Raw genomic sequence first — 137483 nt, 5'->3', positions numbered from 1 at the left:
CCAGAGAGCACCAGGCTGGTTGTGTTTCCAAACTGAAGCGAAATTCATTTTTTTCCGGGGGTTTCAGGAGGCGCGAACGAGAAGGCAATATTTACATTGGGCTGCGATGTGTCACCGGCGTGGGTTACTCATCCCTCCCCTGCCAGGCCCCGCAGGTGACAGTGACAGTGACAGGAGCTGTGACTCACCAGCTGGGACGTGTCTCGCCAATGTGACTTCAAACACGGGACACCAAAGGGGGATTGTCACCTTCCAGCGAGCGCTGCCGCGCATTGCCAAGCACAAGGACACCTTAAAACCTGCGGGTGTCACCCACTGGTGGCCCTGCAGTGACACCAGCTCTCTGTGGGTCACTGCCATGTCCCCTGTGTTTTCCCAAACCCCGGGAGCTGCAGGAGCTCCTTTTCCTCAGCCTGGTGGGTTGCTGTGTCCGGAATGCTGCTCCAGGAGGTGTTTTTTGGGATGCTCACCGTGCCAACACCCAGCACTGCCCCTTCCCCGGGCCGGGAGCAATCCCAGGGAGCAGCAACCCCTGAATAACTGCAATAAATGTGGTTTTTGGGATGCTCACCATGCCAACATCCAGCACTGCCCCTTCCCCGGGCCGGGAGCAATCCCAGGGAGCAGCAACCCCTGGATAACTGCAATAAATGTGGTTTTTGGGATGCTCACCATGCCAACACCCAGCACGGCCCCTTCCCCGGGCCGGGAGCAATCCCAGGGAGCAGCAGCTCCTGGATAACTGCAATAAACGTGCAGATAAATGGGCACAGCAGCGGCAGGGCTGGAGCAGCCCCGGGCAGAGCAGGCTGTGCTCTGCACTCACTACCTGACACAGCCAGGGCAGCTGACCTGGCACTCGTTTGTCCATTAAAACATGAGATTCCCCAGGGATTCTTCAGATTCCTGTGGCTCCATGCCAGAAGGGAAAGCAGGGTGGGATATTTTCCAGCAGCTGTGTGGCAAAGGGATTCCCCAGGAGCTTGCTGCACACACTGGGCTCCACCTCTGCTGGCTTCAAGTGACTCAGGCCACTTCTCAGCACCTAAAAATCTGCTGCAGCCTGGAATCCAAACCTGGAAATGCTCAGGAACACCTTCACCAAGATCCCAGCACTGGTGCTTCCCACCTGCCTCAGTTTCCCCAGTTCTCCCAGCATCACCAGTGGAGCTCCAGGGGGACATCAAACACCTCGAGTGCTTGGCAAGAGGTTTGCAGGCAAACATCAATCCCCATCCCCAGAATGATTAATTACTATTTGCCTGCTATTATTGTTTGTTTTCTATCAGCATCCTTGCTTTGGTTCTCTGCTGAATCCCACTCCTGATGCCAAGCCAGGGATATTTTAGGAAATGCAGATTATATAATATTTACATCTGTGCCACTTGTTTATTCCTCTCTGTCGGTTAATTTTATTACTGCTCCTCTCTCACGAAAGCAGTGATTTGCAGAGCCAAAAGCAGGCTACGTGATTTCAAGGATGCACTAATTTTAATAATTAAAAAGCTGCTGCCTTCCATCTGCCCGGGCAGGGGAGGAGAGGCAGCAGGAGGGCATGAGGCATTTTTTGGGAAATCCTTCTCTGCACCAACCCAATGCTCCCCCAAAATTTGATGGGTTCTCACACAGTCAGGAGGGTGTCTCTTGGTTTTCTGGTCTGGGAAGAGGAAAGAGACCCCAGGGATGGAGAATAAGTAATAAGTGGATTTTTTGAGGGCTTGAGGAGGAGCTGGAAAGCTTGGACTGAAATAAAGCTGCATTTTCCACTGGTCAGAACCACGACAGAAATCAGAAGTTTGCAGCAAAGGTTCTGCTTGGTGTGGCCAAGGAGGAGCAGCCAGCTGGAGGGAAACATTCTTCACTCCATCACACTCTGGGGAACCCAAAATTCAGTCCAGGCACGAGGGGTGCCACCCCCAGCAAGGACAGGGACAGTGGCACAGGGCCACCAAAATGGGCCACCCAAATCCCTGGGACAGCAGCACCACAGGGGCACAACTGGGCATCATAAAGTCCCTTTTGCACTTCCAGAGTGTGTCCAGAGGGTAAACCAGGGGTTAAAAAAGCCCCAAAAGCTGCTGGCTCTGGAGCAGCCCCACTGGGGACTCCCAGCAGCAGAACAAACCAGTTCAGGTGGTCAGGAAGGACTCACTGGAGGATGGAAACCTCACAGCAACCCATGGCTTTGCTCTTTTCCAGGCTGGCTGCTTGGTTGCCCATCAAACCCAGCTCTCCCCATCTTCCCTGCTGGAGAAGCTCCAGAAATTAATCCAAAGCCTCACAGAGCTGCTCATTCCCACTCCAGAGCCCCGAATTCTCCCTCCACGCCACTCCTGCGTTTGACTGAACTCCTGCAGGATTCCCACTCGGAAAACAAAAGCAGCATCTGCAGCACGTGGGGAGGGAAAAGACAAACAGCAGCGAGAGGTTAACAGCATTTCAGAGCACAAACCCCCCTGGCACTGTCACCACATCTGAGCAGGGGATCTGCCGAGCATCATCCCAAGGAAACACAAAAGATGCAAATCAGGGCAGAGAGGGGACAGTGGGACAGGCGGCAGGGGGGATTTCTCGGTGGCACGGGCTCTGTGCAGAGCAGCAGATGTCTGGGCTGGCAGGAAGGGGAAGAGGGGATTTGCTTATGGAGAGGAAAAATAATCTTTTCGTTTTGGCTCGTGGATCAAAACCTGAAACTTCATCCCCAAAGACAGTGATTTGCTGGCGTTTCTTCTCACAAAAGCTGGACCATGGCAGTGCCACCAATCCCTGCCACTCGGGGGACACTTGGTGGTGCCCAGCATCCCACTCAGCCCTGCTCCAGCCTAATGGGAAATACAAAAAAAAACCCCTGAGCATGATGTATGGGATAATTCCTGCCTCTCCTCCCTTCCTGCAGCCTGGAAAAGCAGGAGGTGATGCTGAGTGCACCGAGGGCTGCTTCCCCAGCCAGCCAGCCCATCATTACACACGATTTTAAGTGCAGAAACACTTCCAAGGCTCTGCTGAGAGCAGGAGCAGAGGGAGGGGGGATTGTTTTGATTGAAAACCATCCCATCTCCAGGTCAGCGTGTTTGCAGCAGGGCAGGGTGAGTGTTGCCCCCCAGAATGAGCAGAGCAACCAACCTGGGAGCTCTGCTCTGCCCCAGCTGAGGGCCAGGAGGACATTTCTGAAGCTCTTTTCTGGCATCCAGCACGGCTGAAGAGCTGGCAGGGAGCCACAGGAGCTCTATCCCTGCTCCCTGCATTCATCCAAGCTGGCTCCCTGCAGCAGGAGCAATGCCCAGGCAGCACCTTTCCAGCTCTGCCACCTCGACGTGGCTGGCAGAGAATCCCAGAGAACCAATTCCCTTCCCCTTCCTGCTCTCCTCAGGTGCTCAGGCTAAATATGCTGCTGCCCAGCATCCTTCTGGCAGGGTGAGCTGCTCCTGCTGCGATGGAAATTTGTCCAGAAAAGCTCTTTTCTCCAAGCCAGACCCAGGGAAGGGCATCTCCTCACGTGCTGTGGGTCCCAGACCCACCTGAGGGCCAAAAAGCAGCAAAAAAATGATGATCAGAGAGAGGGCAAAGCCCCCAGCGTGGTGGGGTTGTGTTTTCCTGCTGGCACATGCAGCATCTCAATGGTTTTCCTTGCCCTGTATTTACTTGAGGACAAAAAAAAAAAGCCAAAAAACACTCACAGAAATATTTTTGAAGCAGGAATAAATCTCAAAGGACAGTGAGATGCTCACTGTGTCTCACTCCATCCTTCCAGGACGGGACAGTGACAGCCCACACCCCAAAAATCTGTGGGAACAGAAGACAGAAATCCCATGGGATGTGCAGGAAGGCTCAGAGGAGGAAACTCTGCTCCTGATCCCAAGCCAGTCCTCCTCTCTCTCCTCTTTCATCCTTTAATTTTCGTTATTGGTGTTGGAGGCTGGACCAGCTGACCCCATTTTCCTTCCAACTTTTCTCATTCTTAACCCTGTGTTACCAATAAAATGGATTCAGAGCCTCTCATTTTCAAACAAAGGAGGGCTTAACCTGAAAAAAATAAAAGTTCGGGTTAAAAGCCTTTCAAAATGGCTTCAACTTTTCTCCAGCAGGAGGAAAAATTTCTGTATTTCTCCCCCTAAAGAAGCAGGTGGTGTTTGCCATGAGGGTGCAGACTGCAGTGATGTTCCCCAGCCTGCGTCTGTGGCAAAAAAAAAATCTGTTTGCCAAAGACATTTTTATTCTGCTCCCACACAAGCTCCTTCTCCGCTCAGCAAAAGGGAATTTTCCCGTTTTGCAGGAGGGAAAGAAAATATCTCTGCTGTTATATCACACCAGCAGCCACACACAAACACATGGGCCCAGCAATTCCCCTGGATTGTCCCTCCAAAGGAGGTGTTGGTGTGACATCAGCTCCACACGGGAAAAGTAATGAGTTATGCTAATTGAGCTCATCTTCTCAAATGGATATTGCTCCTGCAAATAGACAAAAAATTAAAAAAAAAAATTAAATATGTTTGCATATCATCTGCATGGAGCTCGAATCCACCAGCAGCAGGGTCACCCCAGGGCTCAGAAATCCTATTTGGTGAGTGACAGCAGCTCTGACCTTCCTCCCTACAGGTGACAAAAAAACCCATCAAAAATGCTCTTCTGCATCCCCCACTCCCCTCTGCACCTCCCCAGGCTGACCACAGCACCCTGCAGGCTGAATTTTGGCTTTCAAAGAGCTCCTCTGGATGAAGGGACTGGTTAGTTCTCCCATCCTGCTCCTGCCCTCCCCTCTCCAGGCTCATCTCTCCTGGCCCAAAGTGATTTCTGGTGACCCCAGAACAACCCCAATTAGGGCTCGGAGAGCAATTAGCAGCGTGTGAACTTTAATTGAAGGGAGCTGAAGGACACTGGCCTGACTCGGGCGCTGCAGAGCCCGGAGGCAGCGGCAGAGCTGAGGATGGATGGATGGATGGGGAATTTGAAGGGATTTGCCAACCCAGGAGCCTCCTGCCCACAAGGGCTGCTGCAATGGGGGTTTTGCTGGTGCTGTGAGCCCTGTGAAGCTGGCCAAGCCTGCATTTTGGTGGGTTTTTTAATAGCAATGTGGGAAAGACACACAGCAAAGAATCATCGCAGAATCAGAGAATTATAAGGGTTGGAGGAATTGGAGAATTATTAGGGTTGGAAGGAACTTTCATGCTCATCTTGTTCCACCCCCTGCCATGCTGTTTTCCTCTATCCCAGGTTGTTCCAAGCCCTGTCCAGGGTGGCCTGGAGCACTTCCAGAGCTCATTTTGATGTCACTTTGCCCTCCCTGCCCTGTCACCAAACCTCCATTCATTCCCTGCAGCTCCTGGTCCCGTTTTTGTGAAACCAAAGAACTTTGCAATGAAAACACCTCCTCCCAGGTCCCATCGATCCAAGGGCAGGAAGAGAGGGAGCATTAAGGATTTAAATGGAGACAAGTGAGTGTCTGTGGCTGTGACACCCAATAAACCTCCAGCAGCACCTCCATTCCTGGAGAAAACCAGAAAAAACCAACAACCATTTGTTCAATCAGTCATTAATGAAGGCATAAATCATTAGGAGAATAATTCTCCCCAAATTGAATTACTCCTTTCAATTACCTGGCTTTTTTCTTCTCCCTCCTTTCCTTTCATTCCTGCATTCCCCGAGGAGCTGAGTGCATTGGAATCAACTCAGCCAGGCTGCTCAGGCACTTGTTGCCTTCTTTCCCTTTTTCCTCCACAAAAAAAGAGGAAAGGAGAAAATGAAAACAGCCATGTCAAACCCCGTGGCTTCCCAGGAGAATCACCCTGCAAGGTTTGGGGTTTTATTTACCTTCCTGTGGAATGAGTCCTTCTGGAAAGCAGGGAGAGGGAGAGGCAGGGGGGTGTTTTGATTTTATCTTAATGAACATTACAGATCCCTGAGCTGTGCCTCGCAAACCTGATCAGCGACACAGCCAAAGGAGATTTAATCTGCCCGACATTTCTGCACCGCTGCCTCTGCCCTAATGGAATCTTTACTTGTTTGCAGCCTGGCACAAACCAGGAATGTGCAAGAGAAAAATCTCCTCCTGGTCCTACCCTGGCTTGTTGTAAAATGAGAAAGGAGAATCCCTGAGGTATTTTTGGGAATTTCCTTTCCCCTTCTCCATTTCATGCTTTCCCACCCCCCCAAAAAAAATTATTCTCAACTTCTCCCCAAACTCACACCTCTCCAAGTCCTGCAAAGCAGAGGCTTGGCCATGACAGATTTTTTTTTTCCCCACAAATTTCTTTTACTTTTCCTTTTTCCTCTGACATTCATGGAGGGATTAAAACACATCTCAGTTTCTTCCCTTGCCCTCTGCACTGACCACCACCAGCTCTCCCAAGTACTCGAAAAAAAAGTTAATTCTTAATTAAGCTCCTCCATTCTGTTTGATATTCATTATTCTTCTCATTACTTCTTAAATCAGCTGAGCTTCTTGCCCTTTTTTTTTTTTTTTTTTTAACTGCAACTCAGCCTATTCTCCATTCACTAAATCCTTTCAATCCCTGAATTGCATTTTTGTTATCCTCGCTGTTATTGCTTACATCCTGTCTGGGCCAACGTGGCATTTAGGGGTTTTTGTTTGTTGTTTTTTCCCTTCCCTGAGGCTTGGATTTGTGTATGTGACGTGTGTATGGATATATAATCCAGAATTTGCTGAGCAGCATGCAAATTGCAATCTCCGGGAGAATGGCAACCTGCACATTGCCAAAACCAGCAGCAGTGAAATGTGGGAAATTAATTTAGCCCCGCGAAGGAGATAATTACTATTTTGCAGATTGGGAAAGTGGGGCATAAAGAGATTAAGGCCTAAGGACCCAATCTAGCCAAAACCCAATCATATGCTTAATTTAAAAGGAGATTAGATGGTTCCCTTAAAGCCAGCAGGAGCAGCCACTGCTTAAAGTGAGGCACACATGGATGGTTGTGGTGAGGAGGTGAGGGGTGGGAATGTTCTGGATTGGGATGAGAGGAGGGAGGAAAAGGGCTCAGGGCAGACCCAGCTCCAAAAATTTGGATTTTACACCCCTCACCCTATGAAAGCTTCCACCCTGCCTGGCCTGAGCTGCTGCTGCTTTTCCAGATTAATTGCTATTACCTCCTAACGTGTGTTAAATGCATGGAGGTGCTCAGTTAAGCAGCTTTAGGAAATTATACAAGAATTAATACATTGCAGGCTGCTGTCTGCTCGGGTTAATCCAGCCACGGTGTCACTGCTGGGAAACAGCAGGGAAATGTCATTTTCCCTCTTTTCCATCCTCCCAGGGAACATCACAGCTCCTTCCTCTCCACCCTGTTTGGGCTAGGGATGCTTCCTGTGCCTCCTTTCCAGGTAGAGCAGTGGGGAAACAGCAGGAATTAGGAATTCTGCTCACTGGAATCTGCTTTTCCAACCATCTGTGATGATCCACAGGGAGAGAGGGAGCTGGAGGTGCCACATCCAGGGGGAAAACCCTCCTGGAATCCGGGATGGAGAGGGGCTGGGCAGCCTGGAGGATGGAGTGGGAAGATGATGATGATGATGATGATGATGATGATGATGATGATGATCCTGCCCATCCAGAACGCTCAAATGCCAAACCTGACACCTTGGTGACACGTTTGTTGGCTTCTCCCTGAAGCTTCACCTCAGCTTTGGAGCCGGCCTGACATTTTAATGCTGACTTTTTGGGGGTTTTTTTTATTTTTTTAACGCCTTGAGAGCAGCTGAAAGCCCAGCAAGGACATCTCCTCCAGCAGAGCTGGGATGCACATCCCGAGGAACCCACGTGTTCCATCTCCACCCTCACTCCCCACGTGTCTCCCCACACTCCTCCTCGAGCTGCAGCCATGGCCAAGGCTGCTCTGGTCCATCAAACTTGCCATAAATCTTTCAAATTAATGTACAAATACAGTTTGCCATAAAACACCAGCGCAGGAGAGTTCTGCCAGTCTTGCGGGAAAGTAATACCCATCTTAATAAAGTGTGTAAATACATATTTATTTGTTAGACTGGAACCAAAGAGGCTGTTCTGGTCTGCTGGAGAAAAGAAATACACATTTTAAGACTGTCTAGGTACATAATTACCTCAGAGAGGGAGAGAAATAAATCATCAATGTCTTCTTGCTCTCGGGGAAGGAGCTGAGCTCTGCTTTCCCAGCAATGAGCATCCCAAGGCAAGGTGAAAACCCAAAACCCACCCAGGGATGGTTGGAGAGAAACCAGTAACACCCAGTGTGCAGAGAGGTGGAGCAGCATCTTCCCCCAAGCCCTGGAAATGCCTCTGGAACTCTCCCAGCACAGGATGTGTTTATTGTCACTGAGCTCCTGACCCCGTGGAGACAAAGTGAAGTGAAGGAGAATTGATTTGGGAAACACAGCCTGGCTTTACCTGCCTTCCCACGGCGCCTGGGGAGGGAACTGGAGGCTCCAGCTTGCAGCTTGGAGCCAGAGTTTGGAGCAGTCTGACCACCTCCCTCCATCCCTGCTGCTGCTGCTGCTGCTCAGGATGTAACCTTGTGTGTGAAGAGCAAAGCTCAGCTCATTTGGAGGCTTGGCCATCCCGTTTGATGTGAAATTCCTCTCTCTGTGCCCGTGAGGAGTTAATGAATGGAGGCAATGATGCCTTAAGGAGTCGATGGTGGATGTGCAGCTCCGTCAATACCGTGCTGGCAGCTCCTCCTGGCCACCTGCAGCAGCAGCTCGCCGGGTCTGCAGTATGCTGATCACCACCATCAATTATTTATGGGCCTTTTAGAGACAGTTTCCAACTGGGTCCCACAATAAAGGGCTGCTGGCTCCTCTCCCTGTCTCCCTCCTCACAATCCTTCTCCATCCCAAACCTGGCTATGGTCAGGGCAAGGGGACAAAGCCACAAACAAGGACACAGCTCCTTTTTTTTGCCATTTTCCAAACCCCTCAGCTCCTTCCCCAGCTGGCTGTGCACGGGAGATTCCCAACCTGGGCTCTGCAGAGCTGGGAAAAGGCTGGAGCGAGGGGGATGTGCGGGGAGGACCAGGCGGGGGATAAACTTAGCACAGCCCTCGCCAGACTGTCACAGCCGCGGGAACACCGAGGGGCCAAGGACTCTGCACACCCAGATGCCCCAAGTTGCTTTTTCCCGAAGAGCTGGGAGGTGCCAGACTGGGCTGGGTTGGAGAGGCAGCCTCGGAGAAGAAATATGAATTATGCATCGTGGCCCAGCATGGAGAGCCTGGGTGATAAATAATTCTAAGTAGGAGCTTGCTACATGCCTCAGCTGCAGCCTGCCCCTACACTGCTTTTTTTTCCTATTTTTTTAAATTTTTTTTTTAGGAGTACTATGGATTAGGGAGCTCAGTTTGCCAGGTTAAGTAGTTTTTGCAGTGGTTCTTTAGGCTGGGAGATGCATCTCCTTTTGCAAGGATCCTGGGAGCTGCTCTGCAGCATCATCCTTCAATCCCTGCTGCAAGCTGTGGGTCAAAACACACCCCAGAGAATCCAAACCCCTGGGATTTGTCCAAACAGATGACTTTTGTGTCATTTTTTGATGGCAAAAGAGGATTGAGGTTTGCACCCCTCCATCCCACTGTTCAGGGGGTTCAGCTCTGGCTGAGGTGGGATGCTCAGAGATGCCTGGAAAGGGTTAAACAGCATCATTACAATTAATAACTCCTAATGACTGCTGGCAAATGAAGGCACAGACGGTGCCCCCGTGCCCAACCCCTGGCAACGCCCCAGGAGCTGTGCAGGAGCCCAGACCAGGTGATCAAAAGTCTGTGCTGGCTTAAAAGGAACCTGTGCCATGTGTGAGGAGCAGCTGTGGGAGTCCAGCCTGCTCCTGGAGGAGGATTTGCTGTCCCTTGGACAAGGGGTGATTGACAGGGAGAAATGGGATCAATTCCCATGCTCTGGCTGCACCTCTGCCAGCCTGCTGCTGCTCTGGGAGAAGCCCAAGGAAGGAGCAGGGCAGAGCTCAGAGTGATTTATCTGCCAAGGATCTCAGAGAGAGCCATGGGGCTGCAGGGTCAGGAAATGTTCCTATCCAATTCCCAACCCAGTGGGGCCTGGCAGGAGCAGCTGGAATAACGAGCTGGCTTTTCTCCAAGGGGAAGGGCAGATGGACAGGGAGTGGCTGTGCTGGAGGAGCTGGAATTGCCCTCCTGCCAGCTCTCCATCCCCTGATGGAGTTACCTGCTCATTGTGGTGGCAACTGGGGACCAAAAAGGGACAGGCAGTGGTGAAAGTGCCACCTGCCAGCCTGTTAAACACTGGTTTGGGAACATACTGTGCCTTCCCTGCACTCCTCAAAGGTCACCAAATCCCACAGATCCCAAACTCCTGCAGGTTCAGCAAGCCCAGAGGGCACGGGGACAGCAGGAGTGTGGCACACCAGGGCTGCTCCTGCAGCTGTGGACGAGGTTTGGACCTTGGCACTGAGCTGGTGGGGTGAGGAGAGCATCCCTGTCACTTCAGCATGACTCTGAATTGCTGCTCACCCTTTTACTCACCATCCCTGCAGGCTCCTTCCCGTAAATCCAAATAAATTCCTCCACAGCAGAGCTGGGCACCCAGGAAAATGAAGCAGAGGAGGCATCAGAGGCTGTGTTTTCCAGCTGGTGTTGGAAACCTGTCGTCCCTGCTGACGTCAGAGGGAATTTTGAGTCTGCACTGGGTCTGGGTATTTAATCAGAAGTGACCTCTCTGCAAAAACACAGCAAATTAGGGGCAGAGTTAAGAGCAGAGCCCAGGAGTGCTGATCCCCATTTCCCTCCTTTAATCACAAGATGAAGCTTTGTCCTGATGGAAAGCAAACAGAGGAGGACAGGGACAGAGCTTGGCTGTGAATTGGAAATGTTCTGACTATTTCTCAGGTCTGAGTTGTTAATCCCAACTTCTCTTCCCTCATTCCCACCTCTCAGCCTGCAGAGGGAATGTGCAGATGTGGATTTGCAGTCTCAGCCATCTCCTCCACCTGAGCAGGTGTGGTGTTCTCTGGGATTGGGGGATCTTCATCCCTATAAATTTTAAAGGCACTTTAACCTGCACCTGCCAGAGGTGCTTGGCCTGTCCAGGATAGGAGGATCTACTGTCCTTCCCCCTGGAATTTCCCTGCACTCCAAACCAGCTCTGTAACCCAAAATAAATCTGGAAGGGACATCCCATTTTGTCATTCACTGAGAATCATCAAACAGGCTCAGCGAGTCCAACTCCTGTCCCTGCACAGCACAACCCCAAAAATCCCACCCTGCCTCATTTTTAAGCAATCCCCCCCAGCCTGTGGCTCACCAGTGGTTTGGCTCTGGGATAAATCCCTGCCTGACCCTTTGGGGATCACTCTGTGTCCTGATGAAACAAAACATTAAACGTGACACATTTTTCCTGGAGGAATCTGCTGCTGTGGGTTAGATCCAGGGTTAAGGAGGCTCAGACTGCCTGACACAAGCAAAACCTCCCTTCAGAAGATGCATCCCCGAAGTGGTTTGTCTCGAGCAGCCACTTGGCTCTTCTGGGCTGGAAAGCAGGGAATTGACTCTGTTTCAACTGCTTTAATTAAAGGGAGTTAAAATCCATCAGCGCAAAGTTTCCCGCGATGCCTACACAAAATCTGTTCCAGGAAAAAAAGCAAAAATACAATGGCTATTACTTTCTGTCAAGTTCTACAGGGTTTTCTCTTTTTTTGAGGGAGGCTGAGCAGCTCACTCTGCACCAGTTAAATTCCGGCTGCCTCTCCTAAGCTTTTTATTTCCAATGGATATATCTTTGTTCAACAAGCCAGGCTGAAATCCTGCCTTGCCCATCCATCCTCTTAAGGAGCTTGAGCGATGGAACTGCGCCAGGGAGTGGGATGGAGGGAGAGGGAAGCAGGGCAACAGGAATCCTGCATGGAATGACCACGTTTTCCCAGCAGAGTGAGGGCTCTGTGTGTGTCTCTGTGCAGCCAGAGCAGCACTTTTGGTCCCAAACATCATTTCATGCCTTCTCTGACGTGACCATGTCAGTCACAAGTGGATGTAGAATGGGAAGCTGCTCTTGCCAAGCTCAAAATTTGATTTTTTAATTTTTTTCCCAAGGAAAGGCACTCATTTATACCCCTTAAGCCACACCTCGAGTGCTGGGATGGGGTAGGTGTGATGGTGGCAGCAACAAGCACAGGGCTGCAGGATCTGCACTCTCCTCTGAATCCCCAAGGAATGCCTCGGGAGCAGGGAAAGCCTCTTTAGAGATAAGCTGAGGCATTAGGCTCCATTTGCTGCTCTCAACACGATAGGTGCCATTTCCAGAGGGTGAAAGGGCAGCTTCCTCATGCAAAAAGAAGCACAAATATGCCAAGCACTGCTGCCGAGCATCTCTTGGTATCATCTTCCACCAGCAACCCCTGATGGAGAGATTTCCAGGAGGATTAAACTGCAAAACCCTTTTTCCAGCATCTGCTGCTTGAAGAGAGAGGGTTGCCATGGCAACCACATCTGGCCTATTCACATGAGTTTTATAAGGAGAGAAACAAATAAAAAACAAAGCAAAAACAACACAGGCGGCGCACAAAGGAGAGGTGACTTTGTCTGCCTCCATCAAAGGGACAATCAGAGCAGCGATGAATAATCCAGCCTGGCTGTTTGTTTATGGCTCTGGATTCCTGGATCCTCTCCAAAGCCAGGGGATGGGACAGGGGAGGTTTAGCAAGGAGAGGATCCATGGACATGACCCAGGTGGGTTTGGGTGTGCTGGGGGTAGCTGGGGGTTCCCTGGGGGTTCCCTGGGTGTTCTCTGGGGGTTCTCTGGGGGTTCCCTGGGGGTTCCCTGATCCTCACAGTGGGGTGTCCCAATTCCATCCCTCCCTCCATCCTCTGCATCCCCAAAATCTGACTGACCTCTGCTAAGGATTGTGGTTTCTCTGTAGGGCTGGAGCCAAAACAGCCCAGGAGTTGTTGAAGTTATAAAGTTTTTCCAGGGAAAATAACTGGTGTGGATGGGGAGGATCCATCCTTACCATCCAGGCATTTCTGTGATGCTCCCAGACCTGTGTGAACTCTGGTTTTCCACACATTTTAATGAGCATTTCCTGCCCCACACGAGGCTGGGCCATTGTCCCATCCCAGGAGAAGGTGGTTTAGCAGGAATGTTGTGGGGAAGGACAAGGGATGGGAACACACAGGGTCAGGCTCCAGCTGCTCCCCACCTCTCCTTCCCCAGGCGTTGGGAATGGTCTGGGTATGAACTGGAGGAGTTTTGCTGGATGATCTCAGAGCCAATCTCTTCATCATTTGGGTTTCTATTCCAGGGCAGAGCTGCAGATCAGAGGGATAGCTCCAGGCCAGCACACTTGGACCAGGCTCTGGACAAGGTCCATGCTGGAGAGAAGCATCCTGGAGGTGTGAATGTGGCTCTGAGCTCAGCACTGCATGTGCCAAAGCACTGGGAAGAGGCAGAGCTTTTCCAGGGCACACCTGAGGTGCCTGCAGGTCCAGAACATCCATTCCAGGGGCTCAGGGAGGCAGATCCCAAATCCTGGCAGCCCTGCTGTGGCTCCACTCCAGACACAGAAGGGCAGGAATTTACTCAAGGCCATAAAACACAACTAGATCAGTGATTAATCCAAGCCCCCCAAGCAGTCCTGGGGGTTTCTCCTCCTCCTCACCCACAGGGTGGGCCAAAGGCTGATCCAGAGCCCTGTGCCATAAGGTTTGCTCCCAAGCCCATGCAGGGTCATCCTTAGATCCCCCACACCACCCAAACCCTGAATATTCCAGCCATTTTCAGCAACACACACACGCACACAATTCACCATCTGGCCTGGAACTCTGCACGCTCTGAGCTCGATGCAAATCAGCCCAGCTCCACTAATTGCTGGGATGTTAATGATGCTCCCACCGAGGCAGGGCTGGCTGAGCAGGGCAGTGCCAGCTCTGCACCACGCTGACAGCAGGACTGTCCTGCAGCCTGGCAGATGCCACAGCCCCACAGGCCTGCCCTGTGCCTTGCCATGCAGGATTCACTCGATTTGGGAAGCTCACAGAGCCTGAAAGGCAAGGGTGACAACAAAAAGAGCTGGGAAAAGGAAAAAGAGTGGTGATGGGAGGATGGAATTGAGCCCTGCAGATAAGCTGGCCTATAAATGCCTCGGAGGGGAGAGGGCAGGTAGGGCTGGGGGAGAGTTCTGTGGAGCAGATGGGCTGAAATCCTCATCAGCAGGTGCAGACAGGGAAAATACAGGAGTGCCTGCAGGGAGGAAGCTGCTGCACAGTGAGCACCAGGATCAGGCAGGATGGACCTGCCTGGGATGCTCACACACCACACCCCAGCACCAGCCCTTCCTCCTGCTGCTCCAGGAGTCACTGGTTTCCCTTCAAGCAGCTCAAAATGACCCTGTCACTGCAAATCTGCAGAGCTGGGGCCAAGCTGCCAAAGAGAGCCCAATTTGGGATCCCAAACCGAGTGGATTGCCACGGCTGGTGAGCAGGAAGAGGCTCAGAGCAGATGGAAGGTGCCACGTTTGTCTGCAGCTGAGGATCCTCCAGGTTTGCCTCCAGAAACTTCCCCCTCTTCTTCATTCTGCTCTTTCACAATCAGAGATTTATCTTCCCAGTGCTGAGAACAAGAGAATAAGAATTTCAGGGCATTCTGCTGGAATTATTCTGTGTCTCCATGGAAAATGTGGTGATTGTTTCCATATCCCAGGAGGGTCACACAGTGACCAAAAAGGGCTCTGTGGGAAGCTCAGGCTGCTCTGAGACCTCTCCTTGCTCCAGGATTGAGCTTGGGGATCCCCCAGGGTGGGGCTGGGGGTGGCAGGAGCAGCTCCAGCCAGGATCAGGATCAGTGCAGAGGGAACCACAACCTTCCCATGGCCTCCAGGCAAATTGTCCGTAAAGGATTTCTTGTTTCCTTTCATTAAGCTGCTCAGGCTCATTATTTCAAGGGCACTGTTACCAGCTTGGAAAAAAAGCAAATTGAGTGGGTGAGGAGCTGGTGCTGGGGGGTGTGGGCAGGGCTGGCAGGGACAGAGGCTGAGGTGGGAGCTGGGATGGGGACTGCCTGGTCCAGCTCCCAAATTTTGGTGGAGTTCACACTGTCAGATCTCTTGCTGGGCTGCCATGTGTTCCTGGTCACCCAGGGCCCGTCCCTGCAGGGTGACACCAGCCAGCTCTGGGCAGGAGTGACCTCAGGAGGAGCTCTGGGGTGACACCAAGGTGGTGCCCAGCTCTGGAGAGCCCTGAGCATCCCAGGGCTGTAAAAATGGCTCTAAATCACCTGTCCTGGTCTTCCCCTCCTTTTACTATTCCTATTTCATCAGCAGTGGCAGAAAATCCTTGAGGAGTTCTCCACAAATCCCATCTGAGGTTGAGGCAAAGCAAGCTCACTCTGGCACTGCCCTGGCGTTTGCCCAGCCCTGATTTACACCTTCCCAGAGAGCCCAGGGCGTGGATCAGAGCCAGGGCTGTGCTGCTGACCACTGCAGCATTTCTCCCCTTTCCCTGAACCGTGTCCTGCTTTGGAGCTAATAAATCCCCCCAGCAGCCTGCCAGCTCCTCCTGTTCAACCCCAAAGAGTGGGAAAGGGAGGAGAAAAACCAACAAAAAACAATAAAAACAGGGGGGAAATGTGGAATCACCATGGCAACCTGCTTTATCCTGGAGCTGCAAACCCTTAAATTCCCACTCCCCATTTTGGCCTCGTGTTGGATCAGGCAGGGATGGCTGTTGGCATCACCGAGTGTTGTGTTGGATGCTGATGGAGCTGTGCTCCCAAGAAAGCTGCACATTTCATACCTCCTCCCTAGCACGGTGGATCAGGGCCCTGCAGGCTGCTCTCCAGGGTGGTTGGGGACAGCAGGGCCATTCCTGGGGCAGGGGATGTTGTCTCCTTGCCAAGCCCAGTGAGCCCCATGAGGCCTGCTGTCCCCCTTTGCTCACAGCCATCCTCCCAGCGGCTGTTGCTGCAAAGAAATGTTGCTTTCTGCCTCATTCCTCATTCCCTTGCTCCTTTTTACTCCTCCTGTTCCTCCAGGAAAGCTCCTCTGTCCCTCAGCAGATCCATGGGGTGCTCATCCCTCCCACAGCACAGCCTGGAGGTGCAGGATGACCCTAGAAATCCTCACACCCCACCCAGCAGGGACTGTGAAAGCCACCAGGAGCTGGGTGGGGTGGGGACAGAGCTGTCCCTCTGCTGTCCCCAGTGCCCCTGAGCTCCAGCAGGCAGGACATGCTGCGGGAATGGGCTCTCCAGAGGGTGATCCAGAGGGCGTTCAGCCTTCATTTTGTCTCATTTATAGCTCATTACTGGCCCTGCTGTGCAGGGAAGAGCAGCCAGAGGTGGAGAGGAGTTGGCTGTGGCCTCTGGCAGAGCAGTGGGATGCTGGGTTGCTGCAGAACATCCTGGAGTGGGAGCAGGAGGGAAGCACAGCTCATCCTAGTGGATCTCACAGGGTGATCAAACCCCAGAGGAGCTTCACCCCCAGCAGCTTCCCCCTCCTGCAGACCCTCAGGGTCCTCAGCAGGGCACTGCCCTGTCCTGTCCCATCTTCCACCCCCACGGGAGGAGATGCAGCTCTGGGAGGGCAGCAGATGGGTCTGAGCTGAGAGAAAATTGCTTTTTCTTTCCAGCTCAGGCAGCAGCACTCCATTTCCCTATTTACATCCCACCCCCACTATCTGCAAACCCATTCCCCTCTCTGCAAGCAGAAAGGCAGGCAAGTGTCACCAGCTGGCCCCTGGTGTGCCCACTGACAGCTGTCCAGCCTAGAATTTGGGGTTCATCAAGCTGGATCCCAATCCTCCTTTAGGGAAACACCATGCCAGGCGTGTCCTGCTCCTCCAGCAGCCTGGCAGGGCTGGTTAGCTGCAGGTCTATGAGCTCTCCTGGGCAGGGGCACAGATGCTGCACTTGGCTCTTGGTGCCTCTCCAAGCCAGGCAGCAGGGATGGGGAGAGCAGGGCTGGAGCCAGTCTGGGGATTATGGCTCTGTAATCGCTGGTTTAACTGAGGGCAGAGCCTCAGGGGCTCCTGGCACAAGTTTTGGGATAAAGGTGTTGGGAAAAGCCCCAAAATGAGGTGGGTTTGCCATGCAGAGCAGGGGGCTGGGGCAGGACACACACAGCACCTCCCTGGGATTCCTGCAGCCAAATTAACTGGGGGTTTGCAAACCCAGAGCCAAATCAGTGTTTTCCAGCTGTGGGCTGGGTTATCCAGAGGTGCTGAGGCCTGATGGAGGCAGCAGCTTCAGGGAGAAGGTGTTGCCTCACCTGGGCATTACTGGAGTATTTTATTTCAGGAGATGTTGGACCAGACAGCTCCATGATGATGAAAAATTATGAAATATTTCTCCCCTCAACGCTGCCCTTCCCCAGGGTTTTGCTTTCCCACAATCCTGCAGGTCAGATCACCTCCCCCTCTGCATGGGGAGTTTCTCTCCTTCACCAGGAGGGAAACTGAGGCACAGCCAGGACCTTCCCCTCTTGCAAACAGCACCACAGAGCATCCCCTTTCCCATCTGCTGCCCCTCCTGGGGAAGGAGGACGTTCCATCCTCATCCCATCCTGCCCCAGCAGCCTTTCCTGTGCTGCCACCACATCTCCCAGGGGAGCTGGCCTAATGAAGATTAAAGAAGTGCTGCTGCAAATCTGTCACTCATAAAATCACCCCAAATGGTACAAGGAATAAAGCAGCGTGGCTACCAGCCCGAGTGGAAGTCTCAATTAGCAAATATATCAATCACTGATGACATCTTAAGTAGCATTTACAGGGAGAGCATTACAGGAATGATGTGCAATTACAGCACTGCTGGGAGCAGAATCTTCCTGGGAAGAACCATCCAGGCTGCCAGCCCAGCACAGAGCCAGGCTGGGGTATTTGGGGATGGCAGCAACCCCAGGGATGTTGTGTGGTCAGCCTCACCGGGACAGAGCCACAGAGGATGTCCAGAATGCTGTGGCACATGGAAAAGGGACATCTGCTGCAGCCTGGGGCTGGGGACAGAGCACAGCTGGGTCACCCACCAGGGTTTGGAGCTGCAAACAGCCACGGGGACAGTCCCCATCTGCTCTGGGAGCCCTGTGGCACCGAGTGCAGTGGGATCATGGTGTGACAACCCCACTGTCACCCGCCGGGGACCAGCAGCTGCCTGGTGGCACTGGGGACAGAGCCAGGGCTGGCTGGCAATGCCCAGGATAAAAAGGGATTGGGAAGGCGCTGGAACATGCACAGTCAGTCGTGAATATGAGTGGATTACAGCAGCTTACAGCTCCCAGCTGGGAGCAAACCCCCTGGGCAGCCAGGAGAGGAAGGCACAGGAGGAGCAAAGTCACTCCCAAAGCTCCTCCAGCCCTTCTATTCCCCCTCACACCCCCCAAAAAACCCAATCATGACAAAAAACCAACCAACAACCTGCTGGCTGTTTGTTTAAAGGAATCTGTTGAGTTTTGCTCCAAGCCCCAGCTGCAAGCATCCCGTTTGGCAATCGATCCCCGCAGTGGAAGAGTCAGAAAAGCAGCTTCTCCTCGCAGAAAGAGAGAAAAACACTGTTTTAGGTTCTTTTTAACAGGAACCCCAACATCTCCCACGAAAACATTTGCTGGGAGAAGATCCATTTCTTTTTGTTTCCTGCCCTGCTCCAGCACACACAGGCAGTGCTGGGGTGGTTTAACCAGCTGCATAACCAGAGGAAAAACCTGAATGGAGGCAAGATGTGAGAGGAGAGCACAGTCAAAATATTTCTGGGCTCCAAGCTGAGCTCCCAGGGCTCCTGGTGGGGTGATGGCTCTGCCCTGGGTGGCTCCCAGCTTTTCCCTGTGCTCATGGAGCAGAGGGCAGCAAGGGCTGGAGCTCTCCTGGCAGTCCCCTCGAAATTTGGGGTGTTCTGGATGGAGGAAGTTTTGCTCTCAGCTTCAAAACCTGCTTTTCTTCAGGGCTTCACAGTGGGAGGATGGAGAAATTCCAGCTTTCCCAAAGCTTGGTTCATCCCTGTGGGTTTGGAGATTGGGGATTGTGGTGCTGCTGGGACCAGAATCCCTGAATCCCAGCTGGTTTGGCTCAGAATGAACCTTACAGACCATTTCCCCAAGGCTTTGGAGCCAAAGGCTGAGCTGCTGATGGAGCTGCTGGGGCAGATTTGGGGTGTCCCACCCAGGAACACACTTTTGGCTTTTTTCTAGGTGCCTTTACCTGCTCCCACCACCCCAAAAACCTTCCTGAGAGCCACGGGGAGCTCTGGGCAGCCTCAGGGATGTGGGATGGAGGTCAGAATTTGTCTCCACAGCCTCCCAGGAGGGCTGACCCTGCACGGATTCCATCCCCACAGCAGGCACCGGCGCTAAATTCCATTTAATAAATACCTAATGAGGGGCTGACAGCCACTTCTGGACTCTCAGCAGTCCCTTTGGTTCTCCAGCAGCTCGGCTTCAATAATTGATGGGCCGCTAATGTGGAGCTCGGGGGGGGAGAAGGAGACCCATTAATTACTGCTCGGCCCTGGCACCAAATGCCACCAGGAGAGCTGCTGGAGCGATGCTCATAAAGCTCAGCAGCACCAGGGGATGCTCCCTGCTCCCCTGGAGATCCAGGGAGGTCCAGGGGCTCAGCAGGAGCTGCAGCAAAGCGTTGGGAAAATTAAGATTTTGCAGGAAAATTAAGATTTTGCAGGCAAATTAAGATTTTTCAGGAAAATTAAGATTTTTCGGGAAAACGAACCCAACTGCTGGCTCTGAGGGTTTTTGGTGTGCTCCCCACAGCCCCAGGCAGGCAGGCAGGCAGCCTTGAGCTCTTTGCTGCTGCTCATCCCTTTCTCCGGAGTGGAAATGAGTGTGAGAGAGCTCGGTGCCACCTCGCTGTCCTAGAGCAGGGTCAGCACCTTCCCGAAGAGCTTTCTGAGTGTGGAAAACAGGCAGAAAGAGGTGAGCTGCTCTGCAAACAGAGCCTCAAGTGCATGTTCTGCTCTCCTGCCCTCTGCCTGGGCAGAAAAACTGCTGAAATTCCCATCTTCAGCAAGACAGGAGGAGAAATGGTCCCCAAGTCCAGCAGGGGGTAGAGAGGAAATGGCCCAAAAGTCCAGTTTTAACTCCAACCCCATTAAACCCCAAACAGCAGGATTGTTCAGTGTCTCCCCCACTGCTGTCCCTGCTGCGGTGGTGAATTTCAGGGCAGTTTGCTCACACAGCACCTGTCAATGAGGCAGTTTTAATATTTCAGGGAGGTTTTTAGGATGTTTTGGTCAATGGGATTTTCTGGGGGTGAGAGTGGCACAGGTTTGGGATGAGCCCAGGGTGAGCCAGCAGTGCCTCAGGTGTACAATGGGGTCCGGGAAAAAATCAGGATAATTTGAAAATTTAAAAATGAAAATAAATGTTTTTTAAAATATTTTTTAAAAATTAAAATTTGATAATTTAAAAATCAGGATAATCAGGATAATGTGATGGGTGTGTCCTTCCTCCCTCTGCCACCGAGGTCTGTTCCTCTATTTCAGTGAGAAAAAAACCAATTTTTGCAATTAAAAACAGTGTTACAGAATGGGGGAATCTCCCATCATCCCCTGATCCTGCAGTGATGCTGGTTGGACTCTGCTGTGTCCAGAGGGAAGATCTGCCCAAACCACCAGCAGATTCCTGTCTTTGAAGAGGGGAAAGCCCAGAGGAGCAGAGCTTGAAGGAAATTCAACAGTTCCCAGGGTGTGCCCAGGGCTGGCCTTGCCATGGCTCTGTCCCCAGTGCCACCAAGCACGGGCTGGGACTGCCAAAATCACCTCCTCACCTGCTTTAGACACTCCAAAACACCCTTCAGGGAAATTCTCCAGCCCAAAGCACCCGTTGTGGGCGCAGGGAGGAGGTTCAATTGGCAATAATCATGCACAAACGCAATAAATGCAGCAGTTATTAATGCGTGTGCACAAAAATGGCATTTTTAATAAAACCTCGGCCATATGGTGTCACATTTGCCATCCACACTCCAGGCACAGCCCCTGTCAGCTCCAGGAGCTTCCAGCTAAAAAGAGGCTGGAGGTGATAATGGATTTTCAAAGAGACAATTATTCGCTGGCTCTGGCGCGGCGCTCGGATCAATGGCAGATGTTTCTGCCGCATCCTGACCCGGTTTTGATCCTGAAAATGAGCTTCTCTTGGGCTGGGATGGAGCTGGGAACTGTCCCTGTGGGCTTCTGGTGCACTCTCCGGGCCGAGGAGCTCATCCCTGTTTTCCAGCTCCAGCAGAGCCACCAGAGTCATGCTGTCCCTGAGGTGAATCAATGGGATGGGATAATGGGATGGGATGGGATGGGATAATGGGATAACAGGATGGGCTGAAGGGGCAGCTGAGGGTTTGCAGACACCTCTCCATGCTCCAGGGATGGAGCAGCAGCTCCTGGATGTCTCTCAGCTCCCCCAGCATCACCCCAACCCCTCAGAAAGCCTGGCTGGATCATTCTGAAGTCTGGAGCTGCAGTGCTGGGGAGATTACAAGAGCTGAGGGCAGCAAATGCCTCCCTGCTCAGCTTCCTGCTGAATTAGGGAATTTTTTCTTTGCCCACACCAGTAGTGCTGCCTGCTCTGAGCCCTGTGCCCAGAGCACACCCTTCTGCCAGGCCTTCCCAGTGATCTGCAGTGCACTGAATGCCCTGCACCTGCTGCAGGAACAAATAATTTGGGGTTTTGGGGCCTTGGAGGTGCTGCCACCCTGCTGGGGTGGTGCTCAGGAAGGCAGCCTGGGCACAGGGTGGATTCCAGCACCCTTCCTCTGGCAGCAAATCCGGGAGATGTGTGTGGGTGTCACACTGTTTTCCAGGGAAATATTGTGTCCAGGGGGAATAGATCCCTCTGGCTAAGTCTGGAGTCCTTGACTTTACCAGAACTCATGTAGGATTGGTGTAGGATTGATGTCACCTGTCCCCATTGAGGTGGCATCTCACTGACATCTCACACCTCTGCAGCCCGTGCTCCCAAAAAGTCCCTCAACAGTTATCAAAGGGAATTTTTGGTCCCAGCTGCATCCCACAGGCTCCCCAAACTCACAGTGCTCCCATCCCACATGGCTGCTGGGGCTGATTTGATTTCCAGGCCTGAGGAACACTTGTCTTGTTGGGGCTGGTGAATAATTTATAATTTGCTTATGAGCAAAGGCAACGGGGAGTGTGGGGAAGGAGAAGGAGAATAAATATATATTTATAAAATATGGAAAAAGCTAAAAAAAAAAAATCATAATAATGCCCAAACCACCCCTGTAAACTGTTCCTTTGATCTAATCCAGAATAAATTATACATAATGGGGCTGGTTGGATTTGCTTGCCGCCAGCATGAATAAAAAAACAGAAAGCAACAGAGTGAGCCAAATCATCTGGGCTAATAACAATGTGCTCACTGTCGATGCTTCATCTGGGATTATTTTGCAGCAGCAAGCACAGATTTCCATGGAAAAGAAAGCCATTTTTTAACTGGGGGGTGCTGGGCAGGCAGTGAGCTGTGGTGATGCTCCAGTAGGCCTGGAGCAGCTGAGGAGAAGTTTTTTTCTCTTCCATTCCTCAGTATCTGTGGCTAGCACAGCTCTTTCCCATGAGAATTTCTCCTGTGTTTTATAAACAAAGATAAAGTTTGGATGTCATTAAAACAGTGTCTCAGATATGGACAGTTCAGGCCTGGCCAGTCAGGCCTAGGGGGAGGTTTCTGACTGACCAATCTGGGTGACCTCTGAAAAGTCTATATAGGTTGGATTCAAAATATTAAAGCTCTCTTTTTCTATACCACGCTGAGAATCTGGGTTTTTCTTCTCTGCTAGCAGCTCAACAGCAACAAGTATCTTCCATGAAGGGATCTGGAGTCACCAGCTCTGCCAAACAACACTTTGCTACAGGCCGTGGTGCAGATGCATTTTCCAAACTTCTGGAATTACATTGATCCAACAAAAACCCCCCTTTTTAGTCACACAGGAAAGTTTTGAGAACTCCAGTTTGTTTTCCCAATGCCTTCACCCTTCCTCTTCTCCTCCTTCCCTCTCTCATGGGAGTGAGGGGAGTGAGGCAGCTTCTCAGGACTGATGCTCCAGGATGCAGATCCATCAGGAAACACACTCCATAAAGAATTCCCACCCAGCTAGCAGCCAACTCCAGAGGCTCATGGAAAATCACTCCATTCACAAGTCCAGCTGCACACCTGCACTTTCTCAGAATGAGAAGGTATTGACCCAACAGCCAATACTCCAAAAATGGAACTATTCCCTCAAGCTTGGCTTCGACATCCAGTTAAAATTCCTGCCAGAGCTCCCAGCCCTTTGGGGCAGTGCTGGTGATGATGGAACTCTCCCTTCGCCCGAAATCACAACCCAAAAGGGGAAATGGGGCTTTCCTCCCAAATCAAACACAGCAGGCTGATTTTTGCTGAAGGCATTTGCTCTGCTGGGGCTGGAAGGTCTCAGCCTCGGCCCTGCTGGGAGAGGCCTCAGCCAAGTTCAGCCCTTCAGAGACCTTTTCTTCTCCCCAAACTCATTCCCACTTGCCAGCAGCCATCTCTGTCTCGTTTCGTGACAAAGCAGTAAATTTGAGGTGACATTTCTGGTCAGAGGCTGACCTCGCTGTGCCACAGCAGCACCCAGCTCATTCCCTGCCTCTGCAACCTCACCTTCCAAAGGGCTGGCAGTTCTGGCAGGAATTTTAATTGGATGCCGAAGCCAAGCTCTGTAACAGCCTTGGTTTGGATTGAAAAGAGTTTTTCACCAAAATTTTTTTGATCCATCAGGGAAATTTGCCCCCAGCTCCAGGCTGGCTGTGCCCTTGCAGCCCACCATGCACCACTGGCAGACACCAAAAAAAAAAGAGAATTTTAAGGTTCTGATTGTCCTGGAGCTTCCTGGTGTGAAGAACTGAGCAGCAGCAAGGGGTAGAAATGATTTCTGAATTTTTGCCTCATCACCATCTGCACTTGCCCTGTGTGCAGGAACAGCAGCCATGCAGCCATGGGCAGGTTCCTGAGGACAAGGAATTGTGTAACAGTCACCCCAGCTGGAATAAATCAGGAGAGATCCATCGAGGTCAATCCTGGCCAATTGGATGCACTTCATCTCCTCGGGGGAAGCACCACTCGATCGATGTGCAGAGCTCCTGCCTCCTCCAGTGCCCACTCCAAACCTCTTCCCATAAATACAGCAATAGAAATCCCTCCAGCAGCTCCTCTCTGCGTGCCTGTGCCTCATCCCAGCTGGGAACAGCTCCACTCCAATCTGGGATTGGGATCCAGTGGGAAACACAACCAGCTGCCCCCAAAAAAATCAGCTTATTATTATTTCTTTTCCATTTTATTTCCCTGAAATGGCTGGGGTGGAAAGAATGAGCACTGGGGAAGAAGGGTTCTTGATAATTCATATTCCAGGATGGTGCTGCTCCCAGCCCCAGCAGGGTTCTCATGTTTAAATTAAAGATGTAAAATATTTATCTCTGTTAAGTGCTCTCCCTCCCCAGCCCCTCTCCCCATTTCAGAGGGAGGGGGATGGAGCAGGGCAGGGATGTTTGTGGGGATCCTTCACAAAGAGTGAAATAATCAACAAATTGGAAGTTTAAGACTGGGTTTTTATTTTCTGGAGGGTGTTTCCATCCCCATAACTGCTGCAGCAACTCCCAAATTTAATGCAAAGCACAAAACAAAGTGTTGGGGAGTCTCAGGGTGTCCCTGGGCAATAGGGGTGACCCAGAAAGGAGAAACAGAAAGAGCAAGGCTGACCCTGGTGCTTAGCTGGAGACGTCTTTCAAAGAATCCTAAACAGCCTTATTAGATGTTTTATTCAGTTTTTATAAGTACTCCTTGCTCTAAAAGACTAAATGAGGAGTTTGGGGCAATGCCAAGGGGTCTCTTTCTTGTTTCTCTTGGCAGTAAATCAGCTTTCAAATGATTATTGCCGTAAGGAAAAATAATATTCAAACTCAGACCCCTCTCTCTTTTATCTCCCCCTCCCCTCTCCTCTCCCTCTTGCTGATTCCCCCTCTTTTAAATGCAGATCAGCCCTGGAACTCCCCATCACTTTCTCATCATTTTGGGGAGGTGACAATTTTATTTTCACATAAATTTCACATATTTGGGGAGGGTGGAGAAGTCCTTCTTTCCATCCTTGCTTTTCCCATCTCAGGCGGTGCAGAGAAAAGGCAGAGGAGGAACAGAACTGAGGCTCTGGAACATCACTTGGTGAGTTTGGGTCACACACCTGCCTGAGCTGCTGGAGAGCACAGATCACAGCAACAGGAGAGGAAGGAACCAGGTGACACAGCCAGGAAATTAGTGTTAAACCCCAGGGGCTGGGATGGCAGCAGGCGAGAATCTGGCAGCAACCCCAGGGCTAAATCCCGGCTGGGGAGAGAAAAGGTTGCAGTGAGTTTCAGAGATGCAGCTGGTTGCAGTCACGAGGGGCTGGGGGGTCACATCCCCGGGGGACAGCAGCTGACGTGGTGCCATTAAATCCCAGGCAGCTCCTGCCATCCCAGAGCACTGACCTGCTCACCCCAGCTCGCTCCCAGCCTTCATTAAACCCTGCCTGGGAGATGTGAACAGCATGGAAAAAGCACTGGAGATTCGCGTTTATAAAATTCCCTGAAATAAATGACTTTGGCGGGGCAGAAGTTCACATCAGAGCAGCCCTGGGGTGCAGGGTGACTAGGGGAACACTTGAGCAGCTCTGATGCCATCAGAACCACATCCTGGAGTTGCCAGGAATGAGACAGGAGCAGAGCTGGGCTGGTGGAATGGGAAACCACGTGGCAACACAGATTCTTTACCATGGGAATTTTTCTCTTCTTCTCCCTATGTTTTATACCTAAAGATAAAGTTTTTGTGTTATTGAAATGGTCTTTTGGAAGATAGGTGGTTCAAGCCTAGGGGGAAGTTTTGAACTGGCCCAATCAGAACGGCCTGTTGAAGTCTATATAAATTGTTAAAAATAAATAATAAATACAGAATTCTTGATCACTCCACTAGCAGTCCAAGAGCGACAAGACCAGCTGGGCAATGGGGTTTGCCATGAGGCCACACCACAGGGGGGACACTTCCACCTGCATCAACCCTTTGGGGCTGCAAAATGACCTTTGGTGACCTTTCCAAGTGGCTCTGTCAGCCTGGGGGACATCCAGAGAGCTTTTCCCCAGGCTGGGTCCGGCACAGTTCCCTCTGGAGCTGCTGGGATTTGCAGTTTGTCCTGGCAGGATCCGCCTGGGCAGCTGGCAGCTCCTGGGAAGAACTCCTGCAGCAGCACTCCATCAATCCCTGCGCAGCCAATTGCTCTCTGTGTTTGCTCCCAATGCACTGCAGCACATGTACAGCCACAGCACAGCACAAACGGGGATGAATTACCTTCCAGGCAAAGCCTGAGGACTTCGATATCGCTGGGAAAAAATCAAAGCATGTTCCAGGGGGGAAACACTGTAAATTGGAAGGAGAAAATGTGCAGAGAGGGTTTTGATAAAAGCAGTGCCAGAGAGGGATCTCCCAGGCCTTTCAAGATGTGAATGAAGAGGGTCCCAGCACGATTCTTGGGGCACAGAGGATTTAATGCCCCAAACCATTTTCCAGATGGATGTGGATGTCAAAGGCAGCTGAAATCCCATGGCAGAGGAGCATTTGGGGTGTGCTCCTGGGGTGTTGAAAAGCAGAAATTTCCTGGGCTCTGAGCAAGGCAGGATCCAGCACTGAGCACACCTGAATGTGCAAGCCAAGGATGGCTCTTCCAGGTGAAGGAAATAGGATCTGAGGGAAAGCAGTTTGGAAGAAAAGTAAAAAGCAATTCACAAAAAGAAAAAAAGGGGTTTTCTAAATGAAAAACACAAATCTAAAGCGCAACCCCAGCCTTCTCCACTGCAGAGTGATGAGGTTTTAATGTCGGGAGCTGGAAGACAACCAGCAAGTGGTGGAGAGGAGGAGATTCAGCCTGAATTCCCTGCTGGGAGAGCAGAGAATCCCTGCTGCCCTGACGTCAGGACAGAGCTGGGATCAATACACCCATCAGGGGCTGTAAAACACTCGCCTTAATTACTCACCCCAGCCCAGATTAAATACCTGCAGCCTCCTGGGGTTGCTGTGGGAGCCTTGGGAAGGTTCCTGGTGGCTTTGCCCTGGTGGCTTTGCTCCTGCCCACCCTGCCAGGGTCACCACACCCAGTGCCACCGCAGTGGTCACAGCAGTGTCAGCACATTTCCACTCCAGAGCCAGCCTGCTGCTGCATTCCCCAGCCAGCCATAATATTTTCCTGGCTAATCTCAGCAAAGTTGGAGTTGGACTAGAGATCGATGCGTGAAATGGAATATGTTGAGATATATTCTGAATATATATCGCCGGCAGCAGTTCATGATGGGAAGGCAGCAATGACTCCAGCAGTGTTTTTCCCCAGCCTCAATCTTGGCACTCTTTGGTTTTTCCTCCCAAGGACCCATTAGTCACTGCCCTGAATATAAACCAGGCAAAGCAGCCAGATCCTTCAGCCTTGCAAAGATCCCCCACATTGTAATTCCAAAATAACACCACACTTCTTTAATGATCAATAGCAATTACTAAGTCATTTATATCCAATAAAGGCTCCGGCAGGAGGTCTGGGTGATATATTACTGTATAAATTCACACTATGAAGCAGATTAACAAAGCATTATGAAAAGCAAGCTTATTATTTGCATGAACACGAGGCTCAAGAGCTAATTGAAGCAATCCAGCAAAATGTCAATGACTCCTTTTTGTATATGAAATATTCATTAAAGGCAAGCACTTATTTGCGAGCGATTGTTTATTTATACCTTTTCATTTGCATTCTGCTATAAAACTGGCTGTCTTTCCATTAGGGCACAGCCAGCATCACTTTTCTTGGGAATCGCTGGGACTTGGAAATTGCCTCCTGTCTGCAGAGAGCGGCAGGGGATTTTTCTCAGGCGATGGATGGATGGATCCAAAGGATCAGGGCTGATGGAGAGGGAAGGGGAGCAGCTGTAGGAGTGATGAACATCCTCGTGCATCCTCATCCTCCCTCTGCCCTGGCTGCTGTGGGAATAAGGTGGTTTTTGGGGAGCCTTGCTTGACAGTTTGGACACTCTGACCTCCTCAGGGGAAGATCTGCCAGCCTTGTCATGCATTTTTCCTGGGCATTAATTTGCTATTTTTGTGGTTATTTTATTTTATTATACTTTTATTAATTTTCTTTTGGTTTTGTACTTATTTTATTATATTTTCGTTTATTTATTTTATATTTATTAATCCGAACGAGCAGCATTTTCCCCACTCTAAGGCAGCCATCTGCCCCCTCCAGAGCCTAGAAAAGGATTCACTCCCCTTCCCTCTCCCCAAACCCATGGAAATGGCTGGGAATAGGTTTGGTTTTCATTGCTCTTGGCATCGTGTCCAAACAAAGATCCCACAGATCCATAGGGAAAAGCATCCCAAAAAAAGAAAGACCTCATGCCCCTCGTTCCCCCTGCCCCAGGGAGGAGGCACAACACGATCCTGAGCTTCTGGGCACCCTTTCCCTGCTGCTTTCTCCAATCCCAGCCCCAAATGAAGTTTTTCCCAGCCCATCCATTTGCCAGGACAGCTCCCGAGCTACAAATCAATGCAACACCGCATCTTATTTGCTCTGCAGCCAGCTGAGCAAAACAATGTAGCACCAACAGAGACATGAATCTCCTTCATTTATCTTCGCGCTAGAAAAATTTCAAGGCTGGAGCTTTTTTTTTTTTTCTGCCTCTCTGGCAGCACTGCCAGGAGGGTGACGTGTCGGGAATGGCTGGATGGAGGCTCAGGGTTTGTTTTCTCTGTGATTTCCTCGGTCTGAATTGCAGCTTTGCTCACACACATCCCCAGGTGCCAGAGAGAAATGTTTGACCAACAGCTTAGGGCAGGACGTGGGGATCAGAGTTGGATCTCTGCTCCGAGGGAGGCTGCAGGGAGATGGAATTGTCATTATCCTCCAGGAATTGTCATTATCCTCCAGGAATTGTCATTATCCTCCAGGAATTGTCATTATCCTTCAGGATAAACCATGGGGAAATGCCTGTGGGAAATCCCATGGGGACTCTCTGGGGACTCAGGGTTTGCTAATCCACTGGAAGGTGCAGGGATGAGTTTCCCTGGGGGAATGAGGTTCATTCGCTGCCCCTGAGCAGAGCTGCTCTGGAGCTGCAGTTCTCTCTTTCCCTGCTGTACCTCACCCCAAAAATCCCACTGGAAAATCCCTTCCCATCAGCAATGTTTGGGATTGCAGCCACAGGTTTTTTCTGGAGGATTTTCCTGCTTTCCTGAGCTCTGCTCAGGAGGAGTTGCCCACACTCCATCCCAGCCCGAGCAGGAAATCTTGGGGTGAATCTGCCCAAGGATGTCCCGAGGATTTGGGGATTTGGGACATCAGTCTGTCCCTGGCATCACCAGCTCAGCTCATCCCCGACCTCCGGGAATTCCCGATGCTGTACGAGGCAAACCACGGGGAGGGAAGGATGCGAGAGCTGCCGGGAAACTGCTGACAAAGTGCCCTGGCTGCGCCCTTAATGGCTTTTAAATCGCAGAGGTTCAACGGGAAAAAACAACCCCTAATGTTTACTCACACTTGCGCAGCTTCTGATTTGCGTACAATTGCTTCCTGTCACAACACTCCATCCTCAGCCTCCTAACCCAGGGGATGCCAGGATGAGTCCTGTGGTTCCTCAGGAGCTGTGGCTGTGTCCTGGGGCAGAGCAGGGACCGACAGGGACAAAACTGAGGCAGGTGGCAACATGGGTTTGGGTTTGGATTTGTATTGATAGCAAATTGATTGATCAATTTTGGGAATGCTGGGGGCACTCAGCATTGAGCACAGCCCACTTCTACAAACCATTTTTACCCATTTAACACACAAACCCCTGTCACTTGCCTTCAAAAGCAAATTACAAGATCCTGATAATCGCGGAACGGTTTGTGAGAAAGAATCGCTGTCTGGCTGGGTTTGAGGATGGCACGGGATGGCTGGGGGGATCCAGAGTGTCCCAACAGCCCCAGGTGCCCAGGGCCAGCAGGAAGGGAGTGCTGGCACCGCCTGTGCCTGTCCTACTTTCCTGCTCCTCCGACGGTGCTGCTGATGCACTCGCGATGCATTTTTTAAAAACCTACGTCTGTCTGGAGGATTTAACTCCAGAGACGTTTCCTGAGGACGATGCTGGAGATGTTGGAAAACATCATTTCCAGGGAGGGCTGAGAACCAGCTGAAACCAGCCCTCTGCGGATCTGCGGAGCTCTTAATTAGACAAGAATTAACACCCTGGGAAACATTTGATTCCTAACAATCCTTTCAGCGGGATTAGCATCCCTTGGACTCCTCAAGTTCCACATCAGCCTCCAGCACACAGATCTGCTTCCCCACTTGTCCTGGCATCACCTGCCGGCGCGAAAAGTCTCTCCCCATCTTTTTTAATCAGCTTTTTACAAGTTCTGAAGGGCCCCGGTGAGGTTTTTAGAGCATTTCTCGAACCGAGCTTTGAAGGCACGAGGTTCTCTGAGCCGTGTCGTCTCTTCCAGCATTCCCCCGGTTCAGGGGAGGCACCGCATTCCCCAGGCTCCAGCATTTCTCCTGACAGGCCAGCGGATAGGCAGAGACCATGAAATTTTAACGGAGATCTGTGTTTTCCGAGGTTTGGCAGAGCGGGAGGAGGGCACGGAGGACGGGCTGACGAGACACAATAAAGGGAGCAGATTTCGGCTGCCGTGCTCTAGGAGGTTCAAACAAGCTAATTACTTCCCTAACGAAGCTCTTAGGGGAGCAAAGTGCCCTATATTTTGTCCTATCCCACTTTTATTTTTCCCTCTCCCCCCAGTCCCACGCTCTCCCCTCGCACACGTCACATGTTGGCTCCGATGATTTATTCAGGAGCCACATCGGCTCTGCTTTCCACTCCAGCGAGCTCAGGAGCTCAATATTTCATATGGAAATCTCCAGCTCTGTCCTTGTTTCCAGCTTGGAGCTGCTGCTTCCCTCCGCTCCTCGCCGGGCTGCAAAGATGTGGGTGCAGCGCTGCTCTGCAAAGTTTGTCCCGAGTTTTCTGGATGTTTTTGAGTCTCTTCTCCATCCTCTGTCCAAAGCATGTGACACACCAGGGGTGGCACCGTGTCCCTGTGCCACCAGTGCCACCAGTGCCACCAGCCCTGGATGGAAAAATGCCTGTTCCTCCACGGAATGGAAAAATGCGGTTCATCCACGAGCGGCGTGGAATTCCTGCCTGGAATTCCTGCCTGGAATTCACCAGGATTTACCTGTTAACTACCCTTTCATTCAGTCTCCGGGTAAAGAAATTCCTCCCTGGAGCTGTAAATCTCCTTTTTCAGAGCAGAGCAAAGGACGAGGTTTTGTCTTTCCTCCCTCGCAAGGATTTGCTTTTTGCCTGGGATTTGGGGGATGGCAAAAGCTCGGAATTCCTAAAGAAAAGCTCGGAATTCCTAAAAATTCCAGTGGCTGCAGCCTGATTCCCCCAGCCTGGCTGGCACTTGGGACACTGAGCCATTCTGGTGCCACCAGCAGTGACATTTCCCTGCCAAAAGCTGCAGCCGAAAACTGCTCCGAGGAGCAAGGCAGAGAAGCACGTCCAGCCTGATTTCTCCTAAGGAGAGGGTAGAAGTGTTAATTAATATTATTCTCCATTAAATTAATATTATTCTCCATGAGTGGTTTTAATCAGCCTTGCAGAGACACTTGGCAGCGGTGAGGCATTTCCAAGGATGAGCTGCCCTGCATCCATCTGAACTTTGGGAGGAGAAATGGGATGGAGACACCAATGGGTGGTGGGATGAGTTGATTTTTGACCTGAAAATCAGCACAGAGCCTGGCTCTGCTGCTGCTGCTGCTGCTCCAGAGGGAGCAGAGGGGCTGAGATGTTTCCCCTCTTGAGCTAAAAGCTGGGGATTTGCTAATTTTGAGAGCTGAAATACTCAAAAAATAAATCTCTTTTCCAAGCCCACCACAAATCCTCGCTTGCTCCAGCTTTTTGGCATTTTTGCCAAAATTTTAAACCAAATTTTTAAACCAAATTTGGGGGTTGGATGAAATTAGGGATTTCAACCGACCAGGAAGTTCATCGAATTTGCTGTTATCTCCAGCCAGGGAGATGAGAGCCACCAGCAAGTGATGGCTCAATTGGAGAGAATAAAGGAAACAACCGAGGTGATAAATTAATTCCAAGAGGGGGGGAAAAAAAATTCATGTCTTTTACTGCTTTCCCAACAAAAACATAAAACACAAACAAATCAAAGGGCTGGAAGTGCTTCCAGCCTGCGACATGACCTGACTGAGCAAGAGGCTTTAATGTGGAGGGAGCTCCCAGGAGGATTAAACTGCTGATAATAAATTATTGAGAAATATTAGGTGGCGAACGGGCCTGACGCCAGATTGATTCACAGCGACATCCAACCACCAACAAATGGAAAAATGCAAAAAAAACCCGAAAGCAAAGCAAAGCTGCCACAAGACTGAGAGGCTGAGCTGAGAAAAATGGAGTGAAAACATCCCCCAAAGGCTGTTTTGGGGTGAAAAAGGGATCTGGGAGATCCCAATTTCCTCCATCCTCATCCTCTCCAGCGAGGGCTGAAGCAATTTCTCTCTGGTTTCTCCTCAATTTGGCTGGAAAACTTTTTGGGTGTCAGTGGTGCCACGCTCATCCTGGAGGCAGGAATATTCTGGGATTGACCCTGCCTGCTGGAATGAAGGGAACAAAGGAGCCAGACACAGCCATTAAAGGCAGCTCAATGGATTTAATTTAATATTTTTTTTCCTGTTAATGCTATTAATCACCATAGGCACACGTCAGGAGCCTGATGCATATTTAAACCGGGCCAGGAGCCAGTGATTTCTCCTATGCAATTTCCGAATGTTAATAATGTTTCTATTAACCATATTCAGGAAATTTGCCATTTTTTTGTCCCCTTCTGGCCCCTACTTTTTACTTTTAATTATGACCCAGTGTCAGCTATCGAATAGGTCGGCGCATTTGAAGCATCTGCAAAGATTTCTTTTTAATAATGCAATTCCTTGGCTGTAATGGCCCTATAACAGGAGTAATTAATGAACCACACAATCCAGCGTGCTCCCAGAGGCTGCCCATCCATCCACAGCAGAATTTGCCCGTGGAAAAGATGCTCCAAGCCAGGAGAGATCCAGGAAAAATCCAACAGGGATTGTTTTATCTCACTTTTTGGAAGAGGAGAGCTGGGGACCACTAGAGATTCCTTGCAGGTGATGCTCCACCTGCAAAGGGCCACCGAGGTCACTCTCACAACCCCAAAATTCTCCAAAATTTAAGTGTCAAGGAAAAGTGGTGAAGAAAAAGTGGATAGTTTGGGAACAGGATTTATCCTCAGAGCAGGATTTATCTGTTATTTTGTAAGGATTTGGGAGCCCATTGCCCTGATGGGATACAACGAATTCCACCAGCACTTTGCTACCAGGAAAAATATCCAGGAAAGGTGCAAAGGGAAAGGCCTGGGGAGTTGGAGGGTTTGGGACATGGGGCTGGGAGTTGGCAGCATCGAATTCCCTGTAGGATATTCCTTTCCCCCTTTCCCCCACCAGCTCAGCAGTGTGACACAGCTCATCAGAGCTGAGCACAGGAGGTGATCAGCTCGTGGGGGAAAGAAAGAAATAAAGCATTGAAAAAGTGGCTGGTTCGGGTTCACAGCTCTCTGTGGTGTTAATAACACCATCCCATCCCAGCTCACCACTGGAGGAGAAGCTGACTTTGCCTGCTGAGCTGCAGGAGCTGCAGGAGCAGCTCTGGGGGTGAAAAGCCCTGGGGAATCAGCCAAGGCTTGTGTTGGCATTGCCAGCAAAGTCACCAACCAGGGGGACACCAACACACCTGGGCTGCTGCTGTCCTCAGCTCTGAGACCACCCCAGTGCCTGGCGATGCTGCCAGCCCTGAGCCAGGCTGAGGGGTGGGAAAACTCTGCTAAAACACGGTAAAAAACCTGGCAGAACACATCAGCTGCAGGGACAGGCCAGGAGAGAGGCAGCTCCTGTGCAGAGCAGCCCACTGGGTCCCACATCCCACCAGTGCCACATCCCACTGGTCCCACATCCCACTGATCCTACATCCCACCAGGTCCCATATCCCACCAGGTCCCATATCCCACTGCTCCCTGCATCCCACTGGTCCCACATCCCACATCCTACATGTTCCACATCCTTCCAGGTCCCACATCTCACTGGTCCCACATCCCACTGGTCCCACATCCCACCAGGTCCCACATCCCACCATCCCCACCATTCCCAGCCCCTTCCGTGGGTCTGATGGAACATGACAGCAAATGTAAAATTAGGCTCTGGGGAGCTAAACAGGGCTTTTGCAGCAAAGAGCCATGAATCAGCCTCCTTGTTGGGAGCTATTAGTGTCTCCCTTGCCCTACTTTCCTGTGCAGAATTCCATGGCAGGAAGCACGCTGGATGTGTGTTACTAAACCAAAAAGGAGGTTAATAAATAAGGAACCATCCAGACTCCCCTGCCTGGCTCGTGGCTTTCAAAGGAGCTGGGTTTGTAGGGCTGAGGTGGAATAAAATCCATCCCCACCCCCCTGTCCTTCCTGCTCTGTCCCCTGAGCCCCAGCAGTGTCCCCAGCAGGGCCAGGGCTGCTCTTGATGAGGAATTGGGATGAATCAGGCAATTAGCTGCAGCAGTGCCTCGGAGATGCCATCGCTCTGCTGCTGCCCCAATGCACTTATCTAATAAATGTTTGCAGGAATGTAAGTGTCACCAGCAGCGTGGGGACAGATGGGGAGGGGCTGCAGGAAGCTCCCAGTGCCACAAATATGGGAACAGCACTGTGGGGACAGGGAAAATCTGCTCTGGCAGGGAGGGTGGAGAGGCTGATCCTGGTTGGGACATCCCGTGGCAAAAAATTCATTTATCTGAAGCAGAGGGAAAATGTAAGATGCTCTCTTCCTTTCAGAAACCAAAATTCCAAGGGGAAATGTCAAACCACGAGATAAGAAATCCCCCCATGGAGCTGCCCACACCCCCAAGGACCCTCCTTCACCCTGGCAGCATCCAGAGTGTGGGACGAGGAGACGAGGGGGATAAATCCCTTCCTCATCCAGCATCTGGCTCTGCTCGTGGCTGATATTAAAAAGAGAGTGAGAAGGGAAATGAAGAGAGCCCTGAGAAGCTTGAAAGGTAATTAAGGTAAAACTCGTTAATATTTCAAGGCAGTGCTGTGCCTATTACAGCAAAAGGCCTGGCTGGAGCCAGGGAAGTGACGGGAAGAGCTTGTCTCATTGCATAACAGCACATTATGGGATCAAAGCAATAAAACTTCAGCAACCTGCTGAAAACCCTTGCAGGGTTGAGGGGGAAAAGCCTCTGGAAAAGCCTGGGAGAGCAGAAAATAAAAAAGCTGCCAGTTCTTGTTAGACATGAATAATCAGGGAGAAAAATTTCCCGCAATCCTCTTAGGATTTCACTAAGTCTCCTCCAGCATCAGGGAGAAGTTTCTGCTCCTGTGCTGGGATGATTTTGGGGAAGATTTTTGGATTTTGAGCTCAGCCCTGGCTGGTGCAGGGGGTGGGCAGAGCCATGGGAACACACCAGTGGCTCCTTGGGATCCTTTCCTTGGATGAGGATGGAGCAGCACAGCCCTGAGCCGGGTTGGAGGGGCTCAGCTATTGATCAGGGTTGGAGGGATGATTATTGGGGTTGGAGGAGCTCAGTTAATTATCGAGGTCGGAGGGGCTCGAGTGAATTACCAGGGTCGGAGGGGTTCAATTAATTGTCAGGACGGGAGAAGCTCAGCTAATTATCTCTCTCAGTCATTGTTATTCCGGCGGCAGCAGGGAGGGCGGCTCAGCTCTCCGGAGCGACTCCATCTCCGGTTTCATCTCCACCACAGGAGAGGCAAAACGTGGCTTTTTCTCTGCTTGAAAATTTTGCAGCAATCCCCCAGGCACGGGCTGATTGCTGCTCCAACGCCTTCGGGAGGAGAGGTGGCAGCAGGTCCTGGGTGTCCCCTGTCCCCAGCCTGTCCCTCTCCAGGGAAAGCCCATCCTCTGAGGGAAGCAGAAAAGCCCAGGAAGGCTCAGTGCCTTGGGCTTCCTGGGATCACTGATGGACCTGAGGGCAGCAGAAGAACCACTGGAGGTTTGGGGCTGTAAACAGAGCCTGGAACCTCCTGGGATGGGGCTTTCCAAGGAGCTGGGTTTGCAAAAACCAGCTTCCTAAAGCTCCATCCAGCTCCTCTGGGTGTGAGTTCTCCTCCAAGTCCTCGATTAGCAGATGTGAGAGCAGGACCTGGCAAGGTGAGGAGACGATTGCAGTGCTCTGGTCCCCAGTAATTAACATCCCAGATTTGCCAGGAACACATCAGCAAATGTTTGCCTCTCAAACAACCGAACGAAATAAATCCAAATCCCCCATTTCAAAGCTCAGGCTCCTGCTGCAGATGGGCCAGGGCTGAGGGATGCCCACATCCACCCTGCCACAGCCACGAGATGTGAAGAGCTGCGAATTCCCAACATGCCATGATTTATTGCTGCCAGAGATCTCCCCTCTCCTCCTCTGCGGTTTCTCCAAGCAGAATGATTCCCAAATTAAATCGCGGCATTTTCCGGAGCACCAGCTCCCTGGAATACACAAGGCGAGGAAAGGAACACAGTTGCAGTGGAGGAATCACAGCATGGGGAGTTTATTTGTGTTTTATTTGTGTTTTGAAACGGAGGGCTGCTCTCTCCCTGCTCGGCAAAGAGCTGTGAGGATCAGCCCTGCTGCCCACGGGGAAAGAAATCTGGGAGGAAACCAGGCAGACTTGGAAGGGACAGGAGAACTTCTCAGGAATGGAATGAAACGGAACAGAAACTGAATGAAATTTAGGAATGGAATGAAATTTAGGAATGAAATGACATTTAAAACGCATTGAAAAGATAGAACACAGCTGGCAAAGGGGAGCATGAAGGAATTGAGGGAGCCAGCAGCATCCAGGAGGTGAAACCCTTTATCCAGCATCTCCTCCCACCCTTTCTGAGAGGCTGCAGGATCCAACCTCACTGGCCTTGCCAAAAGCAGGAAGCTCATTTTCCCGCTGCACTGGAGATGACACCAGGAATATTCTGCTTGGATCCCTCCAGCCTCGGCAAAAACCAATTTCCCTTGCGCCAGCAAAACTGTGTTTTATTAACAGCAATTTGAGCTCTCCGATAAATCTCAGCCAGGCATAATTCCTTGGAAAATGGCATGTCTGTATTGTTACTACCTCCCTGCTCCTTGCTCAGAACCATTTAGGACAATACTGACTTGACAGAGTCTATTAAGCAGGATATTTTGGGATGAGCCACGACTGCTGTTGTTAAACCTTCCCGGGGTTGCTCAATTCCTGGGCAATGGTCCCGAGCAGCAGGAGCAGCCAAGAGGATTCCCTTCCATCCATCCATCCATCCATCCTGGATGATGCTGCCTGGTTTGTGGGCTGGACGCTGCTCCCATCATCCCAGTCTCAGGAAAATGTAGAAAAATCAGAGCTGAGGTTAGATGGGGTGAAGGCCAGAGAGGTGGGAGCTGTGGGGAATCATGGAATCAGAGTGGTTTGGGTTGGAAGTGACCTTAAAATTCATCCCATTCCACCCCTGCCATGCCAGGGATATCTTCCACCATCCCAAGCTGCTCCAAGCCCTGTCCAGCCTGGCCTTGGACACTTCCAGGGATCCACAGCTTCTCTGGGAAAACTCCCCACCCTCCCAGGGAAGGATTTCTCCTAATCCAAACCCACTCTTTAGTTTGAAGCATCACTGGGACCCTGCAGCAGCCCAAGCTTCAGGCAGGCCGGGGGGTGTGGAAAAAGCTCCTGGCTCACCCAGGATCCACCCCAAGGGTGCTTCAGGTGGAGGAAAACTGAGGTTGATGCAAAAGTGAAGATTTCCACTGGTTTCCTTGTGAGCTGGAGGTTCAGGGCAGGAAGGGAGAACACAGCCAGGGCAGGGCTCTGCTCCTCCCCATCCACATCCAGACAGCTCCCCTGCCCTTCCCAGGGTGGGTCAGAGCCCCCTGGGTGGATCCAAGGGTGTGAGACACGACTGCTGCTGCCCAGCCCATCCCCAGCCCAGGCAGCACTGCCAGAGCACACCAGCAGCGCCCATAGATCTTTTTTTAATTTGAAGAACGAACAGTTTCCAGGAACTGCTCCAAAGTTAGAAACAATATGATGCTGCTGGTGAATAAGTCATGAGGGCTGGAGCCTGAATCTACATATTTATGTGCACACTCCCTCATCCAAGGGGGATGATTTATATAATTTATACAAGTGAGAATAATCTCATGCCCAAGTGCAGCTCTGCCAAGGGTCCTGCCCTTCCTTCCCAGGTTGGGCTGTGCCTCACAAAAGCCAAGCTGCCACCCTAGATTCCTGCTGAAGGCTGGCACTGACCCCCCCAGCCTTGACCCACTGCCCAGGTGGCTTTTGGGACACACAATCCCTGCACATCCTCTCCTCAAATCCAGGTTTTCCACCTCCCAGTGCTCCCAAAGCCACCACCTGGAACTCCCTTATTAGAGAAACTGGAAATATTGCCAGTCAATGATATCTCAGCGCGGGGAAGTCAGCAGAGATCTATTTTCGTACACTTTCCATATCAACACTTGCAATTTTATTTTTTTCCCTTTTTGCTTTTTTAATTATTGAGAATTTCTGCTTCGAGAAGCTCCCCCGTTCTCGGGGGGTGGGGAAAAATATATTAAAAAGGCCTTTTGCTAATCTCTGCCTTTCAATGCGCGGCGGAGTTGCGCAGTTTTCCTCGGGAAAGCTGAATCCCAGGAACATCAGAAAGTCTCCTGTGCCTCCAGGGTCTGCCTGCCACCTCCCTGCCACCAGAGCAAGCGAACCTAATTAAATTGTAAAATCGCAGCCGCCACTTTCCCTTGATTTTTCCCTTCTTTTCACTCAGCGCTCGGCTGTGCCTTTAATTACCACCTTCAATTATGTGTCACTTCAAGGCCCGAGTCCCACTTTTGAAAAGGCTTTTGCTTCAGTCAAGGGGGAAAAAACCACGGAAGACATCACAGGGTGGCTCAGCTGTGGAACCCCAGGCTCCAGCTTAACTTAAAACCACACTTGAGAGCTTAAGTGGAGAGCTTTGCAACGCTCAGGGCATCTCTGTGCCTCAGTTTCCCCCAGCAGGCTCTGCCTCTGGGGCTGGCTGGGTCCTTTTCTCTAGGATGGGGATTGTCACTGCCCTGCCAGGACACTGCCAAACCCTCCCAGTGTCCTGCAAGGACTCCGTTTGGGGTCACCCAAGTCCCCCAGCCCATCCTGCTGGCAGCCACCTCCCCTTTCCTCCCACCGCAGCAGCAGCAATGCCCCCAAAGGCTTTTCCCTCTCCCCCAGGAGGGGCGTTTAGAGCCTTTTCCTGGGAAAACGCTTCCCGAGAGGCGAGCCGGGCAGGAGAGGTCTCACCCCGATCACAGGAGCAGCGAGGGCTCGGCTGAGATCAAACAGCTGGCAGGTTGAGCTCAAAGGAGGCTAAGAGGCTGGGTTGGCTCTCCCAGCACGCAGCCTCCTCTCCTCCTTCCTTCTGAAGCGCCTCCAGCCTTTCATGTGTCCGGCAGTGTCTCCTCCCTGGCCGGGAAAATCCGAAAATGGCATTCAAACCGGGCTGAGATGGTCGTGCTGGGGAGCCAGACCTGCTGCGGGCTGCACGGAGGAGAAAAGGACATTTGGGGTGACCCTAGCTGCTCCCTGTCATGGGGTGCTGAGCAGGAAGGAGTTCAGGGAGCATCCCAAGGGAATTCCTGCCTTGGAGAGGGGCGGGAAGTGACTGTCCCCTGTGCTGGGAGAGGGGCTGAGCACAGCAGTTCCTGTAGGGATGCTCCTGATGCTCCTGATGCCTTCTCGGCTCCCTCTCAGCTCCAGCCCCGGTGGGAGAAGAGATCTCCATCCCAACCACCTTCCTGTGTTTCCTCTGCAAAGATAAACCCTCCCGACCTTATCCCTGTCCTTGGGCACTGCAGGTGGGCAGCTTCTCCCTTTCTGTGAGATCTGGGGGGGAAAATGAAGGAAAAAACTTGTGCAAGGGGTGGAGAGGAGGAGGAAGTGTTTCCTGGTAATGAGTCCTTCACAGCAAGGGAGGAAGGGGAACTACAAGGATTTGCACAGCCACGAAAATTGTGAGTCAGGAGTAATTAAAAGAGCCTGGATCGCCTCTTAGCCCCAGAGGAACCCCTGCTAATGGTGTGGGTGCTCATTAAAGAGATATAATTAGGACTCTGAAGCCGCTGATGAGCCACTCCACATCCCCAGCATCACCATCTCCACACGGGCAGCTCCTGCTCCTCCCTCTCCTGTCTCAGGCACACAGCAAATCCCTGCACATCCCCAATCCTGCCAGAGCCTGCTCAGCCTCTCCAGGAGAGAGTAGGTTTAGGTTGGATATCAGGAATAAATCTCTCCCCGGGAGGGTGGGGAGGCCCCAGGATGGAATTCCCTGTGGCTGCCCCTGGATCCCTGGCAGTGTCCAGGGCTGGATTGGGATTGGAGCACCCTGGGACAGTGGAAGGTGTCCCTGCCCATGGGGATGATCTTTAAGGTCTGTTGCAACCCAAACCACTCCGTGATTCCACCATTAACCCTGAGGACAGCCCAGCCCTGCCAGGAGCAGCCAACACGTGGCAGAAATAATTGCTCACCCCCCAGCTGGACGTGACCCTTGGGCAGCTGAAAACCAGCGCTGCAAAGATGGGATGAATTGTTTGAACACACGATGAAAACCCTTGGGTGAGCTTGAACTCAACAGGGTGTTGTGAGGCCTAATTAATTTGTGTCCAAAAGCACTTTGAGGGCGTCAGATGAAAGAGGTTATTATAGGATTGCACAGAGATCCTTTATCCCACAAGATGGAAGCAGGAATAGCCCCGGCCATGCTCCCACTTTAAAGAGCACAGGCTATTAGCACGAAACCCACTGATGAATAGCAGCTATTTTATTTTTTTTTTTATGTTATGGAAATGATGCTGCATCTTCTGCAGCATGACACATTGTCCTGGCACGAGAGGACAGGGAGGAGGAGAAGCTCCTGGTGAAAAACAGGGAGCTAATTATTCCTTCCTGGTGAAAAACAGGGAGGTAATTATTGCTGCAATGAGCAAATGAGTTTGGACCCAAATCCTCCTTTCCCTGCAACGGCCTTGGGAGTGTCTGCCTCTGCTCTGGCATCCCAGTAAGCTGATTCAGGGTGTCTGGGGGTCTCCTAACAGTGCAGATGGTTGAGAAGGGAGAAGAGGATCCATGAAAAATGAGGGAAGTTTGGGGGGTTCTGCCTTATCGGTACTGGGCAGCCCAGGGGAGCTGTGCTCACATCCCACCCCACAGAGCCCCAGCATCCCCTGAGCTCCCCAGCCCCTCACTGCTCCACAGAGATCCCATCCCCATCTCCTCCTTTGGGCTTTTGGAGCACAGAGATATCTTGGGTACCCTGGGACAGTGGGTGCTGCTACTCAGGAGATCCCAGTGAATGGCCAGAAATTGGGATTTTCCTGCTGGGATAGAAAAATGGGTTAGAAATCAGCCCCAGCCTCAGGTGCAGAGTTGTTTCTTCTCTGTCTCCTTCCTCAAGCCAGTGAGGGCAGGATCAGGGCCTTTTACATCACACTTTGTGGCTGTAGATTTAGGAAATTAGGGACAGAGACAGGGACAGGGACAGGAGGCACCTGGTAGGGTAGGAGCTGCACAGATTTCCCTGCTTTTCCCCCGCTGTGGTGGAGGCAGGGTTTGTTTGATTGCAGCTCCACGGCAGAGATAATTTGTAGGTATGAAAGTCGTCCTCGTGGGCGTTCGTTTTTGTTGGCTGTTTGTGTGAACAGGCTGAGTTTCTCCTCCCAGCCTGATGCTTCCCAGCTGCCGAGACACCACGGGAAAGCACCTCCAGGGACACCACCTCTGCCCCACAGAGCCCACTGAGGCACAGGCAGCTCAGAGATGGACCCTCCTGCTCTGCTGTGCCAGTGGGGAAAGTTCCTCCATTGACACCACTTGCTGGTGCCCAATTTTATTTGTAGGATGAGGGATTTGGCTGCTTGGAGCCAAGCTGGGCACAGCGTGGCCCTCCAGCACCCCACAGCGTGGGTTCCTGAGTGGGGAGAACTCGTGGATGCAGTTGCCATGGAAAATTAAAAGCCTCTGTCAAGATGCAGAAGGAGCTAATGAAATAATTAACAAGGAGCAAAAATGAAACAGGAGGATCGTTGTAGGGTTTCTTCTCTGCTGTCCGAGCTGTGGAGGGGAACTGACCCTGAAAGGAAAGAGATGGAAATAAATCCCACCTAAATCTGAGCTGGTGCTGGGATTGTCTGAGCTTTGTTTTGCTTTCTGTCCAAAGAGCAGAAAAGATAACTCCAGGACACAGAGACAGTAAGAGCACAGATCCCTTCTGACCCCTGGCCTGGCACAGGCAGCCCTTGATCATCCCTTGATCATCAGGATGGGCCTGCAGGACAGAGTCCTTGAACACAGGACATGCAGCACACCTGGGACAGGACATCTGTGAGGGTCTGTGCAGCTGAAAAATGCAGCTGAAAACGGGGGAGACACCGGGAGGTGACACCAGAAGGGGACACTCTGTGGGGAGCGCTGCATTGGTCTGAGACACAGAAGGACCAGTTTTTAGAAATTCTGAACATCCCGCTGGCAAAAAGGAGCACAAAGTGCCTCTGTGGGGTGTCAGTGCAGCCCTGAGCAGGGCTCTGGCTGGACACCCCATCCCCCTGGCAGCAGAAGGCTCCTTCCCACCCTGCCATGAAACACAGCACCAGATATATCTCTGCACCAATTTATGCAGCACGGCAAGGCGCTCCCTCCATCTCCCCGAGACACTAGTTGGCAGATCTGTGCTGTGAATGTCACAGCAGTCTTTCATAATAACTTCTCCCACCATCCCATCAAGTGCAGGGAGACGGGAGTACCATCTGCCGGGAGCTGAGCGCATCCCTCCCTCGCCAGAGAAACCCTGACACCCTTCCCTGGGCCCACTCAGCCTCTCTCGGGCTGTAAAAGTCACATTGGAGTCTCCCAGGTTTCTCCTTGGGGGGCAAGCAGGTCTTTGTTGTCGTCCCCCCATGGGTGAGGGTGTGTTCAGGGCTTAAAGCAGCTCTTCATGGGTGTTTTTAACCCTCAGCCCTAAGATCATCCCCCAGGGAAAGCATCAATAGGATTGTCTCTGTCTACAAGAATCCTTCCCTAAAACTTGGAGCCATCATGGATGACAGACACTGTAATCTGATTTTGTCAGGCAGGAGCGTGTCACTCCCCAGGGGACCAAGATGCTGAGATGGGTGCTGTGCCCAGAGCCACCTCTGAGAGAGGGGAGCCACAACTGGGCAGTGCCAGGCAGAGCTGATCACCTGGAGATGATCCCAGGCCTGAGCTCACTGCCACTTCAGGCTGCAGGTCCAGCCCGTGTCACCACCCAGTGTCCCCAAGGAGCAGCAGAGGGAAGGGGAAGGGTCTGAACCAGCCACAGTCGAGTTTTTATCCCAGCTTTGGAAGGGAGCAGCGAGAGGGACAGAGCATCTGCATCCCCAGCTATCGAGGCAAGGAAAACCAGGTTTCCAAATGCTTTTCAGAGCTGATTCAAGAGTGTTTCTTGAAGAGAACATCTGAACAGGAGCAGGGATCTTTGCAGGAACACTGTGCATCACTGGGGCGGCAAAGCAGCAGCAGCAAGGCAGTTCATAGCTGTGTGTGCACAGGGGGTGGCAAGAGTCTGGGCTGGAATGGCAATTAGTGCAGGACAGAAAAATCTCAGGGCACTCCAACACAATTTTGTTGAAGCTGTTGTGCTCAGCGTGAGCTGGGAAAGGCCAGCGTGGTCCTTGCCCCTGAGGAGCCAACGGTTTCAGCACTTGGATAATGAGAAAAAGTGTTTTCTGAGGGAAAAGAAGTGAAATGATTTTTCCTCTCGTGAGGCACTTGCTTTCTTTCAGCTCCTTGCAACACTTTTCATAATTAAAATACCTCCATAACGTCACACAGTGCTTTTTGATGCTTGCTCTTTGATTTGGATCAATGAAAATGTCCTGGGAGCTTATGGCAACAACCTCACTCAGCATTTTCTACACTTGAAAGAAACCCAAGAGGAAAAAACGTTTGTGGCTCTGCAAGAAGAAGGATTTTCCAAAAGGGCTATTCCACACCGTGGAAAAAAAAGAGTGTGATAATAATCTCACTCCTGAGTTTCCATTAAGGCTGCTTTGCATAATTAACAGTAAAATTAGTTGTCGTTCTGTCCTTTAGGACATATTGCAAAGGGAACCTCGTGAGAGCAGAGCTTTGCCCAGGGCAAGCTGGGTCCCCCCGAGGATGTCCCCAGGTCCCCAAATATGCAGCCACAGGTCCCTGGTAGATCCAGAGCCAATTTCACACCTTGTGATCCCCAACCCTGAACGCAGCCAAAGCCTGGCATGCCCAGGCACTCACACAGTGCCCAGAGCAATGATAAGAACTGTTAGATTTGGATTTGCCTTGAAAATACATTTGAATCAAGCCTTATTGGATTAGCACTGAAAGGCGAGCACTGCCAGAACAGAGAGCTGCCACCTCAAAGTCCTGCTGGCTTTTCAGCTCGGTTCTGTTTGGAATGTGCCTGTCTCCCACCCGCAGCAATGGTGCTCAGAAGTGAATAATTATGAAGAGGGACTTTGGTGCCAAAGTGAAAAATAAAATAACTCAACCCCAGCCCCCAAACCTGTGAAGCCACTCACGCTCCGGCACGCTTGGCTACACGAGGATTATATTTTTCTTCCCCGCCCCCCCCAACCAAATGTCAAAAATGTACTTAATGAGAAGTTCTCCTGTTACAAATGAAGCGGTAATCTGTCAGAAGGGAAAATCTGCTGTAAACTTAGAGCTCATCCCCTGACTCGCTGCCAGCAGCAGCAGCGCTGGCAGCCGGGCGGGCGGCGGGACCCGAGTGCCACCTACAGCGGTCGGGGGGAACTGAGCCATCCCAAAGCCTGCTGCCGTCGGGTTTGGGGCTGCTCGGCGAAAAACAGGCTGGTGCTGCGGCTGGGAGAGTGGTGGGGATGCAGGGCGGGTCATCAGCAAATTAATCAGCTCTTCAACAAAAAAAAAACCCAAGATATTTGATAAGAGTTTATTTTGCAACTCGCGCTCATGGAAGACACTTCCAGAAGGTCGCCCGTGTTGTGGGGCAGAGAGAATCCCTCGTTGGCTTTTTCTCGAGGGGGAATCAGGGTTCTGGTCCTGCTTCCATGGGCAGCTCACAGCCAAACCCACCCTGGCACGGGGAGGAGGGGATCTGATCAGAACCACACTATGGCAGCTCCAGAAAGATCCGCGGGAGAACATATGGTGTGTTTTCAAATGCACCCATAACATTTATTTAAAATACAGGCTTTAAAGCTTGCCAGCAAAGCTTAATAGGAGGAAAGCTTTCTTTAGGCTGGAATCTCTGCTATTGTTTCGCTCAAATCATTAGGCTCGTATTTATTTGGGTTTAGGCTGGGCAAGTGGGGAGGATTGCAGGCAGCGCTGCCCAGGATTCCCCTGTCTGCAGGATCCCAAATCCAACCTGCTTGGCTCAGCCTTGCCCTCCTGGCTCAGGGGGGCTGCCAAACCCAGCCGAGCTCGCTCTGCCCTGACGCAATCCCTCAGCCATAAATGTCCCTCTGCAGCGAGGAGATGGCTCCTACAGGGAACAGGTCCTGGAAGGGAAGAGCATCCCTGCGTGTGTCCTCCTGGCTGCCACGGGGTGGGCGGAGAGGCCGAACTGCGGGTGGGAGCTGAGGTTCTGCCTGTACCCGAGGGTTTGGCAGCCGCATCCCTCCGTCCTGGCGATGAGTCAGGGGATGGCAGGCGGGCGGGGGATCGAACAAAACACAGCGGTGGCATTTGGGCTCCCGGGGCCGGCCCGGGCTGTGCCTGGCACGGGCAGAACCAGGCGGATTGCCGCAAGGCACGGGGTCACCCCCGGGGTCTGTCCTGTCACCCCTCTCCTCCGCCTTCCGCTGCGCTCTGCCAGCATGTCCCCTGGCAGTGCCAGGCCGTGCTCTGCCAAGGACAGAGAGGCCGGGAATAGCAGGAGACGGATTTCTCATCCCCTCCGTTGCGCGGTGCCCGAGGCTGGCAGAGCGGTGATGCTCCACAGGTAGCTGGCGCAGAGCCTCGGGCAGGTGACACGCGGCGGGCTGTGTCCCTCGGCTGTCCCATCCTGCCGAGACGCTGGGAAGGGGCCATGGGGAGAGCCCGGGGCTGGCTGCACCCCCGTTCTGCCGCAGGGTTGGGGTCTGGCTGCTCCGCCGTGCCTCGGTGGTGCCCAAAGGCAGCTGCACCATCTAGAGGAGAAACGGTCCCCGAGCAGAGCCCACACCCAGGCTGGCACAGGGGCTACGGGAATAGGGTGACCAGGGCAGCCTGGTGATGAGTGAGCTGCAAATCCTTCACTGAGGCGCTGTGTGAGTGATTTCAGGGTCTCACGATTGAGCCCAGATGGCCAATCTACCCCAGAGAATGGGAACAGGGCGGATAGGATTCACAGATCTTGTCTCTGCCTGCTTTGCATGTGACTGATCTCTGCTGGCTGCAAGGAACAGGGCAAAGGAGAGGGGAAAAACTAAATTAAAAATCCCCAGTCTGCAGTCAGGCTTACCGCACACCCCCGAGCTGGGAATCAACAGCCCTGAAAGCAATTTCATTGCTCAGCTGGACCTGTATTACTGCTGTGCCTCCGAACAGATGCGATACTCACGAATTACCACCACAGAGATCCGAGGGGGTGACAAAACCTCCCCCCGGCTCCCCCTTCCCCAGGGTGCTGAGGCCAAACCACTGCCCAGCACTCCAAACTAGCAGCAAGTTTCGGATGGCAGCACTTCCCTCGTGCCGAGGATGTCTCCAGAGAGAGAGATTTTGGGGACCAAACCATCCTGTATCCAGAGGAAAGGAGGCTGCACGCCATGGGGTGGGCGGGCTGTGCTGGCAGCACCCACGGATGGACAGCTCCCAGGAGCAGGGGCTGCCCTGTGCCACCCACCAGCTCGCCCACCTCCTGCCCAGTGGCAGCTGGATGAGCCCTTGCTCGAATTCGCGAGGCATGTGAGGGTTTCACCCTCCCCTGCAGCCTCACGCAGCAGAAGGCGATGGAGGAGCTCCATTCCCACTGATTTTATATTTTCCATTTGCACCACTCAGGCCCCTGCCGGCTGTGCGAGTCACAAGGGAGCGTTGATCATATCCCAAACACAACCACTAACACGTCTCAGCTCTCAATCTGCCTCGTTTGCTGACACCCAGTTTTCTCCTCCCCCTCCTCCCACCAGCTCCTCGCAGCCGGTTCCTTCCTCCCAGCACGTAGGGCTCAAGCTGCTCCGGCTTTCCCGTCCCACGCAGGCACACACAGCCCGAGGGGCTGCCTCCGCACCTTCCCTTCCTCCCGCGGCTTTCCTGAGCCCCAGCCAAGCTGGGAAGAAAGCAGGGAAGCCTGGCCAAGGGTCAGATCCATCCCTTGCCTGGCACAGTGTGGGATGCAAAATGAAAAGCACCTCAGGAATTGGGAAAAGGGTTTTTTTCCCCCTTTGATTCTTCCTGGCCGGTTGGGCAGAGCCAGGAACCTGTGTGTTGTTGAGCCACATTTTGGGTGGTGATAAACATTTTGGTTTGTAGCCCCACACTGTCTTCTCAGCATCTCAGTGGCCCACGGGGTGCTGGAAGGATCAGAGAGGGTTTGGGTCATTCTCCAAGGAGCCCAGAGCACCGCCAGGGGATTCATGATCAGGATGAGGAAACACTTTAAAAGGACCATCAATGCCAGCAGCACAAGCCCCAGCCAGGAGAAAGCACACCTCTAAATACCACATTTTTCTTAATGCTTACTAGGATAGGATTTGATCTCCTGCTCTGTGTCCAAAGCTGCTATGGATCTGTTGCACTGGAGGCATTTGCAGTGCTCAGTCAACATTTCTCCATCCCTGACAGCTCTGCAGGATGGGAGGGTCAATCTGACACTGCATTTAGTCCAAAATTCCCACCACTGACCATGACAAGGCCCTAAAAGACCCATGGAAAAGAGAAGGACACAGAGTGTGAGCAGATGCACAAAGCTGGGGTGCTCAGGGCTCCTGCCTTCCACCTCTCCAGGTGCCTTCAGCCCACTGGGAGAGCAAAATGAAGACTGGGGGAAAGAAATGCTTCAGATAAATATCAGCCTGTTCTCCAAGCACAGCTCCAACCAGCCTGGAACTGCTCCTGGGAGGTTCTCTCACCCTGCAGAGCAGCAGGGAGGCTCTGGCTCTGCACGGCTGCTCTGCTGAGGGCGATTCATCCCATTCTGCTTTGCTGGAGAACAACCCAAGTCAAAAGATTGCACAAACCCCCAGTTCAGCGTGTTTTTTCAGCCTGATGAGAATTCAAAACAGCGGTGATCTCTGGTTTGATCCAACACTTATTTAAGGAAGCATTTTAAGCGCTGAGCCAAACAGGAGTTGTTTGCAAATCCTTAGCCAAAGCCGCTTGTGCAAAGAGCACTTGGCAACCACAAAGGCGTCGGTGGATGAGGCTGTGCACCCTGGCCCTGGTGGGACTGGACAGGCAGCATCCTGTGGTGGCTCCGTGGGCTCAGCCTGCTCCACAGGGACCTCGGGGACAAATCATTTCCATGGTGCTGTGCTTCAGACAGAGACTTTGAACCCCTGCCAGCTGCCCTGTAGTGAATTCACCGCAGAGAGGTTTCGCTTGTTTGCGGCCAAGAGAGTCCACAGATGCTAAAAATAGAGCACTCCTTGAAGGTGATCTGGAAAGCTGAAGATGCCTCTTAAAAACAGTGGTTTAGAGCTAATGGGAGCTGGGACAGTGCTCAGGATGGCTGTGCTGGGAATCAGGGGTTGCTGCACAGAAGGAATCTGGCAGCCTCTGCTTCACAGGGGGCTGCAGGGATGCTCCTGGGCAAGCAGCAGGTCAGGAAAAACACTGTAAATGCAGGACCTGGTAATTGCAGGTGGACAAGTGCATGGCTGTGCTGGGATCCCTCAGCAGACGAGTCAGAGGAGCAGTAATGAGGGGAGCTGAAGCTTGTTGTGTTTTCTTTCCCTCCCCGTGCCCCCTTAAACCCCGCAGAAATTGCAGCACAAAGTCAAAGCAGAACGGTTTCCTTTTGAAACACAGAGTGAGTGCAGCATCTCTGTTTCACTCTGGCTTTTCTTCATGTGGCAGGGCAGGTATCTACCCCCAGGTACATCTTTGATCCTGCCCATTAAATAGGCCATTTTAAAGCTCACAGACCCCTTTTCATCACCAGCCACCTTGGCTCATGGCACCAAATGCCTGTGTTTATATCCTGGCTCGTGGCTGGAATCAAAGTGCTGCTGTGGGAAACTCTGCACCTGGTTCATTAAAAAGTGAAAAAAAAAATACCCTGACTTTCTGTCTCTGAGTGAATCCCCATGTGCTCAGCAGTGTTCCCAAGCCCTGAGGTGCAGGAAATATCCGAGCTGTCCCTGCAGCTGGCACTCGTGGTGCTGGCAGGGCTTGGCACTGAGCAACACCACTCAGTTCCAGCTGCTCATCCCAAAAGGATGATGGACAAGGTGGGGAGAGGTTGGTCACTGCTCTGACACCTCAGTGACCCTGCAGAGCCCAGAGCAGTGGAAGGAGCTGTTGCAGAAGGAAGAGGTGAGCTCAGGAATGCAATGAGAGGTGGCATGAAACACAAATGTGCTGCAAAACCCAGCAGGTTTGGGGCAGGAGCTGCTGTCTGTGAGTGCTCATTCTGCAGCCCTGGGATGAGCAGTGGCTCTGCAGGAATCCCAGCTGGTCAAACCTGGGCCAAGGCAAGCACAGAGTCCCCATTTAGTGGCCAAGTGAGCACCACAGCACCCAGTTTGCCCTTTCTAGGGAGAACCCACAGCTGAGAGAGCATCCCAGAAAAGCCACACCAGCTCTGGCTTCTCATATTCTCATGTCCTCGTCGAAATCCCGGAAACTGGAGACTGAGCCGATAAGAGTCTGACACCTAATGGGCACAAGCAGAATCGTGACAAGCACAGGATCCAGCTGGAAGTGTCCTTGTGGGAATACAGACACCATTGCCTCCGAGCAAAGCCCGCGGAGATGGACAGAAAAGGGGGATTTGTGTAAAGAAAACTCTTAAAAGCCCACACGGCCCATGTCCAGGATTGTAAATATGAAATATTTATCGTTTAACCTAGATAGGAATGAGTCATACAAAAAACTATTAAAAGATTCCAGGTACAGAATGTGAGAGGGGGGCCATAATTTCCTTTAATATTTTAGAGGTCTCTGCCACATGGTAGCAAGGAAAGGTTGGGGCTACAGTTAAACCTCTTGGCACTAAACTGTGTTTTTCACATTGTGTTCTTATGCCAGATACACTTGGAATTCATATGGAAAAGGGGCATCTTCCAAGGCAATGAGCTGTGCCCCACAGAGACTTTCAGCTGCACTTTGTGTAATGGTCAGTGATGAATGGGAAGTCCACCAGGTTTGACTCAAAAATGTTAAATGCATTCTGCAGCCTGCCCCTGTGCTGTACTTACAACTTAATTTGTTTCATGGAGCTGGTGGATTTCTTTCCTTTAAAAAAAAAACCTGTCAGCCAAAGGTGATTTACAGCCACGATGTGTTCCAAGGCAAGTCACAGCACAGCTTCTAGGACTGAGCTCCACCAAGAGCTGCCCTTGCACCTCCTCCTGCTTCAGGTGTTGCTTTCCTGGGCAGCATCCAGCCCTGCTGTAAGGCAGCTCAGACCATCTCTGTTCCATTCACAGGATAAATAGAAATGTTCAATACCCGGCGCTGCTTCCTGGCAGCTTTCACAGGCGTCTCTCTTCCTTTTTTTTTTTCTAAATTAGATCTTTCTATTATAACTTCAAGGCCTCATGAGTCTCCTTGGCATTTATTAAATAACAACTAAACTCTTCAATTTGCCATGTTACTGCATGATCCAGTTGTTCTCCATTTAATAAATCATCTGAGATCAGACTGAAGGAGCTGAATGGGGCTGAGAGGGGATGTTGGAGCAGGGCCAGCATTGAGTGTCCTGAAGCTCTGTGCAGCCATGTGATAAATGGACCCCAAATATTGAGGGTCAGGGAAAATCAACGTTCAGACTCAACTCTATCTGCTCTTCCTTGCTGCTTCTTCCACCAAAAAACTCAGTGGTCACAGAGGATTGTGCTGCTGTGGATTGGGTTTGCCCCAAAACCCGAAGAGGTGCTTGGGGAATGCAAAACTGCCCCAGTAGAGGAAAGGGTGTGAAGAACCTGAGGTTATTGACTTCCCTCACGCCCTGGACACGGATGTGCCTTCAGCCAGCATCAGCTGTGACCCATATTCCCAAAAAACTGCAGCACATGGCTGGTGTTTTAACATATCTCCATGTAGAATTAGTAATTGGCCACGAAGCCACGGGTTACCTGACAACAAAATCTGCCCTTTTTTCCCTGCTAATTCGGTTTTAAACTTGTCCTTTCTCTTGCTGGAAAAAAAATAATAAAAGCCATCATCTGAGCTGTGATTTCAGCCTCTAAGGTATCCAGAGGCACCTGTAATGAGCACCTACCCCCTGCAATAAACTGCAAACAGGAGGAGCAGATCCTGAGGTCACGGGAGATGTTTCATTTTGGAAACGTGAATGTTTCCCTGCCATTCCAGCCATTCTAATGAGGGGTCCAATTAGTGCTCGTGACTTTTGTCATCCGTCCAGCGGGGACGGGGACCACTGCTCTCATTTCCGCCAAGATCAGGGATCAGGAAGACAAATCATCCCTAATGGGGCCTCGGGGAGAGGCTCTGCTCTTCTTTCAAGTCAAAGTGGCACACAGAGCCACAAATGCCACCTCGGCTGGGGACAGCAGAGCTCTCCAGCAGCAGCCAGCCTCCCCCCCCTTCCCAAGCAACTGCATGTGCACAAAAACATTTATCAGGCTTCTGGCCACAGCTTTGACTTTAATTTTATTTTAAAAGTGCATTCACATGTAAATTGACTTGGCCCGGGAGGATGCATGAATACAAGAGCCCTTTCTTCCCTCTGCCGCGGCGTTAGGGAGGAATATGGTGAGCGGAGCAAAGTTTCCTCACCTCCAGGCTGCAATTCTGCAGTGAAGGAAAAGCAAGTCCATTGTTTCCTCCTGCACGCAGATGCTGGCTGTGCTGTTTTCAGCAGTCTCGTTCAAGCGAGCCAGATCAGAACATAAAAGCATGTTACACATCCCAGGGACAAGAACACGCAGGCAAATGTCTTACCGGCTCCGTTTTATCTGTTTTAAGTGCGGGAGATAAATTATTACGAGTTTGTAACTGTGTCTGATGGTTTGAAACGTGGTCCTGCCCCACATTCCCAGGGTCAGACCTGGTTTGGTGGTAGTGGATTTCTGGGGTAAAGAAAAATTAGAATGTGAAGCTGGAGATGAGGAAAGGACACAGAAATACACGTGCTCCCCAAAAGGAGAATCTCTGGGATAAAAGCAGGTGGAAATTTGCTCCACAGCACTCGCCATATGTCACATATCTTGTGACGTGTTGCCACAGAGTGAGCACAAACAGAGTGCAAGGCTTTCAATCACCCCATTTTCAGCTTGGGACCCTCCATACCCGCTGTTCCCCACTCAACATCTCCCAGTATGAGCATTTCCCCCGTGATTTTCCCAACAGCCAGCCAAAAGATGCTGCTTTCCTCCGCAGCATCCCAGGTGTTGCAGCCCTACCGGGAAACAAACCGCACTGACAAAGTGAAAACAGGCAGCACTTTGGGTTGAGGCAGCAGGTTTTTGTTTGCCAGAAACTAGGAATGGGAGTGCTTGTGCAGATTTATACACTGCGGGCTGTGACTCAGTGTGTGTGTTTTAGGAACGAGCAGGTTCAAACGGGTGTCCCAAAAGGAAGCATCGCACAGCTCGGCTCTGCTCTGCAAGATGCAGATGATAGCACAGGGTTGGCAGTGTATCCTCAGGGAAAACCGGCTTGCAAGCAAAACACGGATGAATTAGAGCACTAAAACTTTGCTGTTCCTCTGTGCGAAAGCTCCAACAACCTTACAGCTCCAGGAGGAACTGCTGGAAGCAGAGGCCTCGGCTCTCCCCACCTCTGTTCTACTCTTGTTCTGCACCCCCAAAACTTAGCGCCTGGGACAGTCAAGTGCTGCATCCTGCCGATATTTTGACTTTCCCCCACTCTGGCACCCCGCTGCACCCTGAAGGGAGCGGACAGATCATGCCCGCAGCGCACTGTACTCGAGTCCTGCCTCAGAACTGTCTCGTTCTTCGCGCCGCTGTTTCCCCAGTCCGCCGGCACGGCGGATGGAGCCCGGCCTGGCCGAGGGGCTGCCGCAGGAGGCCGCCGAGCCCCTTCCTTCCCCCGGCGGCCCTTCCGTTACGATCGTTACCGGGTTCCCTCCGCCCTCCCTCCGCTCCGCGCCGGCTCTCGGGGCCAGCGGCCGCCGCCGCCTTTGTGCCCCGGCCCGGTGCGCTCCCTCCCCGCCTCCCCGCCGGAGCCCTGCGGCGCATGCCTCCCGCTCCCCGGGGGCAGGGAAGGAAGCGCCGCCCGCCCTGCACCAGCGCGGCGGGCAGCGGCGGAGCGGAGCCCGGCGGAGCCGACAGCCCGGCCCAGCCGCCGCCGACCCCCGTTCCCCCTGTCGGCCTCCTCTCGGCAGGTGAGCGGCGGGCGGGGGGCGCGGCCGGGCTCCGGCGCACCGGCGGCCGAGGGAGGCCCGGGCCCGGGTCCGGGGCGGCGGAAGGCGGGAAGGGGAGCCATGGCGGCGCGGGCAGGGCCCGGCCGGCCGCGGGCAGTGGGCGCGGCGCCCCGCGGGAGTCCCGCGGGCAGCGGCTGAGGGCGGCCCTGGGGGTGGGGGGCTCGGCAGAGCGCCTCCGGGATGCCCCCCGGGTTGGGGGTACCCTCGTGTCCCCTCACACTGCCTCTGGGGTGCCCCCCGGGCTGGTGTCCCTTCATGTCCTCTCACACTGCCTCCGGGGTGCACCCCGGGTTGGTGTCCCTTCATGTCTCCTCACACTGCCTCCGTGGGTGCACCCCGGCTTGGTTTCTCTTCATGTCCCCTCACACATCCTCAGTAGGTTCCCCCTGAGTGTCCCCTCATGTCCCCTCACACAGCATCTGTGGGTACCCCGTGTGTGGGAGTCCTTTCATGTCCTCTCACAGCCCCATCATAGGGTGTCCCTTCATGTCCCCTCATGCAGCGCCTCTGGGTGTCCCTTCATCTTCCCTCACAGTGTTACAAGAGGGTAACACTGCATGGGCATCCCCTCATTTCCCCCACAATCCCAGTGTGTGTCCCCTCATTTCCCCTCACACCCCCAGTGAGTGTCCCCTCATTTCCCCTCACACCACCGGTGAATGTCCCCTCATTTCCCCTCACAATCCCTGTGTGTGTCCCCTCATTTCCCCTCACACCCTCAGTGAGTGTCCCCTGGCTGAGTGTCCCCTCACATCCCCCCTTAGCAGCACCCCAATGTCCCCTTCACAGTCTCCGTGGGTGCCCTAGGTGGCTGTTGGGGTACAGAAATTCACCCAAATCCCATGTAATTCCTGCAGGACACCCCCAATCCAGGTGTGGGATAGAGAAGGCACCTGCCCCTTCCTTGAAAACTGTGGAAATAGGTTAATAGGAAAAACGTTGGGGTTTTTGTGTGTTTTCTTTTTAATGAAGCTGGGAGCTAAAGTGTGTTAATTGCATTGCTTCAAGGTAATGAGGTATCCTAATTTCTGTCTTTTTGATCCTTAGCTGCTTATTACAAGGAAAAATGTTTTTCATTTATATTTGCCCAAGTGAACGTGTTGGAGGCTGCGTTGGGAACTGTGTGTTCAGCCACAAGTCGGGGTTTTGAGGTGCTTTTGGTTAATTCATGGCCAAATACAGGTTCTGTTGGGTGCACTGGGCTCTACTGGTGTGTGTAGAGCCGAAATAAAGCCAAACTATCTTCAGTTGACTGAAAGGTGGAAGTTAAAACAGCTTCTGTTGTGTTGCTCCAGGTACCAGCCAGCAAGGAGGGATGGTCTTGATCATTATAATTAAAATTTTAATTCTGTAGGAATGGCTTGAGATGAATTCTCACTGAGGAAAATCAATATCAAAAGAGTGATTGTGATGAGGAATTGTCTTCCCTTAATGTCTGTAACCTTACTCTCAGTAGTAAATAAATAGAAGTTTTCAAGAGTTTAGAGTCATTAATTCTTTAAAATATTTAATGTCACTGATTAATTTGAAACCAGAACTAGAGAATAATTGACAAGCACAAGGTCAGAGAAGTTTCAGACGGAAAATCGTGTCCCTGTAGGTTGGCAGAGTCTGGTGCCACTGCAGTTGGACTCACTGTGTTTGTGTGGAGCCTGGGCTGGAAGAGACACCCAACTGCTCTAGTTTTTTTGGGAATTACTCCTTGATCCTACCAAATGATGCTGCAGGTGAAGCCTTCAACCCTCACAGGACCATGTGCAGGTGGTGAACTCTTTGGGGTGTCCTTTGGCATTTTGTGGATGGCTTTTTCCACTCTTCCACCAACCAAAGCTTCGTTCTGTCTGCGGTTTCTCCTGCAACACAAAGAACAGCTCCTAATCTTCATCCTGCTTTTGTGCACTCCCAAAGGTCTGTGTTTGCCAAGAGCTTTTATCCTGCAGTGAGGCGAGATGATTGATGTCTCAGGGTTATTGCCTTAGAGTGTGTTTCAGGAAGAAATAAGTTGCCTTTCCTTCTCTCTGAGCTGCCCCAGGTCCCTCCGCTGTGTGTGTTTAATGCCAAGTCAGAACTGGTAAGAGCTGTTTTGGGATGTTGTGTGAGTGCTCTGCTCTTTGAGGAGAATTTGTGTGCCACCATCCCGGGTCACAGTCCAGCTTTCTCCACATCCACCCATCCTGCACCATGTGGACACAGCCAGCGCTGCTTTCGTTGGAAAACTGGAAAGCTGAGCTGTGTTCCTTCTAAAAGGGCAGTTATGCCAAAGGAAACAACGAGCAGAATATTTTGCCAGGTTCTCCACTCCCACCATTTCCACTTTATTATGAAAGAATTCCTTAAAATAGTTCTTTCTCTCTTGCCACAAAGTTTTCTGCGAAAGTATTCAGACAACCTCAGTAAAGGGAATTGCACACACCAGTGCACTGGATATCATCACAGTGAGTCTTCTTGGGTCTGGGCAGTACATTATGTAGGAGCACATGCAAAAGGGATTGCAAAGTGCAGGAAGAGTTTCAGAAATTGAGATAATTACCTGAATTGGGTTATGATTTTGCCAGAAAACACTGCAGATCACAAATGATGAGTGATCTGCCTTATCCCCGGTGGCTGTAGTGACTGATTTACCCATTCAAGTGATGTTGAGGAGTAACTCCTGTGGTTGTCTGGCACAGTAGTTCTGAGTGTTAATAATTTACAATTTATGTTACCAAGATTATTACATGGAATTTCTGGAAGGCACACGCTTAATAAATATTTTCCCTTTTTTCTTGTTTTAGGATGGAGGAGAGACCAGTCTGAAAAAGTGTTCCATTGTGGACTTTGCTGTTGTCTGCTAGAATGTTCCTTATGGATGCTCCTCCTCTGGTAGCTCTTCAGACAAAATGGGAGTCCTTTGGATCAGCAAGGAATTGTAGATACCCCGTGTGCTTCCCAGAATCTGACAGCAACGTCACCAGAACCTCTGTGAGTGCGAAAGTTCAGATGATCATAAACAACCTGCAAAGCCAAGAGCCTGCCCTGGGCATGAACAATGAGTGTGGCTGTGTTGTGCAGAAGAAACAGAAGGGAGAAAAAGGCACCAGTCCCAGAGTCACATCCAGCACCACCTTGCTGCAGAAGCATCCTCAGTACACCCAGTGTGGGTTCCCTGAGGATTCTGATGACACCGAAGTGGAAGAGAATGTGGAATTTGAGACTCTCCTGCTGGATACTGACAGTGATGATTCCGTGGACAGAGGTATAGAAGAAGCCATCCAGGAGTACTTGAAAACGAAAAGCAAAAGTGCCCAATCGTTGCCAAGGAATGCAGAGCGTTCTGAGAATGTGGGCAGAGACAAAAGGTTTAAGAGAGAATTCTCCCAGAACAAGGTGGCGAGTAACCTCCTCCCTGTGAAGTTTAAAGCCGAGATGCTCTCTGAAGAGTACCTGTCTGACCACCTGGGAATTGGGAAAAGGCTCCAGCCTGCTTCCCCTCAGAGCATCAGCAGCGATGACTCCTTTGAGCAGAGCATACAAGCTGAAATAGTGCAGTTCTTGAATGAGAAGAAGCAGCAAGAAATTAGTAAATGTGTTCCTGAGGAGGATAAAAAAGATTCCCGTGTGAGATCTGTCCTGAAATGCAGCAAAGAAGCAACAAACAGAACAAACTGTGGTGCTATAAAGCAAGGTTGCAATGCACTGCTCCTGAGACACCATCCCAAGCTGCAGAAATCCAACACCCAGTCCAAGTGTTTGCAGTCAAAAATCCAAGCAGAGCCCAGAGATTTCAGCCAGGTGAACCAAGCATATCTAGAAATGGCCACTGCCAGCCAGCCCTGGCTCGTGGAGCAGAATGAGGGAAGTGGAGCTCATTACTGGGAGCCAAGGGAAGCGCTTACCAAGGAGAGCATGCACACATCTGACTCGAGCAGTGATGATGGCATTGAAGAAGCCATTCAGCTTTACCAGCTGGAGAAAATCAGGAAGGAGGCAGGTCATGCAGCAAACCGTGTCCCTTTGCAGAGGGAGCAATTTGATCCAAAGGCTATGGCAGACATTTCTGCCAGCCTGACAATTAGCTCCACAAAAAGTGCCTCGCCAGAAATCCATAAAAACCCTATAAGCAACAAGAGAAAGGAAATTAGTTCCAAGTCAACGGGATTAGAAAGCACCAGCAATGACTTTAACAAGCTGTGTAAACCACTGAAAAAAGCCAGACATTTTGCACTTCCAGAAAACAAGATTACTGCTTGTGAGCTCACACTGCAGGCCTCTTGCAGAGCAGACACATCTGCAGAACTCATGTGTGCAGAAGCTATCCTGGATATTTCCAAAACAATCATGCCATCCCAAATGGGAAGTGACAACAAATCCCTCACTGCAGACTCCTTCTTTTCTCCCCAGCTTCTCTCGTCCTCCCGTTGTGAAAGTGACAGCAGCCTTGTGGACAGTGATGACAGCATAGAACAAGAAATCAGGGCTTTCTTGGCTCTGAAAGCACAGTCACAAAACCTTGGAACAAAACCTCCCAGCCTGTCACGCTCCATCCAGATGCCTTTGCCTTCTGATCCGAACAGCCTCACCAGGACTCTTGAGCCTTCTCTGCCCAAAACACTGAAATTATCCCTGAGTCGTAAAAGGAGACTTAAAAGGGAAGGCAGAACAGCAAAACAAGGGACATCAAAACCACCTGAACAGCTGGAGACAGGACTTCTCCAACCAGGCAGCTATTCCAAATTCCCCCTGCTCCAAGAGGAGAGTGCCCTGAGCAGCCCTGCAGAACTCCGGGATGCTCAGGGTAGTAAAGACACAAGGCAGCAGCAGCTGATGGCTCCCAAATTGTCTGGCTCTGATGGCAGCAGATGTGTGGCCTTGGACTCTGTAAACCCTTTTCTGCAGGTTCAGAGTAGCACAAGAAAACTTATAAAAATCCCCAGCCGAACCTCAGAGAGGGAGGGGTCAGGTGACGAGAGCAGCTCTCTGGACAGTGATGAGGACCTGGATAGTGCTATCAAGGACCTGCTACGGTCTAAAAGAAAGATAAAGAAGAAATCCAAGGACCAGAAAGCTCAGTGCAAGAAGAAAGTCAGATTCTGTGAGACAGAAACTCAGCTGCTGGATGAGTTCAGTAACCTCCAGCAAAACGAATGGAAATGTAAAAATCCCTCCCTGCTGAAAAGCTGCCTCTCAAAACCTCGGAAAGCTGTGAAGGAGAACGCAGTTAGGAACCCTCCAGACAACGTCAAACTTCCCAATGACAAACCAGAAACCATGAAAAATCTGGAGTTGAACTTACAGCTTAAAAAAGGCAATAAACCTAAACCAGCTTCAAACCAGCGGGGGGCTAAAAATAGGAAATGTACTTTCCCAGCTGTGTCAGATGCCAGTGACAGCAGCTCAGTGGACAGCGATGACAGCATCGAGCAAGAAATCAGGAGGTTTTTGGCAGAAAAAGCTAAAGATTCTGCAAGCAATTCGGAGATGCAAAGAGGTGATGCAAGTCTGGACCTGTTTAGAGCTGCCAAACAAACTGGTAATAAAGGAAAAGCAAAGCAACAGCTGGTGGAAAATGAGGTGGATCTCGTGCTGGGTCAGAGTAAAAAGACTGCCGTGCCTCAGCAAGCTGAGGAGTTGAAGAACTCTCAGAGAACAGAAGGGAAAAGTGCAATGTTACCTGGCAGTGGGAAATGTGCTCCCTCTGCAGAGAATGTTCCTACTACTGGTCAGTCAAAAGCTAAGCAAGGACTGGGGGGGGTCAAAGGTGGTGCTGCTGGGGACTTACCTGGGAGTGCAGCAGGTAAAAGGAATGTCCGTAACACAGAGCCCCCAAAACCCAGCAAAAATGAAGGGTGTAAAGTCAGGAAAGTCACAAATGCAAAGCCCAGATCTAAAAGGAAGAATACCTTCCAACTGAAAATCTCCAGTAAATTTATTGCGGGGCTGAAATATGCTCGGGACAGGAAGAAATCGATGCTTTTGAACAAAAAGCAGAAAGCAGAGTGTTTGCTCACCCAGAGCAGCACCCTGGGAATGGAGACAGCTTCCCAGGACACAGATGTACTTAACCCCTTGCCAAAAGGTGAATTTAGTGGGGAAATCACACCAGCAATAAAAGCACCCAGTTCTTCTCAGAAACTCACTGTGGGAGGGGCAAATCCCCATGTAGCAGAAAGCTGTGCAGGAGCTGAGGCTGCTCCTGTGTGTCTCGAAGAGGAAGGCGAGGGTTGCAGGATGGCTGATGCTCCAGGGCATCAGTCACACTCCCACTCCAGCCTCCCCTCACAGGAACGGAGTGTGGCAGCAGGAAAAGCTGATAAGGTGTGCAGAGGAACCTCCAGAGCTGAGAACGCACAGATGTGGATCGAGGAAGGAGATATCCACAAAGGCAGCTGGGCTGAGTCAAATGTGGATCCCCCACGCCCTGAGTGCAGTGTGGGAAAAGCAGATAAAGGCAGCAGAGACCCAGCTCAGCAAAGTTCTCAGGTGTGCAGTAAGGGAGGGAATAACCAGCTGGACAAGAGGCCAGATCCAAGTTTAGCTTGCCCAAGGCAGGAATTCGATGTGACAGCAGCAGCAGTGGATAATAGTGGAGGAGCATGTGCAGATAACAGTGTGCAGATGTGCATTAAGGAAGAAAAAGTTGACAGGCAGGAAGAAATTCAGATATCCAGCTGCAAAATGGAAGGAAAAATACCTGTCCTGCAGAACAGGGAAACTGCTAGTGAAGTGCACCAAGGGCAGGAATTTTTAACCAAAACCTGTGCAAAATTTACTGAGCTACCTGCAGGGGACTGCCCAGGTTCCCTCTTGGAAAAAAAGGTTTCAAATATGTAAGTACTTTTTTTTTTTTTTTTTACACTAGCAGTCTTTTTATAAAGTAACTTTCATTGTAATTACCTTGATAAAACTTGAGACAGGAAAGACAGTGGGAGGTGCTGATACCTGTATATCATACACACACTAATGTGAAAATAATTCTATTTAACAGGGATATCATGGATAGACATACGTAGCTTTTGTAGAGTTTTGTAAATTATTTAAAGTGCTCTAAGGAAATATTTTTTATAATGATTTTTAGGGCTTGCATTCCTCCAGGATGCTGTAGCTACTGTAGATAAGATATTGGCCAATCACACTTTAAATTATGAGGCCTCTAATTGTCTCTCAAAGGGAAACCTGTTTGCGCACAGAATTGATTTGGGAACCTGGTAAGAGATCCTAGGAGAACACAGCCCTGGATAGCAATGCAGATGATCTGACCCTGGTCACATTCGAGCTGCCTTAGGACAATCCTGTGGTGTGGGGTTTTTGCTGGGAGCTCAGTTTCCCCACCCTGAGGACTGTGGGATTGAAGTCCCTGAGCAGAACTCCAGCGCAGCTGGGGCTGTGGAGATCCAGCCTGGAAGATGCAAATGCAAATTCAGGTAAATCAAGTGGATGGCTCTGTCTGCACAGACATTTTCCTAGGCAAAATGATCTCAGCAGCTACTCAAAGACCTCTTGAATACCCAGAACCTCCTGCTCACATGATTCCAAGCACAAGCTGCAGTCCAAGACAAGTGAAGGAGCGTGTCTGTTCAGACAACATGATTTCCCTGGATTTCCCTGGATTCCTCTGGATTTCTGTACTGTTGGGCCTGCAGGGCTCAAACAATTCCTCGTTTTTCTCAGCTATCTCATTTTGATGCCCTGCAGTTGCCCAGAGATGGCTTTTGGTTTCCTGAATGAACTTTCTGGAATTGAGTGCCCTTAACGTTCCTTTTTCAGAAGTGGTTTTTAAAATGTTACATTTCTGTGAACTTTTCACTGACAATTTTGGTGCAATAAAGCAAAGCTGGGTTTGCTGTAGGAAGCCACAACTCGAATGCCACGGATATTTTCAGCACTGTTCTTTCTTCAGGCTCTTTCTCTGCCTCCGTTTCCAGCAACCAGAATAAAGCAATTTTTCACTACTACCTTTTTTATTTGTACTGACTTGAAACGGGATTGAAGTAGCACATTCACATCACACACAAAAAAAAAAAAAAGAAGTGCCCCCACACTGATTTCACTGCAAATTCAAAAGGTGTAAATTGGAGCTGTTGGTTCTTTCATTTTCATTTGTGTGTAGTGAAGTCCTTGGAGGAGTTTGTTCTCACATCTTGTCCCTGTGAATTGATCTGATATTCTCTTTGTCTGGTCTTCTGCAGAACTTCTCTCAGCCAAACCACTACTTAGCATCACTTTGTTTCTCAGTCACTTCAGGAGTCTTCCTCCAGGCTGGCCTTAAACTTGCAAAATGGAGCAAAAGCAGCCAAGACTGGATCCAGTATCCCATGGTGTCCCTGGTGTGATGCAGAATTATGGGCAAAAAACGGTGTAGCATAGAGTAGTAACTGTGGCATGTAGAGAAATAAACATCCTTGGTGTGTTTATGCTGTTGTGCAGTTACATTTGAAACATGTTGATAGTGCTCACTTGGCATTTCTGACTGTCCAGCCACCTTTTCGTAGTCCTTGGGTTGGCTGGGCAGGTTGTTTAAAGGTCAGTGTGTTAGCTCATCTCCATTTTGTGGTAGGATATGTTGGAAAAGTGTTTTTTACTTAGCTCAGTGCCTGCAGTCCCTCTCCACAGGTTTATCTTTTGCTCTGCCTTGATTCCGTTGCAGGATTTGGGCCTTTTGTTTGGAATAGGTCAATAGGCTGGTATTTTAAACTAGAAGTTTTCCAAGTACCTTGCTTTAAAAGGATTAAACTGTATACTTAATTTTCCTAGAGATGTTGGAAGCACTATGTACTGTTTGTATAAAAAGCTGAATGTTTCTCCTCGAAAGTTTTGAGTAAATTCACATTAAGACTTCAAAGGTGTCTTGTGCCCCTGTTGCTGTGTCTGTGTCCTCAGTACCACTTGTGACCTGATTCACTTCCAGTCAAGATGCAATTCCAGTTACCTTGTGCTTTAAATAAAAACCTGATTTCAAACAGCACTTTTTTTTTTTAAATTGATAAACTTGATTTGTATATAGGAAATGGTGTACATTGCTGAGTTTCTAATGTTTAATAAATGGGGTTCTGCCCATGGACCGTGAAAACAGAGTGCTCCTATGGTTTGTGTCATCATCTTGAATAAGTAATAATTTTTGTTCCCTTTTCTTCCCTCCTGACTGTAGCCTGAGGTTGTTATTAATTCTTTGTAACAAAAAATGAAGGAGAATGTACAGATACATAGGCAATACAAAAGTACAAATACATAGGCAATACAAAAGGCAGGTGAGAATGGTGCTTGTGGTAGCAGCACCCCAAAAGCAGTTTTCTTTCCTGGTGTTTGTGGTCAAGAAGTGGATTAACTAAACCCTGTGTAACTAAATGTTGTCGAGGAACGTCTCTAGAATTGGGACAACAGCCAAGAGAGTGCCATGGCTGCAGTGGCAGTGTCCTCATCCTGGCACAGTTCTCATCACTTGTTCAGAAAAGAGAAGTCTGATGGTTGGGAGCAGTAAGAAATCCCTCTTGCACATCAGTAAAGGCTGACCAGCTGAGGAATAAATTCACTACAAGAGTCCCAAGGTTGGGAGTGTAACACAAATCTCTCAAGGCTGGATCTTCATCGATGCAGTTCCAAAAGCAGTTTTTATTTCCTGTTTGTAGTGCCCATGACAGCCACAGAGTGGGCACAGCCCTGCTGGCCTTATCACTGCAGAGACAGCTCTGGGCAGTGCTTTATCTCTGGGAAAACTCCTTTTTCCATTATTCCCACCCTCCTGAGACACTAATTAATCCCTTAGTGCGGTAGATACATGGAACCATAAACTCAGGTCTTGTAAAGCTTGGAAAGAAGTTACCTTTGTTAATGAGTATATACTGCTTCATATTTTTAAAAAATGCACAAGGATTTTTTTTTTTCCAGTCAGAGCACAAAACTTGTTAATTTAGATATTAAGTTATTAAACTACTTGGTGTTTCTTATGACAGCTCTGGTGATTTACAGCATCCTGGCTGCAGTACCATAAATCTGAAAAGAGGTTTATTGCTTAATTTTTTTACCCCAGTGACTGTTTTTGCGTGCTTTGGGAACAATCTTCCAGGATCCTCAAGGGACTCCAAAGGCTCCCTTAATTTTATTACCGTTTTTTGCTGCTATTTTAGGAACACATGTTTTGACATGTAGCTGGTCTTTATACAAGGCAGGAACACACTCTCCCTTGCCCCCATTTCTTTTATTAACAGAGAAGCTTTTTAATTTTTCATACCTTCAGTTTGTGGTAATTCAGCCTCACATCATTTTATCTGCAAACATGAAAATCTTCCTTTCAAAAGACAGCAGAGATTGTTTCAGGTAGATTCTGTTTGGTAAAATGTGTCATTTTTAGGATGCTATTTTAAATTGGTACAGGTATGTCTTTTTTAAAAAGTGCACTTGGTTTCACCTCTGAACATTTATATAAACTCTTGCTAAACTCTTCAAAGGAACTGGTTCCAAGAATAAAATTAAAAGGGAAGACATTGAGGCAAGAAGAGGTGGGTGTTTTCAGATGGAGTGGGAAAATATGTGACAGAATCCACTCCATTTATATTTTTAAGAGACAGCCTTACCCGTAAATTATGCCACCTGCAGAAAAATCTATGGGTAAAAACATATGTAACATTGTCATAACCGTTCCTATTGATTCAGCACTTTGTTATTTTCTCATTTCAGGAGAAGAAAAGGAAGTTCTAAGAAGCTCCAGGTATTGTCTAGAGTCTAATACGAGAGTAACAGCAAATGAGAGAGGGTTGCTTATTTATTTTCATATGTTCAGTATTTTAAATGTTAACTTTTCGGGCCCAATTTGGCTCAGTTTATTTATCTGTTCCAATGTGTTGGTGTGTTTGCAGCAGGAGGGGAAGTTACCCAGGTATTCCTGTGTTTGAGATAACCACATGCCACAAACAGGGAATATTTCTGACATGTGAAGAGTACCAGTTGCAGTGGTGTTTGGACATAATGTTACACTAATTATTTATATTGTTAGCAAACCGTTAGAATAATATGCTCATTTTATTTTTATGTTACACCTGTAATGTGGGACTGTTTCTCATCCCAAAACGGGCAGAATAGTTTCTCTTAAAAACTCATCTTTACCCAAAAATGTTCAGGTGTTCTTTCAGTGCAGTCACTGTCCAACTGATGAAGTTTCTCTGCCTGTAACTACAGTTGTTCCAATAAAACGTTAAAAAAAATTATTTTTGATTACTTGTCATTATTTGGATAATTTCTTAATAGTTTTGAGTGAGAAGAAACGTGAACTTTCTACAGGAAACCCGAAGTGTTAATGAATACCTCTGGAAAATTTGCAGCTTGATTATTAATTAAATAGTAGAGAAGCAGTTTAAATCTTAATTTTAATGATATGCAGTACATGAGTCAGGAGTGTAAAGGATCACTAATGGCACAGGGGATATATATGTAACACACGTTGTTCTAGTATTTATATGCTGCCTATAAATCAGGCAAAAGGCTTCCCGTGAGCTACCTAACCGACATTAACCACACTAAATCTTTAATATATTCCTCCTAAACGTACTCCTAGTGGGTTCTTTCAGTACCAAGCCGGCTGTAGGTTTTTCCCAAGCCCAGCAAAAGCTGCGGTGGCTCTGTAGAGTCCTCACTACAGCGGTTGGTCCCTGCAGTGCGAGGGGCCGCTGGGGTTGTAGCTGGGGTGGAAATCCAGGTGCTCGTAGGCGGTGATGAAGGTGTCGGGGCCAGTGCAGTGGCTCTTCTCCAGCGACGTGTTCAGGCTGTCGTTCCTCTGCATGCCAATCCTGCCCAGGTGATCCGAAAACTTGTGCGGCATGGAGTGGTAGCAGTTCTGGGGGTGGCGAGAAAAGGGGGGGATGTTTGAAATGCCGACACGGACAGCACCCGCACGGCTGGCTGCGGCAGCGATGGATGCGGTGCGGGCAGCGCGTCTCCATCAGCCTCGGCGGCTCGGTGCAGAGGCCGAGCTGCGGAGCCCCGTGGGTCACGTACCGGCAGCTCGTGCACCGTGGGGGCCCTGCTGCCGTAGCTCTGGTTGCTGGTCCGGAACCGGGGGTGAACGGGCGGCTGCCTGCGGGGGGAGAGCACAGGTAGCGCGGCGAGCGGGGCGGCGGGGGCCGCGCCCGGGGCTGCGCTCACCCGTAGCCGCGGTAGAAGGTGAGCTCCTGGAAGCGGCGGGGCACCTCCGGGCCGGGGACGGACATGGCGGAGCCGCCGGCCGGGCCGGGCCGCGGGGACGGAGCGTTGCCCGGCGACGAGACGCGGAGGGCGGGGAGCGACCGCCCCGCACCGTGCCGCGCAACCGCTGCGCCCGCAGGAAGCGGAAAGCTAGCGCCGCTGACCTTCCCCGCCTGCCCCTGCCGCTCCTCCTCAGTGCCCTGCGGCGGGCTCGGGGCATGGCGCTGCCGCGGCTCCTGCGGGCGGGTGAGTGCGGTGCCCGGCGGTGCCCGGCCGTGCCCGGCTCGGTGTGCCCGGCTCGGTGCGCCCGGCTCGGTGCGCCCTGCCCGCCCGTGTCACACGCGTGTTTCTCTCCCGCAGCGGCCCCGCGGCTCTACAGCACCGTCCCGCTCCCGGCCACGGCCCCGGCGGCGATCCGGCCCCGCGGTGAGTGCTGCCGTGCAGAGAGGTCCCCCAGAGCCATGCCCGTGCGGGTGTCACCGCCTTGCAGCAGCTGGTCAAGGTGCGCCGGGGACTTCTCTGCAACCCCGGCTCGTCCCCCAAAGTACAGTGATTATTTGTTTCCCCTCTCTCAGCTGAGGATGACAAGCTGCTGACCGAGCCTCTCAAGCACCCCGACTTCTTCAGCGTGAAAGAGCTCTTCACCCTGAAAGATCTCTTTGATGCTCGCGTGCACCTGGGGCACAAAAAGGGATGTCGGCACAGGTGAGCGATGCTGGTTTGTGTTCCAGTGCTTGCTGGCATCAGGAATGCTTCCCTACGCCACATTTGCTAGATGGGTCTGAGCCTGGAACTGCCCACACAGGGTAGGTTACAGTGTTCCCCCCCAATGTGGGCACTGAGAGGGTGTGAGACTGGGGCAGACACTGGGTACAAGGGCTCTCTGCAGAGAGCACCTCTGCTATCAGCCAGGAGCTGGAGTTGGGACAGTTTCTGTGGCCACACACATCCAGAAACGCTCGATCCCTGCACATCCCACTCCCCTGTCCCCTGTGTCGCCCTCCCTCTGCCCCCACAGGTTCATGGAGCCCTACATCTTTGGCTGCCGCCTGGATCAGGACATCATCGACCTGGATCAGACCGTGCAGCACCTGCAGCTGGCCCTCAACTTCACCGCCCATGTCGCCTACCGCGGCGGCATCATCCTGTTTGTCAGCCGCAAGCGCCAGTTCTGCCACCTGATCGAGAGCACGGCCAGGGCGTGCGGGGAGTACGCTCACACCCGCTACTGGCAGGGCGGGCTGCTCACCAACGCCAACGTCCAGTTCGGCCCTGGCGTCCGCCTGCCCGACCTCCTCGTCTTCCTCAGCACCCTCAACAACGTCTTCGAGCCGCACGTGGCCATCCGCGACGCGGCCAAGATGAACATCCCCACCGTGGGCGTGGTGGACACGAACTGCAACCCGTGTTTGATCACCTACCCCATTCCCGGGAATGACGACAGCCCCGCGGCCGTGGAGCTCTACTGCAAGCTCTTCAGGATGACCATCATCCGTGCCAAGGACAAGAGGCGGCAGAGCGAGGCCATCGAGGAGCTGCGGAGCAAAGCCAAGGGCAATTAGAGCTGGAGGGATGGGCTCAGTGCCTCAGTGATGGGTGTCCTGCTCCAGTTCTGCGTCCAGAGCAGCAGCTTTTGGCAGAGCTGGCTGGCTGGGGAAGGGACCCCCCAGTCCTGTGCACGGTGATCCTGCAGTGGTCACAGCCATGGAGGGTCTCTAGCTCCAAAAAAATTGTCCAGAGCAATGCAAGAGAAAATGGAGCCAAGCCACATGTGGCTCATGTCCTTGGGTTTGTCACTGTTGCAGGAAGGTGCTGCTTTGTTGTGACTTCCCTGAGCTGATGTCACCTGAAACCATGTGTATCTTGCCTCTCTTCTTAGCAAATAAAGGGATTTATCCCTGTGGGTGTTTTTGGTTTTTCCCTTGTGAAACGAGATGGGGAGTCTGGCCAGAGCAGTCAAGGCAATAGGAGCAAAAGGGATGAAGGATGTCTCCAAAGTGGGGACACTGCAGGGTGGCTGATGCATCATGGGGTGAGAGGGTCCCCAGTGGGGGTTGGAGGGTCCCTGCTGACAGGTGCATCACAGGGCTGGAGGGTCCCTGCTTTGTCCTGGGACACACTGGCAGCCCAACCTCTGCCACTGCGGGAAGTGGGAGACTCCAGGAGCAGCTGAGAAAAGAGATATCCATCCTTTAGTACGCCTCATGTCTCCTGGGGCAGCCCTGGGCAGGTCTGTGTGTCCCATCCCGTGTCCCATCCCGTGTCCCATACCGTGTCCTATCTCGTGTCCCATTCCGTGTCCTATCCCGTTTCCCATCCCGTGTCCTATCTCATGTCCCATCTCGTGTCCCATCTCGTTTCCCATCCCATGTCCCCCGCCGATGTCCGAACCCCTCCCACTCCCCGTTCTGGGTCCTCCCTCCCGGCATGGGGCGCTCTCGGGCGGGAAGGCGGTGGGCATTCGCTTCCGTTCCCGCCCTATATAAGCGGGAGGCGAGGCGCAGCTCGCTCTTTCGGCAGGCTTGGGGCGCGGAGAGCGGAGGTCCGGTCGTGCTTCAGCAGGACCGCGAGCGGGACAGGCCTTGGCCTCTCCCGGCGGCGTCAGCGGCCAGCCATGGCTCCCTGGGGCGCAGGAATGCTGTGCTGGTTGGGGCTGCTCCGCAGCTGCGCCTTCCCTCAGGGCCCGAGCGGCTGCGGCGGGAGGACTCGAGCGAGGTGAGGGGGCGGGTTGGGCCCTTGTGGCTCAGCCATGCGGCCAGGCCCGGCCGGGAGCAGCCTGCAGGTCCCCGCGGCCTCTGGGGCTCCAGGCGCTGCCATGTGCTCTGTAAATCGGGCTGATCATGGAAAGCTCCGGGAGTAAAATACCTATCTGTGTGTATATATATATATATACACACACACATATATGGGTATTTATATATGTATATATATATAATGTGTATATGTATCACTACACACATATATGTATGTTTTCGTATATATAATATATAGACAGCTGTAATATAAAATATGCACAGCTGTGTATGTCCTGATAAATACTTCTCATTGAGGAAGTGGAGGAAATTTAGTGCTGCCTCCTTTTCAAGAAAATGTTTTCAAAGATTTCAGTAACTAAAGTTATTTTTTTAGTAAATATTCGTCTTTTAAAGTTGTTTTAATTCTCTGTTTTTTCAGTTAAATGGTTTCATAAGGAAAGGTTGTTAGGCAATTATTAACGGCATTTTTCCTTTTTTTTTCTTTCTTCAGCCTGGCAGTGGACAAAAAATGAAGTGACCAAGATGGTGTGACTTCAGAAACGAAGGGTGATCCTTCACAAACCGGCTGCCCAAGCAAGGTTCAACCACCTTTTTACCTGTAAGTTGAGTGTTACGTTTACCATCTGCACGTTAATTAGGTTTTTTTTTTCAGTCTCTGGGTTATTTTTTCTCCCCAGCCTGCCACTGGCGTTGCAGAGATGGCTGCTGTGGCATCTTTGTGTCAATGAGTGGCAAGAGAGACCCAGGCTATGTTCTACGCTCGTGTGCTCTGCACCCCGTGAGCACTCAGAGTGATTGATAGCCTGACATCGTCCATTCATCAGCTGCTTCCTAGGACACTGGGGAGAACTAGCTTGGAACTGCTTTAGATGTGAGATGTGGATGTAACAGAGCGGGAAATTCTGCTTGATCATACCAGAAAATAAAAATATTCCTGTGCTGTTAATTTATATCTTTTAAAATCCTGTTGCCAGTGAAACAGTAACGATATAACCGGGCTTTGGGGTGTGTCTAAACCCTGTCCGTGTGTTTCCCGCTTTTCCAGAGGCAGCTGTGAGCCGCGGCAGAGCCGGAGGAGCCCCAGAGGCAGGTGAGCCGCAGTGCTGGGGTGTGCCCAGCCCCTGCCCCAGCTCGTGTTGCAGGCGTGGCTGCAGTGCCGCGTTTGTGTCATTCGGTGGCAGAGAGGAACAGGCGATGTCTTCCCTGGTGCTCTGAGCCCTGTGAGCTCTCAGGATTGCTCGACAACCTGACACTTGCTGATTGCTTAGCCTGATTTCTTTGCTTTAATGTTAATGGGGAAGGATGGACAGGGTGCTGACACTGTCCTTCAGTCCTTCTCTCCATCAGGGACACCTTCCACCATCCTAGGTTGTTCCAAGCCCCATCCAACCCAGCCTTGGACATTTCCAGGGATCTTCTTTCCGTGTAAAGCCATTCCCCCTTGTCCTGTCACTGCATGCTCTTGTGAGGAATGGCAAATTCTGCTATCACTCATTCCAGTTAATCCTGAATCCTTGGAAGTTGGCTCTCCTGACATATTAATAACATCAGAGGTCAGAGAGGAGTTTTTTGGTGTTGTTTCCACACTCCCTTCTCTCCAGAGAATCAGCAGAAGGTGGAGCACAACTCCTGTGAAGAGCAGTTCAAGTGATGCCAGTTTTAACTGCAGCAGGGGAAGGGTGTTCCTTCATTCTACAAGGACAAGTACAAATGTCAGCTCTACTCCTGAATTCTATTTTTACCCTCAACAATTCTTCATGGCCTCTGAAAGGACACCTCGACTTGTACAGGGTTCAGGAATTGCACCTGGCAGTGGAGGAGGTGGGGGAAGCAGGCACTGAAATTGTTGTTTCCAAAATATGGATGAGGTTAGAAACAGTTGGGTGTGGATTTAGCACATGGAGGAAGTTGCACCCTGTTCCCAGTATGGATAAAACACTCCCAACGTCTTGATTTCCAAGAGAAAAAAAAACCCAAACTGAAGATATTTTTCCTTCTTACAGTGACTTAAGAGCAGGACAGCTCAGGAATGTGCTTCAAATGTCAAAGGTGGGTATTTTGTTATTTCTTCATGTGTTACCAAAGCAGTGAGCAGGAAGAAAACAAGGGAAAAAATTAATGTTAAAACATAAAGTATTACTAAAGTCCTTCTAAACTGAATTTAGTGCAGCAGTGAATGCATGGCCCTGTTTTCCAAGGCAAGATCTCACTTTCTCACGTACCACCAAAAAGCAAATAGGGAATTTATTGAGCACAGTGTGAGGTTTTAGTTGTTTCCTGGTGGCACAGTGGTAAATGAATTTCTGGGAGGGAGCACAGGTGTCTCTGTATCCAAATACTGCTGAGTGTCACTGTCCCTTCTTGGGGGACACCACAGAACAAGTGAGAGCAGCTCTGGCCACGCAGAGAATGTGACCCTGAGGCTTTGCAGTGAGTAACAGACTCTGGCAGTGCTAAATGGGAAACCTCATTAAATGACCATTACAGGGCCAAAGGTGCCTCAGTGGTGCTGGCTGCAAAGTGAACCCTTTAATTGGGAAAAGTCACTGCCTCCAGCAGAGGCTGTGCAAAAGAATGCTAATCAGGTTGTGGGGATATGGTTATGCTTGAAGATGTGGCTCTTCTATTTAAATTTCCTGACTTCTTTTAACCCTGCAATCCCTATTTGGGGTTTTTCATCAGGCTTTTCTCACACTAGGGGTCCTGCATGGGCACTGAGTGCTAATGAGTGTCTCTTTAGAACTTCCCTGAGTGAGGCACAGCATAACCATTACCATTTTCCTGCTGGTATTTACTGTAACTGCCCTTCCCCAAGCAGCACTCCTGGGCCATGGATATTGCTTTACCCAAGGAACACCTGGCTCTGAGCTCTGGAAAACGTGAATGTTTTGCATGAACGTGGATTTTAAAAATCTCTCTGAGCATAGCTCAGCCCTTCATCATCCAGGCCTGGTTTATGTCATGGTTTTAAAGGCTGGAATAAACCCAGATTTTTTTTTTTCCCTGAACTATTAATAGCTTGGCTCTGTACCAAGGTTGGCAAACTGGATTTTTAGGGAGTGATGGGATAAGCCAGAGCAGGCTGCAGCTAGCTTGGTCTTAAATTATTCCTTTCCTAAACTCCCCCAGCTAGATATTTTTCCAAAACCTTTAACTGCTTAGTAATGACCTTATTGCTCCCTTTTTGTGGCTGTTTTTTAACTTTTCTGGGCCTTTTTTTTTATTTGCAGAATCTCTGACAAACGTGGCAACTGAAAACTGGTTGGCAGCGTCTGCGTCCGACAACTTGGAGATTCCTAAAATTTGATCATCTGTGTTTTCTCTACATAGTTAAGAAGGATTTAAATAAAAAAAAACCCTAAATAAAGATGCCACCTACAAGACTGAAATGATCATGCTGTGTATTTGTAGCACCCCAAGTAATGCTATTTTTTAACCATTCTAGGATTTAAGATTTATATTTGTGGATATGAGAACTTTAGGATGGTTTTAGTGCATTTAAAGGTTTTACCTCCATCCCCTTGGGCACAAAGCTCTGCTGCAGAAGTGACAGTGAGATCAGATTGTCAGTCTTGGAGTGTCCTGGCTTTTTTCTTCAGCTCCTGTGGGGAATCTGGAGGAATCTGAGTGTAAAACAGCTTTGCCTTTACTCATTTCTCTGCTGTATTCCGGTGTGGTTTGTCAACCATGAGCTTGAACTCGCTTTGTGCTTTTTATTAGTGATGAGTAGAATTCTGTGAGTCATCAGCGATTCCTGGGAGTGTCCAGGGCCGCGGGGGTGTGGATTAATGAGGTGGTGATGGAACAGCTGTTGTCACAAGTGTCTTTATTTCAATTAAGCTGTCAGGGCTAGGTCTGTCAGGTGCAGGGGCTGCGTCTTTCCTGGAATTTCATAAATGTTTACAGAGGTTCTGATTTAGGAGGAGGAAAGGGTTTTCCTCCACTTTTCCAGGTGCTTTGAGGGAAAAGAGCAGCAGGGATTTAGTGGGAGTAAACAACGGAGGGAAGGGTGGAAAATGGCTTTTCTGACGACCTGAGGAGGGGATTTTGGCAGGGGGTGTTGGATTCCTCTGCTAATGGCAGGAGAAAATGAATTTGTCAGGGTAGCTGGTTGCCATGGGGATGCAGGACAATGGATGAGGAGCTGGGGTGGCTGTGAAGCCTAGTTACTGAATTCCAGGGAATTCCAGCCCTGGCTTTCCCTGCCCAGGTGAACCAGCACCTGCAGACACCTTGGCACTGTCCACACCCAACCCAGAAACCTTAGAAGTGCTCAGCTTTTCCGTGGATATATCACACTGCAGAGACAATTCCTCAGCAGGGAGTGAGCTCTGGTGGCTCTGCTGGATGCAGAGCATTCCTAACACCAAAATGTCTCCAGTGAGAGGTGATGAGGATCCTAAGGAACAGAAGGAAATCCTGATCTCAAAGCCCTCGTGCTGCCAATTGCCTTGCCAGGTGCTGCAGTGTTAGGTGTATTTTTATTTTGGGATTGCACATCAGCTGCTCACTCACTTCTGTAAGGAACTGTTGGCAGGAGAGCCCAGCAGCAGGAATATGGCTGTGCTGGGAACAAAGCAACCTTAGGAGAGTTTATCCAGCTCTTCCTCCCTACCCAGACTTGTGAGATTGCTATAATTGAGCATTTAAAGGAAAACAGCCATAGCTGGAGCCCTGGGAGTACAAACACAGCCAAAAAAAAAAATGTCTGGAGACCTGCTGATAGCTTTGCCTGGAAATTCATTTTAATAATGAGAGAAGCACTGGATTATTCTGGTATTAACCTTCAACCTCTGCAGGGCAAGCCCAGCTTAGTTTTTGGAGAATTAAACTGAGAGTTTGGCTTGTCCCTGCTCTGAGTGTGGTGGGACTGACTGACACCCGGAGCACACGAAGGGTCAGAACTGTCCGTGTTTAGCCCTTTGCCTTTAAGCCATCCTTGGCCTTGGACACTTCCAGAGCTGACAGGTGAGGGAATGGCTTGTGCTGCCAATTCCAGGCTGGGGGGGAGCCTCACACAAGCCATGGCATCACTGTCAGGGTCAGGCACTTAAAAATGGAACCAAAGGATTGCCACGATTCTCCACGGTGGAACAGACAGCTTATCTGCGTCCTGTGTGACAGCTGGATCTGATGGCAGATGACTCAGACACTTAAGGAGAGACTTTTGAATGGGGAAATCTACCTTTTCCTCCTTTTTGGATCACAAACAAGCTGGTACTTAACAGGCTGCTGTTTGGCTATTGATGTACGGGGTGTGATTCACGTAAAAGCTGTTTATTTACATCAGAGACGTTCCTCAAAAGGAGATGTGACAAGTACAGCATAAATGATTCATTCCCATCGCTTTGCACTGCCTTCCTGTTCATCAAGGAACAGTTTGATGCATCCAGCTGGGCTCTGCTTCCTCATCCTTTTCCTTGTCATCTTCCTCCCCCAGGCCTGCTCGGGCCAGCTCCGTGTCCCAGCTCTGTTCCTACCGACCAATCCATGCTCCTGCTGGGTGGTGGAAGTCATGATGCTTGGTTTTCCATGAAGGAGAAGGGGCTGCAGCTCTGCTGAACTCCCTGTGCAGGGTGTGTTTTTCCTGGGGGGGCAGAGGATGGATAAAACAGGCCTTCAGCCCTTGGACCTCACTCCAAGCTCGCAGATTGGAAACGCCGTGCTTCCCCCCGTTAGGAATATTTGGTGTTGGAAATCTTCTTCCAGAGCAAGGTCTTGAGGTTGTTGAGCACGAGGGAGTGGTGCACTTCCATCTGGCTGGCCAGGCCGCTGAGGGTCATGCAAGTTCGGAGCTGCTTCTGCAGCTCATCCTTCAGCTCCAGCGGAGCTCCGTAGAGCAGATAGTCCTGCAGCAGCCCGCACACCTTGGCCAGGTTGGGCTGCACCATGTCGCCCTTGCACTGCTTCAGCAGCTTGTCACACGTGGCCGTGCAGTCCCTCCCGTAGGTGCAGTCCCCGTTCTGCTCACAGTGCCGGCCCTTGAGGAAACCTCGGATTGTCATCTCCGTCGCCACCTTCCGCAGGTTGACCATCTTGAAGTCGAACTTGTCGTTGTAGCCCACGTTGCTCAGGCTGCTCTCGCAGATGTAGAAGCTCCCGTAGGTCCCGTGGAAGATCTCCTCCACGAATTCCAGCAGGCCGATGGCGATCTTGGCGCGCCGGGGCCAGGCTGGCGCGAACCACTGGTGGATGAGCTGGTGGACGATGGAAGGCAGCAGGGACTGCAGGAAGGGAGGGACATCCACCCCGTAGAGGGAGGTGTGGGGGATCTTCTCGGTGACATACAGGTCCCCACAGTGCCCCAGCAGCTTGGCCGTGTGCTCCTTCTCGTGCAAGGAGAACATGAGGAGGAACTCGTTGAGCTGCAGCAGCGCCCAGATGGACTTGGCCTCTGCCAGGGAGACTTTGCCGTCGCGGTTCACGTCTGCCATGGTGATGATCCGGCTCACCAAGGCTGGAAGAGATGGCTGATCCCCCAGCTTGGACTGCAAACAGGACAAGAAGTGCCATCAGACCCTCACAGCTCTCCACATTCCAGTGTCACATCACAAACTGAACTGGGAGAGCAAAGAACTGAGCTGGGAGAGGAGGAACAGTGACCACGCTCCAAAAAATTCAGAGCCACAGTGTGTGGGCAGATCCAGCTCCAGCAGAATTTTACCAGCCTCAGGGTTGCTCTAGACCCTCCTGGCCAGAGCTGCCACCCCACCACTGCTGCAGGAGCCCCATAGCTACCAGGGCCACCAAATCAGCTCTGCCTGGCACAGATGTGCCCACAGCCATGGCAAAGCAGCCTCCAGGGATGCTGCTACTGAAATCTCACATTCCTGGGAGAGAATGGAGGTTTTTCTCCACTAATCCAGTGCAGGGCACAGAGCCATGGGGGCATGGGCAGGAGGAGCTCTCATTCTAAAGGAAGGAAAACACAATTGGTGTTGTGACCTCCCAGGAGCCACCCCAGGCCTGCAGGATCCCCCAGGTCCTGCACTGACCTTCAGGAAGTTGAGGAGCATTTCCTTGAACTCGTCCATCGACGTGCCCCGTGTGGGTTTGTCGAAGAGCACCACATCCCTCCTGGGCACAGAGTCTGGGCGGCTGTCAGCCCTCAGGGCTTCCCCGATGCCACATTTGATGATCACCTCCCTGTCCCTCCAGAGCCCTCTGTACACCTGCAGCACAGGGAGAGGGACAGGGTGAGGAGGGAGGAGAGCAGCAAGTGGACAGAGCTGGGTTGTGGCTCAGGATGGGCTGAGGGGGAGATGCCCAGGGTTTGATGGTTTGATGGTTTGATGGTGATTTGTGATCCCCTGCAGTGTGTGGGGAGCACAGACCTACCTGCTGGCTGGGGGAGGAGGAGAGGCAGTGCTGGAACAGGAGGCCACGATCCTCGCACAGGTCCTTGCAGGTGGAGCCAGAAATGATCCCTTTCTTGTACTGGTCACACTGGGAGGGCAAGGAGAGAGAGGAGCTCAGCGGGGACAGATTTCTAGTGGCCCTCAGGGATGGCTCAGTGCCTTGGGCTGGCAGGGACTCCCTGTGCTGCTGGAGGGACTGCAGGGGATTTGCTCCTAGATGCTGCAAATCCAGGGATCTGGGAGAACATCCCGGGCTGAAGGAGAGGGCAGCACGGGGAGGATGAGGATGCACAGGCTCACGCTGCCCAGCAGAGCAGCAGCCTCTGCTGTGAAGCAGGCTGGCCCCAGTCCAGGGTGTGGCAGGGACAGGGACAGACGGTGGCTCTGATCTGCAGCTGAGCTGGCAGCTGGAGACATCCCTGGGCAGGAGAGGCTGCAGCTCTGCAGCTCCTCAGCGAGGGCACGGCAGCCTCAGGGCTGGAAGCAGGAGCTGCAGACATTCACTGCATCTTTTCCCTTTTTTTCCCCTCTGTGGATGGGAATTAACCCTCAGAGCTGCTCACAGGGGACACGGCCAGCCTCAGTGTCTGCCAGCCCAAGCTCCGAGCAGGAATTAGCGCCCAGGACCCCGCGGTCGGAGTCAGGCAGAAAATCAAATTAAACGATCGTCGCTGTTGTTATGGCAATTCCTGCCTCCCTTCTCTGCCGAGGGATTGATCAACGAGGCTTGTTCTGACAGAGAGCTCCCCCTCCTCGCCTGGGCTGGGCTCAGACCTGCTCCATGCCAGGGGTGCACAGCAGTCCTGGGGAGATCCTGCTGGAATGCCGTGGGGAACCCACTGCAAACCCCAAACAGGCAAAACCCACCAAGCCAAGCTCCCATCAGGGGCTATGGTGCTTTCATTAGGACAGATCAGCATTCACAGAATGCTGCTGGTTGTTCCCCTCCTTCCTCCTGCTCTGCTGAGCCCGGGGGGACTGCTGTGACACTGTCCCTGCCCACAGTCCTGCTCCCTGCCCTGCCATTCCAACTCCATCTGCACTGACAAGGATCTGCCCACGTCTGCCCTGCCTGTGTCCCTCTGACATCTCATTAAATTGTTTCACCATCACCCTGGCAGGGGAAGGTCATCCCTCCAGCTCCGAGCTCTGCATGATATCAGGGACAGCGCCAGCCAAGCAGCTGCCAGGAGAGCTCCTCACCCCAGCTTTGGGGTTTGGGAGGCTGGAATTGGGGCTCCCCCAGCCCGGCTGACCCCCACCCCAAGCCGGCAGGCTGTGCCACCACTCACGATGACCATCCGGCAGACGTGGCCGCGGCACAGCTCCGAGTAGGACGAGTAGTGCATGTAGGCCACCCAGCTGCCCACGAAGATGCCCAGCCACACCACCAGCAGGTACTTCACCTTGATGCCCGGGAGGCGACCCTGCAAGGCAAAGGAAAGGCTTTTGAAACCCTTGCTGAAGGGCTCAGCTCTGCCCAGGGTGAGGCAGCTGGACGAGGATGGCTTCTGCCACACAAACCAACCTGAGCGCTGGGGAAACCTTCAGCCTTTTTTATATGTATTCATCAGTCTCTTATGCAACTCCTGCTGCAAGTAGGTCACTTAAAATTCCCTAAAAGCAGGGGGATTACAGGGCTGGGCTGCAAGGAGCTGGATGCTGTGCATTCCTAGGAGCTGTGGCTACATCCTCCTGCTCTCCTGCCCTGTGCAAACCTGGGGAACCCCAGCGGTGCTGCAAGAGCTCTGCTCCTGTTTGGGGAACCTCTCCTCAGCTGAACCCCCCCTTACAAAGCCCCACGGGCATGGGAAGCCCCCAAGAGCAGCTTCCATGGGGTAGTGGGTGAGTAACAAACCTGGGAGCTCTCAGGTGATGCTCTGTGCAAACAGCTCCGAGGCTCTCGGCAGGATTTTGGTTTGTTGGCTTTGCTTCTTCCCCTCCTGACCTTCCCCAGCAGCACTGCTGCCATCTGGCCTCCCTGCTCACCTGGCTCGAGGAATGTGGAGCAGATCCCCGGCAGTTCCAAAGGGCAGGGAATGAATCCTTGCATTAAACCATCCATTCCATCCCATTTCTATAGATTATTCTACAGAACCTTTGGCCTTTGACCACCTCCAAACCCTCCTCATCCCAATAAAACCACAACCTGCTGCTGGGACAGGGCTGGATCTGAGTGGGTACAGTGTTTTAAAACCTGCCAGGGATCCTTGCCTGGGTCTTGCAGCCCAAACCCATTCCCACCTCCAAAACACCTCCCAGCCCCTCTCCAGGAGCTGTCAGCGCTCTGGGAGCCACAGGAACGGGCAGGTGAGGGTGAGAGCAGCCAGGTCTGCCTGGAGATCGTGACATTGCTGCTGTTAATTGCAAACCCCGAAGTGTGAAGCGAGCCGGGGTGCCCAGTCTGCCTGTCGAGCAATGGCACTGCTAATTAACATGAAATTAAATTAAGGAGAAGCCAAGCACAGCCGGGACTTGGCAAAGACAAGGTGTGGGTGGCTGCTCCTGTGAGCTGGGAAGCAGCTCATGGCCCTGAAGTCAGACACAGCCCTGAGACCCCTGAAATCCCCCCCAGCACAGCACAGCAGCCCCCAAAACTGCCCAGGGTGTGCATGTGGAGCCTCCTGTCCTCAGCAAACAGGCTCTTCCCAGGGACTTCCCACTAGAGACTCATCTTGGAAAACCCCAGAATAGGCAAAATGTCACTTTTTACTTATTCTGACTTAGTTTCTGGGGAAGAAGGGGGGTCAGAACTGTGGCCTGAGCATGGCATGGGGAGCACTGGCTTCATCAGCCCCTAAATGGTGGAAAAAAACGTGGGGGTGGAGGATGCATTTCAGTGAGAGGCTCCCCTCCAGTCCTTGGTTGGATTTTGGATTTTGAGGGCTCCTCCAGGGCCTCAGTCTCAAGGCACGGAGCTTTCTCTCCCCATTGCCTTCCCTGCACGGAAGGGTGTTACCCTGTGAGAGTTGCTGTGCTCAGTTTTAGGGTGACTCTGGAGGATCTGAAGTGACTTTGGGCTGGGGCTGACTTCAAAGGCAAAATGGATGCAGCATCACCAAATCCTGCTCCATCCCCTGGGAACACGGGGGTGGTTCCACAGCAGTCCCAGCTCTGCACCCACCTCCTGCCAGCACCCTGTGCCCGCCGGGTATCCCTCCCGTGTCCCCTCATCCCCTCCGGGAGAACCCCTCTGGTCCAGGACCTTTGCCAGAGTCTTCTCATCCCAAAGCTGCAGAGAAAACACCCATTCCAGCATCCCTGCCACCCCCTGCCCCAGCATCCCTGCTCCTCGGCATCCCTGCGGCTCTGAGACAGCTCAGGCATGGGAAGAGGGGCGAAAATAAAGAAAGGAAGAAAAGCAAGGAGCCATCCATGCCCTGCTGCATCGGCGGCTTCACCCAGCGCCGGGAGCTGCTGGCTGGGCTGCCCTGGTGCTCCCAGGCTCCGGCACGGCGGAGAGCGGCGCGGGTTATGCAACCGCTGCGGCCTCCGGTGCTGGTCCAGACCCTCCCGGTGCTGGTCCAGACCCTCCCGGTGCCGGTCCAGACCCTCCCGGTGCCGGTGCCCGGCCCCCAGCTCCTCGCACCGGCGTCGGGGGGACCGAGGCGGAGCGTCCCTTTGTGCGCGGCCGGTGCCAGGATGCGGAGAGAGGCATCCCCCATCCCGCATCCCCCAGCCCGGCGCACCGCCCCGGCCCCAGCCCGCATCCTCCATCCCGGCGCATCCCCGCTCGCCGCTACCTGCAGGCCCTTGGAGAAGGGGCAGAACAGCACCAGATGCACCAGCCGCCGGATCCTCCGCATGCTGCGGGCGCCCCGCGGCCGCGGGCCTCAGGCTCCGGGGGGCATGGCCGGGGCGGCCGCGGCCCCCGCACCGCCGGTGGGCCGGGGGGGGCCGGGGGGCCCGGGGAAGGGGGGCCCGGCCGCTCAGCCCGCTCGCTCCGCCGCAGCGCCCGGCCCGGCCCGCGGGGCTCGGCGGCTCCGCCCGGCGCGGGGCGGTGCGGGAGGTGGGGGCGGCGCTCGCAGCTCCGCCGCAGCCCGGGGAGCCGGGGGGATGCTGCCCGGCACGGCCCCGCTCGGCCCAGCCCAGCCCAGTCCAGCGGATTGGAGATGCCGGCCGGGGCTCTCGTCCCGCAGCCCAGGGATCCCATCCAGCCGCGCATCCCATCCCCTGGCTCGTCCCGCATCCCGGGATTCCACCCAGTCGGGGATCCCACCCCAGGCTCACCCCACCGCACAGCCCCGGCTGATGATCCTGGCAGAGCGGATCCATGGAGATGCTGATCTCACCCCAGCACTCACAGCAACTCCAGCTTTACCCAAAGCCATTTTGGGTGACAGACTGCCGGACTAGCTCCCCTAGCGAGTGACCTGCGAGCACGGCTCGGGGGCTGCACCCCCTCAGGGCTGAGCTCTGCCATCACTGCTGCTCCTTCCCCTCCTCGCTGCGTCCTTTCCCCACCCTGAAGCCCAGCAGCATCACTGGTCCTCCCTGTTTGCCCAGCGGCTGGGCAGGGAAACCTCAGGGGCTGCTTTGTGTCAGCCAGGCCAGGGGGATGCGGTGTGCACAGGCAAGGGACAGCAACGGGGACAGAGAGCAAACAATCTGATGGGAAATGATCTGGGAGGCTCAGTCACGAGGTCACTGTTAAGATAATTCCTTGCTTGCTCTTAGCAAATCTTCCGATTATCCATTTGCCCCCTTCTCGTGGTTCAGGTTGCTCCTTCCTTTTGAATTCGGCTCAAAATGACCTTTGGAAACAAGCTGGTCACTCAGTGTGTCAAGCACCAAGAAATCAGGGCCTAACGAGCAAAAGCTTTTGCTGGACTAATCCGAATGGTTTTGAAAAATATCGCACAAAACTGACCGAAAACCGCCAAATCCCGCCGTGTTTTTGCCGCCTGCTTTTAACCCCGGGGAGGTCCCTGCTGCTCCAGCGCTGTGCCCTGACCTCTGTGCGGGCTGGGCTGACATTGCCCAGGGCGCTGCTGCGGTGACGAGGACCATGAACGTCACCTCGGCCACCCACAGCCCCTGTCCGTGCAGGTTTCGCCATCCCACTGAAGCCAGGATGGTTCTCTGGGGGTTCTAATTTTTCGTTTTCATTAACGCAGGAAAAGAGAAGAGCCTCTGTGATTTATTTTTATTTTTTTACGGTGGGGTTGGTAATTTGGGAAACAGCAGGGACAGGAAGGTGCATTGCTGGATGCATTCCGTGCTCCCTGCTCCCCCTCCTGCCACAGATCCCCTTGATTTTGGGGACCAAGAATGGGGGATGAACCCTCCATGGAGACTGGAAATTACACACCTGGGCCACAGTTGAGGGTGGCTTGAAATCCACAGATCTCTGCTGTGGGGCTTTGCAAAATCCAGGGGTGGATTGTCCGGCGAATCTAATTAGGAATGAGCAGACCATCCCAAGCTGTGATACGCCAAGTAATTAAGTGATTAGTATTGATTGTTGGAATGCCTAATGAGCAGTTATCACTGAATGATTAATTAATCCAATCAAAAGAGTAATACAAATTCTGCAGGTGTGCAAGTGATACCTTACATCCAACTCACGAGGGAAAGGAGATCTCTCTTCATGGTGCCTATCTCCTGTTTCCATCCCAGGCACCTGGCACCAGGGATGCTCCCACTCCCACAGCCTGGCATGGGGGTCTCTCCCCTCCCCAAAACCCCTCTGGCACTGCCAGGCTGGCTTCCCAGCAGCAGGAAGGCACCCAGAGCTGTGTGGCTCTATGGTGGAGAAAATGGTCCCCAGGAGATGCCGAGATCAGTCAGTGCTGAGCTCCTCGCTGGGAATTCTTTCGCTCACTCCCGTGATTAAGTCGCTTCAGTTTCTCCTGGTCAAAGCCCTGCTAATCCCAGCTAAGCTCGCAGCGTGCCGCACGCTGGCCTCTGCTCACTTGGCTGCCAGGCGGTGGCTCTGCGGGCACGTCCCCAAGAGCGCTGTGCCCTCGGGACACGGGAGCTGGCAGGGCAGCCGCAGCCCTGCAGCGGGCATTGGCTGGCCCGTGGTATTTACCTTACTAAATGATGAGTAAATGATATTCTCAGCCAGAGATAACAGCAGTGCAGAGCAGCCCTGAGCCGTGAGCACCCATCCCCTAGCCACCCATCCCCTTGTCCCCTCCGGAGCACCCTGTGCTGCCCACCTTCCTCTGGGTGGGATGGCAGTGTTGGGTGACAGGTGGGGACAGCACAGCCCAATCCCATCACCCGCAGAGCCCAGAGCTGCTGCTCAGCAGGGGATGCAGGACCCCAAACCAAACTAGGGGCACATCCTCACCCCCCTCCTCTGCCATCAGCATCAGCCCCGTGGCCACAAACAGAGGGATTTCTGCCCTGGGGGGGCTGTGATGACACCCGGCATTTCCAGGCAGCGCCGCAGCCCCGGAGATGATGGACCCAGGCTTTAATGCTCTTTTCTGTGCATCTTTGAAGGATTTGAGGCTGATCGCCCGCGCTTCCTGCGTGGCATCCACAGCTGGCTCGGCACAGCCCGTCAGCTGCCTCTGCTGCCTGCCGGGCCCCGCCGGGCTGAGCGCAGCGGTTATAATTAGAAATGCTAATCAGCTCTTGTGTTGCTGGCTTGACAACCCTGCCACCCCCAGCGCAATCTTCCCTCCAATCTGTCCTGTGCTCGCCCCCTTTGCTTCCTCTCCGAATCCCTGCTCCTTGGAATTAAGCACTACAGAGTTCAGGGGGGGTGAAAGCTGGGGATGCTGGGGCTTGTTGGATGCTTTGGGCCAGGATTGCAGCCCCCGAAGAGCTCCTGGCTTGCTGGGAACTGTTTGGGGGTCTCACTTTCACTCACCACCATCACCTTGGGCTGGGGACACCCCAGGGATGTCCCTGAGTTATGAGGTGGAAGGTGGAGGCTCTGCAGGCAGTGCCGGGGTTAAAGGCAAAGGGTGGTGGCTGTGGCTGGGAGCCCTGCGGTGCTGGCTCTGGAAAGGGAGCTTCTCTCATTGGGATTTCCATCATGTGCCAACCGTGGGCGCTTCCCAGCCAGGGAGGAAAAGGAGCTTGCAAAGGAGCTTGGAGAAGGAGGCTGAGCAAGCAGATCCCTGCACTGGCTTAGCTGGTTGTGGAGTTATTCATCATCAGGGCTTGCTCTGGGAGACACGGCCCAGGGGATTCCTCCCTCCCCAGTGCCCACAGACAGCCCCTGACAGCCCCAGCCCCTCCACATGAGAGCCAGGACATGGCTTTCACCCTGGGCATTTGGCTCCCAAAATCAGGCCTAGCCAGGGAGACATTCCTTGGAGCAGGCACGGGGCTCAGCAGGCCTCGGGGGAGACAGAGGTGCACAGGCGGGATGAGCAGCTCTGGACACAGTTCTTAAGTCAGCCTTCACCTTCCAGGTGCTCCCTGTTTATCAGCCTCAGCGAGGAGAGAGGCTGCAGTTTGGAGAGCTGATGTGTGAAGTTTTTCAGGAAGGCAGTGGCTCTCTGAGCAAAGGAGAGCTGTCCCCCTCACCTCCTCTGCCCAGGACCTCCAGGCTTCCCCTGGGACACCTCTGCTCCCTGCAGCATCTCCAGCATGTGAAGCAGAAAAGAACTCTTCCTCCTCCCCACACACTGAGCACCACAATTTCTGGAGGAGGAGAAATAAGAGAAACAAGGAGATATCATAAAAAGAGAGCGGCAGGGACAGGGCCTGGTGGCACAACGAGCTGGTAAAAAGGCACCAGCAGCGCAGGCAGCTGACTGGGAAAGCTCCGGGGAGAAGTCGGATTGGATTTGTCATGATTAATTGACTCCCTCCAGCACTGTGGTCCAGCTTTCACGCATGGCATGAGCAGGGTCCCAAGCATCCAGGAATTAATGAGGGTCTGACCCTGTCTGCGCAGCCACTTGAGTTTTGCCAGTGCAGACAGCTGGCTTAAGAGACCCTTTTATCCTTTACATATCAGATCAATTTGGATAGTTATAATCTAGTCCCGGTGAAGGCTCTGAGCAGACTTTATTGCCCAACCAGCTCAAGGAGAAAAAAAAGCAAGCAAGAGGGAGAGGTCATGCTGAACTATCGATTGTGCTGCTCCCAGATTGGCCTCGGCAGAGAGCTCACCCGGGACAGTTTGCCTCTATCTCCTGCTAATGCTGCTCCATTGATCTTCTGTGACAGGCGGCAACTACAAGATTTTTTTTTAGGTCGGAGTCATTAAGAGGCATTAATCAATAAAAGAGGAACCAGAGAGAGATCAGCTGTTTGTTTCATGGAGACATATTCCCCGTGTGGATTTTAGCCCGCTGAGGTGAGTGTGGTTTATTTTCAGGGAGGTCTGCCAGGAAAAGAATTCACCTTGTGCTGGACTCTGGCACTTGGAGGAGATCCTGAGCCAGTTGCAACACACTGGCAGCTCCAGCTGGGCTGTGCAATGAGAGGGGAGAACCTGGGGAGTTTGTGGCATCCAATTTGGGGTACCCCAGCATCCTACCCAGCAATTGCCCAGATCCTCTGTTCCCACACAGGTATCCCAGGAAGAGATGGGTGCTGATTTCACACGCCCAAAGAGCTGGGTGCAGGTTTCACGTCGCGGTTAGACTAAACAAAGCTGCTGCCTGGCAGAGGTGCAGCCAATCCCAGCAGCCTGTTCTGGGATCCAGCCCCAGCCCAAACTCATTCCTGTGGCAAGACCGGAGTTGTTCACAAGAAAAACGGTCTTTGTGCTGAAAGCACCCCGGGCTGCTCCACTCCCTCCCGCCCTGCCCAGCGGTGTCAGTACATTTCCACTGCTCCATGGTGGCAACACGCCTTTTTCTTCTCCAGCAGCTCCTGTGCTCAGCCCCAGCAAGTGTCTCTGTGGGTTCTAGAGCAAATTTTCCCTTGGAGAAGCAGAAAAGGGGGCAGGAGACCTGCTCAGGAGCAGGAGGATGGGATCACCATCAAAGGTGCACCATCTGGCACCAGCAGAGCAACTTTGGGGTGATGTGGGGCTGGGGAGGTGCTGCAGCTGCCCGTGGCTGAGCTCAGCTCCAGGAGCAGCCCCATGACACAGAGATGATGTTGAATTGCACACATGGACTTAGCCCAAAGGCCCTTTAGTCCTGCTGTGAGCCACGGCGCTGGCACACCCTGCGGCACAGTGCTGGCAGGTCTGGCAACCCAGGAAACCCACATTCAGCCTGTGCACCAAGCACTCCTTCAGAGAAAGGGAAATGTCCTTCAGGAGGCAGGGATGGACATTCCAACGGAGATCAGTGTCCCTTTCTGGCCACACCTTGCCTGGACTCCCCCAGCCCCACTGTCCCACTTCACAGTGGTCATTATTGTAGATCCCCTGGGAAACAGGATCTTCCTCGTTCCTGTAATTACAGCCTCACATCCCCAGCAGAGGGATCAAGGGCAGCAGGAGAGGAGGGATGAGATTGCAGGCTCAGCTTGCACAGGTGGGGCACACACAGCCCATAGGCAGCTGGCAGTCCAACCCCAAAACACACCCAGAGCTCAGCACCACCGGCTGAATCCAGCCTAGGTGAGACTCCTTACGGGAATCCAGCCTGGCTGGGATGATCAGGAGCTCCCTAGGTGAGAGGCTCTGACATGGGAGATGCAGCAAACCCCCTCCAGTCCCAGGCTGCCCACCATTGGCTCACAGCTCTGCCTTCCCTGCTCAGCCCATCAGTCTCTAGCTCAACCACCCAGCCCCTTCCACCAGCACAAAATCCATCAGAAACAATTTGACTGCCTTTATTTACGCATGACATTTGGGAGAAAACCTAATCCTATTGCAACTTGGGGGGGAAAAAAGTGATTCCAGTTTTACATCCTTGTGGCTGAAGGAGCTCGAGAGCTGCAGCCAGACAAGATGCTGTTTCAGAGGCTCTGTCCTGTACTGGGCACAACTCTAATTCCCAAGAATGGTGCAGAGACCACGAGGTGCAGGGGGATTTCCAGCCTGTGGGTACAAATGCAAATGCAACGGCAAGATCTGGAAGTCTCGTGTTTTTGCTATCTCCTGTTTTTGACCAAGTCTGCCAGGAGTAAAAAATACAAGCCAGTGCTGGGAGGCATGGTGGTGTGTTAACCCCAGCTGCAATGCTTGCCTGATGTGCACTGACTCTGCAAACACCAACCTCCAGCCTCACTGACAGCCCTGGCACTCGGTGGGCTGCTGGTGTGGCATTCCTCATGTGGATCAGCACCCTGCCTTGTGGGGATTTAAATCCACATCTGGCTGCTGTGAACATCCCAGCAGGTAATACCTTACTTTCTCGGCAGAGTTACCTATAGGTGAGTAAAGGTAACTCATATTTAGGAGAGTAAAGGTTACAGGAAGGAAGGTTCAGATTATTTTATTGCCTTTTAAAACGTGTTTCTCTCCTAATTGCGTGTTCCCCGAGTCAAAGTCCCTCGGGCTCTTTGCCTTCCCAGTGGCCAGTGGAGGCTGTGCCTGCCGGAGCTCGGGCAGTTTAGCAATCTCATGCTTCTGCTTCTTGTGCAAGGCTCTGTAGCTAGCAGGGAACTGCAGCGCTCATTTAAACCACGCTGAGTCACCGGCGGTTCCTCCCCGAGTGTTTACTCCGTTGTCACCAGATCGCTGACGTGTGACTACCGAGGAGCCCAGCGTGGCCACGGAGCAGCAGGAGCCAGCGTGGAGGCTGAGGGTCAGGCTGGAGCTCACCCATCAGCTTCCCCGCTGCCCACACAAGCAGCAGCAGGGAAATTTCGCCTCCCACATGCCCTTTTAGGCGGGAGGGAAATGGGATTCACCAACATCCTTTGCACAAACTGCTCTTAGCCACCATCCTCGCCATGCAGATTGTGGTGTTTCTGCCCAGGCCAGCACAGCCCAGGGAAAACTTCTTGCTGTCTTTGGCAGGGTTAATATTTCCAGGAAAAATGATGCCATCAGTGATGTCAGCCCGTGGGGCAGCCTTGCTTATGGATGTAAACAAGGTTTAGGTTCCCAGAGTGGAGCCCTGGCTGTGTGGAAGTGAGTTACACAGTGTAACCAGGTCTGTGCTGTGATGCTGGGCTGCTCTGTGTACCCTGGGCCACACACAGTGACACACAGTGACACACAGTGACACCAGGCTCTGACTCATCTCCCAAAGCCAGCTGCTAAACTGAGGCAGGCGAAGAGGATGGATGGATGGATGGATGGATGGATGGATGGATGGATGGATGATGGAGGTCTGGAAGGAGTGATAGCAGACGTGTGGATCACCTCACTGTCCCCAAATCCCTGCCAATGAGGCTGCTGTGCAGCACCCAGCACGAGGGGTTGGTTTGGAGGAGTTTGCACAAGCCACAGCTTCCTGCTCTCAGCCCTTCCTGTGACGGCTCCAGCCTCACACATGCGTGCCACGACAAGGCCACCAACGAGGATCTTTGGCTTGTTGCTTCCTCCTCCCCCCTGCTTTAATGTCACCAAACCCAGCTGCTGCTTTCAACACACGTCCCTTGGCAGGAGGCAAAGGGAAGCAGGCCGATGGGTAGAGCTGCCAGAGGTGCTGTGGAAAGCCAAGGGCAGAGGAATGGGAGCAAGACCCTGCACAAATCCAGCTTTCTTTTGGCACAGGTGGCATCTCCAGAGGGTCCTGCTGAGCACCCACCCACCCAGCCTCAAGTCTCCTGCTGCTCTACAACCTGCTCAGCCCAGAGATGGACACATCTCTCCTTCCTACCCCTCTGAGTGTTTCCCTCTCTTCCCTACCCTGCTCACCTTCTCCCCCATACGTGGGAGATGTTCTCCCTGGCTCTGTTTCTTTTCCAGTCAGAAGCTAGTCATTCACGGGGAGGTCACATGTTGTTGCCAAGGGAAGCAATAAATTCAGGCAAATAAAAGATGAAAGAACAGAGCCAGATAATTATAAGGCAAGGGTAGTGCTTTGGGCTTCATGGCTCTTCATGGGCTGAGGCACAGAAATCCCACCAGCAGCGATGCTGCATGGACCCTTCTGCTTGATGAGTTCTTGCTCCAGTCAGGGATTTTGGACCCTGCTCAGTTACAATGCCTGCAGGGTACACTTCCTCATGTCTAAATAATCAGCCAGCAATTTAAACATGCAAAACACGCAGCACGATCTAGCAAATTGGGATTTTTAAAAAGAATTTGGAACTGCTTTGTCCTGGCTGCTGAAGCTTGGTAGGACTGGGATGGGTCACCTTTGCCTCTGCCCCAAAACGACCACATTTCAGGGGTGATGAGGATGATCCCTGTTGTGTTGCACAGCAGGCAGAGGCTCTTCCATCAGGCAGTTTGTTATGAAAATGTTAACGCACAGGCTGTCGTCATCTGGCAGCACCGCCGCCTGCCTTATGAAATAACTCAGCGTGACAGCTCTGCTTGCTCGCAGGCAGGCCCATGTCTGGCTTCTAATCTGGCATCAGAAAGCGCTCCCCTTCCTTGAGCTCCAGACTGATATCGAATGTTGCATTTGCATTACTCCAGATGATGTGCTGGAGAGCGTGGGGAGCAGGGAACGGCAGCCAAGCTCCACCAGGATCCCACACGTGGAGCGTTGCACCATCCCCGCCACGGATCCGTTCACGCAGCCGGGATTTACATTTCAGATTCGCAACGTCAGCCAGCGTTTCTGAGCTCTGCAGATCGGCCCCAGTGACAGACCACCGGGGACTTTCTCCTCGTGTCAACAAAAGGGAAAAGTCACGAGGATAACACAGCATCGCTCCGGGCTCAGCGTCTGCTCGGCTGCAAAGGTCTCGGTGGCTTCCCAGGCATATGTTGGCTGGCAGGATGCTGGAGCAAGGCTCCCCGAGCAATCCACACGACACAGATCGGGGGGATTAATCTAATGCTGTGTGGAGATGCTAATACAATAAGGGTTCTTTGTGGCATGAGCTGGAATCATGAGACCAGCTCTGAGATGTCATTGCCTGGCAGCCGTAGGGAGTGCTGGCTGGGAGCTCTCCGGAGAGAAGGAGCTTGTCTGCTGCTTCCAGCCCTAAAGCTGCTGCTGTAGGGGCAGGGAAAGTGCAGTGAGCCCTCCCCGTCCTGGTGACAGCTTGTTTGGGAACAGCACGCAACCTCTGTTGGTGAATCCAAGGACAGCTGAGGGAGCAAGGGTTATTTTAACACGGCTAACATTTTACTTGGTTTTTCCAGGAGCTGCAAAGCTGCTGATGCCAAGAACCACGGGATCACATCTTACCCCAGTGGAGTCTCCTCCACTCACAGGACTGGGGTTTTGCTATACGAAGTGTTGCAAAACCAGCCGAGGCCAATGAATGGTTTGTGTCAGTTCCAGCAGACACTTTCATCTCCCACATCAGCTTAGCACCCACAGAGCTTCAGGGCCTGATTCTATCCTAACTCCAGCACAGCAGGGAAAGCTCCATCCCACTCGGCATGGTTGTGGTGTTGGGAAACCAGCACTGAGCACAGCAGAGATGGTGGGCAAGATGAGGGGCAGGGAGATGTGGCAAGGGATGATCCGTCACCAAAATTCATCACTGAGCCATGCTGTCTGACGTGTGAATTTTTGTTCAGACCCAAACAGACCCTCACTACATCAGCAGGGGATCCAAAAGCCTCACATGGCACCACAAGGGATCCCCTAAAGAGCCCAGATGGCAGTATGAGGGTCCAACCCCACATGGCTCCATGAGGGTCCCAAACCTTCATGGTACTCCATGAGGGGACCAAACTTCCACAGTGCTCCATGAGGGGACCAAGCCTCCACATGGCTCCACGAGGAGACCAAACTTTCACGGTGCTCCACGAGGGGACCAAACCCCCCACACGGCTCCATGAGGAAACCAAACCTCACGGTGCTCCACGAGGGGACCAAACCCCCCACACGGCTCCACGAGGAGCCCAAACAGCCACCGCGCTCCACGAGGGGACCAACCGCCTCCTCCCCTCGCCACGGGCGGCCAGGCCCGCCCTGCCCGCCGAGGAATGCCCTCTCCACGGGGAACATTCCCCGCTCGCCGTCCCGCCCCGCGGAGGGAGCGGCGGGGCGGGCCGGGCCGCCCACATAAGGCGGGCTCAGCGCTAGCTGCTCGGGGAGGAGGCGGCAGTAGCGGCGGCGCTGGTCCGGGTGGAGCCGTCATGGAGCTGGGCTGGCTGCTGTGGGGCACGGCCGTGCTGCTGCTGCTGCACGTCCTCATGGAGCTCAGCCCCGCCGTCAACTTCGCGCTGCGCGTCGGCTTCTACTGCCTGCTGTGCCTGGTGTTCTCGGCGCTGGCGGCCGCGGTGTGCCTGCTGGTCAACGGCGGCCGCACCGTCAAGAACATGAGGTGAGGGGGAAAGGGCGCTGGGGACAGCCGTGTCACCCCCTGCCGCCGCTCGGGGTGGCGGTGGTGGCGGCCTCTGTCCCATCGGTGGTTCGGCGGGCTGTGCTGCCCCACGGCAGAGCTCCACGTTTGGGGATGAGGCTCTTGAATGGTGGATTTTTTGGGAAGGCAGTGTTTGCTGAGAGTGGCAGAGCGCTGTTAGAATCTGCCCAGGAATCTCCCTCCCTGGAAACATTCCAAACCCACCTGTGTCTGTAGGTGACCCTGGAGGTGATCTCTAGAAGGTCCCTTTTGATCCTGACAGCTGGGTGGTTGTGTTTGGGGTGTTTCCTGCCCCTAACAACTGGGTGGTTGTGTTTGGGGTGCTTCCTGCCCCAGCAGCAGAGGCTGGCAGGCTGTGTGCCATGTGCTGCTGGGACATGGCTGTCCTGCAGCTGCTGTCCCGCCCTGTGTCCCTGTGTCCCTGACAGGACACCCATGGCAGGGTGCTGCTCTCATCCAGCACCTCCTCCCCATGCCAAGGTGCATTCTAAGGGCAGAGCTGGCACTTCTGCTGGCAGCACAGGACAGCTCATTTCCTGGCTTTGCTCTCCCGTAGGCAGCTTTTTACCTGTGCTGACCGTGCCCATGCCAGGTTATATGGATGCAGGGGAAAGGAGAGCCAAAACACATCCTTTTGGATCAAAGGTTGGCAGTGTCTCAGCAGGTGGAGCTGGACTTTGCTTTGCAGTGTGCCTTTCACAGGTACGACTCGCAGGGCACTGATGTGCTGCCTTGAGGGCTTTGCCTTGCCCATCCCAGCTGGTGCCACAGCCCCTGGCACTGCCACCAGCAGTCTGCTCTGACATCTCCACTCTGGCTCTGTCTCCAGCTTTGGTTGCCTTGGTTTGCTCAGGAGCAGCTTTCCAATGCCCAGCCAGCTCTGCAGCTGGGAGAATTTATGATGTCAGTGATGGAGACACTATCTTTTTATTTCCCCCCAGAAATAAACCCCCTACATTTTCTGTAAACTGCAAAGAATTATTTGGGAGCAAGAACTTGAATTGGATAACTCCGATGTTGAAACCCAGAGCTGAATTTTGGCCAGAACCACCCTTTTCCTGTAACTTAAGCCTGTTGTTTCCATGTAGTGGCACTGGCTGAAGATCCTGGTGATGAATCCCAGACTCTGGGAGGTCTGGGATGATCCAGTGAGTTCCTCATTTCTCCAACATCCCAGTCTGCTTATTCCAGCTTGGGAAAGAGGGCTGGAGCAGAGCATGTGCTGGTGGACAGACAGTGCTAATGGTGTTGTTGCCTGGTGCAGAACACCCCGTTCTTGCTGTGCTCCTGGCTCCAGTGTCAAGCTGCTGACTTGGAAGAGGTTACCCAGGGTGTCTGATAGAGATAGAGCTGTTTATCTGTGGTAAAACATCTTGCAAGAGCTTCCCATCTGGTAAGCAGACTCCAGTAGTCCTTGAAAATCAGAGTACCCTAAACAAGCCTCTGTGACTGGCTGTGCAGCAGAGCACGTGAATCTGGGGGCTGCTGGCTTCCACACTCAGACTGTTAGGGATGCACTCAAAAGTCCCATTCCCTGTCATTTTTATGCTCCTTGGGCCTGGCAATAAGTGCCTTGGTTTTACAGCTCTCTGCGGCTGTGGCTGCACCGTGACTGGGTCGTTGATTCCAGCAGAGAAGCTGCTTGTGGGGTCAGAGGGGACTTGGATCCATCCTCTTAACCCTGTGGGTGACGTGGCCAGCCCAGCAGGGCTGCGGGTCATCCCGCTCTTCTTTGCCTGCTCCGAGCTCTGCCCCTTCGCCTCTTTCAGCGGCTCACGCCACATCTTGTGCAAGGAAAGGCTGGCCCCGGGCTGGCAGGAGGAAGCCGGGTGGTTGCTCTTGAGTAATGTGTAACCAGCCTCTCCCGGCAGCCGCTGAGCACTGTGACTTCCAGAGCGGTGACCTCTTTTTTGGTTGGCAGTCAGAAGGGAGGAGAAGTGTGATTTAGGTCGCCCTGGCAGTCTGGCATCCCCCATGACCTCAGTGGTTGGTGTCACCCTGCCTCTCCTCACCTGTAACCCTGTCTCTTCGTGTCACCCTGCCTCTCCTCACCTGTAACCCTGTCTCTTCACCTGGGCTGCACCCCTGTGACCTTGGAGCAGGCTGTGGAGCTCGGGAGCTCTGCATTCCATGCACCTCCCCGTGTCCTTTCCCTGTGGGGTGTGGCTCTTTGCAGCAAGTTGAAATGAGGACTGATAGCAGTGTCACCTCAGGCCATTGGCCTGGCTTGAACCCCAGTGTCACAGCCAACCTGGGTGGTCTGCATGGGGGGACACCCCACTGAGGTGTGACCTTGCTGTGGGTAGGAGCAAGCTGGGGAAAGTTCAGGATGGATCCTTGCTGATGACAGGGATGTGGAGACTTTTGAAAAGCAGATGCTGGGAGCCAAGCCAGGATCAGATGCTGTCCAGGTGCTCACCTCCCACCTGAGTGACAAGGATGCTTCTCAGGTGGATGGTGCTGCACAGTTCCCAAGCTGGACACCATGGTGGGGACAAAACTGACACTGTCCCTCAGTCTCCTGCTGCAGGAAGGAAAGCTCCATCCCCTGTCTGCCAGGGAGAAGGGGGACCTGAGGCAGGACATCCAGGTGCTTGCTGGAGGGCAGCTCAGCTCTGGAATCAGCTCTAGGGGAGAAGCAGAGCCAAGTTGGTGGCTGCTCCTGGGAGTTGTTCACATGCAAGTTCCTCTGCCACCTGTCCTGCTCAATGGCTGCTCCCCTGCCCAAAATAGCCCCTGTGTTCTGCCAGTTTCTGCCTGTGTCCTTTGGCCCAGTTGGAGGGTCCCCAAGTCCCCAGGTCAGGGGTGGCATAGATGGGCTCTGCTCCCATGGGCTGACAGGGGCATGGAAACCTGCTCCATGTGCTGGCATGGCTGAGTGGAGCTGCTGGAATCTCCCAGCTGGGAAAAGCTGGGAACTCTGTCAGACCTGTAGATCCACTGGGGAAGGGAACAGACAGGCAAAAGCTTGAAGATGGGTTTGCCAGGGGGCACCTGGTCTCTGCCAAGCTGCGTGGGGAGCATCCTGCTTGCTGCTTGCATCCTTGCCTTGTGTTTCCCACCTTCATTCCCCTCCTTCCTTGGGGTAAAGGCACCCCAGGTTTGTTCATGTAGTTCAGCAGTGTTTTCCAGCACTGCAAGAAGCAGAACTGGCAGAGTCTTCCTTGGGTGTTGGGTGTGCTGACTGCTTTTCTCTTCTGCAGAATCATCAAATCGTTTGTCAAGACCTTCAAGTATTTCTTTGGCCTGAGGTTTGAGGTGAAGGGACTGGAGAACTTCGAGGTGGAGGGTCCTGCTGTCATCGTGTCCAACCATCAGAGCATCCTCGACATGATGGGTGAGGAGCTGCTGGGAGGGAAGGGAAGATTTCTCCTGCTCACCATTGGAGAAGTTCTGCTTGTACCTGCTGGACAAGCAGCCCCAGCCAGTGTGTGCTGCTGAGCTAACTGGTCCAGTTCCCCCATCAGTGCTAGTTGTGGGAAGGGGAAGGGTCTCTGTCACTCTGAGCAATCCCACATCTGTGCAACAGCCCAGATGTTGCTGTCCTTGAGGTGCTTCTCAGCTCCCTTTGACACCCCTGCCTTGCAGGCTGGCCCAGCACATGTTGGTGGCCCTGCTGGGCTCCCTGGGGCTGGGGACTGAGCTGTCCCTGGGGTGTCCTGCTGTCACCTGCAGCCACCCTGCCCCACTAACTGCTGTGTACCAAGCCTCCTGACAGCAGCAGAAGCCAGGAAAGAAACAAGGCACCAGCCTGTCCCTGGTACCCCTGTCCTTGTCCCACCTGAGTGCAGGCAGGGGGGGTGACTGCTGGGTCTTGCCCTCTGCCATCCCATTAGGGCTGATGGAGGTCCTGCCCGACAACTGTGTCCAGGTGGGCAAGAAGGAGCTGCTGTACACGGGCAGCGTGGGGCTCATCATCTACCTGGGCGGCGTCATCTTCATCAACAGGAAGAGCACCAGCAGCGCCAAGATGGTGATGGCAGAGGTGGCCAAGACTATGGTGGCTGAGAACGTGAGTGTCACTGTGGGGTGGCTGTCACTGTGGGGGATGGTGGCTCACCTGGAGTTCCAGCCAGCTGCAGCTCTTTGCAGAGCTGGGTGGTGTCTCCCAGCGCTGTGAGTGGATTTCTGGAGCAGAGCCTTGTCTCCTCCTGTGCAGGTGAAGGTGTGGGTGTACCCGGAGGGCACGAGGAACTGCACTGGGGATTTTCTGCCGTTCAAGAAAGGAGCGTTTCACCTTGCTATCCAGGCTCAGGTAATGGTGCTGTGTCCCTGCACAGGAACCCTGAATGATTTGCAGTGGCACTGCACGCTGGTCAGGCAGTGTGTGGTTTGTTTGCTCTCAGGTGAGCTGTGCACCCAGGTAACACCTACTCAGGTAAACCACCGTTAGGTGTCAGAAGTGTTGCCCAGCAGCAGCCAAGAGCCTTTTCCATCTGCTGTGGGAAGGGGTGACACTGAGGATGAGTGGCTGCAGACAGTGGAGAGCTGCCCTGTCCTCTCTCCTGCCTCGTGTCCCATCTGGAGGGGACAGTGTGAGGGACAGGCACACTTGATCCCTCTCTGCTGGCTTTCCTGGCAGCGTGGCAGGGCAGTGCCTGTGCCCAGGGGTTCCTGGGGGCATGGCTGCAGCCCAGAGCTCAGTCCTGGCAGGGAGCCCAGCGGGTGCTTTCCCGGGGAAACCCGAAGCTGTTGATTCATTTCTCAATCCCCCAGGTTGCAGTAGTGTAGTAGTGATTCAGGATTGTTAATGCTTGTGCTTTAGAGCAACATCTGGGCTTGCTGTGTGTGAAAGGAGCTGCTGCCTCCCTGGCAGTCATATGGCTCTTGGTATGTCTTTTCTCTCCAAAATGACAGCATCTGTGAGGAGCAGGCAAACAGCTTCAACCAGCCAGAGCTGCCCCAGGAGCAGGGTGCCTGCCTGGGCAGGGTGCTGGGGCAGTGTGCCAGGGACTGAGATGACTCCAGGCCTCAGGGGAAGCTGGTTTCCCCAGCAGAGGTGTTACAGCAGGGATTCTGGGGAAGGGAATAGGTGCCAGCTGGGTTCATCTGGCCGAGCCCAGGGCGTAGCCTGTGCTGTACCATCCCCATTCCTGCCTGTGTGATGCAGCCTGGCAGCTGCTGGAAGGAAAGGATGACATAGAACTGGCACTGCCTCTGCTACACCCCCCTGAGTCACCCAGTGTGCATCCTGGCTGTGTTATCAGCACTGGAACAACGACTCTGTGCCTGCCCTCCTGGCCTTGTCTCTGCCTGAGAGAGTAACTGATAACAACTCCTTTCCTTAGAAACTGAAAGCAGAGCAGCCACCCTGCCCCAGACACGTGGCTGTACAGCAGGCAGGGCCTGTCAGCACAGGCATCCTGCAGTGGTTGTTTGCAGGGCAGAAAATAATTGGAGTTTGAAGCCTTGCTTGGGATGAGGAGCCTGAAAAGCCAGTGCTGAGCTGAGGCTGAAGTGGAGCTTGGCCCTGGTTCCTTGAGTTTCTGGGGAATGGTTTTGATTCCATTTGGCTCCTGGTTGTTCCAGCCTTTGGGAGTGGGTGTTGTTGGTGGGGCTGTGTGTGCCCTGTGTGTCTGAGAGCCTGGCCAGGTCAGAAATGCTGTGTGGGATTTGCTGCCTGTCGCTGAGCTGCTGAAGTGCCAGTAACTCCTCTTTTTCTTCCCTTCCCCAAGGTCCCAGTGATCCCTGTGGTGTATTCCTCCTTCACCACCTTCTACAACCCAAAGACAAAGCTATTTACATCAGGTAACAGAGAGTCACTTGGAGACAGGGTTGCTGTTGTTCTGTGTGGAGATCTGGCTCACGAGGGTGTGGGAGGGCAGCAGAGCTGGGCTGAACAGGAGGAGTCCTGCTGGGAGATGTTTGGAGTCAGTTCAAAGCACTTGGCACCAGAGTCTGGGCTGGGTTAGCTCAGGAAAGGCTGTAATTAAACACACTGAGGGATCTTTTCATTAAGAATTGGTTACCACCTCTCCTGCTCTGGGCAGGCTCTGGCTGGGATGGCAGTTTGGGGGCACAGGGGGATTATTCTGGGTGGCACAGCTGCTGGAGCTGGAATCTAACTGCACCTGTACTCCAGGCATGGATGCCTGAAGCCCTGGGAGGGACTGAGGGCTGTGCAGGGTGGGGAGCAGGGCAGAGAGCAGAGCTCCTGTGGCATGTGGGTTTCTCACAGGCTCCTCTCTCGTCCCCAGGCAAAATCAAGGTTGAGGTTCTGCCTCCAATAGAGACCAAAGGGCTGACATCGGACGATGTCACCGACCTCACTGACAGATGCTTCAACACCATGAGGGAGACCCTCTTCAGGCTGTCAGGCCGTCCCAGCGAGGCAAAGGACTCATCCTAGAGGCTTCTCCAGTGGTGTCACCGTGTGCTGGTGGCTCAAGGGACCTGTCTGTTCTTGCCAAATACTGAAGGAACTTCTTCTCCTCTGCAGTGATTTCTAACTCTGGGAACACCACGGACTGGCACACACAGGGTGTCAAGCCAGCACTGAGGTTCCCCTTAGAGTGGATTTCTCTCATGGCTTCACTTTCTCACTTTGAAATGTCTCCTTTTTCCGAATTTCTCAGGCATCAAACTTGTGCTACCAAAGGGCTCAATGACCAGAGAGGGGAGTTCCCCCAGCTCTCACAGCTGGCACGGGGTGACAGCAAAAGCCTGCCTGGAGCCTGAGCTCTGCCTGGTGTGACTGTCCCTGCACCTGTGTTCCTGCAGGCTCAGCTCATCCTGGCCTGGCCCTGGGATGTCCCAGCTGGAAACCACCAGGCAGTTTGTATCAGCACAACCTTGATGCTCAAACAGGGCTGAGAACCGGGTGAAAAATCCAGATTTTTGGCTTTTCCAGCAGCACTAGGAGTGTGGTGTCCTCCCTGGGCAGCCCAGAGCACTGCCACCCACCAGTGGGCCTCAGGGGCCTGTCCCCTTGAGTGTCACAACAGCATCATGTTGGGAAACTGCTGCCAGCTCCCTGCCGTGCTGGTGGCTCTGCCTGGGCACATCCCGGTGCCTGCAGAGCCCCTTCGGGAGGCAAAGGGCTCTGTCGTGCTCGTCTTGTCACTTGTCATGGTCAGCACTGGCCGAAAGATGGTGCCTGTCCCGCGTCTCTGCTGCTCTGCAGGCAGAGCTGCTGCTCTCCCAGGCCTGTCAAACCCCTGCAGAGCCACACGGTGGGTGAGCTGCAGCTGGAAAGGGGCTGGGAAGGCTTCAGCTCCCCCTTTAGGGGGACATAAACCCCTTTCCCAGTCAGATACAAGGGGTGTTCCCCTGTGCTTTGGGGTGATGGACCAACAGAGCTCCTGGATCCCTCTCTGGGAGCTGTGGGATGTTGATGCCCTCAGAGGCTGGGTCAGGTCCTTGGTTCCTTTAGCTTTAGCTCTGCTGTTCCTGGCACAGGGGACCTGGAATGAGCCACCTGGGGCTACTCAGGTAACCAGCACACCCAGCTCTCCCAGCCTGCATGGTGGAGTTGTGTTTATCCAGTGTTTTGTGGCTGAAGCCCCCACTGGGGAAGGCAGGGAGGTCCATGGGAGGAGCCCTTGGGCCGAGCTGGTGCTGGCAGGGGGCTTTTTTGGAGGGGCCTTACAGTACAGACTCAGGGGATGGATGGGTCGGGGTGGGAGGATGGGAACCAAACCAGCACTTTGTGAGAGTGGCAGATAAAGGGCTGTCATGGAGGGTGAACCCAGGAGGGCCCTGGGAGGGCTCCTGGGGAGGGGAACCATGTCTGACTCCTCCTGGGAGGAGGGAGTGGTGCCTCTGTGTGCAGTTGTCTGCTGTTCACTTTTAATCGGGCTGAGAATGTTATGTGCTTTACAAAACAAAAAATAATAATATTACACCTTTGGTTATTTAAATAAAGCAGCCTCCTGGTCTTGTGTGGGGGCTGAGGGAGGAGGATGTGGGGTGCTGAGCCCTCAGCTCTTGCAGGGGGTGGGTTTGGTGATGGAGGGGCAGTTGGGGTCTTTGTCCCCGAGGGCTGGGCTTGTAACCCCAGTGTTGCTGGTGAGGAGCAATTCCAGCATTCCTGGAGGAGGCTGAGCCCTGTGCCTGCTGTTCCTTGGGAGATGATACCCCAGGATAACACTGAGGAAAAGCCAAACAGCACTCAGTTCACACCCAGCCAGTCTGGCACAGCCAGGCACTCATGGCACGAGGTAAGGCATTTATTTGCTGCCTCTCCAGCAGGGAGAGGACTCAGAGTCCAGTTGTGTGACCTCTGGTGAGGTGAGCTGGAAGAGAGAAGGATGGAGATGCTGATGGGAACCCAGCCTTCTCCTGTGCCTCCCTGGAGAGGATGTGGCTTCATCCCAGCCTGGGGCTGGAGAGGGAGATGAGAGCTGTGGATGCACTCAGCTTGCTCCAGGTCCCCAGGCACTCTGCTAGAGTTCGTTCTTGCAGGAACCTGGGAAGGTGGAGAAACAAAAAATTCAGCAAAATTAATTCAGTCACTAGCCAGGCTTTGCTCTGTCTGTTTCCCAGGCAGAATGAGAGTGACCTTTAGCTCTGGGAATGTCACCCACACTTGCTGCTTTCCCTCTGCCAAACAACCCCAGGCTGGCTCTGTCCCCCCACACTCAGGAGTGTCACCTCCTTGGCATGTCACAGTCCTTGCCTGGGCCCTGTGTACAGTGTCTCAAATCCAGGGACAGTAACAGTGACATTCTGTGCTGCATCAGGGCTAATTCAGATTTAGAGGGGCCAAAATGGTTATGGTTTAAAGAGCTCTGACCTGGTGCTTTTGCTGATGGTTTAAAGATGAGAAAATGGGTTTTTTTGGTCATTGCACACATCCCCACCGAGCAGCTAATTGGGGAGTGCAGTTGTAGGGTAGCATTCAGTTGGGAAATGCTCCACCAGGCACAGACCACGGATGGCTGAGCAACTCCATGGGATGCCCTGTGAGCCCCAGGGCTTGCTGGAGTATGACAGGACAGTTTTGTGTCCTACAGGGACTTGCAAGACCATGAAAAGCGACAAAAAACAGGTTTTGCTTGCTGGAGCAGACTTGGCAGAAATTAATTTCGGGACTTTGGAGTCATCCCTTGGAATGAATCCACGTTACCTTGTGATACTGCTCACATTCCTCTGTGCTGTCACTAATAATATGTGCAGGGCACTACTAGAAAACTCAGCCTGCTGGAACACTCAGTGGTTCTGGTAATTGCCCCTTGCTGAGACAGTTTTTAAGTGTCTATTTGCAGCTACTTTGTCTTCAAGCAAGTTCTTTGAATTCTTTTCTATCGAAGCCATTACTGCAAGCACTGAACTGGGACTGGATATGCACTGAACCAGTTTCTCCTGAATCTTTCCAAGACTCAGCAAGCTGCTCTTGCACACCCCAGCCATGCCTAGTTTCTGGAATTATTTAATGGGAAAATGAGCTGCAAAGAGCTGCCTATCAAAATGAAATGTTTATATGGCTGTGCTCTGCTTGGAGTCAAACTGCTGTGCTCCAGAGCACCACAGGGACCTGAGGGGATGCTGTCCCTCTCCGTGGTGGGGACACCAGGCAGGACCTCCCACCTCCAGCCATTTCACACTTGACTGCTCTCACTGGGGTCCCTTCCTCAGTTTGCTACTTCAGAGACCCTCTCTGGTGCCCTTGCTGGCCTGGAGACTCCCAAAAGAAACGCCTACAACTTCCCAGGCTCGTAAATCTGCCAACTTCTGCACGCTCCCTAAACTTCCCTGATTGACTTTTTGGACTGTTAATTTCCTAAGAGTTTTCCTAAGGTTCCTAAGGTTCTCTCCTAAGGAACAAGTCACCAGGGAGGGACAGCACCTGCCACATGTGATCCACTGCTCCCAGTGACTCTCTCTGCTCTGCCCCACCTTTCCAGGTGCCAATCCTACAACTTTTGGCTGCTACAAGGCCAGTCAGCTGCTGCAGCCATAGCAACAGCTTTGAAATGAAGCTAATGGGCTGTTTGTGTTCATCCTTTATTAATTACAGGCTGCCGAGCTGGAGGCAGACCCAGATTAGCAGCGGCATATGTGTCACTGATCTCACTGGCCCACATCTGCTCCCCGTGGATGGAGAGAGATCTTCCACCCCTGTTTTTTCCAGGCACTCACAGGTCTCCAGCCGCTCCTCCAGGAAGGAGATCTGCTCACTCAGGGAGTCAATCCTGTCCAGCTGCTGGAGGGAGTGGGACAGGCGGCTGATGGGGTCTGCACTGACATCCTCGGGTGGCATGAGGTTGTGGAAGGGAGCCAGCACCAGCTGGAGCTTCTGCAGGGAGAAGGGGAGCTGTGAGGGTGTCCCCCCCAGCCAGCAGGACCACCCGGGGGGATGCAGCACCCTCCAGGCATGGCTCAAGGGGCTTTGGTTGTGTTCAAAGGGCTGGAAAAGCCACAGCGTGGGCAGGGAGCACAGCTGGGATTGCTGCTGGGATGTTAAAAATAGAGTCGGGGAGGAGGGAAACCCTGGCTGCAAACAGCCCCGGGTGGGAGCTGGCTGAGCACAGCCTGGAGGAGGAGCAGGGCAGGGGGATGTGCTGCAACTCACCTGCTCCAGCGCTTCCACTCTGCTCCTCAGGTCCTCCACTTCCTCCTTCATTTCACTGGAGGCACCTGAAAAAGGTGAATGTCAGTGAGTAATTTGCTGAGGTGAGGTGGAAGCTGCTGGGGAGAGAGACGTCGCTGCAGGGCTCAGGCCAAGCTCTGCTGCTTTCCACTCCCTCCCAGGGGATCATCCCCCCATTCCTGCTGGCATCTAGTCCAGCTGCTAGAAGCACAGGCTGCTCTTGCTGCTGCAGCACCTGCAACAAAGTGGGGAGGATTAAAGGACAAGAAATCCGGTGGAGCCTGGCCTTTTGTGTCTGTGCTGCCAAAAACCACCCAGGTCTGCCCCATCCCGTGGTGGGACTGTCCCCACTGAGGGCCCTGGGATACAGGCAGGTGGGGCAGGTGCAGGTCTGCTGTCCCAGATGTTTGCTGCGTGATGCCCGTGCTGGCCACAGCGCATTATTACTCACGGTACGAGTTTGAAGTGTCACAGCGCGTACCAAAAGTAATAATGAGCCGTCACCAGCTGCTCCTCGCGGCTCCGGAGCTGCCCTGCAGGAATGACCATGATGATGACGGAGAGAACAGACACATCCCAGCCACCTCCAGCCACAGCCAGGCCCTGTCACCCTCACAGACGGATTTGGGTGCAGGTGAAGTTGTTCAGGTGGGAGAAGGACTGCTGGGTCACCGAGAAGAAAGCTGAGGGGTTCTGGCTGCTGTCCCCTCTCCTGTCTCCTGCTGCTCCAGCCTGTGGTGCTGTTAGCCCAGCCATCACTGAAGGCCCAGAGCAGCAGCTGGGGCTCAGTGGTTACCTGTGTGGCTGAAGGTGTCTGTCCCAGGCGCTGGCCCCAGGGGCTGGCAGCCCTTGTCATCGGCAGCCAGGCTGAAGCCATCGTGGCAGGCGCAGTGGAAGCTCCCAGCTGTGTTGATGCAGAGCTGGCTGCACCCATGGCTCTGGCTGGCACACTCATCCACGTCTGGAACACAGGAATGGCTCAGTGAGGAGGGGGGACAGGGTGAGGGGCACAGGGGGGCTGCAGTGCAACCCCAGTGAGTGCCCCGCAGGCGAGCTGGTATTTGTGCCAGGCACAGCTCTGGGTGTCTCAGCACCATTGGGACAACCCTGCATAAACCTGGGCTGAGCTGGAGGGGGTTTAGCCTCCTCCCCTCCTCCTGCTCCCCCCACAACAGAGCCAGGAGAAAAGCTGTGGTCAGAAATGTCCCAGCTCTGGCCAGGCAGGCACAGGCAGCACTCAGCTCTCATCCCGGATTTACGGTCAGGGTTTTGGCTCCAGCCAGCTGTGGCGAGGAGCTATCAGCCTTTCAAGTGTGTACAAAACCCAGTAACCTCTCCTCACACGGGGGAGTTATTAAAGCTGTTCCCACAAAGCAGAACGAGCTGAAACGCTTCCCACGCCCGGGAGAATCTGTTTTAGGCAGTGGGAAAATCCTTTCCCCCTGAGCTGGAGCTGGAGCTGTCAGCGATGGGCTCAGCCCTGCCTGGCCAGCATGGGTCAATGCCACACACTCCTCCTCTGCCTTATGGGAGGCTGGAGAGCTGGAAAAGTCAGGAAACACCATGGCAGGGGTTTGCAGAGCTGGTGTGCACCACACTGCCTGATTTCCCTGCGCTGTGAGGAGCACTGGGCTGTTCCTGTGCTGGAGAGGAGCCTGCAGATCACCAGGTTTCCCCTCCACCCCCGGATATTTTTGGTTTACGGATTTTTCATCTCTGCGGCAAATGGGTTTTTTTAGTTTACAGCAAGAGTTTCCAAAGCCTGAGAGGGATCATCACAAATATATGATCTCAGGCTGGCCTCACAAGGGCTCTGTGCTGCAGAGAGGCTTTTCTGGTGTGCTCCCAGCTCTGCTCCCAGCTCTGCTCCCAGCTCTGCTCACACTGCCCCAGAATGGAGCAGCAGGGACAGAAAATGGGGATGCCAGGGCTGCACAGGAGGGCTGGGAGCAGCAAGGCAGCAAAGAGGTCAGAATTTCCCTGAAACCCACCCTTCCCATCCTTTCCCCAGTCAGTGCCTGGAGTAGGTGTGCATGTGTGTGCAGAGGGACAGCCCAGACATGGCCCAAGGGCTGGCAGGAGCCACAGCACTGGTCCCTGTCCCCACCGAGGTGTTGGCATGGGACAAAGGACATCCAGAGCCCCATGGCAGCTCGGATGCTCCCAGAAGGAGCTCTCCCAGCAGCAGCAGAGCAGGTATGGCACAGGGAGCAGGGACAGGGGTGACATGGGCAGTACCTGTCTGGCAGGCTGGTCCCGTCCAGCCAGGGGGACAGGAGCATCTCCCGGGGAAGGTGCAGCTCCCACCGTTCTGGCATGGCTCCCAGCAGAGAGCTGTGAGAGGAAACACCAGCAGAGCATCACCCAGCAGCTCAGGGGGTTCCCATCTCACTCCCTGCCACCCGGGATGTGTGCCAAACACCCCAAAACACACCAGCACCACACCATGGGGTTGAGTTCCTCAGGGTGCACAGGGCACAGGATGGGGATTTTCCAGGTTTGCAGCCTGGAAAGAGGGGCCTGCAGGCAGCACAGATGGGAAGGAGGAGGGCAACAGGCAGCAGCAGCCCCTGTGCCACGCTCTGAGCTCCTCTGGGGACAGACTGGCTGCTGCTGTGGTTTGCATTTGTTGCCTCCTGAAAGCATTTCCCATCCATTCCTGCCGATTTAGATGGAAAGGACTCACTCCTTTTAATTATCCTCTGGTAACTATAAGGGCAATAAGTGATCCCGAAGGAAAAAGGCCCAAGAGGCAGCAGAGAAAAGCTGGGAATTAATCAGGTATTGAACCGCATTTGGCTGTGATGCTGAAAATTTAAATGCTTTCCTAGAGGGAGAATCCACCTGACAGGCAGAGTGCTGGTAAAGATGTGGTGCTCCTGCAGGGACACAGGGGGTCTGGGGACAGGCAGTGGCACAGGGGTGACCCAGCAGCTCCTCACCTCTGTTACAGCCCAGTCCATAGCCGTTTGCTCTGCTCCAGCCGGGGCAGCATGGGGCTGTTGGCTCAGGCAGCTGCCTGTACCTCTGCCTGTAGGCAACCCTGTAGATGGTCCTGCAAGGCAAGGATGGGGCTGAGCTGGGTGCCTCAAACCCACCCTGCTCCCACAGCAGCTCGGGGGGCTGCCAGGGGCCAGCATCCCCATCCCTGCGGGTCCAGCAGGATCCCTGCTCCCGCGGGGCTCACCTGTAGGTGCTGCAGAGGCGGTGGCCCTGGCAGGTGGTGAGGTAGGGTTGGTACACAGGCTGCACGTGTGACTCGGTGTGGGAGCTCTGCTGGCCCCGCGGCCCCGCGGCACACACCCTGCGGCTGAGCACAGACAGGTCACACCCCCGGCCAGGACACGGCCAGGACACTGCCAGGACACTGCCCGGACACCCCTCTCTGAGCACAGCTAGTGGTCAGCACTGCCTGCTTGCCCCAGTGACCTGGGGAGCCACTTCAAGCTGTTTCAGGTCAGTGACACAACACCAGAGCACTTCCTCCGCCATCCCGGGGGAGCAGTCAGGACCCAGATTTAGGGATGGATTACTCATGCCATTTGTTGTCTCTTTTCCCCTAAAACCACTCATTTTCTGGGCGGATTTTTCCTTTCTGAGACTCTTGCATTCCTGAAACAGATGCCCCTGTGGTCACCGAGAAATTAATGATTTCACAGGAAGCGTCAGGCTCACCGCAAAAAAAAATAAAGGTTGGATAAAAGGCACTCCCCAGCCTTCCTGAGATAACTGTTATCCAGGCAAAAACTTTCCCAAGGTTAACAGCCAAAGTGGTCTTGGTTAAACATCCTTTTTTTCCACAATTTCCAGCCCAAGCAGGTCAGTCCCACTGAGGAACACATCTACTTGTCTCAGCCTCCCAGCTCAATTAGAAACTGAAATAAAAAGCCTGGGAATTAGTATGGACATCAGATGGCTTCCATTAACTCCAGAAAACTCCTCTCAGCCTCATGATTAATGCTATAGAAGATGTAATTTTTAAATGGCAATTGTTTGCTTTGTGAAATTTAGAATGAAGTTTTAGCTGGAGCCCGTGCGTGCGAGCGAGGAATTCAGCTGTGGTTTCAGTCCTGGACAGAATGTGAAAGGTTTGAGCATTTCAGTGTAAAAACAAACTTTGTAGAAAATGTGAGCTGTGTCTGGGGGAGGGTTTTGAGCTCCAGCTCCTCTCGGCTGGGAAGAAACTGGGGCACCAAGCTCTGGGTTTCCTCAGACCCAGCGGGAGCTGAGCTGTGCCTGCCCGGGCTGTGCTGGGATCCAGGGCTTTCTCCCAGACCCATTTCCCAGAAAGGGAAGGGGAATTGCTGGAGCTGCCACTCCATGGGCCAGAGCAGCATGCTGGGGAGCACAGAGCACAGCCCAGGGTTTTCCCTGGATGTCCATCAGAGCTGGGAGCTGCATCCTCCTCTGATGGAAACTTCATCCTCCTAAGCCAGCTTGTTCACAAGGCTTGATTTTTGTGACAGCGAGATTTCACACATATTTTTATGAAGGATGTGCTTGGAAGAGACAATAATAATTCCTCAACAGCTCAGGGCCTGATGAGCTTTTGAGTCTCCTGGACAAAAAGCCCAGAGTGTCTTTGTGTCCCTGCAGGGAGCTAAAGAGAGCTGGGACATTTCCTCTGAGAGATGTTTTAGCTTCAGTGATGAAGCAAACAACCAGCACAAGGCTGCTGAGCCCTGGCTGCCCTGGGAGAGCCTTTGCCACCTCCTTGCCAGCCCAGAGAGCCACCCAGGGAGGAATTTAGCATCCCAGGGAGGATGTGAGGGATGCAGGACACACCTGAGAGGTGCAGATAAATCAGAGCCTTACCCTGCCCGGGCAAAGCCCTCCGTGCTGCTGGTGCTGAGGGTGAGGAGGAATCCCCAGAGGAGGCAGCCGAGGCTCCACATGTCCTGCTCTTCCGTGGGACCTGCTGGCTCCTACTGCATGACTCGTCCTTCCGTGGGGATCCCTGCAAGCAGGAGAGCAGCACTGTCAACATGTGGTGTCCCTCCCCAGCTGGTGACATCTGACAGAGCCACGGGGACAAAGCCCCGGCAAGGTGGGAGCTGCTCCAGGCACAAACCCTGCTTGTCTCATCACTGCAGCACAATGATAATTCAGGAATTATTACAGATTTACCCCGGGGGAGGTCTGGAGATGCTCTGAGGGCACCAGGGGCTGCACAGTTGTGTGTTGAGGGGCAGGGAAGGGATGTGTGTTGCCTGAAACTCGCTGCCAGTTCCAGGCAGTGAGGGCGAAACAATGGCTCGTCATTTCTTAATGCATACAGCATTGTAAAGCTGCGTTTTCCCACCACATAACACACTGAAATCTGATCTTCTCCTCTTTAAAATACAAATTCGTGACAGAGAAAAGTGCTGTGAGGGCCATGTGTACCATCTGCAGGGTCGGTTCTGAGGCACAAACGGAGAGGTTTTGATTTTCTAGCAGAGAACAAATACAAAACAAGGCTGAAGAGGGTCAGAAACAATATCTAATTCAAACAATATCTAATTCAAACAATATCTAATTCAAACAAACCACTTGGCCTCCGGATGGCAGCAGCTGAAGGAGGAAGAAACAAGGAGACCCACCTTAAACATGCACCAATTAAAGAAAGAATCAGTCATTCTGATTAAACGTTCAGAAAGGGGAGGCAACACAAGAAACCTCCTACTGAGACTGCAAACGTGGTGAGCTGCAAACCAACTTTCTAAAATCGCCAAGCGCCGTGGGGTGGGATTGGACTGGAAAGCTGCAGGTTGCTCCCCAAACTCCATTGGGATAAATCCCAGCTCTGAGACATGCTGTCACAAACAGCCATGGCAAATCTGCAGAGCCTGCAGGTCTCCAAGCCCTTCTCCAAGGTGCTCAGGATTGTCCTTTCCTTGGTGCAGGTGAAGAATCTGAGGCAGGGAGAGATGGAGATTCACATCTGGAGAGAAACCAGCCTGCTGCCTTCCTGCCCCTCAATATCAAATGTCAAATATCAAATATCAGCTATCCCAGCATATTTCCAGGCAAGCTCAGCCCTGAGGATGTAAGAGGGATTTTGGTGCTTTAAAGCCTGTAAGCCCCCCAATTCTCCTTCAAACATAGCAATTAGTTTACTTTCCTAATGATTAATTTACGGTATCTCCATAAATTAATCATTAGGAAATTTGCAGGAAAGCAAATCTTGCTTGTCCTGCAGGGAAGCTTTTTAAAAATAATGAAGAAGCTTTCCCTCTCCCCAATCCTCCTGGAGACATTCCAAGGACACTGGTGCACAGACACACACCAACTCCCCTTTGCTCCATCAGCCAGCTTTTCCCAGGGCTGAACTGGGACACAAAGCTTCCCTACAACCCCAGATCCTCAGGCTCTCAGTGCTGCTCCAGAGGTCTGCAAGTCAAACTCTGCCAACCAACTCCATCCTCCCACAGGATTCCCGTGGCTGCCATGGGAGATTTCGCTGTGGGGATGGCAAGAAAGGCAGGGCAGGAGCCTAAAATACAGCCGGTTTGTTTTTTCACTTTGAGCTGGAGCAGCACTGCCCTACCTCGAGCGGTCAGAGGATCCCCCTGGGTCATAAAATTATGGTTGCTTCATAGCAGAAAAAGCTGTAAAAGTAGAAAATGTGATAGTCTAGACTTGGCTATTTTTATGAGTCTATGAAAATCAGTCTCTTTAAAGCTGCTGAAGATCCTCCAACCTGTTGCCACCATCTATTCTATGGGGGGTTTTTTTAATGCTTAAGAAAAAATAGATTTTTTTTGTCACTGCCTTTCAAGCTTCTAAAATGAAGAGGTGAAGCCCTGATGTGTGGCAAGTGAAATTATGTCTCAGGGCTCAGCAAAGCCTCCTTGGCTAGCCACGTGCTCCTGCGAGTCTGGGGATCACTCTTCCAGCAGCCAGGAAATTCCCAAAATTCTCCTGTCTGCTCTTGCCTCACCTGCCACAGCAAGGGAGGCGAAACACAGGTGAGCAGCGCTTTGTCCAGCTCTGCCCGCAGAACCGAGACCAAAACTCGGGCTGGAGGCAGCAGGAGGAATCGAGCTCTGCCTGCAAAGCGATGGGAGAATCCCCGGCGAGGATGCGCTGAGCCTCCCGGGACCTCCAGGGCTGCACTTTTCCCGACAGCCTGGCCTGGTTCTGCAGGTGACACCGCAGCTCCCCACCCGGCGTGTGCCCTCAGAGCCCAACCCTGCCGGAGAGGGTCACACCAGCCGCAGGGGGATGGATTCTCCCTTCCGGACACCTCCGGCTGCTCGCTGCGCAGGCCGGGATGCGGAACGGCGGGGTGCGGGCGGGATGGAGCGGGACACGGCGACACCGCGGAGGGGCTGCGGCACTGTCCGGCGGGGCACAGCGACACGGGGGCTGCGGGGACACCGTCAGCGTGCAGCGGGCTGCAGGGAGCCGGGGGTTGCGGGGACACGGGTGTCACGGGGGCTGTATGGACACGGATGTCCCGGGGGTCTGCAGGAACACGGGTGTCCCGGGGGTCTGCAGGAACACGGGTGTCCCGGGGGCTGTATGGACACGGGTGTCCCGGGGGGCTGTCTGTAAGGACATGGATGTCCCGGGGGGCTGCAGGACGCGGCTCGGCGGCGAACGGCGCAAGGCTGCTCCCCGCGGCCGCAGCAGCCCCAGCCCCGCTCTCCCGGCGCTACCCCCGGGGCAAGCGGAACCCTCCCGCCGGCCCAGAGCCCCCCGGCCGCCCCCCGCTCTGCGGCACCGAGCCCCGCTCCGCCGACACCCCCGTCCCCCGCCCGTCCCCGCCGGGGGATGCATCCGGGCCCCCCGGCCGTGCCGACCCCCCGGCCGTGCCGAGCCCCGGGCGGCGCCCGCCGGGACTCACCGGTGGCGGTGGCGGAGCCGCGGAGTCTCCGCCGCGCCGCGGCCCCCCGCGCATTTCCTCCCCCGGCCCGAGCCGGTCCCTCCGCCCCGGCCCAATGAGCTCCCGGCGGGGGGGAAAGCGGAGCCTCCCGGCCGGGGGGAAGCGCCGGGGCCCGGGGATCTCCGCCTGCCCCCGCCCCGCCGGCCGCCACCTGCCCCCGGCTCCCCGCGACAAGGGACAGGGCAGCACCGCCCGGGATGGTCGGGACCCGGAGAGGAGTCATGCGGGGACAGGGCAGGACCCCCGAGAAGGCCAGCACGGAGTGAGGGACGCGCTGCTGTCGCGTCCCAAATGTTGTCGCCGCCGCGCTGCCCCCGATGGGGACAGGATTGCGGGGACCCCTGCCCTGGCTGGACGTGCAGCCTTACCTGGTGACCCCACGGCAGGATGAGCCCTCAGACCCCTCCACACTGCGAGGACACGCAGCCCCTGGGCCCCGCGATGGCCCAGCCCGCCTGGGTGGGCAGGGGATTAACAGAGAGACCCCGGCACAGCCCCAGCCCCTCGCCCAGGGTGCTCACACCCCCCGGGAATGGTCCATCAGCAGCGCAGCGCCCAGGGCACATTTATTTCTCTTTGCTAAAAATTACTGCTCGGATCTGCACTGCCCACCACAAGCACAGACGATTTTAGGAGGAAACATCATCTCTCCCTAGGTTAGAGACCTGGTCCGGAACCTCCCGCCGTGCCCCGTTAATCCCCTTGAGCTCATTACAACACCAAAATCCTGCAGGAGCCGGCGATGAACCGCCAGGCTTCCAGCGAGCCCCAAAGGATGCTTAGAGAATTCCTTGGAACCCCCCAAGAGCTGTGGAGACCCCGGGAGAGTCTCCAGGGTGACAGCCAGGGCTCAGCTCCGGCTGCCCAACACCTGCCCCGGGACAGTTCAGGCAGCCCGAGCCCAGCTGCCTACATGCTTCTCCTCTTAAATGCCCAGTTATTTATCAAAGCAGCTCGGTTCGTGCCAAATTGCCACTTGTTTTGTCTACATTTTTGTCTGGAAAATTAGAGCACAGAGGGTTATTGTTTCTCAAATGACTTAGGCGCCTGCCCATGCACAGAACCATTCTTAAAGATAGCAGGGATCTGATGTGCAAATGAATGGCAGGATACAGCCCCCTGGGAATATTTGTTCCCATTAAGCTCCGTAAATTTTTTGAAAGCATGTAAGCATTTAAAGGAAATATTTACCAGTTAAACAACAATGGCTCCAAGAGAGCAACTGAGATCAGTGGCCCATCCCCTCCGTTTCCTCAGGGATTCGCTGGGGCTGCTGATGGAATTGGAGTCTCAGGCTGTGCCTAAATCCCCTGGGAAAGCTGATGGGTGCTTGGGGCTCTCATAGTAAAAGGAGCTTTGGTGTATCCTCCCTGAGGAAGGGAATGGAGGGGAATCCTCTCTGGGAAGTGCTGGTGGAGATGGAATTCCACTGCCACGGGAGATGGGATTCCTCCCAGCAGCAAGGAAAGGCTTGCTGGTGCTGGTGGAGGTGCAGCTCCGTGTTACACAGCATCTCACAAGGGTTTGCTGCCCTCTGGATCCATCCTACCTCTGGGGAATGATTTCAGCTCCCTTCATTTCATAAGCACAGGCAGCTTCTCCCGAGAGCCTGGGAGGGATGGTAGTTATCTTGTTATGCAGAGAGTGTAACTAGTTTTTTTTCTGGTGTACGGGGGAGGCGAACAGAGCCTGAATTATTGTCTAATAATTGCAAAATGCGTGTGGAAGCCAAAGCTTCTTTGTGTGGCCATACTGAAAGCACAGGACCTCATTTTGCAGCTGAGACACTCACCTAATCCACACTGCTCCATCAGGTGTCCTGGGCAGGGATCCTTTCCTTAAGGAGCATCTTGGTTTGTTTCTGTGAGGACAGAAAAAGCCAATGTTAAACTGCCTTTGTCAGACAGAGAGCAGTGACCCAGCCCTTGCCCATGACAGACCTGGTGCTCCCTGGACACTCCCAAAAATCCCTGCAGAGCAGGGTGGAGGAGGAGAGCAGGACTGTGGTCACAGAGCCCCCGTGGTGCTGGCACTGAGCTCACACCGCTGCTGTCCCACAGAGGCACAGACACTGTCACACTGCTGGTCCATCCCCATCCCCATCCCACCGTGGGTGTTTTAGGAGCATCCTATGGTCCTGATCCTTGCTGTGATCCTGGTGGGAATCCAGGCAGACCCGCAGTGCCTTTGCCCCTTTTAGGGCTGAGCAATCCGGGGGACGAGAAGGGGCTGAGCAGAGCAGGAGCCCTAATTCCACCCAACACAGCACCAGGGCATTGCTGGACATTGTCCCCTCCAGCCATTTTCCCAGTGCTCAAGGCTGGGATTTTCCAAGAACCCAGGAGAACAGGGAGCACCTGCTACACTCTCCCAGGTGTATCCAAGTTTGCCTCCCTGATTTGTGAGCTGCTCCCAACCATCCATAGGCACACACCCTCACTTAAGGACAAACATCCCTAACTGCCCAGGAAACCTTTGCATGCATCCCAAGAGTAAATCTGACGGCGAGGAAGAGGATGGACTCATCTTCAGCTCCTCACAGGACACCAGCACCCAGCACAGGACCGAGCACACTCCTTCCAGGGATTCCACTTCTCAGCCATAGGCAGCTACTCCCTAAGCATTTTAAAATTCCACCAGTATTTTAATTGCAAAATGTTTCCTTTCCAGTTCCATTTACTGGGTCAAACCTCTGCTCAAGCCAGCGCCCGTGCCAGCTGCTAAAGAACTGTGCACAGCCCATTAAAAGAGCATTTAATCCTCCACTCTCAGGGAGGGTTCTGTGTCTTATGTGCTAATATTCATTATGCTGGGAGGGAAATCCCCCAGGACAAGACCTGGCAAAGTTCCCTTGGAAGCAGAGGAGTTATGCCAGTTCAGAGTAAAGGAAAATCAGATCTGTTGGCACTGTTGCTGTCAGTGTGATGAGCTCCTGACAAAGGCAGCAGGGCATTTTGGCTCCTGCCTGAATTCAAAGTTCTCCCTTGACCAATATTTTATATTTGTCCCCTACAGCTTTCTCCCTTGCACACCACAAGTGTTACTCCCACGCCATCTAATATTAATGCTTGTCTCCGGGCCAAGAAAGAAATGTTTCTGCCCAGCCTCCCTTTTAGATTTAACAATGCCAAAACCTCCTTTTTACCCCCAGTGTGAGCAGGGAGGGACAGAGAGTGCTGGCCTCCAACAGGACTCAGGCTGAGCTCCAGGCTGGCTGTGCAGGTGAGATTTTCACCCACCTCCCTGTTTCCTAGAGCCTTCCCCACAGAGCACTGCACCTCCCAGGCTCCTGACATCCCCCTGAGAGCATCCAGGGTGGGTTGAGGGCTGGAGATGAGGGCTGGAAGAAATTCCCAGGTTGGTAGGAGAGCTTGGAGGGTGTGAGGTATCTGGGGCTGGGGTGGAGGACACGAAAAAGGAAGGATTAGCAGAGGAGAATGAATAGATCAGCACTGAAATCCCCCATCAGGAACCTGCTCTGCCCAGAGGAGCACTTCCAGCCCATCATAGCAAATGGGACATGGCCAGGCACATGAGTGCTCCCCAAACTGGGGCTGGGGGAGTGACAGATGGATGGGGACACAGGCAGCAGAGTGACACACATACAGATGCAAAACTTTTCAGCTCCCCCAAGCCGTGGCTGACCCCATACCTGCAGTGCACAATGGGCTCCCACTGGCCTCCACGGGGCTCTGGCACTGAACTGGAAGCACTTGCTAAAGCAAGAGGAATTTTTGGTGCTTCTCAAAGAAAAAGAAAAAAAAAAGAAAAAGAAAGGAGGAATGGCTTTTGCTGTTCTAGGACAAATTCTTCTGCTCAGGCTTTTCATGGGGCTGTTTGTAAACTTTACACTTCAGTTTAAGCTTTGGAGCAGCCGCTGCTCTGCGGAGCTCTGTGAGGAAAATGACCTCCCACTATTCTCTTCTGTCCCACATTGTTCTCAGCTGCGTCAGCTGCACTCCACTTATCTCAGTGGAAATCTAGAGGAGCCCACTGATGGCAGTGGGATAAAACCAGGTCAAACCAAGAAAACGACCCATAACTCTCACCCTGTCGTCACCAGTGGCTCAGGACTCTGCATATTAAAACTGAGACCTGAGCGCCACAAAGTGATTTTTTTTTGGGCCTGAGTAAGGATTTCATAAGCATTAATTGTCTCAGGACCAGTGTGTTATAACTTAAGGTGCCCATGGGGACAACAAGCAGCTGAGCTGGAGCTGTGTGAAAAAAAAAGCAGGAAAAAGGCACCATCCCATAGCCAGGTTTATTTTCCCTTATAATCACACTTGAATTTTTGTTTATATTTACAGCAGGCAGCAATGGCTGCAACATAAAAACTGGGGAATTATTCAACCCACCCAGGAATAAACTGAATTTTGCTGCTTTCTGTGAAATTTCCCTGGCAAAACACGGCAGTGGTCCCCCACCCCAATTTCCCAGTGAATCCCGTGGGAAGTGTGTTGGGGTAGCTGGGAGCTGCAGGGTGGCTCAGTCCTTTCACCATCCCAGGGAGCAGCTCAGCAGAGAGCCTTTCACACAAAAAAATTTCTCTCTGATTATCCTTCTCTTCCAGCAGAAAACCTCCAGCTCCAGGAAGCTGCACTGAGCACAGCTCCTCTCTGCCATCACCTCCCGGGCTGTGGGCAGGATGAAGATCCAGGGGGAGAGGAAAGAACAGCTCTGACCACCCCCTTGTCTGTGCAGAGACGCTTTTGTTTCCCTCCCTGCTCTGGGACCTGTTCCCTGGTGTTCCTCCCAGCCCTCCTGCTGCTGCTGGGACTGTGGGGAAAGCTCGTTTACCCCAATTTGTTGCAGTTTGTAAATCTGCCTCCCCCGGGCCAGCCCCATCTGCAGCGGCAGAGCCTGGGAAAAGGCTCAAACGAGCCTCCAGACCAGATTCAATTTCTCTTCCTTACCTCCAGGGAAACTTGGGAGAGCTGGTGGTGGAACGGCAGAGAGGGGGGAGTAGCTCCATGGGCAGATCACAGGGAAGAACAGTGAGAATCTGCTGGGGCAGAGCTGTTTTCCACTGCTGCCCAGAGGTGAGGTGGATTTTTGAGGATGCTCCAGCCACAACAGCCTTCCACAGCCTCCCAAGCACTGCCAGACCTTCCCAGTGCAGTTTGAAATCAATTTAATCACTGACAAAGCCTTGCTGTTTCTTTCTATGTTTGATTCTGTGCCCAGTGAATTGATTCCACGAATGCTAGACCCTGAGAAAAAAAATATGCTGGGTTATTCCTACCAAGAGCCACTCACTGGCGTGGTTCTGCTCCATATTCCTGCACAGACAGACAGTGCCTGGGTATCCCAGCTATTCCTTTATCCCAAAATACCCTGAAAGCCTCCTGTCTGCACTTGGTAATGTCACGGATTAGGACAGCAGGACCCACAGGTAGCTGAAAAAAGCATGAAAATCACCCAGCTCCGTGGTTATAAATCTGGGAGGCTTTGCTGAGCTCCTGGTGTGCACATCCAGAGTGATCCAGGCTCGGCTGTTAGTCAGGATAAGTCCTGGGGGGAGAGCCAGGACAGTCCCTGTCACATCCCTATCCTGCCCCACATCCCACCCGGGTCTGGGATGAATTCAGCAGAGCAGCAAGGAGAGCAGAGGGCAGGGAGTGCAGCAGGGAGGATGGACAGCATTGTGATGGATCAGAGGTGTCCAGAGAGCAGGCAGAGGGGAAAAGGGAGTGAGTTACAGAAAGAAAAGAGATTAGCGAAGAATTTCCAGCTATCTCACAGGAATGTGTGCAAGTGTTTGCAGCCTCTGCATGCACGGGAGGTAAAACTGACCCACGGGGTTCTCCTCCCCGTGAAAACAGCCTGAGTGCCAGTGGGGTGACTTAAAAATAACAGTGCTGGAGGCTGGGCTGGAGATGCTCCTCAGCACGTGGCTGACAGCAGATCCAGCCTCGCGGGGAGCAGATGGAGCTGTCCCATTGCCCTGAGTGCTCCGAGGGATGCTTTACACCCCTGCTCACTCCCTGCTGGGTGTTCAACCATCCCCAAGGCTCCCACCATCACGAGTGGGGTAAAACCCACCCAGAGTTCTCGAGGACATGCTCACACTGCCCACAGTGCCAGCTCCCCATCCCATCCCATCCCATCCCATCCCATCCCATCCCATCCCATCCCATCCCATCCCATCCATCCCCGCTGTGGCTCTGCGGTACCTTGGCTGCCCCGCCGTCCCCTGCCGTGCTCCCTGGTGGCTCTCGGTGGCCATCCCCGCCCGGCCACCTCAGGTCCGGTGGCCCAGGACACCCTGGCGGTGTCCCCAGCATGGCCAGCCGCCGGCCGCGCACAGGCAGGAGGTGGCTGCCGAGGTGGAAGGGCGGCTTTTTATGCTTTTCTTCCTGTATAAATCAGGCCGGGGATGGACAATCCCAGACAGGACTTCCTGTGTGTGTTGTGAGCTGATAACGGGCGCCGCGAGGAGAACAAACACGGCCGCCCCGAGGGGGAGAGGGGCACGGGGCGGGACCCCCACACCGAGCCCACCGGGCTGACACGGAGAGGAGGCAGCCGCCAGTCCCTGGGGACACGGGGAGGGACAGGGCTGCCTGCCCAGGCTCCCTCTGAGCCTCACACCAGGCCTGGGATGGGTGGGACGTGCCACCCTCCTGCCTCGCTGGGGCACATTTTGGCAGCTCCCACCACAGTCACATCTCATTCCCCCTTGTTCCCCTCACACTGGAGACCCCCAGAGCACCAGGGAGCTGTGCCAAGCATGGCAGGGCTGGTGGTCACCTCCTCAAGAGGGGCCATGTTGATGTTGACCACCAGTGGAGCACCTTCTGGGGTATTTGTGACCCCCAGAATTTGGGGTTACAGCACTGTGCTCAGGTTATTGTCACCCTGTCACACTGCCTGTGCTGGGACAGAGAGAGGTGCATGGTTTGGGCTGCTAAACCTGCAGGACATCACCCGACAGCCCTGCTCTCCTCAGGGCCAGGCAGCAGAGAAGTGTAGGAACAGCCACCCTGATGCCTTGATTTTCGAGTCCATTGTGGTGCAAAGCTGATTGTTATTTCCCATTAATCTGTGTGTGTGTGTGTGTGTATGTGAGACCTTGGCTCTGGGCAACCAAAGAAGTAACAATACCGTTTCCAACGGGATTTTGGAGCTTTGACTCAGACTAAGAAATAAGGCATTTTGGAGCACGAGGGCTGTGGCCACGGCAATCATTTCCCCACTCTCCAGACCCCCACGGCATTCTGTGGGTTCTGCTCCCATCCCTGACGATTTCTGGCATGGATTTAGTGCCACGTGCCACCCGGGGCTCCCCTGGAGCAGAGCTGTGTCCCCAGCTCGTGCCACACACACCAGAGCCCTCCTGGAGCCGGCAGCTCCTGCGCAGACTCGTGAGGAGTGAGGAATTACTCCCACCCTGATTCAGCAGAACAAATCCCCCGGGAGCTGCAAAATATTCCTGTGTTTATTTACACGAATGCACGGCTAAAGAAAGCCCCTCTCTTGTTTTGCTTGGCAGAGGGGTTTTCAAGGCTGCTTTCTGCTGCCCATCATCCTCCCCAGCATCAGGTGGTTGTGTACCCCGTGTGTGAGAATTCCCAGTGTGTGAGAATTCCCAGTGTGTGAGAATTCCCAGTGTGTGAGAATTCCCGTTGTGTGAGCATTCCCAGAGTGCAGGCATTCCCAGCTGAGGGGCTCTGTGGGAGCTCAGCTGTCCAGGGGAACCTCTTCGAGGCAAAAATGTGTTCCTGGATGCTCATATTCAGTGCAGGGAGGGTCAATCTCCCTCTGGTTTTCCTCTCGGTGATGTTTTTTAAGCAGCAGATCCCCATGGAAAGGCACAGGGGTCACGATGAGGGATCTCAGATCCAGAGCTGCGAGCTCTCCCCACCACCAGCACACCCACAGGCTCAGCCCTGCCATGCACACCAGCTCCAGAACCATCCCCAAAATTTACACCCAAATTTTATCACCTGGCAACAACCCCTGAGCCATGTGTCCCCTGATGAAGGCAGGTCACAGGGCACAATGGGGACACAATCCACCCACACCTCTGGGCACAGGCAGAGCCAGGCACAGAGCAGGAGCACAGGAGAGCTGCGGGAGTGAGATGGGATGTGTGGAAAACGTTTCCTGTTTACCCAGGGCTGGGAGTGCTGAGCAGCGGCTGCTGCAGCGGCAAGTGGTCAGCAGGGGCCACATGAACGGATGGGTTTGAATCTGAAATCGTGACGCTTCATTCTGTCCTCCCAGGGAGGTTGGTGTTGGGGGAAAGCCTGGGAGCTGGCCAAGGCTCAGTCATGGTGTGTGAGAGGAGGGAGGGAGGCTCAGGGTGTTGGTGGCACACACACAGCCATGCCAGCCCTGCCCACACCTCTGCCTGCACCTCCCATTGTCCCCAAAGCCTCCTGCTGGCATCTCCACTGAGGCTGCAGCGCCCTGCCAGCTGCCCAGCACAGCCCAAGGTGACATTTTGTGTAGCCCAAGGTGGCAGGTGGCAGCAGGACCCAGCAGAGCAGAGCAGCCACTCTCTTCGTGCAGGTCTCTCGTTCCTCATGGAAGTCTCCACCTCTGCAATAAAGACATTTTCCAAGGTCTCCTGACATCCATAAGGCCTCCTCTCCCTCTCTTTGGTACAAGCAGCTTCTCATTAACACCAGAAGCTAATTGCTACCAAATCATTAATTAGATATTTGACATGCATTGCACAAGGAGTTGCTCCTAATCCCATTTTACAGCTGGGGATGCTCCAGCAGTGCTTTGGGACAGCTCTGGTAGGACCCAAAGTGGGCATTTCCTGTGCAGGTGGGCAGAGTCACACACAGCCCTTGGGGTGCTCCATGTGAGGCTGATGAAGAGCTCAGCCTCCCCTCTCACTGCTGACACAGAGCTCAAGGAAAGCCTGACAAGAGAAGGGGAGAAAGCGAGGAGACAGGCAGCAGAGATTTCATATTGTGTGTTTAGTGCCTTCAGCACAGACAGCAAAGGCTGGGGAGCTGCAGCTGGGGGGTCTGAGGGGACCCTGGGGTACCCAAGGTGGGGGACATGGCCATGCCCTGCTGCTGTGACTGCATGGGGACAGAGGTGGGGAAAGCCCAGAGCGTCCCTTGGCTGAGGCAGTGAGGTAAAGAGCTCTGCTATCTGCCCTGGGGTGGGAGATAAGGTTTCCCTGCTGTCCTGGGGGAGCAGCCTGTATCTCTCACAGATACTCCCCTGGCTGCAGAGGGGGATCAGGCACTCTGAAAATATTTGAGCAAGGCCCTATCTCAGAGAAAGCCCTGTGCAATGGAAAGACACACAGGATGGATCAGCTCTGCTCTGCACTTGGGTGTTTGCTGTCCAGCCAGGACAGAGCACGTTTCCTCTGCTGGTGCCACTGCAGGGCCTCTTTTGTCACAAATCCCCATGGAGAAAAATTATCACAGTCCAGAAAGGGACCTGGGCTGGGAAATCTGCCCACTGCCCCCAGATTCCCTGAGGTATGAGGAGATGTGATCCCTGGTGCCTGCCTTGGAGTCAGCTCCCACCACCATGGAAAGAGGGGAAAACATTTTCCTCTGCAAAAATGACATTCTGTTAATCCAGCTGCCCCTTTCTTGCACCAGGAACATCTCTGCAGATGGACACATTTGCAATCATTGTTTCATTTTTACTGTTCCTCGACAACAGAGTCCAAATCCTAATCGCAGAGCCTTGCTTTCAGCAAAGATCCAAAATGTGCATTTTGAATTCTCTGCCAAAAGTAACGCCAAATTATCAATCCAGTAAGAGCTCCCACAGACCTGACATTTATTTCATGGAATCCCAGACTGTTTTGGGATGGAAAGGATCTTGAATATCATCCAGTTTCACCCCCTGCCATGGGCAGGGACACCTTCCAGTATCCCAGGTTGCTCCAAGCCCTGTCCAGCCTGGCCTTGGATACTTCCAGGGATGGCACAGCCACAGCTTCTCTGGGCAACCTGGACCTCACCATCCTCACAAGGAACAATTTCTCTCCATCTAATCAAAATCTCCCCTCTTTCAGTTTAAAATTATTCCTCCTTATCCTATCACTCCATGCTGTGAAGGTGACTTCTGGGCTTTTCCATCCTCAGCAGAGTCCTGAAGGCTGACCCCTCCTCCTCCTCCTCTTCCCTGCCTGCAGCCAACAATCTCTTCCCCAGCAACTCTTAACTGATCACTGTAGGCAACAATAATCGACATTTTAAAGCTTCCCAGTTGGGGAACAAAACACCTGCAACTGATTTAAATTTTTCTACCTTGAAAAACTTGGAAAAATGCACTCCAAGGGCTTGTTCTGATCTGTGTGGGACAAAGTCCAGAGGAGGTCTCCGTGGAGAAGATCTGAAAAATGGACAGGACATTCCACTAATGGTGTCCTACAGAAATGATTAAGCCAAATAACCCCTGGCTGAATAGAGCTCCATGTCCTTTTTTATAAAATTAATAAGGCGTGCAAGAGATAAGTGTCTCCCATTAGTGGATTTAATACCTTGGCTTAAAAGTCCTACCCAGGAAACTTTCATGGCTTTTCTGCTGACTTCGCTGGATTTCAGCAACATAATAGAGAAGTGGAATTCAGCCTAAAAGTCAGACAGCGAATGCAGAAGTCAGGACTTAGGAAAAAAAGATACAAAAAAAGAACTGTTGATATTTCTCCTCTCTGACACGTCGCAGTCTATCAAAATGGCCACTGCCTTTATTTTGTTTAATCACTTATCTCCATGGAGGGAAGAGGAAATTCCCAAGAACGCATGGTCGTTAAAAATATTAGCCAGGGCCTGGTGATTATTTTTGGTAGCTAAAAACTTCCTGGCTGAGGGGTCCGGGTTTGCATTGGGCTTGAGTAAATGTTTTAGGATAACTTTCATAAATACCCATTATACTCAAACCAGTGGGCAGTTTACAATTCAGCTGGGAAGGGCGGGGACATGTTTCTCTTTCTTTTGTTCTGCCGGGCCGCATGCTAAAGTGCATAGATCCACACTGAATTAGCATTTGGCTATTTTCTTGTATCCTTAAATAAAGGACCAGTTCACACAGTCAGAAATCTCTGTTTCCTTTCGGGCAGGAAAAAGGAAGTGAATGCGAGGGGCAGATTTGGAGTTTGCTTGCAAGAACAATTGAACTCCCATCCAGAGGGGAAGGGGATCTGCGTCAAGAGGAATTCATATTTTTTTTTCTCTCTTTTTTTTTTTTTTCCCCTCTGGAAGGGAAGAGAAAAATGACCTTTAGTTTAAAAGCCTGAAAGAATAAAGGTCTGAGCCCGTAGAGCTGCCTGCACAAATATAGTCATAAAGGCTTTTTCCTGACAAAGAGCTCCTGGGCTTTTCACTCCGTCCTTCAGCCACTGAGGACACAGCTCTGGCTGCTCCCCTCACTTATCCCAGGTGAAGGGCGGCACTCCAACCTGTCACCAGTTCCTGCCCACCAGGGAGAGTCCCTGGGTGTTGCTGAAAAATATTTGTCATTTTTCTCTTTGTCCCTCCCCAGCGCTGCCCAGGCTGGTGGGGAGGATGAGACTCGATGGATGGGATTTATTGGATTTATTGGATTTATTGGATCACCTTGCGTTGCTCCCCCAAAATCTTATTTGCAGCTGTGTGTAAAAGCAGGCAGGGTATCAACTCAACCTGTTCCACCTCATTCTGGCCCCATTTTGGTGCCTTTATGGTGAACCACAAGCTTTCTCCAGGCTTCTCTGGGAAGAGGATGTGCACTGAGCTCTCAGGGGCTTGACTAAGTGTCAAAACATCATCTGTGTGGTCTCATCTCTGTGGTCTCCCCCAAACCATTCCAGCCCTCAGCACTGCTCTCCATCCAGTGGGCCTTAAATATCCACAGAGTGTTTTTCTCTGTATTTCTGTCTCCCCCCATGCAAGCCAGATTTCCAAGACAAGCTTCCAAAGATGCTCCAGAGCTGGAGAACACAGAGGTTGAACCTTGTTGGGATACCTGAGCATCCTTTCTCCAAGGGCATTAACACTTCAGGATGAAGGTGATTGCCACAGGACCTCCCCATGGCACCCAGATCCTGCCAGAGATCCTGGAAAAGTGGGACTCATCACCCTTCCCTCCTTTTCCCAAACCCTGGGCACAAACCTGAGGTGTTTCTGCCCCCAAACCAGAGCCCAGCAGCTCCCATCCTGCAGCCAGAGCATCATTTTCCTGCTACAATAAACCACAATAATATGGTTCATGGTTTATAATGTGGTTAATTTAAATAAGATAAAGCAGGCCTGCAGGTAATAAACAGCCCTGAGGGAGCACAGGGGATCCAGCTCCACTTTGGGTTCCCACACAAGCAGTTTTCCTCCCATCCAAGGAAAATATTTGCTCGGAGTGTGAAGCCGCGGCTGGGCAATGTCAGCAGCAAATGTCAGTGTCGGCAGGAGAGAAACTAATGAGACAAAATGGGCCAAATTTCTCCCGGGAGGAGCTGCTCTGTGATGGCTGCAGGAAGGCTGGATGTGGCCTAGTGGTTAAATTGATCATTTTGAGCTCTTTTTTTGCCTCTCTCCTGGTTTTATCTGGGCAGCCTCGCTGCCTGCCCAGCCGAGCTGGTGACTCTCCTGACAGCACATCACAGACACTTCCCAGCTGAGCTGGGAGGAAATCACCTCTCAGTGCTAAAGCTGGGCTTCTCCAAATACATTTTGGCAGGTTTCCACTTTTCTTCTCCAAAGATGTCCCTCTTCAGTGAGTGCAGCTGGAGGGATGTCCCCACCAGCACTCGGAGGGACAAAATCGGAGTTGAGAAAGACCCAGAGGGACAAACATAATTGGTCCCAAGCGAGTTGAGCATCACCTCTGCTGAGGTCAGACGTCTGCAGGGCCTGGCACTGGGCAAAGGTGCATCTGGGATGACTCAGTGTGTGAGGAAATGGTGTCACCTCCAGCCCTGAGCAGCAGCTCTGCTCCCTCACTCTGTTTCCAGCTCCACACACGGTTTCATCTTTTTACTACCAAAACTTCCTGACCCAGCTGGAGCTCTAGTGAGCTTTCAGGTCCTACTTTTGGGTGTGTTAGCCCAAGGGAGCCCAGCTGGGACCCCATCCCTCCCAATCCAGCCTGGGCTGTGAGCAGAACAGCAGTGTATGGGGAAAGGGGGATCACCCCACAAATGTGGGAATTTGCCAGCCCCATGGATTTCTATTCTCATCCCTGTTCCTCTTGAGCTCCCAGCATGGAGCACTCACAGACTGCACCTCCCACCTTGGTGCATGAAGGTAATTCATTAACCTGCAGCAACGAGGAGCCTAAACTTTCCCCAGTCCCTGCGATGTGACAGCAGCAGTTCCCCGGGGTGGGGACACCCTCCCGGGGTGGGGACACGCTCCCTGGCCGTGCCAGCCCGGCAGGACACGTGTACACAGCTCCTGAGGAATGCAGGAGCTGCACAGCAACAATGGGAAGGCACAAAGTCCAGGAGAGCCCAGCTGGAGCTGTGGGGCTGGCAGCAGGTTGGGTTTAGCACAGTCACAGCACTGGGTTTGGGGTTTTGGCGCAGATTTGGGGACAAGCATGGCAGTGGTGAGGACAGGCAGGCTGTTTCCGAGGCAGGGCAGATTTTGGAATCATCAGGATCAGCCCCAGCCAGGGCTGAGCAGACATCAGGATTTCTGCCCAAATTCAGGTGCCCAAATGTCACCTGAGTGCCCAACAGAGAGCAGGAAACACTGGGAATGACACAACTGAGCAGCAAAAGAGCATTTTCCATCTGCTCCTGGAGGATCCAGGGCTCAGGGATGCTGCTGGAGGCACTGCCAGCCCAGTGGGGAGCCTTCAGCTGCTTTATTCATAGAAATCCAGGCTGCAGAGCAACCCTGGAGCTGCTGCTGCCCTGGCAGGAGCCCAGAGAGGGTCTGTGCTCCGAGGGGTCAGGCAGGGCAGCACAGCCCATGTCCCAGCAGCAGTGATAACATCTGGATCAGCCCTTGGCAGCAGAGAATGGAGCCATTGGAGCAGGACTTCATCACATGCCCAGCTCCTCCTGCTGCACACATGAGCAGTTCAGGTCAGATCGCCTCATTTTCCATAAACACACCGGGTTTTTAATCCTGGATTTGCAGGACAGCGCTGCTGGGATGGTGCTTTGAGCTCCAGTGTCAGCCTTAGAGCTGAGCTTTGCTGAGATTAGTCCCAGATAAAAAGGCAGCAGCACCCAGCAGGTTCTAGATGAGCACAGAAATTGGTTGCATCAGGATTCCTGTGGCACACACTGAGCAAAATCACTGATCTGTTACTCCTGAATTCCTTTTTTTTTTCTTTTTTTTCCCTCTGTTTTGATTTTGATTTATTTTTCTATCGTAGGAAGCAGCTCAGAGATTGGTTGTCACATACCCCCAGCTAATTCCGTGGAAAGCCTGTTTTCCAAAGGAAACATTTGCCCTCTTGCTCCCACCTTTGATTTGCCTGTCCCTGCTCGCTTGCCAGAGCTTGTTCTGCAACGTTAATAAGGAAGTTTCTTTGCACAGAGCCAATTGTGCCCAAGTGATTTTGTTCAAGGGATAAAAAGCACATTCACTTTGCGTTTGAGATCACATTTATTTGGTGGGTGAGTTGGAGAGCTCGGTGGGGAACACAGCAGCAAGAAAAATTCTTATGAGGAGCTCTTTCAAGAGAAAAGAAACAAGAATCCAGGAGAGATAAGAAAATGAGCGTTTGCAGAATCTGGGAAAGCCTCGTGCGGAGGGACAGAGACAAAGCACGAGAATGCACTTTATTTGTGACAAGCTTTCCATCCTGGGCAGCCAAACAGGACATCCTGCTTCAGTTCTCCTTCCTCTCTTTAATTAGAGTTGCGTTCAGGACACTGCCATTAATGTCATCTCAGCATTTCCATGACAAAGCCCTGTTTTTGCTGGACTTTAGGAACTTGGCCCTAGAAAAGTCTGTTAGTGCAGAGCTGCTCAGAGCAGAGGCTGGGGAAGGTTTGCAGCCAGTTGCTGTGATATTTCCATCCCAGCAAGCTGCCACCAGCTCGGAGAGGTGATTCCATCCAGGATGTGAGAGCAGGGAAGGAAATCAGAGCCCATCTCTGGACACAGCAGGATTAGGGATGTTCATGGCCCAGGAAATATCTCCATTTCAGGTCTGAACTGTGGCACCTCTCTGACATCTAAATGTCACTGAAAACACACCTCCCACATTTTTGAATCCGTGAGTCACTGTGGAAACCTCTGTGGCTGCAAATAATTTAAAAACAAACTGAAAAGAAAGGCGGATTCTCCAGCAATGGTGTTTTCACTACCTGAGAACAGGGCCTGGCTGCAGACCCCAAAATGAAAAACCCCAAAGTCCAAGTGGCTCAAACCACAGTGGGCAACACAAACCTGGCTGACAAGTGAGCTATAAAATATCCATGTTTGAAAGAGGCTGAAATGCACCTCAAACACCAGGACAGCCTGGCAGAGTTCAATCAGCTCTGCTGATAAACCAGATTCCTCTCGTGCTTGCTGTGCTGGATAAACTCCTTCCTCTGGTTCTCCACGGCAGGAGCTGGGGTTTGTGCACAGCTCTGGGCACACAGGAGGAGAAATCCTCATTCCCATCCCACTGAGGGCTCTGTGACACCAGGCTGTGCATCCCTGAGCAGGAGAACCCAGAGCTCAGTCCAACCATCACCTCTGGGGCTGCTTTTGGCTCCAGAAGAGCTAAATATTATTAGCAAGAAGAAAAACACTTCTATTTTTTTCCACGGTGGAAAAACTAGTCAGTCCAACCGAAAATATTAGTGTGACTCTTCCACTCCTGCAGGGAGAGCAAACAGCTCCCTTTGTTCCTGCTGCAGTCCCAGGTGCATTGCTGGCCTCCCGAGCAGAGCAGGCTCTGGAAGAAGCTGTAAAGCAACATTTCATCACAGGATACTCCGAGGCAGACAGGGTTAAGCCAAACATCCTTTCACTGCTCCTCTTTCACTTCCCATTCGAGGGGAGAGCACACAATGGCTCTGCACCCTGAGCTAGGCTGGCCTGGGGGATCTCCTGCCTGGGCTGCTTTGGCTGCAGGAGTGGGGCTGCATCTTCTCCTGGCTTCCTGCAGTGCCAGGCTGCTCTGTCCCCTGTCCCAGGATCCCATGGCCACCAGCTGGGGGGACCACGTGCAATTCCCTGCCCTTTCCCACCCACGCTGCCATCCCACAGCTTCCCCCACTGCTGAGCAGCCAAGTCAGAGAAATTCTCTGATTCAAACAGACTAACAGAGTGAGGAAATGGTGGGAAGTGGCTGTTTTGGGGTTCTCCAGCCTGCCTGGAGCTGTTTGCCCAGTCTCCCATCCACTGGAGCGAGCTGGTTCGGGTAAGACACACTGATGTTCACACGGGAGAAACCCACCCAGCTTCTGGGCTTTGGCTGCAGAGCTGTAGGATGAGCTGGCACAGGGGGTCCCCAGCAATGCCCACCGACCCTGGGCACCCCCGGGAAGGGCCCTGGGCTCCATCCCCTTTCCCGGACCCGCAGCAGGCGGGGCAGGGCAGGAAGGGCCCGGCGGAGAGGAGGAGATGAGTGTTTCCTGCCCCAAGCAGCCGCACAGAGCAGCGCTGTCACTCAGCGGCCCCCGCAAGTGCGGCAGCAAGATAACTCCAGACACGGCCACCATCACTTCCCCCCTTTGTCCCTGGCTTTTTTCAGGCCTTCCTGAGTGCAAACGTCCCATCTCCAAAGGAATGTCACCGCTGCTGGCCGCCCACGGCATGCCAGAGAGTGTGCTGCAGGATCGGCTGGGATGTGGGTGCTGCAGCATCCCGGGCTGTGGGGAGGTTGGCAGCCCCGGGGTGGGAGATGCCAGGAGCCTGCAGAGCATGAGGCATGCCGAGGTGGTGGCATTGAACGGCCACGTCCCCCCAGTTTCCTGGCCTGAGTCACTGCTGAGATGAAAGGTTGTCGGGAGCTCATGGAAAACAAGCAGCTCAGGAACTCAGGGCAGCCCCACAGCCAGCAGAGCAGAGTTCTACACATCCCCCAGGCTCCTGGGACAGCACAATTCCCCTCCCTAGATGCTCCAGCCATGCCTGTGGGGTGCCCACAGGATGTTTCATGGCAGTGACAGTCCCTGTTCCTTGCCTGTCCCTATGTGTCACCGACTGACCCAGCCCAGGCTAACCCCTAAGCACTGCTCTGCCTGGCAAAACCCCACAGGAACCCTTGGGATCTACAGCAGGGAGCACTTCCACCCCTCCAATCCGGCTGTTTTCCCCCCATATTCCTTCTCAGAAGAGGGTTTGGCTCTCAGGATGCCATCACCCCACAGCCCCTCTGGCTCTGTTCAGTGCTCACAGTAGCACAGAATGGGAGATGTTTGCACTCCCACAGCAGTGTGGGGCAAGGGGGGCTCAGCAGGAGCAAGGGGGTGATGTGTCACCCCCAGAGAGGGCCCTGGGGTGGCACAGCACCAGTGTCCCCAGAGCCAAGGCTGGAATGCAGCGAGGCTGTTTCATCATCTCCTCCCCCACCTCTCAAGGACAAAATAACCCAACGGTTGTAGAAACACATTTTTCACCAAGGGAATCTTCATTAGTGCTTGTTTCCTCTCCCAGCCCGTTTCCTGGAAGCAGTTTGTGCTGACAGGGGTGGGCAGGAGCAGCCCTGGGATGCAGGGAGTGCGTGAGGGAGAACACATTCCTGCCACACTTGGTGGCCCAGGGCTACACCTGGCCACGCTGCAGGCCAGCTGGACACCAGCTTTCCATGCCTGGAATAACAGGCAGGCAGGGATAGGGCAAGGGGGAATGGATTTGAACTGAAACTGGAGAGATTTAGATTAAATATTAGGAAGAAATCCTTTCCTGGGAGGGTGGGAAGCTCTGGCACAAGTTGCCCAGAGAAGCTGCAGCTGCCCCTGGATCCCTGGAAGTGTCCAAAGCCAGGCTGGACAGGGCTTGGAGCAACCTGGGACAGTGGAAGGTGTCCCTGGTCATGGCAGGGTGGCACTGGATGAGCTTTAAGGTCCTTCCCACCCAAACCATTCCATGATTCTATTATTTTCAGCACCTTGCAGACAGGTCCTGGTGTTCCCAGCCCAAATCCTCCTGGTGCTGGCAGGGCATGGATTGCCCATGGCTCCTGCAATCCAACCTCCTGCACGGCTGTTTATGGATCAGCCATAAATATTTGCTGAAAGGAAAGGTTTCAGCCCACCAGTGATCCCTCCCTGAGCCAGCTATTCCCTGGCTGTTTACTTTTGCAGTTCCTCTGAGTTAAACACAGCTTTCTTCCTAGAGCAACTGGAATGCAGCACCTATTATCCCCATCGATTACAATAAATTAATTACGGACCTCGTGGCAACCAAACAACAAAAAACCATCCTGTGACAAAAAACGTTCAGACACTGAACTGCAGTGCTGCTGTGCCCTCGGTGGCATCCAGGCTGCCCCAGGGAGGGAGGGAGGGAGCTGGCAGTGGGGAGGAAAAGGATATGGTGCTTCTGGGAGCTGCAGCCGTTTGAAGGCTGGGAGGGAAGCAGGCCAGAGGGTTATCCAATCTCTCGGAGCAGACATTTCCGCCTGGCACGCCCCGGCCGCACCATCCCTCCGCTTCATTAATAAATCACCGACCCGCCCGCTGCGGCTGCCCCGCGCAGGAAACGGAGCCAGGAGCGGGGTGTGGGTGGCCCTGTGCCCCTGGGTGCTCGTGGAGGGGTGCAGGTGACAACCAGAGCCCCCCGAGGTCCTGCCTGGCACTTTCCAGCTCACCTGGATGTGGCACAGGGATGACCCTGCAGTCCCCACGACGCAGCACAAGCTGGAGATGGACAGACACCTTCCTGCCACCATCCATTGCCCCTTCCCTCTCTGTGTTTGGGAGCTCCCCAGGGGTTCCCAGGCTCTCCAGGACACTCTTTCAGCCCCAAACAAGGCATTGTTTCCCGGGGAACACAAGCGTGGTTTGTACAAAAACCACTTGGCGTTTTTGGCAGATGCTTTGGGGCAGATTTTTGCAGATGTTTGAGCCCAGGTAACACGGGCTGTCCTGCTGGGTCCAGGATCCCCATCACGGCAGCATCCTGACCCATTCCTGGTGGCATCCACAGCGCCCTGACCCCTTGGAGGAGGATGGATGTGTGTCAGGGACGGTGGCACACCCGTGTCACCCTTGCAGAGCCACCGTGGCTAGGGCAGGAGGGACAGGGACACCCTGCTCGAGCCTCCAGCAGGGTGATGCAACAAGCCCTAGCCCCACAGCTCCCTGGGACGCGAAATGCTAAATGACACGAATTCCTGCCACCAGCGCTTCCTGTTTTCCTACTACAGCAGCTCAGCTTCCCCGCAGTCCTTGACCCCCGGGGCTGCGCTAAAAGGATGCGAAATCCCTCTGCCGCAGCCCGAGGCTGGGCTTGGGGCTGCCCCGGGAGCCCTGAGCCGCTCCGTGTGTCTGTCCGTGTGTCTGTCCGTGTGTCTGTCCGTGTGTCCGTGTGTCCATCTGCGCTCACACAACGCTCACACGGTGCCTCCAGAGCCAGCACAGCTGCCAGCAGCCTCGGGGGACAGGATCTGGGAGCCGGCAGGGAAAGCAGAGCCACAGAACAAAGCCACGGGAAAGCGAGGCTGAGTCTTTGATTCCAACCTTTTTTTTCTCCCTGTCTCAGCAAGAAAATACAGTTGTTTTCTCACTTGCACTTCCCCCAAGCTGCAGGTTGATCTCTGGCAGATGGAGCCAGGTTGATGGAGGCTCAAGGGTTTTGCTTTCCCTGCACACCCAGAAAGACATTTTCTAAATCCCTTTCGAGCAGGTATTTCCCCATGGCACAGCCTGGATTTCCCAAAATGTCAAGCAGAGGAAGGTGGGATTTCTGTGGGAGCAGAAACTGCTGCCCCAGGCTGTGCAGACCAACCTGGATTTCACATTTCAGGAAATGGCCCAGCCAGGGCAGGTTGATGCCTTTCACCACCTCTCATCCCTGTAGGAAGTGATGCTGCTCCAGCTCTTCAACATTTCTAAGTGCAAAGTAAATGTTGATCAGCCCAGAATGATGGGTGTTTCACTCTCCTTTTCTCAGGGTGACAGGATGCTTCAGCTCTGGTTTTGTTTCATTTTTCTGTTGAGTGACAAGAATCAGAAATCCCTCAACAAACAAACCCAGGTTTCCCCAGCAGCTTCACCACTGGAAACTCTACTCGCAGATATTATTGCAATGGGGATAAGAAATGTCAGCAGGGCTTTGGGGGAGGGGGAAAGTCAAGGGCAGTGGGTTCCAGTATCAGTCAGACCCAATATTTGCAATTTTTCTTGCGAAAAGGAGCTGTGAAAACCATTTATTTTGAGGCTGAAGGGTGGCTTTGCAAGTGCAGATCTCCTCACCCAGCAGCGCTGCCCTAGACCACCCAGCAGCACCTGGCAGGGACATCCTCAAAACCTCAAAATCATCCAAAAGGCTCATCTCCCAGAAACCAGACGAGAGGACACGGTGCCACACAACTGCTCTGTCACCCTCCCTGAGCCATCCTGCCACCACACATGGCTGAGCCCTTTGCACAGGTCAGGCAGCTCATCCCAGCCCTGCTCCCAGTGGGCAATCACAGCCAGATAAAAGTCTCCCCCTCCCAGCTCGGGGCTCCAGTTACACCACACTTAATCCTGGAGCCAGTTTGACATTGCAGCTCCGGGCTGACTGCGTGACCCACTTGTGAGGCAGCGAGGCCCCGCTGAGCTCAGAAATGTTAAATACATTGTAATTGGACCCCCGGTGCCTCCACTGTTCTTCCGATGGAGAGGCCCTGGTAAGTGAATTTTCCAGAGCTTTCCCAGCGTGGCAGCCCAGAGTTGTCAACCCAGCAGGGACAGATTTGGGAAGCTCTTCCCCGTCTGTGGGGTGCTCTGGGTTGGCTTGCAAAGAGAAGGAAAGCAAATCCACCCGTTCCTGGTTTATCCCAGGAGGAAACGGGAGTGGGGCTAGATAAGGAGTGAACTCCCTGGGGAAGGGAGGGGAGAGCTGTGCACTGCCTGTTCCGACTTCTGCTCTTTGCTGCACCTTTAATATCAAATCTCCCCATGATGCTGGCAGCAGGAAGGGACTGGTGAAGGGATGTGAAGCTTCCAGGGACACTCAGCCCTGCCTGGGTGCAGCCAGGAGTGACCTCCCAACGCTGCTCAGCTCACTGCTGCTGCATCTCCCCACTCCTTGTGCATCCTGGGGAATTAGGGACAGCAGCAAGGTGGGAACACATCAGCCCTGATGTGCCTGATGGGCAGGAAGGACACTTGTCCCCACTGTCACCTCTGTTTCTGCTATTGCCAGGTGAGGCTGGAGGCTCCTTGGGGCAGGGTTGTCTCCATGGCCGTGGGCAATGCTCCCAGGTGCTAATTTGATATAAAAAATAGCACTTCCCCCTTATTTAAACCCTTTTCCTCTCTGCCAGTGGAGGTGAATGCTCCTCTCACAGCTGCTGTCCTCTCCAGAGGGGGTTTGAAGGCCATGGTCACCAAATCAGCAAACTGGGGCAAAAGACTCTGCCAGACACACAGGCAAAGGAAACAGATGCAAGCAGAGCTCTGTAACAGCCTCACTTTGCCACCAAACACTCCAAAACCTTGTGAGGACAAACCCAGCAGGAGTGTGAAACTTCTTCTCCGGCTCTTGGGGACTTTTAAAAAAAAGCAGTTCATTCTGCTGAAGATTCCAGACTCACAGGTCACAGCCAGGGGAGAAAGTGCCAGACAGAGCTGCTCCCTGGGGTGTTGGGGAAGAGCTGGGTGAATCCACATGGGCAGCAGGCGAGCTGCAGTCCTGTTCCCATGGCTGCTGTGGGCTGGATTTAGCAGCTATTCAGGTAGGAAGAATTTTGATGCTCCCAAAAATGCTGGAGCATCTTGCCTGAGAGCTTGTGGTTCCACTGTGGCTGTCTATCCCTGGCCATGGGAAGGTAGGATGTGTCCCAGGGATGGGCTCAGCAGAGAAGGACTCCCTTGCCATGGCCCACAGAGGCATTTCAGGGCAGGAGATGCTCTGCTGGTTTGCCTTCCTTTGAAGTATAAGCCCTTGGAAAGGAAGGAGAGCCTCCAAATGCACTTAATTAATCCAACTTGTCACACTAACGACATCAAAACAGCAACTGCAGCAGAGCCTGGGTTTCATCTCACCCCCAGCGAGCCCAGAGGGCTCTGCAGAGCTTCCCCAGAGCTCGGGCAGGATGCAGAGAGCTCATGGCACAAACTGTGCCTCAGTGGCATTGGTGCAGCTTTGGGGACAGCAGGACAGGTTCCCTGGCAGTGCTCAGAGCCCAGACTGAGCAGGGACCCCGCAGTGATCTCTGCTGTCCTGCACCCTCCAGCTGGCAGCTTTGGTCCTCCCTCAGGGTTTCTGTATCCATGAATTTTTGTGTGCCCTTTCCACATCAGGGAACAGCATGAAGGATGCTGCTGTCCCCACAGTGCCACAGGTCATGGGGTGGCTGTCCCTGAGTGGATCTGAGCCCCCTGCCCTGGCATCCCAGCCCCCAGACTGCCACTGCCTCCCCCCAGTGCCTGACCCCAGCTGATAACCTTGGGAAGCTCCCTCTGACCCGGAGGAGCTGGGAAAGGGAAAGATGTTGACTTTTAACCTCCTGCTGCGCTTCATCCTCCTCCTAAATGGGCTGAGCTCCCCCCTGCTGCCTCCTCTCCACCCCAACCCATCCATCTCCCTGCTGCTGGAGGCCTCCAGCTCTTCCCACGATGGGGAGCAAAGAGCTTCTCTTACAGCCACAACCTCACCTGGACCTGCAATTCCCTCCTCTCCCTTCATCCATCACCTCGGGGCAGCAGAACCCCGGGCCAGGCTCAGGGAGGCATGGGGGGCAGAGAAATCTTGCCAAGGCTGCTCAGTTGTTAAATCCCAGATTTTGGCCAAGCCACAGAGCGAGACAGACCCTGAGCCCTTCCCCTTACAGGCTGTCTGAAAGGAGCCCCACAGCCAGCCAGGAGCTGGTGATAAACTCAGGGCTTTGATGTGGAGGGGAGAGGGAGATGTCCCATGCACGTCCTTATCTCCCTTTTCCTCTGTCCCTGCTGTGAGCAGAGGTGTGGGAAAACACTTTCCCAGAGGCAGCCCTGGAAAGGAGGGGCTGGCAGAGCCTGGGCACCCCGAGAGCCACAGCCCCAGGCACGAGGTGACAGCCCAGAGCCACCAGCAGGAGCTCAGACACAAAGCTGGGACACACTGGATCAGAGGGGACTCCGAGTGGTGCTGTGAGGCCACAATCCCTCTGCCTCCTTCTGCCCTCCTCTGGCGTCCGGGAGGTTTTCCCTGGATCATTCTCATTATTTAGCTCCGGCTAAATCCCGTTGGTTCACGTGGAGGCAGAGCTTTACCAAAGCCCCCAGCGTGGCAGGGATAATTATTTGGTTCTCCAGGAACTGCCCTCGTTATTTGTCATTAATACTGGACGGAGCCTTCCCTGCCCCAAGAGAAATTTTCGGGGTTGCCAGGATTGCTTGGGAGTTATGCAAAAGGGTTTGAAGCATCTAGGACTAAATAAAGACCATGAGACGAGGACGAGGAGGAGGAGGAGGAGGAGGAAGAGGAGGAGGAGGAGGAGGAGGAAGCAAAGCCAAGGGTCGGGAAGGGGAGAGACACACGAGTGGTTCCTCGGGAGGATCAGCACTGCCACTTAGGAAGGGGAAGCACACCCCACCGTGGCTGCTCCTGCACGTGGAACGGAGGTTGACATCCCAGATCTCCCCGATGGAGACTTCCCAGCTCAGTTCCCCATGCTTTTCCCCAAGGGGTCACCAGGATTTCCCAGCTGGGAAACCCCAAAGCGAGGGAATGTTCAGGCTGGGAGCTTCACATGGCATGGCATCACTCTGCAAAAGGAGAGGCAGCAGGGAGGAAGGGAGAGCTGGTGCCTCCTCCACCCTGTGCGCTCCAGAGAGGTGGAAATTCTGGAAAGGGATAGTGCTCTTGTGCAAAAAAAATCCGTGTATCCCATAGCTGGATAGCAGAGGCAGAGACGGCTCTCCAGGGAATGTCCTTCTGCCACCTCGGGGTGACACACCACAACACCTGGGCTGCAGCAGGGACAGGGCTGGGGGACCAGGGACACTTTTTTGGACATTTTTTTAAGCCTCGAAATCACATTTCGCAGAAACTTTAGATGAGAAAACAGGCAAATAAAGAGTAGCAGCATCTCCAGGCGACAGGAAGGTGGAGTGGGAGAGCCACGCTAGAGGGAGCTGAGCGGCTCGAGAGCAGAGGTTTCTTTGGTTTTACAAATAAGAGCTTCAAAGTTGGGAAATGTGTGAAGCTCTCTGCTGGCGTGGGTCAGATTGTGGCAGCAGCTTCACAGGGAAAGAGGAGGCAGGGTGGATGCAATAAAAACATTGAAATACTTTGCACCAACGCTTGCCAACAGCAAGTTTAATTCTGGAGCTGCTAAATGTTTTGTCTCATCGTTGTCAGATAGGAAACGTGCTTTTGGTGAGCAGCGTTTTCCCTGAGAAATTGCTCCCAGCCTCAAAAGAAAGAGAAAAAAGCCTTTAAAGGATATTGAATGGCCCCCAAGAAAGAAAGGAAGGTTTTAATTTCGCGTGGAACGCGGCATTTGCACAATGAACCAGAAAAGGAAACGTGGCAGAGATTCTCCCTTTGGGTCTGAGCCTGTCTGACTCTGTCCTTGCGGTTTTCGGTTCAGCTCCAGAGCAGAAACCTCCATTTCCCCATCATTTCTGCCTCTGAGCCCTCAAGAACAACCTCACCAGGGACACAGGCGTGGGAACTGAGCCTGGCAGTGCCCTCGCAGCTGCAGTGGGATGTGACTCACCCTTCTGGGGCGAGTTAAAAATGGTTCCAATCCCTCCCCGAACCCCATCTCGCCGCCGAGCCTCTCGCTCCTCCGGGCTCAGCCATGTGTTTCTGTTTACCGGCAGTGTGTGCCAGCAGAGCCTCGGCGTCCACACACATCATGTTTGCATATAAGCTGCAAATTTGAGTTTGATTTGGTGGGCTGGAGCCCCGGGGGCCTCTTGGATGCTTTTGAAAGGGTCTGAAAGGTCTGCAGCGCGTGGGGATGTGTGGTCCAGGAGAGGTGCTGAGAGGGGGAGTGTGGGAAGAGGAGCGGCAGGGGAGAGAAAGGAAAAGGAGATGAAAAGGATGGGGATAATGGAGGAATTCCAGAGGGGAGAGGGATGGCACCCAGCGCCCAGCCAGCGCCCAGCCTCAGCGCACACAGCCCCATCTTCCCACATCCTTTCCCGAGGGACGTGCAGGGAGCTCAGCTGACCGCAAAGCTCCATCCCTCGAGGCAGCACAGAGCCACCTCTGGCCACCCAAGCCCCGCAGCACCTCCTGGCTGGTCTCCCTCTGCAATTCTGGAGTGGTTTTTCAGAGCCCAGCGCTGTCCCCCCACGCTCCCCCCCCAGCCGGGGCTGCCGTGCCCTCGCATCCTCCAGCTCTCCCGTCTGAAACACCCAGCAGGAGGCTGGGAACGTTTGGCTGCTCTCCCAAGGAGATTTTCCTTCATAAAACACAAGGCAGGCGGGGGCTTTTCACATGCAGTGGGCACGGCTGAATCCCTTTTCTCGGCAGCCAGCGGGAGGAAAATGGAAGAGGGACAAGAGACGGGACGGCCACTGCCTTTGTTCAGATTTGGAGGCAGAAAGAGGACGGGATGGGGGGTTTGGAGATATAATGATGGGTCTGAATGTGCTGAAGGAGCAGCTTGGGGTGGGGAGGCTTCGGGCTGCCATGGTGGGGGACAGGAGAGGTTTGGTGGTCACTGTGGCAGTGGACAGGGCAGAGCCACCCGTGCTGGACATCCAGAGGGTTGGGATCTTCCTCTGGGTGGTCCTGTGGCACTCAGGGTGGTGTTCAGGCTGTCTGGGGTGGTGGTGGAATCACATCCCTGGAAGTGTCCAAAAGGTGTTGGGGACATGGTTTAGTGGTGAGCAGGGTGGTGCTGTGATAACAATGATCCGTGAGGGCCTTTCCAACATTAATGATTCTCTTATTGGATAAATTAAAAACCCAACACTGTTCTGCACTTTGGGTTGAGGAGAGAGGACCCCAATCCTGCTCCTGCACCTGGCTCTGGCTTTGTCCCACAGCCCTGAGCAGCTGGGGGTGGTGGGGACAGGTACAAGGACAGGGACAGGGTCACCATCGCCCATCCGTGTGTCACTAGATGGCGGCTCCACCTCAGGAATGGCCACAAGGGCCCAGCAGGGCCAGCCTGGGGTGTCCTGTCCCCCGAAGAGGGCCCAGCACAGCCCCCCATGTCCCCTTGCCCCCCGTGTCCCCACAGGCACCAGAGGAAGTCACCATCACCGTGCATGAAGTTTTCTTTCTCTGCCAATTGAATCCTCACCTCACGAGACCATTCCTGCTGGTCAGGACCTCAAGTTGCACCAGAGGAGGTTTAGGTTGGATATTAGGAAAACTTTTGTCACTGTCCATGGGATTTCCTCTGTCCAGCTCCTTCCTGCAGAGCTGCTCTGAGCCACAGCCCAGCCTGACCATGGCTGAGGTCAAAGAGCTGCGTCCCTCTCCTTCCCCCTCTAGGAAACCCAGATGGAGAGATGGAAAAGATCTCCTCTCCTGCCTAGACCACCCCGGGCTGGAGTGTGTGAACCTCCCGTGGTGGTCTAGAACACCCTGCAGCACGAGAAAGAAAGCCCCAGAACCCCCAGGCCTGGGCAGATGCAGGGCGGGTGGATGTGCATCCCACCGGGGCACAGTCTGGGATCATCAGCCATGCAAAACGATTCCCTGGGAGGCACAAAAGCCTCAAAAATGGAAAGCAAACACCTCTCCCGGCAGCACACATCTCCCCCTCGGTCAGAGCCATGCCATGGTGTTCACATTCCCAGTATGCCCAGTTCCCCCAGCGCTGGAGCTCCTCCCTGGACAGACCTGCAGCTTTCAGGCACAGCCAGGCTGCAGCAGGTTCCTCTTCCCAGCCTCCAGCGACCTGCCAGAGTCAACTTAGCCGAGAGTAATTAGTGTGGTTATCAAGGGAAGAGGTGGATTAATGTGGGAAAGTCATTGATGAAGGCAGCGAAGGGCAGATGCTTTCCTGGAGTCCCCAATCAATACAGACCTTGGAGGATGAATGAGGGCTTCAAAGAAAAGCATCAGCGAACAATTGAATGCTTTTAGCTCCCGGATGGCTGCTCTGCCTGGAGCAAGGAGTGAAGCACAGCCCAGGGCGTGCAGAATTCTGCCAGTTCTCCCTCCTTGTGCCTCGGGAGCAACCTCTGCCCACCCTGTGCCCGGGCGAGGGAGGAGGACGATGCTGGTGGGGTGGGATGAAGACGGGCACCAAGAATGTGGAAATGGCTGTGGATCTGTTGGAATCCAAATTCCTGTCCCCTCTCAGCCCTCTGGTTCTGCTTCACACCTTCCCTTCCCGGCAGGGTGACACCAGGGGCATGAGCGGGGCTGTTGGTGACCGCCAGGGCTCTGAATGTGACCCTGCAGGGCAGTGGGCAAAGGAAAGCCATCCTGGCAAGCCCAGGTCCTATCTCAGAGCCTGAGCAGCTCCCAGCACCTCCTGCCCCGAGCCTGTCCTGTGCCACACAGCGGTGCCACAGGGCTGTGCTGCAGGTCACCGCGTGCTGGTGGCCTTGCCACCATTCCCCTCTCTCCATTTTGCTTTTGCTTTATTGTGCAATGCGAATAGAGCAAGTGGGTCAGGAAGAGCCGGGAGGAGCTGCTGGGAGGAGAGGCAATGACGGAGCTGTGCTGCAGCCCCTCGGGGACATGACCTACTGGCCAGGCTGGTGGCCACCACGGCTCCTGAGTGCCACCACTGCTGGATGCCAGGCACACCCGGAGATGACCTGTGCCCAAAGCTGGTCCCATCCGAGGGAAAGCCTTGCCGGTCTCCGAGGTGCAGAGATGTTTTTTCATTGCGCTGAAGGGGAAACTGAGTCACGGAACGGGAAGCAGCTTGCCCAGAGTCAGCAGCCTTGCCAGTGGATGGCTGCTGAGCCGCGGGGTGGCTCTTGGCACAGTGGCCATTCATTGCCCGTGGCCATCAGTGCTGGCCAGGTGGCAGAAGGGTCAGGGAGCCAGGTCCCCTTGTCCCCGATGCCGGTCACACGGCTGAGGTGAGAGAGGGCACAGCAGAGCTGTCCTTGTCTCCGGTGCCAGCAGGGCAGCGCTGCCCACCCAGGGCTCACCATGTCCCAGCTCCGGCCGTGCCACCCGCAGCACCCAGGGCTTTACTCGAAAGCCAGGCGGGGCGGGACAGCCCTGCAGAGGGGGAGAAAAACCAAAACAAATCGGAGCATGTTTCTGTTCGCACTCCCGGCCCAGCTCCCAGCCCCTCCTCTGTCATCCCCGCTGGAATGCGCCTCCAAATTCCTCGCTGGCTCGCTGCGTGCTGCTGCCGGCTTCGCCTCTGATTGTTCGCAGCGATTGCGCTTTTCCCACACTCCGGATCGTGGCTCGGCATCGCCGTGGCTCCGTGCCGGCTCCGCATCACCCCCAGCGCCGGCTGCAGCGCAGGCTGGGGCGAAGCGCGGCTCCGGCAGCATGGGCGCTGCGTGGCTGTGCCCTGAGTCACACCTGAGTCACACCTGAGTCACCTCGGCCCCTCTGGTGCCACCTCGAGCAGCGCAAGGTCGGCGGGCAGTCCCCTCCTGCCCCTCTGCCCCGGGCCGGGCATGGCTTGGGGTCACTCGGGCTGGGAGGTGGAGACAAGCGGCTGCTGCCCTTCCCTTTGTTCCTGATGGAATGATTCCCTCAGCCTCAATCTCCATTTCACAGTCCAGGCACAGCACGGTGACAATTTTAGGTGTGCCCCTTCGCTGGTGTGGAGGCTGCAGATATTGGGATTTTTGGGAGCATTTTCCCGTCCGGGCTTTGCTCTCTGCAGCCCTTGGATGGCTGGGAGGGTGCAGGGATGTGTTTGCCTCCTGCACTTTGTTTTTGCTGGCTGGGGCCGCATCCCCCTGCCCGCTGTCACTTCCCTGTTCCATGCCCTCGGGGCAGCTGCCTTTTCCGTCAGGCTGGGCGCTTTCAGGAGATCCCCGTGCTGCAGGGCTGGACAGGAGGATGGCCCAAAAC

At 53.3% G+C, this 137483-nt stretch overlaps 6 protein-coding genes, 1 long non-coding RNA gene and 2 other non-coding genes across 18 annotated transcripts; 6 read left to right on the top strand and 3 right to left on the bottom strand.

Moving 5' to 3' along the window:
* Positions 1–53175: 53175 nt before the first annotated feature.
* On the top strand, positions 53176–64775 carry PPP1R26 (protein phosphatase 1 regulatory subunit 26). Of its 4 annotated transcripts, none has more exons than XM_085076853.1 (3): positions 53176–53553; positions 56367–60398; positions 64243–64775. In XM_085076853.1, the coding sequence occupies exons 2-3, from the start codon at positions 56428–56430 to the stop codon at positions 64289–64291; spliced, it is 4020 nt and encodes a 1339-aa protein (XP_084932979.1). In that variant the 5' UTR covers positions 53176–53553; positions 56367–56427; the 3' UTR covers positions 64292–64775. The 4 variants fall into 4 exon arrangements, with proteins under 4 accessions (XP_084932979.1, XP_084932981.1, XP_084932980.1 ...); XM_085076855.1 differs by lacking the exon at positions 64243–64775 and adding an exon at positions 63803–64236; XM_085076854.1 differs by lacking the exon at positions 64243–64775 and adding an exon at positions 61758–62638.
* A 139-nt stretch (positions 64776–64914) lies between these two features.
* PIERCE1 (piercer of microtubule wall 1) lies at positions 64915–65823 on the bottom strand. Its single transcript, XM_085076858.1, has 3 exons — positions 65704–65823; positions 65557–65635; positions 64915–65395 (listed from the first exon to the last, which is right to left on the bottom strand). Exons 1-3 carry the CDS (start codon positions 65766–65768, stop codon positions 65195–65197), a joined length of 345 nt encoding a protein of 114 aa, XP_084932984.1. The 5' UTR covers positions 65769–65823; the 3' UTR covers positions 64915–65194.
* A 24-nt stretch (positions 65824–65847) lies between these two features.
* MRPS2 (mitochondrial ribosomal protein S2) lies at positions 65848–67645 on the top strand. 2 transcript variants are annotated; one of them, XM_085076856.1, is made up of 4 exons: positions 65848–65988; positions 66103–66168; positions 66318–66447; positions 66761–67645. In XM_085076856.1, exons 1-4 carry the CDS (start codon positions 65961–65963, stop codon positions 67302–67304), a joined length of 768 nt encoding a protein of 255 aa, XP_084932982.1. In that variant the 5' UTR covers positions 65848–65960; the 3' UTR covers positions 67305–67645. The 2 variants fall into 2 exon arrangements, with proteins under 2 accessions (XP_084932982.1, XP_084932983.1); XM_085076857.1 differs by having other exon boundaries at positions 65911–65988; positions 66106–66168.
* Positions 67646–68242: 597 nt separating this feature from the next.
* Positions 68243–71887, top strand: LOC146429817 (uncharacterized). Its single transcript, XR_014855450.1, has 5 exons — positions 68243–68457; positions 68989–69096; positions 69544–69598; positions 70511–70547; positions 71729–71887. It is a non-coding gene; the product is annotated as an uncharacterized LOC146429817 (long non-coding RNA).
* On the top strand, positions 69176–69309 carry LOC146429819 (small nucleolar RNA SNORA17). The gene has a single exon (XR_014855515.1). It is a non-coding gene; the product is annotated as a small nucleolar RNA SNORA17 (small nucleolar RNA).
* On the top strand, positions 69619–69752 carry LOC146429818 (small nucleolar RNA SNORA17). Its single transcript, XR_014855514.1, has one exon. It is a non-coding gene; the product is annotated as a small nucleolar RNA SNORA17 (small nucleolar RNA).
* Positions 71888–73221: 1334 nt separating the features above from the next.
* DIPK1B (divergent protein kinase domain 1B) lies at positions 73222–79824 on the bottom strand. Of its 2 annotated transcripts, none has more exons than XM_085076850.1 (5): positions 79600–79824; positions 77149–77283; positions 75837–75944; positions 75494–75670; positions 73222–74986 (listed from the first exon to the last, which is right to left on the bottom strand). In XM_085076850.1, exons 1-5 carry the CDS (start codon positions 79660–79662, stop codon positions 74174–74176), a joined length of 1296 nt encoding a protein of 431 aa, XP_084932976.1. In that variant the 5' UTR covers positions 79663–79824; the 3' UTR covers positions 73222–74173. The 2 variants fall into 2 exon arrangements, with proteins under 2 accessions (XP_084932976.1, XP_084932977.1); XM_085076851.1 differs by lacking the exon at positions 79600–79824 and adding an exon at positions 77715–77959.
* A 10011-nt stretch (positions 79825–89835) lies between these two features.
* On the top strand, positions 89836–97981 carry AGPAT2 (1-acylglycerol-3-phosphate O-acyltransferase 2). Its single transcript, XM_085076844.1, has 6 exons — positions 89836–90079; positions 93322–93455; positions 93955–94130; positions 94278–94373; positions 95794–95866; positions 96316–97981. Exons 1-6 carry the CDS (start codon positions 89892–89894, stop codon positions 96465–96467), a joined length of 819 nt encoding a protein of 272 aa, XP_084932970.1. The 5' UTR covers positions 89836–89891; the 3' UTR covers positions 96468–97981.
* A 247-nt stretch (positions 97982–98228) lies between these two features.
* EGFL7 (EGF like domain multiple 7) lies at positions 98229–114852 on the bottom strand. 5 transcript variants are annotated; one of them, XM_085076847.1, is made up of 12 exons: positions 114696–114845; positions 113436–113732; positions 112172–112259; positions 110312–110380; positions 105465–105606; positions 103837–103959; positions 103592–103704; positions 102888–102983; positions 101446–101610; positions 100632–100696; positions 100199–100355; positions 98229–98525 (listed from the first exon to the last, which is right to left on the bottom strand). In XM_085076847.1, exons 5-12 carry the CDS (start codon positions 105542–105544, stop codon positions 98503–98505), a joined length of 822 nt encoding a protein of 273 aa, XP_084932973.1. In that variant the 5' UTR covers positions 105545–105606; positions 110312–110380; positions 112172–112259; positions 113436–113732; positions 114696–114845; the 3' UTR covers positions 98229–98502. The 5 variants fall into 5 exon arrangements, with proteins under 5 accessions (XP_084932973.1, XP_084932972.1, XP_084932971.1 ...); XM_085076846.1 differs by lacking the exon at positions 112172–112259; XM_085076845.1 differs by lacking the exons at positions 112172–112259; positions 113436–113732 and having other exon boundaries at positions 114696–114852.
* Between the last annotated feature and the right edge of the window lie 22631 nt (positions 114853–137483).

Source organism: Lichenostomus cassidix, chromosome 17 (genome assembly GCF_008360975.1).
Source record: "Lichenostomus cassidix isolate B80296 chromosome 17, HeHo_3.0, whole genome shotgun sequence".
Lineage (NCBI taxonomy): Eukaryota > Metazoa > Chordata > Aves > Passeriformes > Meliphagidae > Lichenostomus > Lichenostomus cassidix.
This window is presented reverse-complemented; position numbering and strand designations above follow the sequence as displayed.

Coding starts and splice junctions, on each gene's coding strand:
- PPP1R26 (XM_085076852.1), top strand. CDS start 56,428: ATGTTCCTTATGGATGCTCCTCCTCTGGTAGCTCTTCAGACAAAATGG. Junction 60,399..60,738: donor GAAAAAAAGGTTTCAAATAT/GTAAGTACTTTT, acceptor TGTCTCTCAAAG/GGAAACCTGTTTGCGCACAG.
- AGPAT2 (XM_085076844.1), top strand. CDS start 89,892: ATGGAGCTGGGCTGGCTGCTGTGGGGCACGGCCGTGCTGCTGCTGCTG. Junction 90,080..93,321: donor CGCACCGTCAAGAACATGAG/GTGAGGGGGAAA, acceptor TCTCTTCTGCAG/AATCATCAAATCGTTTGTCA. Junction 95,867..96,315: donor GACAAAGCTATTTACATCAG/GTAACAGAGAGT, acceptor TCTCGTCCCCAG/GCAAAATCAAGGTTGAGGTT.
- EGFL7 (XM_085076845.1), bottom strand. CDS start 105,544: ATGTGGAGCCTCGGCTGCCTCCTCTGGGGATTCCTCCTCACCCTCAGC. Junction 101,611..102,887: donor GGGACCAGCCTGCCAGACAG/GTACTGCCCATG, acceptor CCTGTGTTCCAG/ACGTGGATGAGTGTGCCAGC. Junction 98,526..100,198: donor GGAGGAGCGGCTGGAGACCT/GTGAGTGCCTGG, acceptor CCACCTTCCCAG/GTTCCTGCAAGAACGAACTC.
- DIPK1B (XM_085076851.1), bottom strand. CDS start 77,921: ATGGATGGTTTAATGCAAGGATTCATTCCCTGCCCTTTGGAACTGCCG. Junction 75,945..77,148: donor ACGTCTGCCGGATGGTCATC/GTGAGTGGTGGC, acceptor TTGCCCTCCCAG/TGTGACCAGTACAAGAAAGG. Junction 75,671..75,836: donor CCTCCTCCCCCAGCCAGCAG/GTAGGTCTGTGC, acceptor CCTGTGCTGCAG/GTGTACAGAGGGCTCTGGAG.
- MRPS2 (XM_085076856.1), top strand. CDS start 65,961: ATGGCGCTGCCGCGGCTCCTGCGGGCGG. Junction 66,169..66,317: donor GGCGGCGATCCGGCCCCGCG/GTGAGTGCTGCC, acceptor CCCCTCTCTCAG/CTGAGGATGACAAGCTGCTG. Junction 66,448..66,760: donor AAAAAGGGATGTCGGCACAG/GTGAGCGATGCT, acceptor CTGCCCCCACAG/GTTCATGGAGCCCTACATCT.
- PIERCE1 (XM_085076858.1), bottom strand. CDS start 65,768: ATGTCCGTCCCCGGCCCGGAGGTGCCCCGCCGCTTCCAGGAGCTCACC. Junction 65,636..65,703: donor ACCTTCTACCGCGGCTACGG/GTGAGCGCAGCC, acceptor CTCCCCCCGCAG/GCAGCCGCCCGTTCACCCCC. Junction 65,396..65,556: donor CCACGGTGCACGAGCTGCCG/GTACGTGACCCA, acceptor CGCCACCCCCAG/AACTGCTACCACTCCATGCC.